This window comes from Zootoca vivipara, chromosome 9, assembly GCF_965207765.1.
Source record: "Zootoca vivipara chromosome 9, rZooViv2.hap1.1, whole genome shotgun sequence".
NCBI classification, from domain to species: Eukaryota; Metazoa; Chordata; class Lepidosauria; order Squamata; family Lacertidae; genus Zootoca; species Zootoca vivipara.
The window spans coordinates 64,746,863-64,891,041 of record NC_142592.1 but is presented as its reverse complement, the minus strand read 5'-3'; the positions used below and the strand labels follow the sequence as shown (position 1 = coordinate 64,891,041).

The window sequence follows — 144,179 nt, the reverse complement described above, 5'->3', positions numbered from 1 at the left end:
GGAAGCTGTCTGCGGACAAACGCCAGCTCCCTCGGCCTATAGAGCGAGATGAGCGCCGCAACCCCAGAGTCGGACACGACTGGACCTGATGGTCGGGGCCCTTTAAGCCTACTGGGCACTGCATTAAGTGGCATGTATATAACATTTGCATATACTTTCAGATTCAGAAGCATTTGTGTACATGACATACATCTCTTGCCCAATTTTCTTGCTTTAAACCATAACCCCCTTGATCAACTTTGTCTGGTGACCTGCTTTGCCCTGGTTACAGCACAATCCACTCAGAAGAAAGTCTTACAGAGCTCAATTCTTCTTACTCCAAGATAAATACATTTAGGATTGCAGTCTCAGTACCTTTCATTTTCCAGGCCCGGCGAGACCTGAGCGGTCCTTGTAGGCCAATATACCATTTATTTATTTGCAGCCAGGGGTGTTGTAGTCTAAGAACTTACAGGTACGGGGCAATGCTGCCCCCTAGAGCCTAAACCAGCCATGGGCACCCCACCTGGAAACGATGCTTAAGAAGGATGGCCAAAGCGGTCAGAAATTCCATCTGCCTTTGCCTTCTCCTTCTTAGCATGCGAGTACAGGGCTACAGCCGCACAGCCAGGGTGGCGTGGGCGAACGGCAGCGACATCACGAAGCCCCTCGGGGCCACGCCGCCTGAGCTGTTCAAGGGAATGGCAGCAATTCTTCCCAAAAGCCTTGGAGGGAGCAGGGCCGCTTTGCTGCCTGGCTTCCAGTGCATCACTGCCATCTTGAGGTCAGCAGGAGAAAGCAGGGGGGGGAGAAAGAAAGAAAGAAAGAAAGAAAGAAAGAAAGAAAGAAAGAAAGAAAGAAAGAAAGAAAGAAAGAAAGAAAGAAAGAAAGAAAGAAAGAAAGAAAGAAAGAAAGAAAGAAAGAAAGAAAGAAAGAAAGCCTGTGGGAGGCCCAGCTTCACCTGGATTAATGCCATCCCCCTTGCCCAGTGTGGTTCTGTGAGAGGGGCTTAAGAATGATAGAATCATAGAATTGTACAGTGGGAAGGGGCCGCAAGGGTCATCTAGTCCAACCCCCTGCAAGGCAGGAATGTTTTTCCCAACGTGGGATTCGAACCCACAACCCTGAGATTAAGAGTCGGCGTTCTCTGAGGGAAACGCTCAGCGCTCTCAGTTACAAAAGGTGGGAGTCTGTGAGGCATGTGGCAGGTCAGTAGGCAAGGTGCGGATGGGGGAAAGGCAACGAATAGGAATCACTGGGACGTGCTATAATTGATCTATTTATTTATTTATAATTGATCTATTTATTTATAGGGGTGTATGGGTTGTTAAGGGAGGGTAGTACCTCTGGTGGGGGACACGTCGTGCTCCTTCTGGGGTCGTTTGTCCACCTTTGGTCCCCACCCTGCACTCAGCTCTCACCTGTGGCTCCTAGAAGCTGTCAGGAGGCGACTGCAGCCACACCCCGGGAACGGCTTTGACAGGCCAGCTAAACCAGGTGAGGGGAGCCGATGGGTCTCAAACCATCAGTGAGTTAGGAACTTCGGCTGCAGGCTCTGGGAGATTGAGCAAATTAGCCAGCCTTCACCGATCAGGTACATTCGAGGTGTTAGGGAACCCCAACTCCCATCAACCCCAGCCAATCTGGGAGCTGTAGTCCCAACCTCTGGAGGGCGCCAGGTTGATGAAGGCTGTTCTTAGCCGTCACTGTTAAGGCAGAGACTTAGCTGCATATTTTTAAAAGACTTCCTGAAGCTCCGGTGTTCCTGGAAGCAAAGAGTCACACTCCCTTTAGCAGCCGCCGAAGTGAAAGCTATCATGTTTAGATCTGTCAAATCAAATCGAAATCAAATCAAGCGCGTCAAATAGGAAAAGTTATTCCTTTGGACATTAGATCGTAACAAAGGGGAAATATGTGATTTGGTGTACAGGATGCAGAAGGGGGCAGATTCTGATCAGTACCATTTGATAGCTGCTGTTTTCAAGATTCCCTCATTCCTATCATAGTTGGGTTTTTTTCGTGATAAATCTAGAACGTTGATGATTCTGGGGCTGGAAACTTTATGCCCTCAAGTCCCTTTAGGTTACGACTTTAAAAAGCCCCTTCTCCTCCCACTATCAGCAATCAGACCTCTAACGACATTTGTATTTCAGTCCACATTGCTGGCAAGGGATGTACCAGACTCCCACCCGTGAAAGCAATACAGGCGATGGCTGATGCAGTGAGGCCCCCAGCACATAGGAAAAGCAGATTCTATCACAGAAGCTAAGCATAGCCCTCTTGGATCAGGCCAATGGCCTATCTAGCCTAGCATCTGGTTCCTGCACCAAGCAGGATCTGTGCACAAGAGCCATCTCCCCTCTTGTGGCTTCCAGCAACTGGTCTTCAGTTCTTGTTGTTCTTGTTGTTGTTTAGTCGTTTAGTCGTGTCTGACTCTTCGTGACCCCATGGACCAGAGCACGCCAGGCACTCCTGTCTTTCACTGCCTCCCGCAGTTTGGTCAAATTCATGTTAGTAGCTTCGAGAACACTGTCCAGCCATCTTGTCCTCTGTCGTCCCCTTCTCCTAGTGCCCTCCATCTTTTCCAACATCAGGGTATTTTCCAGGGAGTCTTCTCTTCTCATGAGGTGGCCAAAGTATTGGAGCCTCAGCTTCAGGATCTGTCCTTCCAGTGAGCACGCAGGGCTGATTTCCTTCAGAATGGATAGGTTTGATCTTCTTGCAGTCCATGGGACTCTCAAGAGTCTCCTCCAGCACCATAATTCAAAAGCATCAATTCTTCGGCGATCAGCTTTCTTTATGGTCCAGCTCTCACTTCCATACATAACTACTGGGAAAACCATAGCTATATGGACCTTTGTCGGCAAGAGTTCAAGGGCCAATGGCAGCAGTGGCGGAGGAAGGGGGTGCGGGGGTGCGGTCCGCCCCGGGTGTCATCACTGGGGGGGAGGGTGACAAAATGACCAAAATATGAGTTCATGAAATGGGTTCATGAAACTTTTTAGTTCAGTCAACAAACGTAAAGAAACGCGGCTGGCACTGGGCGCCACACTGTGGGGGCCGGCACTTACCACGGGGTCTGCAGCGTGCCCGAGCCACGCATCCCTCCTGGGAGTGACGTGGTGGCTTGGGAGCATGCAGTCTGCCCACTGCCTCTCCCTCAGCCACCCTACAGCTGGGGGGGGGACGGTGGAGAGGCTCCATGCAGCGCACCCTGCCCCAGCTGTAGGACGCTTGCGCCGCACCGGGCGCCTGAGCGGCTAGCCACACCACTGAATGTCAGAGGCCCAAATCCTGAAATGTTCTGTGATTGGACATCATTTATCGAATCAGAACACAGGAGTTCAGAATCCTTAGTCCAGACTCAAGCTCAGGCAAACACAGACCACTGAATACATAACACTTTGCACTTCCCCATTGCTGTTGTTGTTTAGTCGTTTAGTCGTGTCCGACTCTTCGTGACCCCATGGACCATAGCACGCCAGGCACTCCTGTCTTCCACTGCCTCCCGCAGTTTGGTCAAACTAATGTTCGTAGCTTCGAGAACACTGTTCAACCATCTCGTCCTCTGTCGTCCCCTTCTCCTAGTGCCCTCCATCTTTCCCAACATCAAGGTCTTTTCCAAGGATTCTTCTCTTCTCATGAGGTGGCCAAAGTATTGGAGCCTCAGCTTCACGATCTGTCCTTCCAGGGAGCACTCAGGGCTGATTTCCTTCAGAATGGATAGGTTTGATCTTCTAGCAATCCATGGGACTCTCAAGAGTCTCCTCCAGCACCATAATTCAAAAGCATCAATTCTTCGGCGATCAGCTTTCTTTATGGTCCAGCTCTCACTTCCATACATAACTACTGGGGAAACCATAGCTTTACGGACCTTTGTCGGCAAGGTGATGTCTCTGCTTTTTAAGATGCTGTCTTCTATTTACCTGGAGGTGATGGGACCAGTGGCCATGATCTTGGTTTTTTTGATGTTGAGCTTCAGACCATATTTTGCGCTCTCCTCTTTCACCCTCATTAAAAGGTTCTTTAATTCCTCCTCACTTTCTGCCATCAAGCCTGTGTCATCTGCATATCTGAGGTTGTTGATATTTCTTCCGGCAATCTTAATTCCGGCTTGGGATTCATCTAGTCCAGCCTTTCGCATGATGAATTCTGCATATAAGTTAAATAAGCAGGGAGACATTATACAACCTTGTTGTACTCCTTTCCCAATTTTTAACCCATCAAAATTCAGTAGAGTTGCCATATTTCAAAAAGTGAAAATCCAGACAGAAAAGTTGTTGAGCTCTTTTGGCAAAATCACACACAAAAAATGAGATTTTAGAGCTACCCCCCCCCCCCCCAGAAATCGCCGAGATCTCCACTTCTGATATGGGTTGCTATACATCCAGATTTTCCCGGACATTTCAGGGATTTTTGCTCGGATGAAGTTCCCAACGGCCAAATCCCAGGTGTATCCATATGGCAACCTCTTCAGAAGCATCTCTGCCTCCCCACTGCAAGCAGGCGAAAACATTAGCAGGGTTTTAATCTCACTTGTATTGTAGCAAATACTATGGAAAATGTGGAGTGATATAAAATATAGACTAAGAAATAATATGCAGTTGTAAATGTTGACAATGGGACCCATGGAGGGGGGGGGGGCGAGTCTCGAGATTCAGAGTAATCTCTGTATATGGATATGTATTGGGATTGTTATAATTTTATATTTGTAAAATCAAATACAAATGATTTCTACAAATAAAAAGAAAAGAAGACGCATAGAGGCAGAGCACAACCACCCTGGATTGGAGCCATCAATAGTCCTATCCTCTGTGGATTGATCTGGTTGTTGTTTAGTCCCTTAGTCGTTTCCGACTCTTCGTGACCCCATGGACCATAGCACGCCAGGCACTCCTGTCTTGCACTGCCTCCCGCAGTTTGGTCAAACTCATGTTCGTAGCTTCGAGAACACTGTCCAACCATCTCGTCCTCTGTCGTCCCCTTCTCCTAGTGCCCTCCATCTTTCCCAACATCAGGGTCTTTTCCAAGGATTCTTCTCTTCTCATGAGGTGGCCAAAGTATTGGAGCCTCAGCTTCAGGATCTGTCCTTCCAGGGAGCACTCAGGGCTGATTTCCTTCAGAATGGATAGGTTTGATCTTCTTGCAGTCCATGGGACTCTCAAGAGTCTCCTCCAGCACCATAATTCAAAAGCATCAATTCTTTGGCGGTCATAAAGACCATAAAGAGGGCTAATCCACATGCAGCTTCTAGGTGACCTTGGGCTAGTCACATTTCTCTGAAGTCTGTCAGCCTCACTCACCTCAGTGTTTGTTGTGGACAAGGAATGGAAAGGAGATTGTTAGCCGCTTTGAGACTCCTTAAAGGTAAAGGTAAAGGGACCCCTGACCATTAAGTCCAGTCGTGAGTTGTGGAAGACTCTGGGGTTACGGCACTCATCTCACTTTATTGGCCAAGGGAGCCAGTGTACAGCTTCCGGGTCATGTGGCCAGCATGACTAAGCCGCTTCTGGCGAACCAGAGCAGCGAACGGAAACGCCATTTACCTTCCCACCGGAGCAGTACCTATTAATCTACTTGCACTTTGACGTGCTTTCAAACTGCTAGGTTGGCAGGAGCAGAGACCGAGCTCACCCTGTCACGGGGATTCGAACCGCCAACCTTCTGATCGGTAAGCCCTAGGCTCTTTGGTTTAACCCACAGCGCCACCCGCGTCCCTCTTGAGACTCCTTTGGGTAGTGATAAAGCGGGATATCAAATCCAAACTCCTCTTCTTCTTCTTCTGAGTTCATCTCACATAGAGATTGAGTTCATGTACTGTTGGCTGAGAGCCAGCAGACAGCAGAATTACATTAAGAGAACAAAATGGCTGCAGGAGAGCAGCATGGTAGCAAGGGAGCAGATTCAAGAGTGAGAAAATGGCTGTGTGACTCGGCTCTTTTATGGAGTCAGCCAGGGCCATGCCCATCTCCCAGGTCACATGCAGGGGGAGGATGCTCCAGACCAGTGGAACAGGAAGTTACACTGACTAGAGTAGCATCCCCCTGTCTGTGTCCACTCTAGGGAAACAAGGAATGTTGCATTTGACTGTACCAATGGATTACTTCCCACAGAGGGGGCTTAGACAGCTGTGGGGAGGCAGGGACCTTCAGTCTCAGCAACTGCTTCATGGGGCCAAAACATGCCAGAGATGTGTTGCTGTGCTCATTAGGCCTGACACCCCCGTGCAGATCCGGTTTTTGCTAATAAAGAGTTAACTCCAACTTGCTCAGTGTGATTTATTGCTGGCTCACTCTCACTTCCCTCTCTCAATTGCCAGTCAGCACTCCACACCCACCAAACCTGCTCATTTTACTCATTAAGCTATATTGAGGAGCTCATGGAACCCTATCACTCAGGATATTTAAAGCAAACATGGATTCTGAATAGTTCCGCAGCAATCTCTGCAAACAGAGTGAATGGGCAGTAATTTGGCAAGTTCTATGTACAGTAAATGGGTCTTTGGCCTAATGCTGCAGGGCTGTTTTTATGTTTGTATGGAAGTGAGGGATGAAATGTGCTGTTCTGAGCTACTGCCACAAGAGGGCGAGCTCATCCCTTCTTTTTGCAACATTAAAGGTTGAAAGCATAGCCACCTAATACAGTGGTACCTCTACTTACGAATTTAATGCGTTCCGAACACACATTTGTAAGTCGAAAAAAATTGTAAGTTGAATCCCATAGGAATGCATTGGGAGAAAAAATTCATAAGTTGAAGCAACCCTATCTAAAAATTCGTAAGTAGAAAAAATCCTATCTAAACCGCATCCAAGATGGCAGACGGAGCTCCATTTGTAAGTAGAAAAATTCATAAGTAGAGTTATTTGTAAGTAGAGGTACCACTGTATATTCTGCTTCATTTTCTTTGGCTGGCTGGCTGGTTTTCCTTTTGCACAGATTATTTGATTTCTCCAACTGGGTGCTGTTAAAGGTTTTAACATTTCCGTCTGATTTGCTTCCAGCTGTAAAGTTCACCGGGGTGTTAAGAAAGTTGTTGAAATTTTGCCTCTGGTGGCCAAGACAACTTTAAACTGCAAGCATCAGTCCTCAAAAATCATGTCTTTACTTGGAGCTAATGATCCTACAGGATCTGAAATAATCGCAACACTCACAAATCCATAAGCATCAAATATGAATGCTTCAGAAATCCCTTCTGAATTTGCCCCATTAAATTCTGAATGCCGCCATTTATTTTTGTACCCAAACTCATATTTCCGTAGCAATATATTGAGTTTAGTCATTTCAGCTTGAAGTTGACCATTAGTGAAATCTAGGGCCGGCCCTATCATTGGGCAAAGTGAGGCAGCTGCTTCGTGGAGGTATCAATGATTCCAAACCAGGGTGGCTATGAAACACCTCCACTGTCAGAATCAACCCATGCTGAGGGTTCAAACGGAGGCCCTTCTGCATCCTGGAGAGCAGCTGCCTGCTAAGCTGAATGGACCGCTAGTCTGACTCAGTATGAGTCAGCATCCTATGTTACCATGGTAATAGATGACTCATTCTTCCAACTTGTCTCTGTTCCTGGCCACCACAAGCCAATTTAAAGGATACTGTCAGCTTGCTTTATGGAAGAGTGGCTAGTTCTGTGGGGTGGGGACATTAAGCTGGGGTGGGGCGGGGCATTGGGAAGGTTGTGGGGTGTGGGGTTACACTGGCAGCAGCAGTGCCCACAGAACCCCATCGTCGCTGCTGCCCTGCCCTGCCCCATAACGGCGTGTAGAATTTATCACCTTTCAGATTCCCAAACTGAGGGGTGCTAAAAGTTGCAACAGGGCTTGCGAGTTCAGAAGGGAGGACAGAGCCCTGGACTGACTCCAGCTGCAAAAGCTGCTGAACACACTCTTGGGCTACTATTGTTTGGGGTGTTTCATTTGGGTTTGGTGTTGATGGTAATGATATTCAGTTGTGCGTCTTCATTGTGATGTACTGTATGCTGAAATCGTTTCAATTTGGTTGTGTGCTTTTGGATGTTTGCGATTTTTGTTGCATTTGTAATGATGTAAGCCTTGCCGTGTTATAAGTCGCATTGAGCCTGGTTTTAACTGCAGAAAGATGGCGTACAAATAAGAAGATATACCCAGCCCTCCCAGGAAATCTTTTTATTGATTCTCACCAGTTTTACAAATTTACTTATACTTCAGTATATGGAATTTTTCATAAAATTTTGACTTCTACCCTAACTTCCATGATGTTTTTATTCCCACCTTACACCTACTGCTTTATATGATGAACTTTAATATTTCACTTATCATTGTTTCACTATTTCACTTATCATTACTTCCTTACCTCTCTCGCCACTGTGATCCACGCAACGGTCACCTCCAGACTTGATTATTGTAACTCGCTCTATGCAGGGCTGCCCTTGAAGCTGACCCAGAAACTCCAGCGGGTGCAGAATGCCGCAGCGAGGCTCCTTACGGGGTCCTTGTCGGGGGATCACATTCATCCAGTGCTTTACCAGCTGCACTGGCTCCCGGTGGAGTACAGGATCAGGTATAAGATGCTGGTTTTAACCTTTAAAGTCCTATAAGGTCTAGGACCCTTGTACCTACGGGACTGCCTCTCCTGGTATGTCCCACGGAGGACCTTATGGTCTTCAAATAAAAACATCTTGGAGATCCCGGGCCACAGGGAGGTTAGGCTGGCCTCGACCAGAGCCAGGGCTTTTTCAGCTATGGCCCCAATCTGGTGGAGCGCTCTGTCACAAGAGACTAGGGCCCTGCGGGACGACATCTTTCCGCAGGGCCTGCAAGCTGGAGCTGTTCCGCCAGGCCTTTGGCCAAAGCACAGTCTGAACCTCCTCTCTCCTTCTGTAAACGTCATAGAACTCTAACCCAATGGTTGTCATTAATTTGATTCTGAATTGATTTTAGAATGAATTTTCATTAATTGACTGTGTGATTATATGTACACTGTGCTATTTTTACTTGTTGTTAGCCGCTCTGAGCCCGGCTTTGGCCGGGGAGGGCAGAATACAAATAGAAAGTTGTTGTTTGTTGTTGTTGTTGTTGTTGTTGTTTTCATTCCGCTGCTCATAATTCAAACCCTGCCCATGTTTTCATTTGACTGCAACAGTTCTTCAAATAGTCCAGAAAGGGTCTCCGCTCTTCTGTAATAAGTCCATCTGTTTCCTCTCTTATTTTTGCTGCCAATAATCCATTAACTTTTGAAGCCGTTCCTCTTTAGTGAGTATTCGTCCTTCTTTCCATTTCTGCATGCGTACAGCTGCCATTGTTGCATACATAAATAGTTTAGCCATCTTTTCGGTGAACCTCCATTGTTATTACCCCTAGAAGAAAAGTTTCAGCTTCATCTTATGCAGAGAGATGATTTGAGAGAAGCGGGTAGAGCACGAAAAGAATGATGGGCTGGTCTTTTACAGATTCCCACCTGTGTTGTGCTGCGAATCCCTATCAGTAAAAGATGAAGGAGGCACTTCTATGGATCAAGGGGGACTTGGTCTAAATGGAACAGCCCCAGGCATCTGTCTGTCTTCTCCTGCCTGACTCCTTTCTCCTTTTTCCCTGAAGCTTGGGACCAGACATCACAGCAACACCACCGTCCTCCTCCCCCTCCTCCCTCTGCTGCCCCCCTGCAAGGAGCAGAGCCTCTGTGGGCTCATTAATCAGAGCCACTCACAAGCCCAAATGGCTTTTTGGTTTTCCAGATAAGCACCGGCTTTGGCAGGAAAGAGATTAGAGTTTTCCAGTCCACCTCCTGACTGATAATCCCTGCAATAACAGGTCACTTAGTTATAAACAGTGGCGATGCATTCCGTTCTCACAGAAATCGAAAGACAAACAATACGATTTGGGATATATTTATTTTTTTCCAGGTCTGCGCTGTTTCTGGTTTCTCGTTGATAGCTGGTCTCGGCTTAAAGCACTGTTTTTCTCTCCCACGGAAAGAGGTCCCAGGAGACTTGCGCTCAGAGGTTTAGGACCAGAGTTTTCCTTCTCCCAGATGGGTTCCCTTCCCAGGTTGACAAGCCCCACCTGCCCCCCCACTTCCCTCTATGGCACATGCAGATGTGCCCAGGACCTGCTTGTGGGGTTCCCCATGGGGGGGCATCTGATCGGCTGCTGTGAGAACAGGATGCCATACTGGACGGGCCATTATCCTGACCCAAACAGCTCTCACCTGTGGCTCCTAGAAGCTCTCGGCATGCGATGGTGGCCACACCCAGGGAAATGGCTTTGGGCCGGCTGACTAATCGAGGTGAGGATAGCCGATGGGTCTTACAACTTCAGTGACTTAGGGACTTACTCTGCACGCAAATATTGAGTGGGTGAGACCAATAATGGCTCCAGCAGTCAAGGAGGTGGTTTCTGCATGTGCCATAGAGGGAAGGGGGGGGGGCAGGTGGGGCTTGTCAACCTGGGAAGGGAACCCATCTAGGAGAAGGAAAACTCTGGTCCTCAACCTCTGCTGCCTTGTGGGGTATCTCCAGGAGAAGAAAAGGTTATGGTGTAAATTCTAGACAAATCCAAAGTGGAGTCCCTAAGGTGGTTGGGTGGTTCCAGGTGTGCCTCCTTCCGGCAACTCCCGCAGCCAAGCTGGGGAAAAACATCTCGCTCATCAGCGAGGTCTCGTTGTCTGGGAAGCCCAGGACCTCCATACACACTGCCCCTATAATAATAATAATTTATTATTTATACCCCGCCCATCTGGCTGGGTTTCCACAGCCACTCTGAGCGGCTTCCAACCGAATATTAAAAACAGTACAGCATCAAACATTAAAAACTTCCCTATACATTTGTCTTCTAAAAGTAAAATAGTTGCTTATTGCCTTGACATCTGCTGGGAGGGCGTTCCACAGGGCGGGTGCCACTACCGAGAAGGCCCTCTGCCTGGTTCCCTGTAACCTCACTTCTCGTAATGAGGGAACCGCCAGAAGGCCCTTGGCACTGGACCTCAGTGTCCGGGCTAAACGATGGGGGTGGAGACACTCTTTCAGGTATACAGGACCGAGGCCGTTTAGGGCTTTAAAGGTCAGTACCAACACTTTGAATTGTGCTTGGAAACGTACTGGGAGGCAGCGTAGATCTTTCAAGACCGGTGTTATGTGGTCCCGGCGGCCACTCCCAGTCACCAGCCTGGCTGCCGCATTCTGGATTAATTGCAGTTTCCGGGTCACCTTCAAAGATTCTCTCCAAATGCATGTGTTTGAAAGGGTGTGTGAAAGGTCATGTATTAAAGCTCTGGGTAGACAAGCACAGACCAATTTCCAAATTCAAGTATCCCTGTGTGAGACAAAATCCAGAGGGGCCATCCTGTTGGGCTACAATAGATTGTAATGGATTGCTTTGAAATCACTTCAGCACCAAGTGAAAAATAAAATAAAATTGTCCCCCAACCATACCACACCACCCAGAAAAACAGTGGCAACTCTTGCCACCAGTGCCATGTGGCCCCCAGAATACGGTCCAGAAAGGAATGCGGCCCTAAACAAAGTTTCTGCACCCTGCTGCAAGGTGGGGGAGGCTCAAACGGCCTTTGAGAGACATTCTCCAGCTCTCCAGCGCTAAGAAGGGGCAGCGTTTCATTCCCACACCCCGCCCGAGCGAGATTGCATTGTTGAGAATTCCCATAAGCCCAAAGTCTCTTTGGGAAGCGTTTCCTCCCGGAGGCAAGAGCAAAATCTCCAGTCTCCCACACCGCTAGCCTGTTTATCTGCAGCTGATTAGATTTCCTTCCCGAGGAATCTCTTTTGGGGGGGGAGAGAGAACAAGCAAGTGCACCCCCAAATGAGACCTGATAGGAGAAGGCCCCACCACGACAGCTCAAGAGGGTGACCCTAAGCCAAGGCCACATTGGGTCTTTTCAGCCAGTGTTAGCTCAGATCAGATTAGTTGCAATCGTCTGGGTGGCAGGAAGAAGGGGCTCCTGTTCCTCTTTCATTCCCTCCCTTTCCCCACACTCAAATATTTTCCTGAGATGAAAATCCACCTGCAGCCTTGGCCTTTTTCCTTGTAAGGGAGTGCTGTTATTCATAGGGTCTATCATCTTGTTTCGTACTCTCCAATTCACCAAGTGATGGTGAGACATTCCTGGGGCAAGATGACCCAGCGTTGGTTTTTTTTGGAGGAGTCAGCACTGGAGAAATAATGGGTTTGTTGTTTGTTTGATTGATTGATTGTTTGACAATAGCTCCCAGTACATTCTCGAGCACAATTCAAAGTGTTGGTGCTGACCTCTAAAGCCCTAAATGGCCTTGGTCCAGTATACCTGAAGGAGCGTCTCCACCCCCATCATCTGCCCGGACACTGAGGTCCAGCACCGAGGGCCTTCTGGCGGTTCCCTCGTTGTGAGAAGCCAAGTTGCAGGGAACTAGGCAGAGGGCCTTCTCGGTAGTGGCACCCGCCCTGCGGAACGCCATCCCACCAGATGTCAAGGAGAAAAACAACCACCAGACTTTTAGGAGTCTTCTGAAGGCAGCCCTGTTTAGGGAAACTTTTAATGTTTAATAGATTATTGTATTTTAATGTTCTGTTGGAGGCCGCCCAGAGTGGCTGGGGAAACCCAGCCAGATGGGCGGGGTATAAATGATAAATTATTATTATTATTATTATTATTATTATTATTATAGCTGCAACATTTATAAAACATCCGAAGAGCCCCGTTGGATCAGACGAAAGATTCTTCTGCCCTAACTTCCTGCTCTCCACACAAACTGGGCAACCAGATACCTCTGGGAAGCCCACGCGAAGGATCTTTCTTATTATTATTTTATATTATTTACTGAAAATAAATTACAAGTGCACAGAGTAAGGTAAGACACAAAGAAGAAGAAACAAGAAATAGTACCCGTTTGGAAAACAAAACAGAGAAAAAGAGATGGTGTACATGACCAAAAAAAAAAAAGGGACGCCGGTAGCGCTGTGGGTTAAACCACAGAGCCTAGAGCTCCCATTGCTCCGGCCCTGCTCCTGCCAACCTAGCAGTTCGAAAGCACGTCAAAGTGCAAGTAGATAGGTATCGCTCCAAGCGGGAAGGTAAACGGCGTTTCCGTGCGCTGCTCTGGTTCGCCAGAAGCGGCTTTGTCATGCTGGCCACATGACTTGGAAGCTATACGCCGGCTCCCTCGGCCAATAATGCGAGATGAACGCTGCAACCCCAGAGTCGGTCATGACTGGACCTAATGGTCAGGGGTCCCTTTACCTTTTACATGACAAAAGGGGGGATTGTTATTCTAGTTAACCAGACCTTAATCAACTATGGTATTTATAAAAATGAATTCAAAATATCATTAAATTTGGCCGTGGCAAATCGATGTTTCTACGCGACTTGTTCATGTGTAGCGAGTTTGTACATATCTTCAATCCAATCATTAAAGGGGAAAATATACTTATCAGTTCGTCAGTACCAGTCTTTTGGCCATAGTAAGGGCCAAATTCGAAAGATTGAGGGCACTAGGAGAAGGGGACGACAGAGGACAAGATGGTTGGACAGTGTTCTCGAAGCTACGAACATGAGTTTGACCAAACTGCGGGAGGCAGTGCAAGACAGGAGTGCCTGGCGTGCTATGGTCCATGGGGTCACGAAGAGTCGGACACGACTAAACGACTAAACAACAACAACAACAAAGGGCCAAATTCATCTTGTCCCTTTGTTAGATTCCATGTGTTGGGTATATAATTCAAAAGGATATTTTCCTCTGCAAGGAGACTCTCAGAGACCGTGCCTACATTGTCCATATAAACAGTCTGAAACCTCTTTCAGAGTTATACTAATGGAAACTATAGCGCTATAGTTCAATAAAGCAGGAGTGGGGGGGGAACCTTTGTCTCTCCAGAAGTTGCTGAACTATAACTCCCGCTGCTGCCCCTGGTCATTGCTAGGTATGATGGGAATTGTATTTCAGAAACATCTGGAGGGCCAGCACACCTGCTATAAAGGGATTCTCTCGAAGCACAATTTCTGAGCGCTCTCCCTTGCAAGCTTCATTTCCCATGATCCTTTGCAGGAAGCCATGATGAACAAGGGAACAGGATTGGGCAACAGAAGAACTTAAAGGTTGTAATGGTGTTGTTAAGATATCGGAGATAGAAGTCAGGCTGCAACAGAGGGAAGGGAAATAAAAACACCATGGAACAACAAAGAAAAAAAGTTTTGCTATGTATTGAAAAGTATGTGTTAAATTTTTGGAAAACTTAATAAAAGAAATACGATTTTAAGAAAGATAATGTAAGTGTGCCCTGACGCCTCAGGAGGCGATGTATTTACAGGAATGTCGGCATCAGGAACTATGTGGCGTGAGCTTAACTAAGACAAAGTTAGAACTAAAATTAACAGGGATGCCAAAAGCATATCCTTACATAAAGGTAAAGGGACCCCTGACCATTAGGTCCAGTCGTGACCGACTCTGGGGTTGCACGCTCATCTCGCATTATTGGCCGAGGGAGCCGGCGTATAGCTTCCAGGTCATGTGGCCAGCATGACAAAGCCGCTTCTGGCAAACCAGAGCAGCACATGGAAACGCCGTTTACCTTCCCGCTGTAGCGGTTCCTATTTATCTACTTGCATTTTGATGTGCTTTCGAACTGCTAGGTTGGCAGGAGCTGGGACCAAGCAACGGGAGCTCACCCCGTCACAGGGATTGGAACCGCCGACCTTCTGATCAGCAAGCCCTAGGCTCAGTGGTTTAACCACAGCGCCACCTGGGTCCCCATATCCTTACATATGGAATGCTTAAAAAGCGCATAGCCGGGACATCTGTTGGAAGAAATATTTATACTAAACAATTGGTGTTAAGAAGCAAATGAGAAACAATGTTTTCGTTTAGCAGAACTCTTACATGAGTCTCATTCAAACACTGGTCAGCTTCGGCCTGAAACATGGAGATAGGGAGTTTTGTGGGGTCACCTGAGGGCATCTCATACAACTTTGCTGAAAGCCGGGCAGGTCTGAGTCAGCTCAGTGTGAATGGATGGGAATCTGCTCAGGAAACCTGGGCAGGGTCTCTTGAGTGTTCCGGGGGAAATAAATCAGGGACAGAAAACAACATGGGAACAGGATATCTCGGGGACTACCCAATCCCTTATATCCCAACCCAGTTACTGAGAAACGGGTTACTGAATATTGCTTTATTTGCTACAAGTTGTTTATTTTAAAGATATTATGACTTTTCTGTGTTGGATCAGATTTTCATTACGTGCGTGATCTTTGCTGTCAATCTTCAGCTTGTAAAATGCCTCTTGTATGTAGAAAGACAGTATACAAATTAAAAGTGAAGTGAAACAAAATGAAAACTCTAGGGGAGTCCTTCCGGTAAAAAGGTAAAGGGACCCCTGACCGTTAAGTCCAGTCGCGGACGACTCTGGGGTTGCGGCGCTCATCTTGCTTTACTGGCCGAGGGAGCCGGCATACAGCTTCCAGGTCATGTGGCCAGCATGACTAAGCCACTTCTGGCGAACCAGAGCAGCGCATGGAAACGCTGTTTACCTTCCCGCCAGAGCGGTACCTACAGTATTTATCTACTTGCACTTTTTGGCATGCTTTCGAACCCCTAGGTTGGCAGGAGCAAGGACCGAGCAACGGGAGCTCACCCCGCTGCAGGGATTCAAACCGCCGACCTTCCGATCGGCAAGCCCAAGAGGCTCAGTGGTTTAGACCACAGAGCCACCCGCATCCCATAAACTCAGATGCACAGTTTGTAACTTCCAGAAGCCTACATTCAGCACAGTGGGCCCTATCCTGTGGAACTCCCTCCAAACTGAGATGCGACAGACCCCCTCATTGTTCAACTTCAGGTGCACAACTAGAACTTCCTCGCTCCAGAAGCCATTTTAAGGCAGTGTTCAGTTTCATGATGGGTTTTGATTGCTTGTTTGCCCCACTTTCTGTGTGTTGTTTCTTTATTCTGAAGATGAATGTTGGAGAATTCAGGACAGTGCTTCTCCACGCAGCACATCGTTAAACTATGGAACTCCCTCCCACAGGAGATGATGATGGTGCCAATTCAGACAGCTTTAAAAGAGGATTGGAAAAATTCATGGAGGGTAAGGTGAACAGCCATGATGGTTATGCCTTAATTCCACAGCTGCTGGCAGTGATGCTTCTGCACGCCAGTTCCTGGGGACTGCAGGAGAAAAAGTGTTCTTGTGTTCTGGTCCCAGTACGTTTCCGAGCACAATTCAAAGTGTTGGTGCTGATCTTTAAAGCCCTAAACGGCCTCAGCCCTGTAGACCTGAAGGAGCATCTCCACCCCCATCATTCTGCCCAGACACTGAGGTCCAGCTTTCAGGACTTCCGGGCGGTTCCCTCACTGCGAGAAGTGAGGTTACAGGGAACCAGGCAGAGGGCCTTCTCCGTAGTGGCGCCCGCCTTGTGGAATGCCCTCCCATCAGACGTCAAGGAAATAAACAACTATCTGACTTTTAGAAGACATCTGAAGGCAGCCCTGTTTAGGGAAGCTTTTAATGTTTGATGTTTTATTCTGTTTTTAATCTGTTGGGAGCCACCCAGAGTGGCTGGGGAAACCCAGCAGGATGGGTGGGTTATAAATAATAAGTTGTTGTTGTTGTTGTTGTTGTTGTTGTTGTTACAGGTGAAACTCGGAAAATTAGAATATCGTTGAAAAGTGCATTTATTTCAGTAATGCAACTTATTATTTTTTTATTATTATTTTAATTTTTACAAATGCTTTCTTTTGGAAATTCCACAGTAATAAAACAAATAGTTACAGTAATACAAAAAAAAACACCATTGCTATTACATTTCATTAATTACATTCCATTTATAACTGACCCGCCTAACGACAAATAATTTACAATTACAACAAATAAAGGCTTGGCATATCTTGCTTTGCATGTCATGCATCTATCTCATATATTGGTTTCACCTTTTAAGTTGCGTTACTGAAATAAATGCACTTTTCGAGGATATTCTAATTTTCCGAGTTTCACCTGTATTATAATTATTATCAGTTTCCCACAGACATCTGGTTGGCCACTGTGAGAACAGGATGCTGGCCAAGATGGGACATTGGCCTGATCCAGCAGGCACTTCTTATGTTCTTATATTATGTTACTTTGTGCACATTGCTTACAAATGCAAATAATTAAGCAGTGTATAAATGTCCTTAATAAACAAAAAGTTTAAAACGGCAGGTGAAAATCCTACTAAAGGAAGAAAGAAAACAAATTACTTTTGCATGTCTGCTCTATCATACAGACAATTCTTTGGCTCTATAGGTGGCCATCTGTCAGGGATGCTTTAGCCGAGATTCCTGCATTTCAGGGGGCTGGATGAGATAACCCTTGGGGGCTCTTACAGCTCTACGAAATGTGAAAGACCGCAAGCTGAAGGCTTGATGTAAAATATTCCCGATCAAAGCTCACGAGCTCTCAAATGCAGATGACAAATTAAGCGAATCTTCAGCAAAGGCTGGAAAAGTGAGCAGCACCCGCCTGGTAAATGTACGACATGAGAATCCCACAGAGGGAAATTTGGGGAGCAATTCTCGTTTTCGACTCCGCAGAGTGTTCATGCCTTGACAGCCTGCTTCCATCTCTCTGGCACAGAATGTTCTCTTCCTCCCACTTAGGAAGGGGGGGAGCATGACGCAGCCTGACTGCACCTCGGAGAATGTGGTAGACACACAATGTTCCTCCTGTGAAGTCAGGGCTCACCGTGAAAGGCTGCACCAAGCGTCAGCGTAAAGGGTGTCAAGGGGACGGTCACAACAATGGCCTGAGATGCAGTGGGACAACCTGCAGAAGTTGTGGACTCCATCTCCCATCGTGCCCGATGATTGGCCATGCTGACGGGGGCTGATGGGAGAGGGAGTCCAGCAACCTCTACAGAGCCTCAGGTACCTCACACCTGGGCAAAGCAGGTTCTCCCATAAAGGAGAGCATGGGTTGCGGAAGGGTTAACAAGACATCCCCAGGGTGGGAGAGGCGGGTCAGTTTGGATGGCCACAGGTGTGATTGGTGGGTGTGCTGTTGCTGGGGTAATTTGCTTGTAGCAAGTGATTGATTGACAGCCTTACCCTATATATGCTTAGAGAGCAGCTTTCAGTTCCACTTTTGCTGCTCGCAACGAATCTCCTGCCCGGCCCTCCTCTAAGTTTAGGTGTTTTTGCATTGACCTTGATGCGCCTCTCATGGGGTCGCCTGTTTTGGATCAGGGGCCTGGTAGGAATTTTGCCACTTGGCTGCTTGGCTGGTGCCAGGTGGTTTTTGCCTACTACGCTGCAATAAGTCACAACTTGTAAGGTTGGCGGTTAGGCATTGCTTCAAATTGGATGGTGGAGGGGTACGGATTTTGGTTGGGCCTGCCCCTCATGGTTGCTGCTGCCTTTAGGGGTATTCCTCTAAAGGAATCCTGGGGCTCTACATGTTTTCCCGTTTATCCCCGTTAGGGGCCAGGGCCACGCATGAGCCTCGGGGAGCATCTGAGGGATGAGGTCAAGGGTGTGGGCCCCTGCCCCGATCTCTCCCAGAGGGTGCTTACCTACTGGCTCCCCTACTAGGCTAGTGGGAGTCAGATCTGTCCCAGGCGGGGGACAGATGGCAAGAACCAATGCCTAAGCAACCGCTCACATTCAGTTGTATTTGAATAAAGTTGTGGCCAAAATTAATGCCAAAAACCTTAAACTTAAAATATTGTGTGAGGTGTGAGTTATTGGGGGGATGTCTTGGTACCTCGGCACGCAAAGAGGAAGCAAAAAGGCAAGGGGTGGTGTTCAATTTAGTTTTACTCAGAGGGGGCCCCATACCCTCCAACATTTCTCCAAGGAAAATAGGGACATCCTATTCAACAACAACAACAACAATTTTATTATTTATACCCTGCCCATCTGACTGGTTTGCCCCAGCCACTCCAGGCACCTTCCAACATATATAAAAACACAATAGAACATTAAACTTTAAGAAAGAAAGAAAAGCCTTCCCTATCCAGGGCTGCCTTCATATGTCTTCTAAAGGTTTCATAGTTACTTATCTCCTTGGCTTGGGGGTTGCATAATTACATACCCTCCAACATTTCTCCGGTGAAAATAGGGACGTCCTGAGGAAAAATGGGACATTCCGGGATCAAATCAGAAATCCGGGACTGTCCCAGGAAAATATGGACACTTGGAGGGTGTGGAACCCATTGAAATCACTGAGCCGAACTTATTCATATTCATATCCACTTTCCATTACTTTCAATGGGAAAGTTCGCTTCAGGTTAAGTACGCTTCAGGTTAAGTACTCCACGGACCGTCTGGAATGGATTAATCCACTTTCCATTATTTTCAATGGGAAAGTTCGCTTTAGGTTAAGTTCACTTCAGGTTAAGTACAGACTTCCGGAACCGATTGTGTACTTAAACCGAGGTACCACTGTACAATAAAGAAGGCTGATTGCTGAAGAATTGATGCTTTTGAATTATGGTGCTGGAGGAGACTCTTGAGAGTGCCATGGACTGCAAGAAGATCAAACCTATCCATTCTGAAGGAAATCAGTCCCGAGTGCTCACTGGAAGGACAGATCCTGAAGCTGAGGCTCCAATACTTTGGCCACCTCATGAGAAGAGAAGACTCCCTGGAAAAGACCCTGATGTTGGGAAAGATGGAGGGCACAAGGAGAAGGGGACGACAGAGGACGAGATGGATGGACAGTGTTCTCCAAGCCACCAACATGAGTCTGACCAAACTGCAGGAGGCAGTGGAAGACAAGAGTGCCTGGCGTGCTCTGGTCCATGGGGTCACGAAGTGTTGGACACGACTAAACAACAACAACCACTGTACTGCATTCGATGGGGTTTTGGCCTGACCCAGGAAGTCTGTTCTTGTCTCCAACAGTTGCATCGTGAAATAATTCCCTTCCCTTAAAATTCCCCCTCTCCCTTCCGAGAACAGGCAAGCCAGCTCACAGGGCATCCCAAAGCAGTACTTCACAGGGTACCGCGATATCCCAGCAATGCGAGGAATTTCACCTTCAGATTTCGTTCCTGGTACCTGCTCTGCACTGGCTCTCCAGGCCTGCTCTGCCTCCCCCAGCTGAGAAGAGCACTTCAGAGCCGGCCCTCCCAAGTCGGCAAAGCTCTTCTGACACTCCTGTCTGCAAAGTTACGCTGAGCAGGCCCACCAGAAAAATCAAAGCGGTTACGCATCTCTTGCAGAGAGGATGCTCCCATCTGAGATGACTGCTTTCATCAAACCCTTGATCCCTAACAGTAGATTTATAGCCACAAAGATACAAGGTTTGCCTGGTGCTAATCCACATTCTCTGGTTTTTGTGTGGCATGTTCTCTCGCTTCGCTCAGATCAAACTCAGCTCCCCTTGTACTTTGAAGTACAACGGCTTCTTGTGCTGAAATGATTTTTTTTTTTTAGCGGGGAGGGTCAGATCCAGTTGTCTCAGTTGTGCGTGCAAAAGATAATAATGCTTAGATGCCAACAACAATGACAAAAATTAAATTGCATTTATTCGCTTAGGACATTAAAAAAGCACCCCTTTAGGTTGCGTGGCAGCTTACAATTTGCAAAGAAAGGTTTCCTCCTCCCGTGATCGCCTCGAGCCACAAATCTTAATGAATGTCAATTGAACATTCAGAATTCTCTGTCTGCAATATTCTCAATAGCTTTTTATTTTTTGGCATGTTTTAATTTTTTTAATAGCTTAATTGTGATTCTGGCAGCTGGGTGCGTTTGCAAGAGTGTGAGGAAACTGCTGAGGGTGATCTGCAAAGGGAGGGGATTTTTATTTTAAAAATGGGTTTCTGTTGCCACTTTATTTTCAATGTGATGTAATGAAGCTAATGCCTGCAGCATAATTAAACATTTTTAATTCCCCTGGATTCCAGGAAAGACTTCAGCACAACCTCAACTCTCCTATCTTAGTGCTCAGCTATGTCTGGATCATGTCCTTAGTATCTGACATCTTCCCCCGCCCCATATGTGCTTACAAATACTTTCCACAACTTATCTCAGTAATCTCTACAACAGCCCTGCAAAGTAGGGTCACTGACGTGCCAGAATTCCACTGGCCCAGTCACAGTTTCTTCCGAGGTATGTAGGAAGCTCAGCTCACTGGTGCATCTAGCTAATAGTGTCTACACTGGCTGGCAGTGGCTCTCCAGGGTTTCAGTGTCTCTCCCAGCCCCACCCGCAGAAGCTGGAGACTGAACCTGGGATTTCTCCATGGAAAACATCTTCTCTAGTACTGAATTATGGTCTCATCTTTCCAGAAGATAAATATGTGAAGCTGCTCTTTGAATGGTTATTCTATAAACCTTCTGCTCCATTAATTTGCCGAATGCTCTTTTAAAGCCAACCTTAACTGGCAGCCATCACTGCCTCCTGAAGGAGGGAGTTTTGCCATTGAACTCTGTTTTGTGTGAAGAATCATAGAATCGTAGAGTTGGAAGAGACTGTTGAATGATTGTGTAAAAGTGTCATTATTGTTTCACTGTACCTTTAAGAGTCAGGAAAGATTTAATGACTGGGGCTCTGCAGCTGTGGAGCAGCTCTACAGGTGTTGCTGTGAAGCTGATGATGCAGGGTATATCAGGGGTGTTGTGTGTTGCCTCTGTGCTGGGCGTTTTCCCAGTGTGCTCTTGGTGGGTGGTTTGGTTGTGTGGGTATTTTGTGTAAGCCTAATTTAATTTTTGTAATTTTTCCTTTCTCCATTAAACCAAGCATTTGTTTAAGTCTTGGTCTCTATGTGTAAGTTTCTCAACCAGTTTCTGCTGATTTTGCTTTTAACCCCAACATCTTGGTTATGGGCCCAGTGGTTGAGCGTGGAACTGCACATGTTAGTTTTTGGAGAAAGGTTTAGAAAGGTTTTTTCCTTCTTTTTGCTGCAACGGTTTTGTGGGCTGGTGGTTGAAAAGTTCCAGCATGGCAGACCGTGTTGCTGAGGCTGAGAAGGCTTTAACATTCCCGCAATTAACGGCCGAGAACTACAGTCTATGGTCCTTTCGCATGGAAGCACTTCTGACTTCCCGTGATGTGTGGAAGTACGTGGCCGAGGACCCTCCTGCTGCTCCTGTGACCGATGCCTGGTCGAAAGGTGATGCTAAAGCAAGGGCATTAATTAACTTGTCTGTTAGTGATCAGCAAGTTGTGTATATAAGAAATAAGAAGACTGCCAAAGAAATGTGGGACAGTCTTGCGGCAGTGCACGTTAGAAAGGAGTCAGCGTCTGCCATAGCTAGCCAGATATCTGCTGTACCTCCAGCACAATTAACTGTGGAAGGGGTAACAGCAAGATTGATGGGTGAGCTGGACAGAAGGGAGGCTTGTGGGATTAGCACTCCTATTTCTAAAAATAATGAGGAACGCCGTATGCAAGTCTGTGGTGATTCATCTGCTTTCAAAACTTCCAAGCATTGCTGGTTTTGTAAAAAGCAGGGGCACCTTGCGAGGGACTGCAAATTTAAAAAGCAAAATGCTTCAGAGTCCGTTCCAGTTCGTAAATCACAGACAGCAACCCAGCAGTCGGCAGCACATCGTAAAGATGGACGTGAGCCGCGAGCGTTCCATGCTCGTGAATTAGGTCATAAAGTAATTAAAGATGACACGTGGAAATCGTTTGTAGTAGATTCCGGGGCGTCAATTCATCTTTGTAACGACCGAAGTCTGTTTGTTTCTTTCGAAGAGGAAATTGGCACCATTCATCTGGCCAACTCCGACGTTCTACAGTCGCTTGGCAGAGGTACTGTGAAACTTGACTCCTTGAACATCACAATAGCAAATTGCACTTACTGCCCATCAGTGGACAATTTATTATCAGTAAGTTCCTTTGCACGCCAAGGAGTAACTGTGTGCTTCACAAAATCACTATGTGAGTTCTACAAAGGGGGAAAGCGTGTATTGTATGCCAGAGAGTCTGAAGGTTTATATAGACTATATTTTAAAAAGCATTCACAGGCACCTGTGAACTGTAGAGTAACCCAGCCAAGTCAGGGGCTGAGAAATGTAAAGCCTCACTCCGGATGTATTCATGAGGCACATAGACTTTTGGGACATTTAAATTTCACAGATGTGATAAAGACAGAGAAGATTGTTGATGGACTAAACTTAAAGCGATGTAAATACTATATGCAATGTGTATCTTGTTGCAAGAATAAGATAAAAGTTGCAAGAAAGGGTAAATGCTCAGGCAGGAAAGTAACAGAGCCATTTGAACGTGTGCATTGTGATTTAGTAGGGCCACTCCCTCCTTCTTTAGGAAATTCAAAATATTGGCTTACTCTTATTGATCAGTACAGCAGATATTGTTTTGTTTACACCATTGCTGAAAAGTCACAAGCACTTGAGAAGTACAAGATTTTTTGCAACTGGGTAAAAACCCACTTTAACAAACCTATAAAGCATTTGTTTTCTGACAGGGGGGGAGAGTTTGTTTCTGAGGAATTTTCACATTTCCTGGAAGCGCAGGGGACTGTTCACGAGTTGTCCTGCCCTAGAAGTCCTTGGCAGAATGGGATTGTAGAAGTAGTGCAACGTGATTTGCAGGCAGGTGTTAAAACTTACTTGCATGATGCTAATTTGGGGAAAGAATATTGGGCGGAATCTCTTCATGCCTATCTTTTTGTTAAAAACAGATCCTATCATTCTAGTTTAAATGTTACACCCTATGAAATGTTGTTTAAAAAACGCCCTAATTTAAAATACCTGCGAATTTGGGGTTCAGACGTTATTATTCACTACCCTGCTAGACACAAGTTGGATGAGCGTAGTGTTCAAGGAAAGTTTATGGGCTACCAGCAGGGGGCGTACAGAGTTTATGTACCAGCAACTGGCAAATTTCATATTACCAGAAGCATGATTGAAACTGTAAATTGGAATAGAGTTGCTATTTTTCAAGATAGTGATGGTTTAGATAATGCTGATGAGGAGGAAGTAGAAGAGGGAGAAGCTGGAGCAGGGGATACTAGTGAATCTGAAGACGAAAAGCCTGTTGTGTCTGGTGATTTGTTTGAAAATTTAAAGACACAGACACCTAAAGAAAGGTTAAGTTCTTCTGAGTTTTCTGAAAGTAAGAAAAGCCCACAAGAGTCTCATCAGTCTGATGATAGCAATTTACAGTCTGAAGCTAGAAGTCCAAATAGTTCTACTGATTCTGAAGGGCCTAGCTCTTCAGGACTAAGACGTTCAGACAGAAAGAGACAGGAACCAAGACGGTTTTCAAAAGAGCAGTTATACACTGTGTATGCCAATAAAGTAGTTTTTGAGCCAAAATGCTACAACGATGTTCAAAAATTACCTTTGCATGAAGCTGCAAATTGGTACAAAGCTATGGATGCTGAAATAGCTTCTTTAAAAGAGCATAACACTTGGTCTCTTGTACCACAAACCCCAGACATGAGAGTTATTGATTCAAAATGGGTTTATAAAGTGAAAATGAATGATAAAAACGAAGTTGTAAGGTACAAGGCTAGGTTAGTAGCCAGAGGTTTCCAGCAAATCCCAGGTGAAGACTATGATTTGTGTTACTCACCGAGCGTAAAATATGAATCTGTTAAGCTTTTGTTAAAAGATGCATCCCAGCGTGGACATTCTGTCTATCATGTAGATATAAAAACTGCCTATTTGTTTGCAGATTTAGAAGAACAAATTTTTATGCGTGTCCCTGATGGCGTAATTGCCACTAAAGGAGTAGTGTGCAAACTAAATAAATCTCTTTATGGTTTGCATCAGAGTGGTAAAAACTGGCATCAGACTTTAGTGAAGGAATTGCTGAATTTTGGTTTTACACAAGGCAAGGCAGATAACTGTGTATTTACAAAAGAAAATGGAAATTCTGTGACCAAATTATGTGTGTTTGTAGATGATTTACTAATTTCTACAAGAACTAAACATGAATATACACAGATAGTGTCACTGTTACAAGAAAAATTTGATGTGGTAGAATTAGGCAAAGCTAAAAACTATATATCCATGCAAATTGAAGAAGGCAAAAATGGTTCTTATCTGATTCATCAAAATGCAAAAATAGATGATCTTGTTGAAATGTTATGTTTAAAGAATGCAAATGGGAAAGAAACGCCTATGGTATGTGGTTTCACTTTTACAGATGGCAATAACACGTTCTCTGACAAAACTTTGTATCGCTCTGCCATAGGCAAGCTCAATTTTATTCAAAGAGTTTCAAGGCCAGATGTGACTTATGCTTTTCATTTTCTGGCAAAATTTGTAGAAAAACCCACTACCCAATGCTTCAAAGCTCTTAAGAGAGTGGTGATGTACCTCAAACACACAAAACATTATAGGTTGGAATTTACACCATCTATTGACAAAGGTTTTGAAATATATTGTGATGCATCTCATGCTGTAGAGCAAAATAATTACAAAGGTACATCTGGTATGGTTTATTTTTATAATGGGTGTCCTTTTGAATGGAAAGCACAGAATCAAAGGATTAATTGTCTTTCTTCAACTGAAAGTGAGTTATATGCCTGTACTCAGGCCATCCGTGATATAGAGTGGTATTTACAAATATTTGAAGACTTAAAGATGCCAGTATCACTCCCAGTAAAAGTTTATCTCGATTCCCAGAGTGGACTTGCTATCCTGTGCTCAGAAACCAACACACAGCGCACTAGAGTGTTGAGATTACGTTTACAATTTATAAAGAATTTGATTGCTGACAAAACAATTGTTTTTGAATATGTTCCAGGTGACAAACAAGTTGCAGACATCTTTACTAAAGCACTTCCAAAAGTTGCGCATGGAAGACATGTACAAAGTTTGTCTCTGTTTCACAATAATGAACTGCAGGGGATATGTTGAATGATTGTGTAAAAGTGTCATTATTGTTTCACTGTACCTTTAAGAGTCAGGAAAGATTTAATGACTGGGGCTCTGCAGCTGTGGAGCAGCTCTACAGGTGTTGCTGTGAAGCTGATGATGCAGGGTATATCAGGGGTGTTGTGTGTTGCCTCTGTGCTGGGCGTTTTCCCAGTGTGCTCTTGGTGGGTGGTTTGGTTGTGTGGGTATTTTGTGTAAGCCTAATTTAATTTTTGTAATTTTTCCTTTCTCCATTAAACCAAGCATTTGTTTAAGTCTTGGTCTCTATGTGTAAGTTTCTCAACCAGTTTCTGCTGATTTTGCTTTTAACCCCAACAGAGACCACAAGGGCCATCCAGTCCAACCCCCTGCCGAGCAGGAAACACCAGCAAAGCATTCTTGACATATGGCTGTCAAGCCTCTGCTTAAAGACCTCCAAAGAAGGAGACTCCACCACACTTCTTGGCAGCAAATTCCACTGCCGAACAGCTCTTACTGTCAGGAAGTTCTTCGTAATGTTTAGGTGGAATCTTCTTTCTTGTAGTTTGAATCCATTGCTCCGTGTCCGCTTCTCTGGAGCAGCAGAAAACAACCTTTCACCCTCCTCTATATGACATCCTTTCTTTTAGAAGAAGTCCTTTCTTTTACCTGTCCTGAATCTTCCAACATTCAGCTTTGTCAGATGGTCACGAGTTCCAGCATTAGCGGTACGAGAGAGGGAGGAAGACTTTTCTCTATACACTATAATGCATAATGCATAATCTTATGAACTTCAATCACATCACCTCACCTGTTACTTGCCTTTCCTCTAAGCTAGGTAAAGTTAAGGTAAAGGGACCCCTGACAGTTAAGTCCAGTCACGAACGACTCTGGAGTTGCGGCGCTCATCTCGCTTTACAGGCCGAGGGAGCCAGCGTTTGTCCGCAGATAGTTTTTTCTGGGTCATGTGGCCAGCATGACTTAGCCGCTTCTGGTGCAATGGAACCCCGAAACCAGAACAGCGCATCACCTTCCCGCCAGAGCAGTACCTATTAATCTATTTGCACTTTTTGGTGTGCTTTCAAACTGATAGGTTGGCAGGAGCTGGGACCGAGCAATGGGAGCTCACCCCATTGTGGGGATTCGAACCGCCGATCTTTTGATCGGCAAGCCCAAGAGGCTCAGTAGTTTAGACCACAGCGCCACCTGCGTCCCTTTTTTCCTCTAAGCTAAAAAGTCCCAAATACTGCAAGCTTTCTTTGTAGTGGCATTGCTCCATCCCCTTGATAATTTTGGTGGCCCTTTTTGGGTGTGTGTGTTTTTTTTAATATAATTTTTATTAAATTTTCTGCTTTACAGTTTAAAATATTCATTTATACAACCTTAAAATATCAATGACTTCCCTCCTTCTCTTTCCATGGTTCATTTTACATCGCATAAAGCCCTGAATATTTTATATAAACTAAACCATTCCGTATTCCGTTATTAGTTCCATCAAAACTTATTTACACTGTTGAATTTATCTAAACGCTGCCAACATTTTCAAGTGTATACTTGGTGGCCCCTTCTGGAAACTTTTCCAACTCTACAATATCCTTTTTTCAGGTGAGATGGCCAGAACCGTACTCCAAATACAATCACACCTGAGGTTTGTAAAACAGCATTATGATATTGGCAGCTTTAGCCTGGATAGCTCAGTTGGATAACTCAGTTGGAGTTGATAGAGCCAAGCTTGCAGGTTCAATCCCCATATGGATGTGGTTTTTCAAGGCACCCCTGGGGTTGAATGAGGTCTTTGCGAGTTTGCTTTCCTGGGCTGTATTCCTGCATTACCCAACAAGCCAGCCAGAGAAGAGGAACAGTGATCTGCTCTGGAACAGAAAATACTCTGCGGAGCTCTACATGGTAAAACAGAAGATGGAAACAGATGAAGTTACAAAGGCAAACCTCAAAACTGTTTTGGTCACATCAAGTCAAATAACTTTAAAATTGCATAAAATGGTATCAGGACACCAAGTGAGACAAAAATGAGGAGACACAGAGTCAGCTGCCCTTATTGTATTAGAACTTCATCAATGCCCCTTTGATTTTCTGTGCTTTGACTTTCACTGCCTCCATATGAAAGGTCCTACTCTCCAGAGCTTGCTTCATCCTCCATGTGGCAACCCTTTAGAACAGTGGTTTTCAACCAGTGTGCCGTGGCACCCTGAGGTGCCTTGAATGAAGGTCAGGGGTGCCTCTGTCCCTCTTTCCTTCCCTCCCTCCTCTGATGCCCTCTTGCGTCTCTGCCTCTCAAAGGCTTGTGTTCCTGTTTGTTGCAGCAGCCCTGGCTACAAGCTCCGCAGGCGAATGGTGCCTCTGGGGGCTGGCCAGGGGGTGCTGGTTGGCAGGAGCTGAGGTGGCCTCGGAGTAAGCAAGTAAGCGGGTGAGGGAGCCCAGCCTGCCAGTCCACCAGCCCTTGCTGTTGGGAACGGACAGACTAGTGGGAAGCCGGGTAGGCAGGAATTGCGCTGGCGTTTCTTGTGCTTGCCGTGTGCAATGCCTGCCTGGGAGCTGAGTGCCTGCTGCTGCCACGGCTGCCTCACCTTGGTCCAGTCTCTGTCAGGTTGCTAAGGCTGGGGGCATCGTCTTCCCAGGTTCTTGGGGGGCGGTGTGAGGAGGTACCTCTCTTTGAGGCAGGGGGGGCAGCTCAGAGACCAGGGGTGCTGCCCAGAGGACTCCCAAGGGGAGGGGAAGGGAGGCTGAGGGAACACTCCACAAGGAACAGGATTTGAAAAGGGGCAAGGGGCTGCCGGCTCTGCAGGCGAAGGGTGACCTAACAGGGCTCCTGAGCCCCACAGGGGTGCCGTAGAAAGAATGTAGCTGGTCAAGGGAGCCATGGATTCAAAAAGGTTGAAAACGTCAGCCATATGGGACAGCTGCATATTCCCGCATTCACAGAATTCTAGAATCATAGAATCGTAGAGTTGGAAGAGACCACAAGGGCCATCCAGTCCAACCTCCTGCCTAGCAGGAAACACCATCAAAGCATTCTTGACATATGCCTGTCAAGCCTCTGCTTAAAGACATCCAAAGAAGGAGACTCCACCACACTCCTTGGCAGCAAATTCCACTGCCGAACAGCTCTTACTGTCAGGAAGTTCTTCCGAATGTTTAGGTGGAATCTTCTTTCTTGAAGTTTGAATCCATTGCTCCGTGTCCGCTTCCCTGGAGCAGCAGAAAACAACCTTTCTCCCTCCTCTATATGACATCCTTTTATATATTTGAACATGGCTATCGTATCACCCCTTAACCTTCTCTTCTCCAGGCTAAACATACCCAGCTCCCTAAGCCGTTCCTCATAAGGCATCGTTTCCAGGCCTTTGACCATTTTGGTTGCCCTCCTCTGGACACGTTCCAGCTTGTCAGTATCCTTCTTGAACTGTGGTGCCCAGAACTGGACACAGTACTCCAGGTGAGGTCTGACCAGAGCAGAATACAGTGGTACTATTACTTCCCTTGATCTAGATGCTATACTCCTATTGATGCAGCCCAGAATTGCATTGACTTCTAATTCAGAATTAATACAACAGGCAGCATATAACAAAACAAAACACAAAAACCATATTAATAAAGCAGAAATATTATTGTTGTTGTTTCTAATAATAATAATAATAATTGCACGTATGTACCGCCGCCCTTCATCCGTAGGTCTCAGAGAAGTTCACAACGTAAAAATACAATATAGAAATAGAACAGTATGAATAGAACAGCAGACAGAAATGCCAAGAACTGATATGAACAGTTAGAAAAAGCTCAGGTAATAATGTAAGTTATTAACTGTTGGCAGAAGCACCTAATGGAGCCCATTCAGCTTCTATCAGGTATCCATGTGCCACAATGTCTTTGATTTAATTTTTCGTTTTATTTGATTTTAGGCCATTTATATACATAGAGAAATCTATATGTGGGACAAGAAGCTACAGTTAGAACTGGATATGGAATAACTGATTGGTTCAAAATTGGGATCGGCCTTCTTTATGGTCCAGCGCTCACTTCCATACATCACTACTGGGAAAACCATAGCTTTAACTACACAGACCTTTGTCGGCAAGGGGATGTCTCTGCTTTTTAAGATGCTGTCTAGGTTTGTCATTGCTTTTCTCCCAAGAAGCAGGCGTCTTTTAATTTCGTGACTGCTGTCACCATCTGCAGTGATCAAGGAGCCCAAGAAAGTAAAATCTCTCACTGCCTCCATTTCTTCCCCTTCTATTTGCCAGGAGGTGATGGGACCAGTGGCCATGATCTTGGTTTTTTTTTTTTATGTTGAGCTTCAGACCATATTTTGCGCTTTCCTCTTCTTTCACCCTCATTAAAAGGTTCTTTAATTCCACCTCACTTTCTGTCATCAAGGTTGTGTCATCTGCATATCTGAGGTTGTTGATATTTCTTCCGGCAATCTTAATTCCAGCTTGGGATTCATCTAGTCCAGCCTTTCGCATGATGAATTCTGCATATGTTAAATAAGCAGGGAGACAATATACAGCCTTGTCGCATTTGACACCTTTGTAGCTGCATCACACTATTGGCTTGAGTTTTTAATAAAATAATAATAATAATAATAATAATAATAATAATAATAATAATAATAATACAAACAAACAAACTAGTGGCTTGGGTTCCATGATCACTGCAGATGGTGACAGCATTCACGAAATTAAAAGACGCCTGCTTCTTGGGAGGAAAGCAATGACAAACCTAGACAGCATCTTAAAAAGCACAGACATCACCTTGCCGACAAAGGTCCGTATAGTTAAAGCTATGGTTTTCCCAGTAGTGATGTATGGAAGTGAGAGCTGGACCATAAAGAAGGCTGATCGTCAAAGAATTGATGCTTTTGAATTATGGTGCTGGAGGAGACTCTTGAGAGTCCCATGGACTGCAAGAAGATCAAACCTATCCATTCTGAAGGAAATCAGCCCTGAGTGCTCACTGGAAGGACAAATCCTGAAGCTGAGGCTCCAATACTTTGGCCACCTCATGAGAAGAGAAGACTCCCTGGAAAAGACCCTGATGTTGGGAAAGATGGAGGGCACAAGGAGAAGGGAACGACAGAGGATGAGATGGTTGGACAGTGTTCTCAAAGCTACCAACATGAGTATGACCAAACTGCGGGAGGCAGTGGAAGACAGGAATGCCTAGCGTGCTATGGTCCATGGGGTCACGAAGAGTCTGTCATGACTAAATGACGAAACAACAACATACTTATAGCACTTGACATATAAAATAGATCTAAGTTGTACTAGATGATCTTCAGGGTTCCTTCCATGTATGATTTCTATGATTTTCAGTTCCTTTCCTAATGATCCCTAGCATGGAATTTAACATTTTCATTCTGGGTCAACAACTTCATTGAGCTAATATACTTGGACCCCAATGTCTGCCACTTCTGGTCTGCCCCCTCCAGTTCAAATCCTGTGAGGATGTGTGGGAAATGAAGATTTTTGGCTCCACAATGCATCTTTACAATTGTCAGATCAGAGCTTTCCAAACTGTGTGTCAGGACAAGTTAGTAGTGTGTCGGCTGCAGTGTGTTAGGTGTGTTGCACGAACACTCCCTGCTCTCCTCCCAAGGCTGCAAAGGGGTCAGTTTAATCTCCGGCTTGCTAGTAAAACTGAATTCCTGCCTCACGAAATGATGCATGTCTAAAAAGTGTGCCGCCAACATCTGTTCAGATGGAATTGCATTTGCCATTTTACTTCCCATTCACTCTCTTAGGGCACTTTATTGTAGAAGTTTCTTCCTGTCAGAAAGGAAAATTACTTTAAACATGCTCAAGTGCATTCTGGGTGCTTCATTAACAACAACAACAACAACAACAACAACAACAACAACAACAACATCTCCCCTTCTGAACTGAAGCTGCTTCTCTCATTCTTTTGCCTTAAGTCTTTTTGTGAAAAAACAGAATGCCTTGTCCGCTTTGAGTCTGACACTGCAGGGTTTTCAGATGCAAAACCGGACAGCCCTCCCAGAAATGTAGGCCTGTTTTATTATCCTCCTGAAACAAACTTCCGTGGCTCAGAACTGGGGCTAACTCAGCAACAATTGCATTGTTATTTTCACCTTAAGCCTAGAGGAGACACAGCCCTGGAAAGAGTTGGGGGGGGGGATCCCCATCTTGGCACAGGCTTGTGGCAGCAATTTCTCCGCTTCCAGTAAACCAGGAATAAATTACAGGGCAAAACGTCTTCTCAGTACAGCACCTGCCCAAGAGCAGGGGACCCAGCAGGGGACTTTATTGCCAGCTTTTTGGGAGGGGCAAGTATCTCCTTTCCCCCCACCACCACCACCTCCTCCATCATTTCCTCTTCCGTCTCTTCAGCCTGAAGGAGTTAAAAGCCTTCCTCTGACAACGAGAGCGAGGAATGTTCTAACTGGGTTGATTTATAAAAGGCGTTCGAGTGGGAGCCAGCTGCAGAAAATGAAAAAATCGCTCCCCTCTGCCCTTTTCACATATCCTCCCGAGCCAGAAGGAATTGGCAAGCGCCCTAACTGCCCTCTTCTCTTCATGCATATGGTGGCCAAACAGCGTTGTGCCATCTAACAAGTCTCTTCCTTACCTCCTCTCATCCGACGGCTACTTCAGCAACAACATCATCCAAATTTTGCCCCAGTTACATGCCCCGTGGTGGCTGCTGGGTTAGACCGCTGCAATGTGCTCTGCCCGGGGCATCCCTTGACGTCTGTCTGGAAATTGCGTTTGGAAAAAAAACATGGCTGCAGGCAAGGCTGCCGCCGGGAGCCCGATCCTGTGACCCCGTTGCATCAGTGCTTTTTCGATAAAACACAGGAGAATTGAAAACGGCGCCATGTCCCAACAGTGACTCATTATCCGTTCGTTAAGCTTGAGATGTGCAGTTAACGCAGTTACTGTAATCTGCATGTCCTCTGCCCGTCCGTGATGGCTGGCAAGTCATGCCTGGCAGAAGTGATAGTCTCAGGGGCCTGTGTTGACTCATCCTTTTGTCATACCTACCAAGTTCCTGTGGGAGAAATAAGGGACCGGACCGGAAGTAGCAGACCAGAAGTAGCGCTGCCGCCATATTGGAACTGGGCGGAGCATGCTCAGAAGTGACTTTTGATGCTGCTTTGCCCAGTTCCAAAATGGCCGCCACGCCAGAAGTCGCACTGCAGCCATTTTGGAACTGGGCAGAGCTGCATCAAAAGTCGCTTCTGAGCATGCTCCACCCAGTTCCAAAATGGCCACCGCGCCAGAATAAACCGTGGGGAAACAAAAAAAAATCCGTATTTTCAGCTGAGAACAGCTAGAAAAACGGGGGTTTCCCGGGGAATACGGGGGACTTGGCAACTATGCCTTTTGTTACCTGGACAGGTAAGATCACGCCCACCTCTAGTCACATGCAAGGGAAGGGTGCTCCAGCCCAGGACCAAACATCCCCTTGCATGTCCACTCTAGGAAAACAAAGAATGTTGTATTTGACTGCTCCCAGTGGATTACATCCCACAAGCTCACCTGTGTGGAACAAACTGCGCCAGCTACCTGTTTAACTACCAAGTCATGTTCAAGAATGTACGAAGAGCCCAGCCAACTGGACCAGGCCAGAGACTCATCTAATCTGACATCCTGTTGTTCCAGTGGCACCAGGTACCCAAGGAAAGGCCACAAAGAGGACATGAGAGCAAATGTGACTCTCCCCACTTGTGATTCTCAGCAGAGTGAATACAGACCCAGCTCTGTCTGAAGATGCTGGGGATTGAACCAGGGACCTTCTCCTTCTAAGACAGATGTTCTCCCACTGAGCTAAAGCTCTTCCCTTTTCTCACCTGTCCACTGCTGGGAGCTGACCTATGGCTTGTTAGAGATTGGTAAATATACTGCAGTGGTGCCAAAAGAAATGGTCTGGTAATACTGCTGCTTAAAAGAATAAGCAAACTTTAAATGTCATGGCAAACAAAGGTACAGTCGCACCTTGGTTTTCGAACAGCTTAGTTCCCGAACAAATGGGCTCCCGAACGCCACAAACCCAGAAGTGGCTGTTCCAGTTTGCAAACTATTTTTGGAAGGGATCCTTCTTCTGATCCACCAGGTCTCTCGTTATGTTCATTTCATTGCTATTACCTTGGGACTGAGGTAGGCACCTCATAGATCTGTGCATCGCCCAACAGGGCTTCCACGGCTTCCGACTGGCTGCAGGAGCTTCCTGCAGTCAATCAGAAGCCGCGCTTTGGTTTCTGAACATTTTGGAAGTCTAACGGACTTCCGGAACGAGTTCCATTCGACTTCCAAGATACGACTTTATTCAGGCTACAGGCATTACTTGTATCCAAGACAGAAGCAAGAAGTTAACACTAGCACATGCTGACTCACACTGCTGCTAACTTGAGCTAACTTGATGTCACGGAGCGGAGCATGCTGACCAGTAAATCCCACAGTTCAATGCTGAAGTTAACTCTTTATTAGCTGTTGGCTGAATGTCAGGTCTATTGAGCACAGCCGGTCATTTCCAGGAAATCAGTTGCTGAGACTAAAGGTCCCCCGCCTCCCCACAGCTGTCTATATCTCCTCCTCTCCAAGGCTTTTTCCAAGCAATCAGAGATTGTGTCTGCAAGCAGCCAGTCTCTTCTCCTCCCTCTTCATGCCTCTCCTGGTTCTGGGACACAGGGGGAGCTTGTCACAGCAGGAGAGAGAGACACACGTGACTCTTCACCAGCCTGACTCATCTCTGCCTCTTGGCCTCCTTCCTCTCCTGCTTCAGCTTCTGGCTCTAAGTCTGAACTTCTCTCTGTCACAGACTCTCCCTGCTCACTAAGCCCTGTTACATCTTCTGCTTCTGATACCTCCTCTTCTCAGCCTTCCCCGTCCGACTTCTCAGTGTTGTTCCACCACTATTCCCTGGGCTCTGAGGCTTCTTTCCTTGGGGGTTCCCCACCTGGTTCCTCCCAACCAGTGCATGATACTTGGAGTATAAGCAGGAAGAAAGTAAAGCCTTAAAAGAAATGATTTACTGTACCAACAAGTAGTTACTAAAAGAGAGAAAAATATGTTGCCTGTCTGTCTGTCTTTCTCACACAGAGAGAGAGTTCAGGTAGCTTATTGCAAGCTCCATTGCTTGACTCCCAACAAGCTTACATCTCCAACCAATTATTTTTGCCTCGTCCTACAGTTAGATTCCCTGACCTGGCCCTTCCAGGAGGATACAGGACCCCCCCCCTTGTGCATCGCAAGCATCTAAATTTGCTGACAGCACCGGTCTCAGATCCTCAAGATGCTGGAGCTGCTGAAGCAGGCATAAATGTTATCTTCTCCGATGGAGACGGACAAAATCTCAAAACTCCGGCGTTACTCCTGATGTGTTGGAGGACTAATTAAATGAACAAATGAGATGAAACAGCTGGCCTCCGATGAGAATGCTAATGAGCCTAACATTTAGAAGAGGTGAGCAAAGGCCCAACGACAGCTGTGTGGTCTTCTTCATAATTAAAAGAAAATATCTCGGTTTCCGAGCAGAGTGTTTTAGTCATCCTGAAGCTGCAAAGGGGTCATTCCTAAGCTCCCAGCCACTCCTGTGAGAGCAAAGGTTAAAGATGGTAATGCAAGGCAGGCATAGCTTGGGTGTTGATGGGGGATAGTTTTGCTTGCCTTTTTTGCAACTTAGAAGGTTAAAGAAGCAATAGCTTTTTAGAAACTGGCTTATGCCCAATAAGCACTTTTTTCTGCTGCAGGGTAATGCATCAATTTAAGAACAAATAAACCCATTTTGTGGTTCAATTCACTGCGAGGCAATGACACAAACAGTTTTTTGCTTCTTCCCCCAATTTATTTACATACACAGAATCATGGTCGTAAGGTTGGAAGGGACCCTGTGGTTTATCTGTAAATCATACATGACAGGTGGTCATCCAATCTCTGCTTAAAAATCTCCAAGGAAGGACTGTTCACCACCACCCCATGGGAGTCTATTTCAAAGTCAAACAGAGTAAGTCAGAAAGTTGTCCTGAAGTTCAGTCGGAATCTCCTTTCTTGTAAGTTGAAGCCATTAGTTCAGGTCCTACATTCTGCAGCAGGAGGAAACAGGCTTGCTCCCATCTTTCATGTGACACTCAATCAGATAATTGACGATGGCTATCCTATCTCCTCTCAGTCTCTTCTTTTCCGGGCTAAACATACCCAGCTCCCTCAACTGTTCCTCATAAGGCTTGGTCTCCAGACCCTTGATCATCTTGGTTGGTCAAGGGTCTCTTCTGCACACATTCCAGCTTGTCAATATCCGTCTTAAATTGTGACACCCAGAAGTGGACACTGTATTCCAAATGTGGTCTGACTAAGGCAGACTAAAGTGGTAATATTACTTCCCTTGACCTGGATGCTATACTTCTGTTGATGCAGCCTAGGAGAGCGTTAGCTTTTTTTGCTGCTGCATCACACTGTTGACTCATGTTCAGCTTGCGGTCCACCAAGACGCCTAGAACCTTTTCACATGTACTGCTAAAAAGCCAGGAGTCCCCCATCTTATATTTGTGAAGCTGGCTCTCCTGGTCTAAGTGAAGAACCTTACATTTATACTTAAAGGTAAAGGTAAAGGTACCCCTGACCGTTAGTTCCAGTCACGGACAATCCAGGGTTGCACACTCATCTCGCTCTATAGGCCGAGGGAGCCAGCGTTTGTCCGCAGACAGCTTCCAGGTCATGTGGCCAGCATGATTAAGCCGCTTCTGGTGAAACCAGAGCAGCACATGGAAATGCCATTTACCTTCCCGCCAGAGCGGTACCTATTTATCTACTTGCACTTTGAGGTGCTTTCGAACTGCTAGGTTGGCAGGAGCAGGGACCGAGCAACGGGAGCTCACCCCGTCATGGGGATTTGAACCACCGACCTTCTGATCGGCAAGCCCTAGGCTCAGTGGTTTAGACCACAGCGCCACCCACGTCCCCCTACATTTTTCCTTACTGGAATTCATTTTGTTACTTTGTGCCCAGTTCTCCAATCTCTCTAATCTCTGTGACACTGGCTACTCTTCCCAGTTCAGCAAATTTGATAAGCAATCCTTCGATATCTTCATCCAAGTCATTTATAAAGATGTTGATCAAACACAAGCCCAGGACACCCCACTTGTCACTGTTTTCCAGGATGATGAGGAACCAACTCCCATCATGCCTGGTTGACATAGCCAGTGGTTAGGGATTATCCGAGTTGCAGTACAAGAACATCTGGGGACCCAAGGTAGAGAAAGATTGCTCGGATCGTAGGACAGGCCCCTGCATTCCCCAAGAGAAAATTCCCCCAGGGACTCTCACGCCCACCAGCCTCTGAGCAGTTTCTTAATAATGTTCTTTGTCTTGCTTATTATTCGTCGCGGTTGTTCAGAACACTTTGCATTCTCCCGGGGAAACTGCTACCAGCTTCAAAAGAGAGGGGCAGAAAGCTCTTATCAAACAACTTCAACATAGCAGAGGAAAAGGCGGCGGCGGCAGGACATCAGCCAACTAGAGCTGTTTCTAAGAAACTTTCCTACCAAGGCAGTAAAAAGGCTCTTGAAAAACAATCACGCTGGATATTTAAAAACTCTTGTTTCATAGGCAATCCTAGACTTTGTCGTTGTTGTTGTTGTTGTTGTTTTCCTCCCGGTTGGTTGTGAAGGCCACATGAGTGCTTTCTCAAAATGGATCAGATTATTTATTGATCTTGAGCCTAATCTGCGCCTGCAGTTACTCGACATCTACAGGTCCTTTTGTTTCGGCTTAAAATGGCACTGCCAACACACACAGAGGTCACAACCACACCATAGATTTCAAGCACGCTGACCACGTTAACAGCCGTGGCTGCCTGCAAAGGATCCTGGGAGCTGCTGTTAGGACCAAAGGAAACTGTCATAGAAGCCGACTCCAGGGGGCCATGGGTGCTTGGGCACCCACAATAATATAATGGGGGAGGCTGGGCACCCACAAAGTCAATGAGAAAAGGTGCCAGGCGGTAGCGATAGTGAAAGCAGTTCAGCTCCACCCTCCGCAGGCAGCGAGGGAGGCACCCTTTCCCAGCGGGGTGGGGCTCGGATGCGGAGGCAGAGGTGGAATCTAGACACCCATAAAAACCGCTTTGAAAATGCTTCTTTCAAGCATTTTTTTTAAAAAAAAAACATTGAATTTTCCATCAGGCTCACCATCGCCATCTAGTGTCCTGTTGTATATTGCACTTAAAACACACTTGAAACGTTTTATTTATCAGTTGTATAGCTGAGACCAAAGTACCTGTGCCTCTGAGTCTGAGCCCCTCCCCACGGAAAAGGGTGCCTCGCTGGCTGCAGAGGAGGAGGAAGCCACTGCAGCCACAACATGGATGTGCGACATCACACTCACACCCCTGCATGTCATGTGTGTGATGTCACACGTCACACATCTGCATTGCAGCGGCGGGCACCCACAACCCTGAGGGTGAGTTGGCACCCCTGGAGACTGCTGTATATCCTGGGTCAGACTATTGCTCCATCTAGCTCCATACTGTCTACACTGACTGGCAGCTCTGCGGCGGCATGGAGATGCCACTGGTACAGTATTATTATTATTATTATTATTATTATTATCATCATCATCATCATTATTTGTATAGCACCCCATCTCAGGGTGGTTCACAACATAAACCATTGCGGTTTTTAATCTGCTCACATTATTTATTTGTTTGAGTTTGCTTTTAACTTTCACATTTTAAGGGATCATACCATATATTTTATTTATTCATTTTAATGTTATTTAGTGTGCTATGCTATCATCACATATCCTTGGTGAGCCCAAGCTCCATTTGCTCCTAGGGCACTTGCTACACACATCAGAACGAAAAGGCCTCCCTTGACTTTCCGGGGAGGAGATGTTTTACAAAGCTAATAACTGCGGGGAATAATCAGTAAGGGGTTTGGTTGGGGGTGGGGGGGAATGCATAGCAAAGATCTGGAAGGAAAATATTCCAAATATGCTAGGGAGTGAATGGAGGCTTAGTCAGCAGCAGGTAATTCAAGACCATTTGTCTCCATCCCAAAGCTCAGGTGTCCTTATTAGATGAACAGTCATCAGCCGAGGAGAGTCCCCGGAGCTAGGATGTTGTTCTTCCCAGAAGTGGGATGCAGGATTTCCCAGCAGAACCTTGGCAGAAGAGGCTGTAAAAACAAAAAGAACAAGTCCAGTTGTGGTACAGTAGGACGAACTGCCCCAGGGGCACATGATGCAACAAACTTGCTAAACCTAAAGCTCATACCAATAATAATAATAATAATAATAATAATAATAATAATAATAATAATAATAATAATAATAATTTATTATTTATACCCCACCCATCTGGCTGGGTTTCCCCAGCCACTCTGGGCGGCTTACAACAGAAAAATGAAATAAAATAATTAAACATTAAAAGCCTCCCTAAACAGGGCTGCCTTCAGATGTCTTCTAAAAATCTGGTGGCTGTTTTTCGCTTTGACATCTGATGGGAGGGCGTTCCACAGGGCAGGCGCTACCACCGAGTAGGCCCTCTGCCTGGTTCCCTGCAACTTGGCTTCTCACAACGAGGGAACCGTCAGAAGGCCCTCGGTACTGGACCTCAGTGTCCGGGCAGAACAATGGGGGTGGAGACGCTCCTTCAGGTGACAAACTTAGTTGGTCTCTAAGGTGCTACTGGAAGGAATTTTTTTTATTTCGTTTTGACTGTGGCAGACCAACACGGCTACCTACCTGTAACTCAATAAGGGGTCAGTGAGAACCTTTTCTTTGGGAATCATAGAATTGTACGGTTGGAAGGGACCCCAGAGGTCATCTACTCCAACCCCCTGCCATTCAGGAGTGCAGGGAAATGGTGGGATATGAGATTACTTGTTTTGTGAAAACTGATAGTTGTAATGGTGGTTTGTTTTGAGGACTGGATTTTGTATGCAAGCTTTTAGGGATAATATCAGGAATGTTGGAAGCTGCCTTATACCGAGTCAAACCATTGGTCTGGGGACCTGGGTAATGGATCTTTTTAAAAAATGTAAAAGGTAAAGGGTCCCTGATAGTTAAGTCCAGTCGCAGACGACTCTGGGGTTGCGGCACTCATCTCACTTTATTTGCCGAGGGAGCTGGCGTTTGTCCGCAGACAGTTTTTCCGGGTCATGTGGCCAGCATGACTAAGCCGCTTCTGGCGCAACGGAACACTGAAACCAGAGCAGTGCACGGAAACGCCGTTTACCTTCCAGCCAGAGCGGTTCCTATTTATCTACTTGCACTTTGATGTGCTTTCGAACTGCTAGGTTGGCAGGAGCAGGGACGGAGCAATGGGAGCTCTAGGCTCTGGTTTAACCCACAGCGCTACCTGCGTCCCTTTTTTTGTCATGTACAGTACACCATATCTTTTTCTCTGTTTTGTTTTCCAAACGTGGACTATTTCTTGTTTCTTCTTCTTTGTGTCTTACCTTACTCTGTGCACTTGTAATTTATTTTCAGTAAATAATATAAAATAATAAGAAGAAAGATCCTTCGCGTGGGCTTCCCAGAGGTATCTGGTTGGCCAGTTTGTGTGGAGAGCAGGAAGTTAGGGCAGAAGAATCTTTCGTCTGATCCAACGGGGCTCTTCGAGCAACGGGAACTCACCCCGTCGCAGGGATTCAAAACGCTGACCTTCTGATCGGCAAGCCCAGGAGTATCAGTGGTTTAGACCACAGCACCACCCGCATCCTTAGTGGATCTTAAGCCCTACATAAAGATGCCAGCGATTGGGCCTGGAACCTTCTGCATGCAATGCAGATGTACTCCTAGATTATTCTTAGGAAACTGCCTTATTCCAAGTCATGCTACTGTCCTGTATAGCTCAGTACAGTCTACCTTACTCTCCACGATTTCAGGTGGGTTTCCTCCAGCTAGGGGTAATGCAAAGAGGCATCCATTTCCACCCCCTTCTCCCTTGTTTCTGTTTCACTACAGCTCAGCTTCTGCTAAAAGCTTTGTTATTTGTCTTGTTAGCCACCACGGCCCAAAGGTAATTTTGCAATTAACTTCAAAGCATTTTAATGGAAGGGAAATTTCCGTCAATGCAGAAAATAATGCAAATATTTATGTAACGTTTTCAGATTTTAAAAAAATAGTGAATGCCCACATAGGATCTTCTTGCAGTCCATGCATGGGACTCTCAAGAGTCTCCTCCAACACCATAATTCAAAAGCATCAATTCTTCAGCGACCAGCCTTCTTTATGGTTCAGCTCTCACTTCCATATATCACTACTGGGAAAACCATAGCTTTAACTATACAGACCTTTGTCGGCAAGGTGATGGGTAGATGAGTCTAAAAATCCTGGAACAGTTGTGCATTAGATGTTGACCCACCATGGGGGCTGGAGCCCATTGGAACCAGTAGGGTGGAAGACAGAGAAACCAACATTAAGGGACTGGGAGCTAGTGACAGGTACAGCCACCACCTGTTTGGTGGCAAGTCAGAAGGCGGGCAGGGGGGTCTGGCTGAGGCAGCCTGAGGTTGGTGGGGCAATGCCCCATTCACGCTAATAGAGCTCCTTCTCCTGTTGGTCCACCATCTATCACAGTGTTTCGCAAACTTGGGTCTCCAGCTGTTTTTGGACTACAACTCCCATCATCCCTCACTAGCGGGACCAGTGGTCAGGGATGATGAGAATTGTAGTCCCAAAACAGCAGGAGACCCAAGTTTGGCCAACAATGATCTATCACATCCTTCCTGCTTTGTGCTGAATTAATGGCTGACTTGCTGAATATGCTAGTTAGAGGCTGAGGATATTTCACCGGAGTGGGAGAAAGCCACCGAGTTGCAGGATGAGGCTATAAATCTGGCTTATTGGCTAACGAAGCTTTCATGCTGCCTTGGCACCAATGGCCCAACCCTGAGCCAAGGCTTGCAGGCAACTAATTAAATTCAATGGCTGTGATACAAGGAGGGGATTCTTGGAGGAGGAGAGAGAAAGCAGCGAAGTTTCTGCTTGGTGAAAACTAGACTTGTGGGTCAAAACAGGAAATCAAGGACATTCACAAGCAAATGCGGCCCTCTGTGCCTCTGAATCTGGACCCCGGGACTCTTCTGCAAGGTACACAACCTCACCAGACCACCCTTTTCCCTTCAGATCCTCCCCGAGTCAATAAGTTCTTCTATCACAAAGACAAATGGCTTGCATGAAATAAGACACTAGGCTAACTAATACAGGTGAGAGGGCCCATCTGGTCCTCCAGGTGTTGCTGGACTACAACTCCCATCACCCATCACCCCTGACCATTGGCCATGCTTGCTGGGGCTGATGGGAGTTGTAGTTCAGCAACACCTGGCAGGCCAAATGGGCCCTCTCACCTGTATTCATTAGTCCCGTGTCTTCTTTCACACCAACCATTTGTCTTTGTGGTAGAAGAAGCGGTTGACTTTGGCTATTAAGGAAAACATAACATAAACTATGTATCTCCAGAGGATACCAATCATTTCTGATAACTATTTTGGGTGGGGAGTTATTGATATTTTGGGTGGGGAGTTATTGATACAATGTTTGATGGTTGGCATGCATTTTTATCTAGGTATTTTTCACACTATCTTTCAGGTCAAAATGCTCACTCAAGGTGGTTTGCAAATAAAACCTTATAACCACCACCACCCCTTTTATGATTGTACCTCAGTTTGGAGACTTTTAGTCAAAAATCCAAGGAAGGAAGGAAGGAAGGAAGGAAGGAAGGAAGGAAGGAAGGAAGGAAGGAAGGAAGGAAGGAAGGAAGGAAGGAAGGAAGGAAGGAAGGAAGGAAGGAAGGAAGGAAGGAAGGGGAATAGGAAAGAAGGAAGGTATACAGAGAACAGGAGAGAGGGAGGGAAAGAGATTTCAGGAAGAAAATTGTGAAATAGCTTTCATAACCCCGGTCACATTTAATCATGCAATGCCGAGAGACTTTATGAACATCTAAACATTTGTCTTTGAGATTACATGTGCTTGGTACAGGAAGATGGACTGGGGCAGTGCGTTTCTTGAGACTGTGATTTTAAATTTTATTTTTACAAGTTGAAGCACTTGGAAAGAATGTGGACAGGACGCAGGAGATACCTGCCTGCCAGCGAGAAGAGGCAAACTCTGGTTGAACCTGCCTTTTATCACAGGGGGAAGTGGTACAAGGCGGAACACTGTTTAGACACAAAATCCAACCTGCGCCTGTGAAAAGGGCGAGCATAAATTATAGTGATTGGAGAGATGGCGCACTGCAGAGCGAGGAATAAAAAATTAACTATGCCTTTTCTCTTTCAACTCTCTTACTGACTTTGGAGAAATGTTGGAGGGTATAGAATAGGGTGTCCCTATTTATATCGGTATGGAATTATGCGGCACCCCTCCCCCCCCCCCGAGCCAAATAAATAAGTAACTATACAACCTTTAGAAGACTTCTGATGGCAGTAAATGATAAAATTATAATTATAATGGAATAGGGCATCCCTATTTTCATTGGAGAATTGTTGGAGGGTATGGTCCCAACTCTCAGCGCTCTTAACGAACTTCAGCTCACAGAATTCTTGGGGGAAGCTATAACTGTTTAGAGTGGTGTTTTGTAGTAAGGTTAAAGCTCACTGGGAAATGATATATAATGAATCGAAAAGGATGTTTAAAATAACATTTGTGGAAAAACAACAACCCAGAAGCTTTTCTTTTGGGAATTATAGGGATAGAACTACCTAAACTGTATAGAAATTTATTTGTGTATGCTTCTACAGCAGCAAGAATGTTACTCGCCCCAAAAGTGGAAAGAAGCAGAAGTCCCAGCAAAGGAAGAATGGATACAACAACTCATGGAATACGCAGAAACAGCAAAGCTTCCTGGATGAATAAGAAATCAAGATAACAAACTTTTTATAAAAGAGTGGAAATGGTTTATTGAATATTTACAGATAAATTGTAAATAGATAATGACATTGACAGGATTATTGTAATAACCTGCAGTTTCATAAGAGTTTATATTTAAAGTAGATAATTTAATGAGCAAATTAAATGAATTTGGATATGCAGAAGATATTAAAAAATAAATTTAAGGAACTGAGGAAAGGGGGGGAGTCAAGTTTTGAAATGTTAAGATGAATGTAAAATTGGGGAAATGTACAAATCTGAAAAGTATATATAAAATTTAAAATAAAAAAATAAAGTCATGTCATAGCGCTTTAAATGTATGGCCAAACTTGTGGGCCCTCCTGGACAGAGAAAACCCTCATACCTCAATGGCCTGCTGTGTCTACAATTCAGAATGTTGGGTGGGACTGGGAAATGGGGGAATTTGAAGAGCACACTTCTGAATTCTTGCGAGTTATCTCCAAGTGGTGCTTCTTGGCTCTTCGCCCGATGACCCCATACCTCTGTTATTTGAAAACGTTCCTCTTGCCCGGACTTCGGATGAGGTTGACCTTAAAGGGTAAGGCACCTGCCCTGCCTGTAATCCTGTAACAGGCACTCCCAGCCTCTGAACCAGAAGATGTATGTGTTTGTTTCGGAACATTTCAAGAGCAAGACGTGGAGGAGTTTGAAGGATTTCTTTGGAGGGATTCTTGCCTTGGGAGGAGCAAGATTCTGGCAGAAGACACACATTGCCAGGCTCTGGGTTAGCAGAGAACACAATTCCCACATCTCATTTCGAGCATTCTCTGAAGTCAAACACCAGAGCATCATAAAGGTTGAAGGTAAAGGTTCCCCTGACTGTTAGGTCCAGTCGCGGATGACTCTGAGGTTGCGTCCTCATCTTGCTCTATAGGCCGAGGGAGCCAGCGTTTGTCCGCAGACAGCTTCCGGGTCATATGGCCAGGATGACTAAGCCGCTTCTGGTGAACCAGAGCAGCGCACGGAAACACCGTTTACCTTCCTGTCGGAGTGGTACCTATTTATCTACTTGCATTTGCACTTTGACATGCTTTCGAACTGCTAGGTCTCTGGACCAAACAACGGGAGATCACCCCGTCGTGGGGATTCGAACACCGACCTTCTGATCGGCAAGCCCTAGGCTCTGTGGTTTAGACCACAGCACCAACTACGTTCCCTCAGAGCATCCTAGACAATGACATGCGTATCTTCCCAACATCTCACCAATGAGATTCGAGATATGACTCTACCTAGAGATGAATGAATCGGTCTATTTGCGGCCCGGATCACTCTGTGTTCGTCCATGAATTTGTCCTGCGCCATTTCCTCATTAATCTGTGGTTTAATTTAATTAAGCTTCCTTAATCTTGGTTTGTTGCAAGCCCTGACCTGGACTGTTCAGAGCTGAGCTATAGCCCACCCTGATGCTATCAAGCAGAAATGGGCTTGATTCACACACAGTGCCAAATTTTAATTATGTTGTAATTGTAAAATTCCATATTATATTTTGTGTTGGGGTTTCAGGCTGCCTGGAGATGCTTCCATGGCAGGGGGTATGTATGTACCGTATTTTAAATTAAAAGAATGAATGATAAAGAAATAAAATTCACCCAGTGAGCAAAATTAGATGGCTATCTGATATCTGGCCTCTCCATGGCTTAGTGATTACTCATATTTCCCACTGTACTAGAATCATAGAATTGTAGAGTTGGAAAGGACCTCAAGGGTCATGTAGTCCAACCCCTGCAATGCAGGAATTTCAACATGTGGTCCCCCATCCAATTTGAAACCAAACCAGACTTTGCTGTGCAAATGTGCTAACAGTTTTATCGCTGCACTGAGGTCATACCTGGTGCACCCAAGAATTGCATTTGACACCTTTGTCGCTGCACCACACTATTGGTTTGAGTTTTAATAATAATAACAAACAAACAAACAAACTAGTGGCTTAGGTTCCATGTCACTGCAGATGGTGACAGCAGTCACGAAATTAAAAGGCGCCTGCTTCTTGGGAGAAAAGCATTGACAAACCTAGACAGCATCTTAAAAAGCAGAGACATCACCTTGCCGACAAAGGTCCGTATAGTTAAAGCTATGGTTTTCCCAGTAGTGATGTATGGAAGTGAGAGCTGGACCTTAAAGAAGGCTGATCGCCGAAGAATTTATGCTTTTGAATTATGCTCTGGTCCACGGGGCACGAAGAGTCGGACACAACTAAATGACTAAACAACAACAACACATGTACTATCTGAAACCCAAGGTTGCCAAATGTGAGTCCCGTTCCCCCTTCCACTCTCCTACCCCACTAGTAAGGATATGATTGCTTTTAAAAACAAAACAGAGGGGTCCAGTCGAGCCTAATTCAATCACCTCCCCATTCTGCAAGATATTTAACGTTTCTAAGGAAGACAAAGGTAATAGTTTCCCAGGATGAAGACAGAGATTAAAAAGTGTGGCTCTGATGCAAGTTTTGCTGCATTTGTTTTCAGGGGAATGGGCATCCGTTCAAAATTCAAGTCACGTCCATTGCTATTCAAATGCATCCTGGTCTTCAACCTTTGCTGCTCTCAGTTATCCAGATGACCCCTCCACACACCCAACGATACGTCTGTCTTCACCCCGAGATGACTGTAAACATGTTTAGTTGTGATTCAGATCAAGCTTTTACCCCCCCCCCCCAGCACTGCGTCAGGCTGAGCCAACAAACATGGGTCCTAAAATAGCATTCAGTTTCATTATCATCCGCAGGAGAGGAAACACCTTGTGGGAGCATCAGGGAAGGGGGTGATGCGCACTGAGCTCTAAGGTGGGGTGGAGGGGAATGGCTGTGGTTTCACAGCAGAACAGAGCAGAGAAAGAAGTTGTTTTCCATGAGACAGGGAGAGAGATCATCCCATCATCCAGCTTTCTACAGCACTGGGTTAAAATCTGGTGGGCGGCTGTAGTATAGAGAGCTGGCCAGAGGAAGGGAGGTAGCAGGAAGAGTCTATCTCCCTCCTATCCTTCCTACTTCGGGAAATAGATTAGCAAGATGCCATGCTAGGTCCCCCCCCCCCTCAGCACTGGATTAGTAGTCGTAGTAGTAGTTCTAGTGGTTGTTGTTGTTGTTACAGGTAGCCATGTTGGTCTGCCATAAAGGTAAAGGTAAAGGGACCCGTGACCATTAAGTCCAGTCGTGACTGACTCTGGGGCTGCGCGCTCATCTCACGTTATTGGCCGAGGGAGCCAGCGTACAGCTTCCAGGTCATGTGGCCAGCATGACAAAGCCGCTTCTAGCGAACCAGAGCAGCGCATGGAAACACCGTTCACCTTCCCGCTACTTGCACTTTGATGTGCTTTCGAACTGCTAGGTAGGCATGAGCTGGGACCGAGCAACGGGAGCTCACCCCGTCACGGGGATTCGAACCGCCGACCTTCTGATCGGCAAGCCCTAGGCTCAGTGGTTTAACCCACAGCGCCACCCGCGTCCCATACGTTGGTCTGCCATAGTCAAAACAAAATTTAAAAAATCCTTCCAGTAGCCAATAACAAACTTAGTTGGTCTCTAAGGTGGTACTGGAATGAATTATTATTATTATTATTATTATTATTATTATTATTATTATTATCATTATTATCTGTGCCCTTTTTTGCACTGAGCTCCATCAAAGATAAACCTCTAAGCAGTCAAGTCAGCCTCTTAGCTCCAATCCTGAGACAAAAGGAACAATGGACAAATGTGTCTGTTTAGATTTGCCTTAATTTCTCATTTTTTCCAACCTTAGGTTTGGTTCTCGGCATTAATATTTTTTAAAGGAGTAACAGGGTAACAAGTAAAAGGATGAGGCCACTGGTCTGGTTCAGCTAGCTTATTATTATTATTATTATTATTATTATTATTATTATTATTATCCTGCCCACCTGATTGGGTTGCCCAATCAACTCTGGGCGGCTTCCAACAAATATAAAAGCATAATAAAACACCCAGCATTAAAAACTTCCCTATATTGCAGCCTGGATAGCTCAGTTGGTTGGAGTGTGGTGCTGATAACACCAAGCTTGCAGGTTTGATCCCCATAAGGGGCAGCTGCCTATTCCTGCATTGCAGGGGGTTGGACTAGATGATCCTCAGGGTTCCTTCCAACTCTATGATTCTATGATTCAAATCAGGTAAAGGGGAGTGAGTTATTAGACGAAGAATACTGGGGCACAGGGCTGCCTTCAGGTGTCTTCTTACGTTCTGTGTATGTTCTGCAGCTGCTAGCCATTGAACGTGGGGTCTCCTACATGGCAGGCAGATGCTCTGGCTTCCCTATGACATGGCCAGCCCTTGACTGCATTTCTCCCTCGCAAGGGATGCACTGGTGCTTTCCCAAATCAAAGGGCAAAGTTTAGAAAGACACTGTCCAGATGCTGGAAATGTAAGGGAAAAGAAGGCACCTTTCATCATATGTGGTGGAATTGTAAGGTAGTAAAAGGATTTTGGGAAATGATATATAATGAGTTGGGGGAGAAATGTTTAAAATAGCCTCTCTTTTTTGTTTTAAAAAGCCTGAAGCCTTCCTTTTAGGAATTCTAGGTGCTGGAATCCCAGAGGAGCAGAAAAGACTATTTATGTATGTGACCACGGCTGCACGGATGTTACTGGCCCAGAGAAGGAAAGAGAATCAAGTTCCTACCAGAGAAGATTGGCAGATGAAGTTAATGGACTATCCTGAAATGGCTAAAATGACCGGAAGAGTCAGGAGGACCAAAATTTTAATAAGTGAGTGTTATGGGGAAGTTGTGTGTGTGTGCGTGTGTGTGTGTGTGTGCGTGTGTGTGTTTGTGCGTGTGTGCGTGTGCACATGCACATCAAGGAAGGACCGTGGCTCAGTGCTAGAGCATCTCTTTTGTCTGCAGAAGGTCCCTGGTTCAACCCCCTGGCATCTCCAACTAGGACTGGGAGAGAGCCCTGTCTGAAGTCTTTGAGAGCGGCTGCCAGTCAGTGTAGGCAATACTGAACTAAATAGATTCAGTATAGGACAACTTTGCACATTCCCTAATGAATTGCAAGTCTTCTGTATGAATTCTATTCATGTGCTAATATATTTCTGCTTATGTTTTTAAATGCATTGCAAATCGCTAGGAGATCTTTGGGTACCAAACAGCTAATAAGTCTGAGTAATAATAATAATAATAACAACAACAACAACAACAACAACTCGCTGCCCTCACAGAATCATAGGGTTGCATCCAATGCTTGTCCTACTCAGAAGAGAGTCACTGGACCTCAATCCGCCATTCCCATTCATTTCAATGGGTTTACTCTGAGTAGGACTAACATTGGTTACAACCCACAGAGTTGGGCAGCAGATCCTTGGAGGCCCTCTAGACTAGATCTGAAATGTGAGATGGAGAAGGAGCATCCTTGAATAGTGCCTGTTGAGTCTCCACTTGATGGCATCCAGAGAAGGAGATCCCACCACCTCCCACGACAGTTTGTTCCGGGATCAAACAGCTCTGGCCATTAGGAAATTCCTCCTGGAATCCTCTTCCCCGCAAATTCCATTCATTGGCTCTAATCCTGCCCTCTGGAGAAACAGGAGGCAGGTCTGCTTCATCTTCTGCATGACAGGCTTTCAGATATTTGAAGGCTGCTATCACATCTCCTTTTCAATCGTCTGTTCCCCAGGCTAAGCATACCTCGCTGATGAAACCCAAACATCACCTGCAGAGATGAGACCTAAGAAGGTGTGAGAAGGGCAGTTTCTGTTAAATTTTCAGGCACCTTTTAAAGGGCGGAAAGCTCCCTGGAACTGAAATCCGGTTCACACACCCAAAGCATATTTTCCTAAGAATGTAAGAGAAGTCTTGCACGGATCAGACTAATAACCCATCTTCCCCAGCCTCCTGGTCCCCATAAGGACCATCCAACTGTCTCTAGGAAGCCCATAATCAGGGCATGGGAGCAATAATTCTCACCCACTGTTGCTTATCAGCACTGGTCATTCTGATTTGTATTGAAGAGAGAGGTTTGGGAAATAGATTCTTACTCTCTCATTGCAGAGAGTTAAGTAAAATGATGACTGCTCCAAGCGCATTAAAACTCATTTAGTTTTACATATGCCCTCATCCACCTTTAAACAATGTTCCCCATGACAATGCTTAGGCTAGAATAAATCACTTAACTGGGTACAACCCTGTACCTCTACTGCACATTTTGCAAAAAAAAAATCCCCCAAGTGATTAAGCAATCAAAACATATTAACATAAAATTAGACATTCAATAACACCATCAGCAATAAAATAGCAGGTGAAACTTGCATGTCTGTGTTTATTTTACTTAAAAGATTGACAAACCACCTACTCATAAAAATTCCATAGTGGTTTACAAATTAAAACAACATCCAATAAATCAAACCAAGAAGACAGCCGCAAAATCGATACAGCAAAGTGGAATAGGAGCAAAGCAGCATTAAAAAGCTTGGCAAGTTGGAAAAAAGACAGACACTAGCAGCAAAAAGCCCTTGGAGCAGATGTGGAGAATATTTTCCCAGGTTAGGGGCCGCATTCTTTTATAGACAATCTCCTGAGGGCCACATTCCAACGGCGGGCTGGAGGAAGGAAAGTGGATGTGAGCAGGGTCGGTGAGGGGAGTGGCCTGAGAAGAGGAGGCGTGGCCTAGGCAGATTTGGACAGAGAGGCCTGGCGGTCTGCATTCAACTCCCACCCGTGCCTTGGCATGTGACCACTTTTGCTGCCTGGACTCTAAAACAAGCACCATCACCAGGCACTCTCACTTTTCAGTGGAGAAAATTCCCCCAAGAACACCAGGCTTGACTGCACCTGTATTCTTTCACACAGCAGCCCATAGTTAAACTACGGAATTTACTCCCTCAAGAGGTAATGAGGGCCTTGGATGGCTTTAAAAGAAACAAAACGGGATTTGGCAAATTCATGGCTCCTTGCCATGATGTGAGAACAGCGTGCTGGACTCGGTGGTCTGTTGGTGTGATCCAGAAGGGCTCTTCCGAATGTTGGGTGTTGGTAGGCTCAGGACAGACAAAATCAAGTGTTTCTCCTCACAGTGCAGAGTTAAACCCTGTGGGAACTCAATCCCACAGGGGGTAGCAATGGTCACCCACTTGGATGGCTTAGAAAAAGGGGATTCGGGAGTTTGAGGGTGGGTAATACTACCAATGGGCAGGCATAGGCAACCTTGGCTCTCCAGAGGTTTTGGAACTACAACTCCCATGATCCCTAGCTAACAGGGGCAGTGGTCAGGGATCATGGGAGTTGTAGTTCCAAAACATCTGGAGAGCCAAGATTGCCTATGTCTGGGCTAGGAGCAACCCAGTCAGAAGGGCAGGGTGGGGAGTGGGTGGGTGGGGGGTATCTCCATGATGGCTATGTTATGTTCTACCTCCACTGTTGAAAGCGGCCTCTGAATACCACAGATTCTCCTATTTTCCAGAGACAGTTCCGGATTTACAGAAGCAGTCTCGGTTTCTGATTTGATCCCGGGATGTCCCGCTTTTCCTTAGGACGTCCCTGTTTTCATCGGAGAAATGTTGGAGGCTATGGAGTTATGCGAGCCAAGGAGATAAGTAACTGTACAACCTTTAGAAGACATCTGAAGGCAGCCCTGTAGAGGGAAGTTTTAAATTGTTGAATGTTTTATTATGTTTTTATATATGAGAGAGGCTGGGGCAACCCAGTCAGATGAGCAGGGTATAAATATTATTATTATTATTATTATTATTATGCAATATGCTGTCCCTATTTTCGTCAGAGAAATGTTGGAGGGTATGACACCGGTTAGTGGGAATCACACATAGGAAGAGGGGCTGTTGTGCTCAGGTCCTACTTGTGTGCTCAGGTCATGGGTGTCTGTTGGTCACTGTGAGAACTGAATGGACCTTTGACATGATCCAGCAGTCAGGCTTTCCTTATGTTCTCCTGACACTATCTTGGTGATCTTGACAGCGAAAATGCAACCCTCCAAAAGGCAAACCCACCCACCCACAGCAGCCCGCTGTCATGTATTCCTTTTCTTCCTCAGCAATTCTTTTGTCAACTGGCAGCCACTGTGGGCTTAGAGACAGGAGCGGATGAAGGGACTCTCAGGGCGGGAGGTGGATGAGAGGCAGAGCTGGCTCGGAGCAGACTCTTGGGAATTCTTGGGATTCTTCTGTCTTTTTCTCTGTCCGGGTCAATGCGCAGAAACAAAGAGAGACAACCGCTGCCGAAATTTCACATTGCAAAAAGTCCCCACCTCTCCCTCTTTCGCTTTCGCCACCAGTCCGACCCACCCCAAGGGCTTTCAATTAAGCTTCTGCCTTTTTCGGGTCTATGCTGGATCCAAAGCTGTGACTAATGGAGAAGCAAGATCTGTTGAGGTGTTAATGCTGTGAGATCTCCTATATTATGCCTATGTAATATGGGCATAATATGGGGTGCGGGTGGCACTGTAGTCTAAACCAGTGGTCCTCAACCTTGGGCCTCCAGATTTTTTGAGACTACAATTCCCATCATCCCTGACCACTGGTCCTGCTAGCTAGGGATCATGGGAGTTGTAGGCCAAAAACATCTGGAGGCCCAAGGTTGAGGACCACTGGTCTAAACCACTGAGACTCTTGGGCTTGCCGATCAGAAGGTTGGCAGTTTGAATCCGCACAACAGGGTGAGCTCCCACTGCTCTATCCCAGCTCCTGCCTACCTAGCAGTTCAAAAGCACACCAGTGCAAGTAGATAAATGTGGCGGGAGGGTAAATGGCGTTTCAGTGCACTTTGGTTTCCATCACGGTGTTCCATTGCACCAGAAGCGGTTTAGTCCTGGTGGCCACATGACCCGGAAAGCTGTCTGTGGACAAACACCGGCTCCCTCGGCCTGAAAGCGAGATGAGCGCCGCAACCCCATAGTCGCCTTTGACTGGACTTAAGCATCCAGGGGTCCTTTACCTTTACCTATATATATGTAAATAAAAAAACCACATATCCTAAAGGCATCACAGTCTCTGTTGACCTTTCTTCCAAGGTAACAGAAGCCTGAGTAAGAGCTGGAACTCTTGGCAGCTCTCACCGCTTGGCGATTGGGGTGGTGTGTAACAGCTACCAATGGCGAGTAACCTCAACGGCTATGTTCTCCCTCCACGGTCAGAGGCAGTACGCCTCTTGAGATTGCTTGCTCAGAGTCACATGTAGGGACAGCGCTGTTGCACTCGGGTCCTGCTTGCGAGCTGCTCATGTGGTTGGCCGTTGGGAGCTCAGGAAGCTGGGCTAGGATGGTGGCTCCTTGCTGGGTCTAGTAGGGTTCTTCTGAAGTTCTCACCGATGGCCGCTGTGCACTCCTGAGATGCACAGATGGGAGCCCCTGTGATGGCCTGGGATTCGGACTCAGATGCTGAACCTGAGGTATCTCAGCCTGCACAGGGTTCCCCGCCTCCAGAACCAGCTGAGCTGGGTCTTAGGTCATGAGCTTGAAGGGTCCTCACCTGCGCAGTATCCTCAGGTGCAGTCATCTGCTAAGTCTGCTCTGGGCCCCGATGTGATGGAGGACCCATTGCCTGCAGCTGTTCCTCTCCCAGCCCCATCAGGGGAAGCCGAGGCTGCCCCTGGGTCCGCTAAACCACCAGCCTCTCCCGAGCTGCGTAGGGCACTCCAGGAGGAGTGCTTGCCTCCAGGCCAAAAGGAGAGGCGAGTCACCAGAGGATCGGGGCTGCCCCATGCCTCGAGGCAGATAAAAGCCGGCCAGACCCAGTCCCAAGTTGCATGAGCAACATGGGTTGCTACCATGAACCCGCCTGTGACCTCATGTCTGTTCCTGACCTGCACCTTGCCCTGCTTCCTGCTGGGCTGACCCCTTGCTGGACTCCTGGACCTAGGACCAGACTTTGACCCTGCTTTACGGACAAACCCTTGGCGTGTTCCTGACTTCTGGCTACCTGGCTAGACCCACGGACTGTTTCCTGACTCTGCTTTTGCCCAGCCCCTGGACTTGGCTGCCTCGCTTGGACCTACCGCTGTTGACCCGGACTGTTAACCATGCCTCTGCTCGACCCCGGGTGAGTTTCTGGTCATCCTACCTGGTGTCCACTGGGCTGGGCACCCCGGAGGCCAGCACAGCCCCTAAGAGTAGGAATTGCCCAGGAGGCTCAAGAAGTTGCCGCCATTATTCTGCCGAGAGTCAGGTTCGAAGTGGGATTCATGCAGAGATACAGAACTATTTCTGCTGATGCTGCAATAATCAGAGCATCTGGGATCTGCCTAGATGTGAATCAATGTCTCTTGGGTCAGGGAGCAGGAACAGAAATGGATTTGGCAGAGAAAATATCTGGGGAAAGGCAGGCTGAGCATGCTCTGTTGGGTGTGGGGTGCATTCTCTCCATGCTACTTTTCAAAGGTAACAATCAAGGGAAACTGCAGGAAATCAGGGATGACATTGGAACCGTTCCAGCATTTGTCTACTGGTCACAGAGGTGGGGAAAGCACCTCCTTACAATACACTGTGCTCAAGCCCCTGTTGCAGCGAGGAAATTCGTATTATGTTCCTGCATCCTGTGCATCAGCAACTGAAGGGCTGCTTCAAATAGGCAGCTGGAAAAGGACCCTGCAAACATACCTTTGGCACAGTCCCTTCATCTCCATCCACTAAAGCTAGTCTGATTTCCAGGAACAGCCCTCTGTTTGAAGGACTCCTCCGTTAGAAAGGGTGCCCCAATCCACGTCTGGTTCAAGGATAAGACAGCAAAGTAGGAGGGGACTTGAAGTTGCCCAGCAGATGCAGCAGGCACACAGGCTCACCTGCTCACAGTCTACCCCACTACCTGAGATGTATGGCAGGTAGTGTTGGGAATAACTTATGGTTGTTTAGTCGTGTCTGACTCTTTGTGACCCCATGGACCAGAGCACGCCAGGCACTCCTGTCTTGCACTGCCTCCCGCAGTTTGGTCAAACTCATGTTTGTAGCTTCGAGAACACTGGCCCACCATCTCGTCCTCTGTCGTCCCCTTCTCCTTGGGCCCTCAATCTTTCCCAACATCAGGGTCTTTTCCAGGGAGCCTTCTCTTTTCATGAGGTGGCCAAAGTGTATTGGAGCCTCAGCTTCAAGATATGTCCTTCCAGAGAGCACTCGGGGCTGATTTCCTTCAGAATGGATAGGTTTGATCTTCTTGCAGTCCATGGGACTCTCAAGAGTCTCCTCCAGCACCATAATAACTGGGGACTGCCAATTATTCCTGAAGTCCCAACCTGTGTGGGAAGCTGCAAAAGAAAAAAAAATGGCTGACTGCCTAAATCCAAAAAAGTACGGGGATTGACTCACTTTCTAGACAAAAGAGCCCCCAGCAGAGTTGAAAACAGAAATATATGCATAGGAAATATGTCTTGATAGACCTTTAAATCCCCTGGTATTAAGTGCTTGCAAATTGTGTTCACCCCCACCCTTTACCCCTCTAGCTGTGAATGGACCACAACCTTAAGTAAGTTTAAATGTTTTACTTACAGTAATCAGAGGTCGCACCCATGCATCATTCAATATTACAGCAGAAACAACACAGGTAAGGTATTCTTGGTTACAAAATACATAAAGTATCTTCCAACATGGAGGCTGCACTTCAGAGTGCCAGCCTCGTGCACCTGGTCAGAGGGGAGAGAAAGAGAAAGGAACAGGAAACAAACCTTACTTACTTCCCTCCTCAAAGGTGAGGGGGCAGGACCTAGCCGAGTCCTCTAGAAATCTGCAGCTCTGTGGTCCTTGACCCCTTCATTTACTAACTAGCAAAGATATGCAAGTTTTATGCAAATTTTCATACTCTTTTTTTGGTGATGTACTTTCTTGACAATACACATGAAAGACCCCTGCCCATTTAACCTTTGGTCCTCCAGACTCCCATTCCCATCAGGTTCAGCCAGTAATCAGGGATGATGGGAGTTGTAGTCCAACCAATGTCTGGAGCAGGCATCCCCAAACTGCGGCCCTCCAGATGTTTTGGCCTACAACTCCCATGATCCCTAGCTAACAGGACTAGTGGTCGGGGAAGATGGGAATTGTAATCCAAAACATCTGGAGGGCCGAAGTTTGGGGGTGCCTGGTCTGGAGGCCACAATGTTGCTTACCCATGCTCACTGGGGTACAGCTTGTCTTTTGAGTCTCTCATCTCTCGGTCTAGATACCGGTACTCCAAAAAGAAGAGGGTATGAGAAAATCCAGGTTGAAGTGGGGGGGGGGTGGAGTGTGCAACAGCAGTGATTTGGAGGAGAACGTCATATGGGCAACAGAGAATCAATGGAGATACTGGAAGCTTACTATTGATGGTAAATGGCAGCATCCCCAGAGTTTGATTTAGCATCTGGACTTAAAGGGATCAGCTATCGTGGGCGATCTACTCAACTATCCCCATAGTAGTTGAAACAAATAGTAGTATCATCATCATCATCATGGTTTTATTATTTATACTGCACCCATCTGGCTGGGTACTGCATTTCATTAATAAAGACAGAGTTTCAGGATGGAACAGAAATATTTTAAACATACAGTGGTGCCTCGCTTAACGAATGCCCTGCTTAACAAAATTTCCGCTTAACGAAAGGATTTTTTCGAGCGGAGGTTGCCTCGCTAGACGAATTCGTTTTGCGAAAAATTCGTCTAGCGAATCGCGGTTTCCCATAGGAATGCATTGAAATTCAATTAATGGACTTCCGGAATGGCGCTCTAGAGATCGGGCTGGAATCTGTGCTCCTGCAACCGGAGGGACAGATTAAACGCTGGCAAAGAGAACGGGGGACGAGGCGTAAGTCACCCGACCTTAGGGGGGAATCCTAAGGGCACTAGCCTAAGGCAGCGCCATAAAGGGGGACCCTGGGAACACCCCGAACTGAAGCCCGAAAGGCTGAAAGCGGAGGGGGAGCGGGGAACTCCGGCGCTAAAAGGCAACAACCTTTACCAGCGGGAAACGCCCCAGAAGCCCGACGAAAGAGCGTTGAACTCTCCTGAGCTATAATTACAACAAATAATATAACAAAAAGCTCCCCCCCCCCCGGCAAAACGAAGAATAAAGTAGAACGTCTAACCGCGGGAGAAATCCGCGGGACGTGAAGGGGGGAAGGAGAGAAGCCAAATTGTTTTTAAAACGCTAAAAGATACTGGAGACGCGCAAAGGGGGTCGTAGCTAAACACAGCGTTTGAGTGTCCGAAAACCCTGTATAGACGCTCTTTTTTACTAAATAAATCGGGAAAGTCTGGAAAGGTGAAAGGATAAAGCTAAGACAAAGAGGATAAAGAAATTTAAAAGAACAAATGAGAGACTAAGTGAGAGTGGAGGACGGAACGGAGGGAGAAACGACACCAACTGAGAGGTCGTAACAACTTTCACTGAGCTTCAAACGTTAATACTGCACCACCATTGAAATAAAATCAAACTAAGAGGCCGGAATTGAGCTAAATCGCACAGTGGGGGGAGAGAAAAAAAAAGGAAGAAAAAGGGAAAATACCTTTAAGAACTGCTAGCGTCCCTGGCAATTACGATAGAGAGGCGAGGAGTAGAGGAGAAAGGCAGTGAAGAGGGGAGCACACAAAGAGATTAAAGAGGACCTCCCGCCACAGCGACATCAGTGGTGAACTGAGGAAAAACACCCCAAACCAGGAACTTAAAACTAAATAAAAACTGTAGCCCTAAAAATGGTTGGTTAACAACTGACATAAAGGGAATTCCCAAATTGGAGAACTGCCTAACTAAACCCCCTGAAACAACCCCCACCCCCGAGCCAAAAAAAAAAGAGAAGAAGAAAAAGAGGGAAAACTAAAGAAAGATAAATAGAGACAAATTAAAAAAAGACTAAAAATTAAAACAAATTAAAGAAAGATAAACAGACATAAAGAAGTTAAAGACCAGATGGGCTCAAAGAAGCATCAAGCAACAGGTGGATTCGGCTCAGTACAAAATCAACAACGTAGATATTCGATTGCAGAAGGAGAAACTAACTCAGAAATGAAAGAACTAATTGCATTGATGGAAAGAATGGAAAAAAACTTGAGCGACAAGATAACAAGCCTAGATGGGAACATAAAAAGCATGGATGGGAAAATGGAAAGTATGGGGTCCAAAATTGAAAAAAATTCAAACTTAATTCTGGAACTTACAGAACAAGTAAATCAACAAACAAAAAAATACAAAGAGTTAGAAACATCAATTCAAGAAATACAGACGAAAACACAGAAACAAGAAGACTCAATGAAAAAAGTCCAACAGGAATATAAAGAAATGAAAATACACCAGGACAAAAACAAAGAAAGAATAGATGAATTAAAGAGAGTTCAAGAAGAAATATATGACTCCTTGGCGATGCTAGAAATGAAACAGAAGGAGATGACTCTCCGTGTAAGAGGTGTGAAAGAATCACAAGGAGAAGAAATAGCTATAAAATTGACTAAAGAAATTGCAACTTGGCTGGGAGTCGAAGAGGACGAATTGACTTTGGACATTGACAATATTTACAGGACAAGACCAAACCAAAACAAACCCAGGAAGGGCCCGGGAGATTGCTTGTTATTTTTAAATTCAAGACTACTGAGAGACAAACTCCTACAGAAAAGCAGGACTGATCCACTAATTATAGAAGGAAAGGGGGTGGAGATAATGAAAGAAATCCCACCACGCATATTGAAGAAAAGGGACAAATATAAATTTATGACAACGGCATTGAGGAACAAGAAGATATTGTTTAAATGGGAATTCCCGGAAGGACTATCGTTCATTTATAAAGAAAGGAGGCGCTATTTTAAATCAGTGGAAGATACGAAGAGCTTTTGGAGAAAATACTGGGAAGAGCTTGGTGGAGAAAAGCAACCAGAATAAGAAAGACAATCGATCTCTGCAAATAGCAGACGAATAAAACTGAAAACCTGACCTCAGGAGGTGTTGGGTTACCTCTCCGTCTTCAGACACCTGCACCACATCTAACCTTTTTGGTGTTTTTGTTCTGTCTTTGTCTTGTTTTGTATGGTTTGGCTTGTTTTGTCCTGCTCGTCTTGTTTTGCTTTTTCCCTTCTCCCTTTTTGTTTGTTTGTTTTTTGTTTTTTGTTTTGTTTTTTGTTTTGTTTTTTGTTTTTGTTTGCTTTTTCTACCTAGATATTTTATTTTGTCTTATTTCTTTCTTTAGTTCAACTTGTTTTGACTGACTTTTATTCTTTCTTGGCCTTCTACCTTCGTTTTTTGTTTATTTGTTTGTTTGTTTGTCTGTTTGTGGCTTTCTGATCTGCCCTTTGAAATTTGCAGGGGATACTTGAAGTCGAAAAGCACTACGCAAGAATCAGATTTTATTAATATAATAAAGGTACTGTATAAAGATGAAGTGTATATCGTGGAATGTGAACGGGATGAATGGGAAATTTAAAAGAAACAAAATAGAACATCTGCTGAAGAAGAAAAAATGGGACATAGCGTGTTTGCAAGAAACGCATATATGTAAAAACCATGTAAGAGTATTACAGAATAACAGATTGGGAATAGAATTCGTGGCAGCGGGTAGGGAAAAAAAGAGAGGGGTAGTATTATATATCAACCCAACCCTAAGACCGCGGATGCTATTCAATGATGAAGAAGGTAGAATAATAGGAGTAGAAATTTGTACAAAGATGGGAAAGGTGGTGGTAATAGGGATCTATGCTCCAAATAATAGAAAAGATGAATTCTACAAAAACCTTGAAGAAACGATGTGGGACTACATGGGGGAGAATATTATATTGATGGGAGACATGAACGGGGTAACCTCCACGGATTTAGACAAAACGACAAAAGATAGAAGCAATAACTCGGGGAGGCTGCCTCTTTCCTTTTTTCAACTAGTCGAAAATTTTGAACTATACGACACCTGGAGAACCAAAAACCCTACGGCAATAGATATTACACACTACTCTGATGCAAAGAAATCTGGGGGAAGAATAGATTCAATATGGATGACAAAAAAATTAATGTTAAATCTAGAAAAGGCAGAGATACAAAACAGATCTATTTCAGACCACAATCCGGTATCAATTCAACTGAACTTTGGGCGAAAAACAAGAGGAAGGTGGAGACTAAATGATGAGATTTGGAGGGATGAGCAGAGGGTAACGAAAGCAAAAGAAGTATTAAAAGAATATTTTGAAATAAACGAAAAACAGGATACAGACAGGAAGATAGTCTGGGAGGCTAGTAAAGCCTATATGAGGGGTTTTAGTATTCAACAAATGAAAAGGGTAAGAAAAGAGAAAGAGAAAAATATAATGGAAATGAACAAACAAATAAGAGAGAAAGAAAAAGACTTAATAAAAGACCCTGGGAACGATGAATTAAGACAACATATCAAGAGACTGCAAAACCACCTCACAGAAATAATAAGTAAAGAAGTTCAAAATAAAATATTGTGGACAAAACAAAGGTATTTCGAACAGGCCAATAGGCCTGGGAGAATGCTTGCGTGGTTAATTAAAGAAAAAGAAAAGGATAGGATAATTAACAAAATAGAGGTTGAAGATAAAGAAATAACGGATTCACAACAAATTAAGGAAAGTTTTATAAATTACTATAAGAGGCTTTATAAAGAGGAAAGGAAAGACGAGAAAGAAATCCAGAACTATCTGACTCAAAATAAATTACCAGAAATAAATGCAGTAGAATATCAATATTTAAATGCAAAAATCCAAGAGGAGGAAATTAAACAAATTATAAAGAAAATGGCTGAAGGAAAGTCGCCGGGACCCGATGGGATCTCGGTAAAATACTACAAGGTACTAGAAGATCTGGTAATTCCGAGATTAAAAGAATTAATGAACGAAATTTTAGAAAAAGGCACAATACCGAGGTCCTGGCAGGAGGCCCTGATAACATTGATACCTAAAGGAGATTCGAATTTGAAATTAATTAAGAACTACAGACCGATATCCTTACTTAACACAGATTATAAAATATTTACAGGGATATTGGCAAACCGATTAAAAAATGTATTAAATAGAATAATTGAAAAGGACCAAGCGGGTTTCCTCCCCGGGAGACAGATAAAAGATAACACCAGGGTCATCATAGACCTGATAGAATACTTGGATTTAAACCCCAGCCTAGAAACAGCAATGTTACTAGTAGACGCCGAAAAGGCTTTTGATTGTGTATCATGGGATTTCATGATAAGAACCTGTGAAAAGCTAGAACTGGGTCCCAAATTTCTAAATGGAATTAAAGCAATCTACAGAGACCAGAGGGCAAAACTGATTATAAACAACGAAATCACGGAAGAATTTAGTATAGAGAGAGGCACAAGACAGGGTTGCCCCCTGTCTCCCTTATTGTTTATTGCAGTTTTGGAGACCCTCCTGGTGGCAATTAGGAAGAACAGAACAATAAAAGGAATAAAGTTGGGAGCTTATTGTTTTAAAGCCAAAGCCTTTGCCGACGATTTAATTATAATGACTGAGAATCCGGAGGAAGGAATCGTGGAAGGGCTAAAGGAGATGGGGAGATTTGGTGAGGTGTCGGGCTTTAGACTAAATAAAGATAAATCGAAAATGTTAACAAAAAATATGAGAAAAAAAGATATAGAGAAATTGGAAAAGATAACAGAAATAAAAATAGAAAATAAAGTTAAATATTTAGGTATTCAAATAACAAACAAAAACACAAATTTATTAAAAGATAATTATATGGAGACATGGAAAGAGGTGAGGAAAAAAATGACAAAATGGAAACATCTGAATCTATCTATTTGGGGCAGAGTATCCATGATCAAGATGGTAATTCTACCGAAGGTTTTGTTTTTATTCCAAAGCATCCCGATTATAATTGGGAATAAATATTTAAAAGAATGGCAAAAAGACCTGACGAATTTCATCTGGCAGGGGAGAAAGGCGAGGATGAAATCGGAGATATTAACAAACCCAAGAGAAATTGGAGGATTCGCACTACCGGACTTGACAAAATATTACGAGGCAGCGTGCTGGTCCTGGATAAAAGATTGGTTGTTGTTAGAAAAATCTGATATTTTGGAGCTAGAGGGCATAAACAAAATCTTTGGGTGGCATGGGTATTTGTTATATGATAAAGGAAAGAAAAACAAAGAATTTCAAAATCACATTATAAGAAGGGTCCTGTGGGAGGTGTGGAATAGAACAAGAGAAAAAATTATAGACAGAACCCCCTGGTGGGCCTCACCAGTGGAAGCCAATGCCACACTAAGATGTTATAAGAGAGAGGTCTGGCCCACTTATAGAGAGATCACTGAGAAAGTAAATGGAGAAATTAAGCTCAAAGGATACGAAGAGCTTAAGGCAAAAGGAATATCATGGCTCGAATACTTCCAGTTGAAAGCAACGTTTGATAAAGATATTAGAACCAGGGGATTCGGAGAAACAAAGACGAGATTTGAGAAAGAAATCCTTAAGAGCAGAGAAAAAACCCTCTCGAAAATGTATAGACTGTTAAACGAACAGGAAGGGGAGCAGGGAGTAAAAAACAAATATATTGTAAAATGGGAACAAGACCTAGGATACCCTATAGAATATGAAAGGTGGAAAGAATTTTGGGAAAAGCAAATTAACTTCACAGCTTGTTATACATTGAAAGAGAATTTTATGAAAATACACTATAGGTGGTACATGACCCCTGCAAAAATAGGAAAAATAAATAAAAACAACAACAACAAATGTTGGAAATGCCAGCAGGCCATTGGAACGATGTTCCACATGTGGTGGTCATGCCCAAAAATTAAATCATTTTGGGAGATGATTCACCGGGAAACCCAAAAATTAATTAAAATCGCATATGGGAAAAAAGCGGAAGCATATCTATTAGGTATCCTAAATAGTGATATACCCCGAGATAAGGTAGACATATATCTTTATGCAACAACAGCGGCAAGGACGCTTATTGCAAAAACCTGGAAGGAACCAAGAACACCAACAAGAAGTGAATGGGTCGACAAACTCTGCGAATATCTAGAACTAGCAAAGCTAACAGATTTGATACGTAATAAATCTAGAGACAAGATCAGAAAACAGTGGGAGTGCCTCAATGATTATCTAAGGAATATGGGAGTGGGGAATGGGACATGGTTGTGCTTAGAATAACTATACAGGATTGCTCAAAAGAATTGTAGAATGTTCACTTTCTTTTATTCTTTACAGTACTTGTGATAAGACGATAATGATCTTGGTTATGGGATCGGGATCAAGTATGAAGGTTAATGAGACTAGGAGTGGTAAATAGAGGACTGGATAAGAAATATTGAAGGGTAAACTCCTGTGTATAGCGCGGTGGAAGTGTTAGAGGATGAAATGTATTCAGTTGAGAGATGACTGTTGAATCAGTCTGAATCGTCTTTCTTTCTTTCTTTTTTTGTACTCCTTGTTCTTTTTTTTCTTTCTCTCTCTCTCTCTCTCTTACGACTTTAGATTTTTTTCCTTTTTTCCTCCCTTCGTCTCTTTTCTTTTCTTAAATTCTTTCCCCTTTCTTTTTTTCTCTTTTTCTTTTTTTTCTTTCTCTCTCTTTTTGTCTTTTTGCTTTTTCTCGTATTCTCCCTTCCTGAGATATTTCTTTAAATTTCCTTTTTTTAAACCAAAAAATATTTCAGGTTAGGTCTTTGGTGCTGTCTAGCTTGCCCATTATTCTTTTTCTCTTCCTATCGAGCTTTTCTCATAATTGTCCTATCGGACTTTTAAACTTTGACAAGAAATTTGAATATAATATTAGCAATATAGCTCTATAGGTAGGAATGTAATGTGTGTAGGTATGGTATGTTAGTGTAAGTAATTGATTTTTCATTTTTGTCTTGTATGATGAATGGTATGAATGTATGTGTATGTATTATTTTTTGCTTTATTCATATGCAATAAAAAATTATTTAAAAAAAAATGAAATTCAATTAATGTGTTCCTATGGGCAAAAAAATTCCAAAAAAATCAATGCATTCCTATGGGATTCGCTAGACGAATTTTTCATTATAAGAAAAGACCCGTGGAACGAATTAAATTCGTCTAGCGAGGCACCGAGCAGCTAGCTACGTCACTAATTAGAGCTGAGAACATAATTGGTAGCTCAAAGGATAAACAGTAAATTATCCTTTGGGAAAGCCAATATGGCGCCGTCTGGATTTTGTTGAACTACATCTCCCATCATCCTTGAGATTTGGGTGATGGGATCTGGAGTCCAGAAGCATCTACAGAACGTTGCATTGGCCTACCCCTCCTCAAAACATTTTCTGGCTTAAATAACCCCACCCTCCCCACTTCAATGGCTGCCCATTCAGAGCCCGGCTCCCAGCTTAACATTCTTCCCTCCTGCTCCCTCTCACAGCCCTCACATGCTTTTGTTATGACAGAAGGACGCAGCTAATGGGGGGCGAAATTGGGGAAGAATGTTGGGGAGCTTGCGGGCTTTTATCCTTAAAACAAATAGCCAAATTCCTCTGGCTGGCTGTCAGGATTAAAGAGTGATCTAACCAGGCCAGGGTTTGAGGTGTCGCCCTGGCAACCCCCTGGCATTTTGCAGCTAAACTGCAGGAAATGAGGAAAACCATTGAATGAATTGTGCTGAGGAGGTGGGGGGGGCTTTTTTCAGTTGGGTGGGTAGCTTTGGGAGATGCCCATTGGCTCGGAGGGGGGGGGACACTTACTGTTCGATGGCCAGATCAATTTTTCTTCCCCCCATTCGCACCATAAGAGTCGTCATTCACTGTGGCAGGTCTGCTGGATCCTTCTGTGCTCAAAAGATGAAATTAAAACAAAAACACACTTTTGCTTGGGTTTTCCCAAACGTCCTTGGCAGCTTTTCAATCTCTGAAACACTCGGTTGTTGAAACGGGCCCTTTGTGACGGGGAATAATGCCATTTTTTCAGCGTGGCGAGGAAATTTTCCATTGGGACTGACCTTGAACGAGACGTGAAAAAGAAACTGTGCATACAATGATACAGCTCTTCAAAGATGGATTATTCTAGAACAGTGGCAAGTCATGCCCGTCTCTCTACCTGCATTTTGAAACCAGGGTCTGTTTTTTTAGCTTGCTGTTGTTATTATCAGAAAACCTCCATGCTGAAGACGGCACTGGAAATATTTTAGAAAATTTTAACTGGGTTTCGTTTTCTTTCTTCATCGTTTTGTTGTTGTGTTTAATTCTTTTCTCAGTCTTCATTTCACGTTAGTTTTCAATTTATAAGCCACCTTCCTGCATTCCTGTACACAAGGTGATTTGTAGATCATGGAAAAGACAAAAAAAAAAAACATGCACCCCTTTGGCAATTCAGAATATAACAAAAAGCAAACCAAATTCATAAGAGCACAAGAATACTTGGATTAGACCCAAGGTAAGGTTACCAGACCCTGGGACCCAGGTGGCGCTGTGGTTAAACCACTGAGCCTAGGGCTTGCTGATCAGAAGGTCGGCGGTTCGAATCCCTGTGACGGGGTGAGCTCCCGTTGCTTGGTCCCAGCTCCTGCCAACCTAGCAGTTCGAAAGCACGTCAAAATGCAAGTAGATAAATAGGAACCGCTACAGCGGGAAGGTAAACGGCGTTTCCATGTGCTGCTCTGGTTTGCCAGAAGCGGCTTTGTCATGCTGGCCACATGACCTGGAAGCTATACGCCGGCTCCCTCGGCCAATAATGCGAGATGAGCGCGCAACCCCAGAATCGGTCACGACTGGACCTAATGGTCAGGGGTCCCTTTACCTTTACCTTTAAGGTTACCAGAAGTCCCCGTTTCCCGGGGGACAGTCCCCGGATTTACAGATCAGTCCCCATACAAAATCCATTGAAGTTGAAAAGTGTCCCCAGATTCATTGAAAAAATCTGATAACCTTAACTGAAGGCCCATCTGGTCTTGCATCCTGTTCTCACAGTGGCCAGCCAGATGCTTGCAGGAAACCTGGAAACAGGACCTGAGTGCGAAAGCACTCTCCCCTCCTGTGGTTTTCAGCAACCGGCATTCAGAAGCACGCTAAGAATTCAGCAGCCGAAGGCCCAGGAGACTAGGTGCATTCTTCAATGAAGCTGCAAAGAACTGGTGTGTGTACAGTGCCTTCAGAGGAAAGCCAAGAAGTACCGTAACTGGGGCAAATAGTTTGCAAAATGTAAAGTTAGCCTAGCCACATTTGCACCTATAAGAAAGATGCCTTCTGGCAATGCCTGTATACGGCCAACCAAAATATCTCAAAATAGCATGGGCAAGTCTTGGGGGATTCTTCCATCGAGCTAAATAGTAAAGTGAGCAATTGCAGAAGGAGGGGAAACGTTAGCCGATGTTAAACATTCACCCCATACATTGAAAGCACAATGATGCCACTTTAAATAGTCATGGCTTCCCCCTTAGAATTCTGGGAGTGCTGAGAGTTTGCTAAGGGTGCTAGGAGTAATTAGGAGACGAATGAGCTTTTCCTTGGTTTGAACCTTTTTCATTGCATCGGATGAATTATACAAAGGGTTTGGGAATCTACCCAGGGTGCTCTGAGGGGCGTTTTCACACACACACACACACACACACACACACACACACACGTCGATTCCCCGCACTGTTGTTAGCAATGAGGTTCTGTTTGTTTACACTGCAGATCACACACAAATACTATATGCTCACTAGGCATGAAACAGAAAGTCTCAGGCACACAGCAGAAATCCCAGCTTCCTGGAATGTGTTAGCAATAACCCCCCTCTAGATTGCCACTTGCTCAAGCAGATTGGATTAGTTCAATAAGAGAGGTCAGGTGTACATCTTAAACACAGCTGTATTGTTGCTCCTTGTCGGGTGTGCTCAGTTTACCACCTGGTTTCAGCCATCAACACCTAGCTGGGGGGGGGGGGAAAGATGTCTGGGCTTGTGCCCCAGGTATGGATAGGACAGAAAATAGATTTCAGTTCACGTTTAAAGATGAATCTACCACATTCTCACTTTCCAAAGCAATACACGAACCACAGCAAAGCCATCTTTTGAAACTAGCACTTCTCTGAATTTTACAGTGAAGTTCCACAGCAAAGCAATGCATACAAAATTGCATATGCCAGGCATCCCCAAACTGCGGCCCTCCAGATGTTTTGGCCTACAACTCCCATGATCCCTAGCTAACAGGACCAGTGGTTGGGGAAGATGGGAATTGTAGTCCAAAACATCTGGAGGGCCTGAAGTTTGGGGATGCCTGGCATATACTGTACTAAGATACCAAACCCATCACAACAGGGAAAATATACTTGGCAAATATGAGGCAAACTTGCATACAAAAACGAAGGTAATAAAAGAACACTTCCTGAACCAAACCTTTACCATTGATCTTGCCTGCAGAGAGCTTGCTTTCCACTTCAGTATTCAGATTCAGTTGTTCATTTCCAGGGTCGTCTTAAGCATATCCGGCGCTGTGGTGCAAAGCTCCCTCTGGGGCGCCCCCCCCATTTCCCATAGTTTTTTAGGGAGGACGGTGCTGACAGCGGGGCTGGAGGAGGCGGGCAGTGGCTGGAGGGCGGTTCCTCTGGCAAGGAAGAGGCGGAGGCTGGATGCGGCACCTCCCAGCTCAGCTGACCGCTTCGTGCTGCAGTGGTCATGGCAGGCGGAGGCTCCGGGCGCGGCGCTGCTTTGGCGCGGCATGGCGGAGGCGGGCAAAGGCGGCGAGCTGATGCCGGGAGGTGCCACGTCCAGCCTCCGCCTCTTCCCTGGCACCCTCCAGAACTTGGCGCCCCGGCGCCTCACGCCACTAGCCTCTATGGGTAAGAAGCCCCTGTTTGTTTCTACTTTCTCGTTCTACACAATTCCATTTCTGAAGGTATAGAAACAAAAATAAATCAAGTCAAGCACAGGGAAGGGTGAATTCATTTGTTTCACTTTCTCATTTTCCTGATCTTAAGTTCAGTTCGCCACATTTTTGCACCACTTTGTGATTTTCTTTAAGCCACCACAAAAAAATATATGCCAGCACTAAAGAATGCACATTCTCATAACATTTTGCATTTTATCCTAGACCGAGGTAAAGTTTGCAAATCGGGACACTACTTCCGATTTTGCGGAGTTCATAAACCGAATCGTTTGTAAACAGCACTGTTCTTAAACCGAGGTAGCGCTATATTGGATGTCCACGAGTTTTAGTATGGTCTTTCTCCTCTTTCCCCACCCCCAACTCTGTTTTTAAAAACTTTTTTCCAGATCTGGCCTCCTCCTTCACCTTTCAAAGATGGAGGAATCTGCCAGGTAGACGTCAACCTGAAAGTATTTTTTTCTTCTTCTTCCTTCTTCTTCCACCCATCTCTCCTTCCCATATATTTTGACCCTGGAGGCAGCCATATCCATCCCCCTGTTTGTTTTGCTGCATAGGTAAGTAGCTGATGCCCTTGTGATCATCTTCCTGCCTTAATCCCACGTTTGAATTCCAAACATTATTACTTTGGGACCCGTTGCTCTAACTGCGGAGGTGATGACATTCAATAACATAGGATTACTGGGGAACTCAGACAGGCGGTTAAGTGAGCCATGCCTGGATTGCAGCCCAACCTCAAGTCCCAGGAGTTGCAGAACGTACAGGGTTTGTTTGTTATTTTCTCTTGATGGCTCCGACGATCGTTCTGGGCAAGTATTCAGAGCAGCAAATGCTACCACCAGCAGAAAATAAAAGGTAAAATGTATGTGATGTGACTCATGTATGTATCTTCCAGCACCTCCTAACCTGGACAGAGATTTCTATCAGTGCAATCCTATGTATTTTAACCTATTGTGTCCAATGGAGCTTCCTGGCTAATAGGGATGAAGGAGAATGTTGATACACATTTAAAGGTCAACCCACCCCAAAATTGAAGGAGTGTCTCCACCCCCATCGTTCAGCCCAGACACTGAGGTCCAGCTCTGAGGGTCTTCTGGCAGTCCCCTCACCGTGAGAAGTGAAGTTACAGGGAACCAGGCAGAGGGCCTTCTTGGTAGTGGTGCCCACCCTGTGGAATGCTCTCCCGTCAGATGTCAAGGAAATAATGAACTACACAACTTTTAGAAGACATCTGAAGGCAGCCCTCTACTGGGAAGTTGTTTAGGTTTGCTGTTTTATTGTGTTTTTATATTTTGCTGGAAGCAGCCCTGGGTGGCTGGGGCAACCGAGTCAGATGGGCAGCATATAAATAATAAAACTATAAATTTAGACTTTCTGAAAAAGCATGTGAACCAAAACAAACCCGTTCTTCAAGGGGGGGGGGAATCACAAATCTCTGAATTTTGCAATGCAGTTCTCCAGCCAAGTAATCATAAAATCAAAGAGTTGGAAGGGACCCCGAGGGTCATCTAGTCCAACCACCTACAATGCAGGAATCTTTTGCCCAACATAGGGCTCAAACCCATGACCCTGAGAGTAAGAGTCCTATGCTCTACCAACTGAGCTATCCCTGAGTTCTAAAGTTATGAGAGAGGGAGAAATACTATTCTCTATCCCCTTTCTCCATGCACTGCATAAATTTAAAAACTTCCTTGCCATTTCTCTAAACTGGGGGAAGCCAATTAGAACTTTGAAACTGCCCATTTTACCTGGGCCTAACATTTTGATCCATGCATTATGATCTGCATTCATTTCATGAAGCAGCTTGGGGGGGGGGCGGGTTAGACATGATAAAATGCTCCGTGGGAAAATACAGCAGCAGAACATTTTTCGCTCCTCACGTGTTTGTATGTAACATGTAGTTTGGTTGCTACTCAATATTCGGTGTGTCAGAGGAAGCCGCCAGGAGCCTTCCAGCTTCGTAACACCAAGCGCCTTGATACTGAGTGGTACCACTGGCAAAGCTTAAAGCAGAAGCTGATCGACATCTGGCCTAAATGCCCCATCACAATATGGCACAGCTAGGAAGACAATGGGACCAATTCACAGCCACGGGTCTGCATTGCTTCTGTCTGTACATTTCATCTGAGCTATGCAACATTGGCCAGACAGCTGGTCATCCAGGAAGGTCTGGGCAAAGGTCTGGATTCTTATTGCGTTGAATCCACAGCTAAGGGAGGTGGGATAGTCATGTGAACATGGAAAGGTGCCTTGTACCAAGACAGATCATTGATCCATTGCAGCTCAGTATTGCCTACACCTGGGGTAGGCAATAGGAAGCCTTCCAGAGGATGTTGGACTCCAACTCCCATCATTCCTGTTCATCAGCTGTGTTGGCTGGGGTTGACAGAAGCTGGTGCATAGCTGCCAAGTTATCCCTTTTTTAAAGGGATTTTCCCTTATGCTGAATAGGCTTCCTCGCGAGAAAAGGGAAAACTTGGCAGCTATGAGCTGGTGGTCAACATCTGGAGAGCACAATGTTACCTACCCCATGATCTACACCAGGGTTTCCCAAACTTGGGCATCCAGCTGTTTTGGGGCTACAATTCCCACCATCCCTGACCCACTGGTCCTGCTAGCTAGGGATGATGGGAGTTGTAGTCCAAAAACAGCCGGAGACCCAAGTTTGGGAAACTCTGATCTACACTGACTGGCAATGGTTTCAGACAAGGGTCTCTCCCAACGCTGCTTACAGATGCCAGGGACTGAACATGTACTTTTGGCATGTCCAGGATGTGCTCTACCACGGAGTAATGGGCCATCTCTTGGCCTCAGTCGTCCTACCTGTGAAATGGGAACAGCAGTGAACATAAGTAGCCACAGGTGGCTGACCAGGCCACATGTTAGCAGCTGGAGAAGCTGGTTACTGGTATTGAGGACTAGTTCCTTTGCTTCCCTGGGTTTCTATTCAGATAAAGGGATAAGGTAAAATTATCACCATATGGAGCAGGCTTCCTCAACCTCGGCCCTCCAGATGTTTTGAGACTACAATTCCCATCATCCCTGACCACTGGTCCTGCTAGCTAGGGATCATGGAGTTGTAGGGCCGAGTTTGAGGGAAACTGATCTAGAGAGTGCTGATGTTGAACAGATTTCTACATGGTGGTCTGTGTTCGCAGTGGGATTGCTAAAGAGCCATGTGGGGACTGAGCGTGGTCAGGAGCCAAATAATAATAACAATAATAATAATAATAATAATTTATTATTTGTACCCCGCCCATCCGGCTGGGTCTCCCTAGCCACTCTGGGCTGCTTCCAGCAAAGATTAAAATACCATAAAATGTCACAGATTAAAAACTTCCCTAAGCAAGGCTGCCTTCAGATGTTTTCTAAATGTCAGGTAGTTTTTTATCTCTTTGACCTCTGATGGGAGGGCATTACACAGGGCGGGCGCCACTACCGAGAAGGCCCTCTGCCTGGTTCCCTGTAGCCCTGTAGCCCCATATCTGTTGGAGGACGAAAAGCAAAAGAGAGGGGAGTGGAATGGAATGGAGTGTCCTGGAACAGGGCATGGCTCGTTGGCTGGCACCCTGAACAGGAGTACTCCACTCTGAAGGATTCTGCCACAGTGCATCCCATTTTTGCAATGACTTGTATCCTGTTGGGAGATGGAAAGAAAAGTGGGGGGGGGGGTTGACGGAATGCAATATCCTCAGAAAGGGCTTAGATGAATGGATGGGATCCGAAATAGAAGTGCTTCACTCGGCAACCTTTTGCTCCAGCAGGTCCACTTGCTGCAATCACTTCTAGCCTTTCCTCATGAGGACCAGCAACCATTAGCAAACCATTAATTTGTCTAACCCTCCCTTTAAACCTAGCTAAGCAAATGGCCATTAATCAATACATCTTGTGGCAGCAAATGCCACAAATCAATTAGGCACAGTGTGAAGAAATCCTTTCCTCAGGGAACTTGAAAAGTGTCCAGGTTACTGGAGATCTCTCAGGCTGATCTCTGCATTTCCCACAGCTTCAGTTATTCATGTCCAGTTGTTCTCACTGTCCTCTTCGGCCAAGCTACGCACAGCTCAAGGACATTGCTAGCAGCCGGTGGTTGCACATGTGATATTGGACGGTGTAATTAAACTGTAAGACAGGCATAGGCAACCTCAGCCCTCCAGATGTTTTGAGGACTACAACTCCCATGATCCCTAGCTAACAGGACCAGTGGTCAGGGATGATGGGAATTGTAGTCCCAAAACAACTGGAGGGCCGAAGTTGCCTATGCCTGCTGTAAGGCTTGACTTGACTGCATTTGAGAAACATGTTTTGATTGTGGCATAAAGCTAAAACTATATCACCTTCCTAGGAGTTGTAGCGGCAACAGAGCCTGGAAAGGGTCGGGTTCGAGTTCAGCATGTCCAAAAGGGAACTGATTCCAGTTGATGTCCGTCCCTTTACAAGACAAACTGCTTTGGTTCGCATTCAACCGACAGCGCAATCCAACTCCATCCAAATGATCTCCGGCGGCAATTTCTTCCCAGCGTTCAGGATGTTGCAAGCGTAAGAAGAATAGGTAAAGGTAAAGGGACCCCTGACCATTAGATCCAGTCGTGACCGACTCTGGGGTTGCGCGCTCATCTCGCATTATTGGCCGAGGGAGCCGGCGTATAGCTTCCAGGTCATGTGGCCAGCATGACAAAGCCGCTTCTGGCAAACCAGAGCAGCACACGGAAACGCCGTTTACCTTCCCGCTGTAGCGGTTCCTATTTATCTACTTGCATTTTGACGTGCTTTCGAACTGCTAGGTTGGCAGGAGCTGGGACCGAGCAACGGGAGCTCACCCCGTCACAGGGATTTGAACCGCCGACCTTCTGATCGGCAAGCCCTAGGCTCAGTGGTTTAACCACAGGAAATGTCAAAACGCACACACGGTGGAATTGTTTGATGTGTTTTCCCCAGCAATGGTGATCCTCAAGCTTAACAGTTCAAAGATTAGTCTAGGGTAGTATTTGATTGTTATGTTCCTGCGTTGAGAACCAGGAGAGATGGGAGGGTGTTAAGTGCTTAAACCAGCCTCTTGGTGTGAGACGGACCCTCCAAATGTCCCTATTTTCCAGGGACAGTCCCAGATTTACAGATGCCATCCTGGTTTCTGATTTGATCCCAGAATGTCCTGCTTTTCCTTAGGACGTCCCTATTCTCATCAGAGAAATGTTGGAGGGTATGGAGTTATGCAAGCCCTGAGCCAAGGAGATAAGTAACTATACAGCCTTTAGAAGACATCTGAAGGCAGCCATGAATATGGAAGTTTTTTAATGTCTAATGTCTGATTCTATTTTTTATATATGTTGTAAGCTGCCCAGAGTAACTGGGGCAACCCAATCAGAGGGGCAGGATAGAATAATAATAATAATAATAATAATAATAATAATAATAATAATAATAGTAACGTCCTATTATTATTATTATTATTATTATTTTAATTGGAGAAATGTTGGAGGGCATGCGATTCTATGATTCAGCTCACCGACATAATACAGTAATTGAAAAGGGGTGGGGAATCCGCCGCTTGACCCTCAAGCTTGGGCAAGAGAAACCCACTCCCTCGCAGAGAAAAAAAGAGAGTGGGAGGGATCCAACAGACAGACAGACGTTCTGGCCAATCGCCGCTCGGGAAAACCTTCAGCCATTCAGGGAGCCCGCTTGGAGAGCTACGGACCAATCAGAGCGCCGCCTCCTTTCTCGGCGTTCGATCGTAGTAGCCGGGTCCCAGTTTGCGGGATCGCAGTCCGGGCAGCAGTAGCAGCACAGCAGCCAAGGTGTCTGTTGCGTCCGCGCGAACAAAGGCAGCTGTGCGCAATCGGGACTAGCGGCGTGCGCAGGCAGCTAAAGGCGGACGAGGAGGAAAGGATGCAGGGCGCTCTGCAGTAATTGGTGGTGCAACGCCGGGCTCGCTCTGCTGCTGGAAGCGCAGAATCTGCTGGCTTGGGGGTCTCGGATCTTGCCCCCCCCCACCGCCAAGCACCATAAGCCAGATCTCCACGGAAAGAGGCGAGGGGGGTCCCGAGCAAACGGCCCCGAGGGAACAACAAAGGAGGGAAAGGAGGAGGCAACGTGGGCTTGGCGTCGCCCCACCAGCTCGCCTCTTTCTGCTTGCCTCCACCGCCCCCAGGAAAAGGCTGATCATCCTACCGGGGGTCGGATCTCCGGCAAAGTTCGCCTGACGAGGCATCCCGGCCAGCGGGTCCGCGCTCTTCCCATGCGCAGAGGGGAACCCGGAGCAGCGCTCGCCATGCGCTCGGCGCTGCTGCTGCTGCTGTTGCTCGGCGTAATCTCCTCCTGCAGGGGTAAGGAAGGGCACATTGCCAGCTGGGATCCAAGGGGGAGCGGGGCAGCGGGGCAGGGGATCTCGAGGCTCCTGGCCGGCGAGCATGCGGGGCTGTTGTTTTCCAGGGAGGGGGGAGCACGTTGGCATCGCATCGCCTCCAAATGGGTGCAGTTCTGGAAGAGGAGAGGATGGGGCGTGGAACACTTGCTTGGCGTGCAGAAGGTCCCAGGTACAGTTCCCGGCGTCCCCCAGTAAGGCTGGGAGAGATTTCTGCCTGAAACCCTGGAGAGCTGCTGCCAGTCAGTGAAGGCAGCACTGAGGTCGATCCTGTGTAAACACCCACCCACCCAGGCTGTGATTGTAGCATAGGAAGCTGTTTTCTCATCAGTCAGAGAGTTGGTCCCTTTAGCTCAGTATTGTCTACACTGACTGGCAGCTGCTCTCCAGGATTTTGCCCACCCCAACTTGGAGACGCCAGGATTGAAACTTGGGACCTTTTTCACACCAAGTGTGAGCTCCACCGCTGAGTCGCAGCCTTTTTCCCAGTGACTTGACTGGCAGGTGTCAAAGGGCTGGGAAGGCAAGGATGGGGTAATCTGTCCTTAGAGCTGTATTTGTGAGGAACTCCCCCCCCCCCCCCAATACACAGAGATAGATAAATCTGGAAACACTTGTGGACCTGGTGTACTCTATGCATTCAAACCAGTTCTGGAACCCACAGCAACACTCTTACCCACCCAGCACAAAATTCTGGTGGTTGAAGTCAATGGGCCTCGTAGGAGCTAGCTGCTGCCACTGTTCAGCTTTAGAATATCAAAAGTGTTTCTTGAGAAGGGTGTTTCTGAGCACGTGCAGTGAGTTTCCTCCTTGAGTAACCACAGCTGACGCCGAGGAGTTAGAGACCGGGATTCCAAGTTGGAGGAAAGGGTCATGTTTGTTTTGCTTTAAAGGCATATCAATAATATTCGCTTTACAATTCCTCAGCCGGGTTTTTAGACAATTATGTTTTGGAGAATTAATTTTATAGAGAGATATTTTGCCAAATCCATGTGCGAGATTGCATCCTGCCTCTGGCTGGCCTCCTGCTTTGCAGCAGCCTCCCTTGGCGTTACAGCGCAGCATCCTCTGGCTAAGGAACTGGTCTGAGCTATGTGGATACGGGTACCACAGCTATATGCTCTCGCCGTCTGTTGTTATTGCTTTGCAGGCACATGGTGCTGGTGCTGCTGTCTTGCATTTGGCACTCTGCAGCAGCGATATCGCTTTGGCTGGTAGATGCCTCCAGATTCTTTCACCCCCCTCCTTTTTCACAACGTGCATATAACTTGGTTAACTGTGTCTTTCCAAATAGGGATGTGATTGTGTTCACCTGGACAGGTGCGGCAGGTGTTGCTGCAGCTCCCATCAGCCCCAGCCAGCATGTCCAATGGTCAGGGATGCTGCGAGTTGTAGCCCACCAACATCCGAAGGCCAAAAAAATCCCCAGCCCTGCCCTAAAGTCTTCAGGCTTTGTGCATTGGAAACGTGGTAGAAATCAGTAAATAATAATAGGTATCTGGGATAAAGAGGGCCCCAGTGTTGCTGGGCCAAACACCTGCTAGTTACGTTGGACAAAATTATATCTGCTTGGGTTTATTGATATGTCAGTTTGTCTGCCCCCCACATGCACAGGTTTTGTGGCTTATAGAGCTCTATTGCTCTCTCTAGAACCTGTCTTTTGTGATGAAGCTTGACCATCTTGCTGCTACACACGACTCTTCATCTATCTCTAGTTTTAAAAGCCGCTTTCCAACATGCAGAGGCTAGCGTGCTCATCCTGGGGCAACGCACTCGCTGGCTAGACTGCAAAGCGTGCTGTGATTTGGGACAGCCTGCAAGCTCAGAGCAGGAATCAGGGACATCTGGTTCCCCCACGGTCCCTGACTGTTGGCCACGCTGACTAGGGTTGAGGGACATTGGAGACAAACAGCAATCTTTAGTGCCACAGGTTCCCCAGGCCTGGTGCAGAGTCCACCCCAGACATTGTGGTCACTAGCTACACTCTCACTTCAGTAGTGGCCAAAACAGCCTCTTTATTCACACCAAACCACACTCCCGGCTATGTTTGTTCAGCTTTTGAAAACCTTGTTTTCTTTTGCTTCCACCCGTAGCCCATTTTCTTGACGCACCGTTTTGCACGCGTGATTTATCCCTGTCGTATAAGATGAGGTGTTTGTACGGCTGGCTCTGGTCACCGTTGCTCACAATTTGCTGGCCTGAATGCCCATTGCTATTGTAAATCTCCTGGTGATTTTTATTTTCATTTTCCATTTTTGTAAGAAGTTAATGCAACCCTGACTACCCAGGAGCATGTTAACAGCTCCTCAACCCAAGACAAATAGTTTATACTGGGGAAGAAGGGACATAGCTCAGTGGCAGAGCATCTGTTTTGCATGCCGAAGGTCCCTGGGTCAAATCCTGGCACCTCCCGAAACCCTGGAGAGCCCTTGTCTTTCGGTGTGGACAATAGTAGGTGGACCCAGTGGTCTGATTCTGCAACTTTGTATGCACTGTTGATTTCAGCTCTTGGGTTGGGTAGTAGTTGAGTAGCTGGGTCACCTGCCTTCAAATTCATTTCTGTATGGGGTTGCCCCCTGCCTTCCACAAACAGGAATACCGTGGGATAAGGAACCCAGCGGATCTCTGTCCGCAAAGAGCCCGTTGCATCCCCGGGGTCCCTCCCTGAAGTGTATGACCCTAAGTTACGTCCCATATAAGGGGGAAATTGCTGTTCACCCCTATGGAGGAGAACATAGAAGCACCGGGGGGGGGTCAAAGTTTACCCACCAGCAGCCATCATTCTTGCTCGGGATTCTGTAGGGAAGTCCTCTGCACCAAAAACCCACAGAAATATGGTTCGCCCTCCCACCACCCCATACACCCCAGATCTGTTGAATTACACAAACCCCAGTTCATTTGCACGCACAAACACAGCACCCAATATAACAAAGGGCATTTTGCTGATAACGAATAATAGGGTGCGGGTGGAGGGTGTGCAGAGTGGCCCTTTCTCCCCTCCTCTCACATCTACAATAATAATAATAAGATGAACAGATACAATAGATGGCAGGATGCTAATGTTGCATAGATGAAATTCTGGCTGGTGCAGCTATTCTCAGCTTTGCAGTGTTGAGACTTTGCTTGTCTGTTCAGTTCATATCTTGCCGAAGGAGCCCAGGGCAACGTGGTCATCTGCTCCTGCTGAAATCCCCCCTCCCCTTCTCCAGAGCTGTTGGTGGCGCAGGTGACTGATTCCCCTTTTGCACCTGTGCACCCCCCTGAATTAGGAGCCGGCTTGAGCCCTTGTTGTTTTTAGAGGGAATCCTGTTGCTGAGCACGGTGTGAAGGAGAGGCTGCTTCATTGCTAGTTCCATTGTTATTGATTGGAGGGTGATGAGGTGGTGCTTTTGGTTGGAAATTCTTTGCCCAGGACAGCAAACTAGACTCCCATTTCCACCCGACCTCCCTGCCTAGGAGGAACTCCTGTCATTCTTCTGGCATATTTACCTCTTCCAGATGTTGGTGCTAGAAAAGTGTCCTTCCTCAATTTGGTGCCCCCAGCCAGACACTGCAGGACTCCAGGTCCCATTTGTTGTTGTTTAGTCTTTTAGTCGTGTCCAACTCTTTGTGACCCCATGGATCAGAGCACGCCAGACACTCCTGTCTTCCACTGCCTCCCGCAGTTTGTTCAAACTCATGTTGGTAGCTTCGAGAACACTGTCCAACCATCTCGTCCTCTGCCGTCCCCTTCTCCTTGTGCCCCCAATCTTTCCCAACATCAGGGCCTTTTCCAGGGAGTCTTCTCTTCGCATGAGGGGCCAAAGTATTGGAGCCTCAGCTTCAGGATCTGTCCTTCCAGTGAGCACTCAGGGCTGATTTCCTTCAGAATGGATAGATTTGATCTTCTTGCAGTCCATGGGACTCTCAGGAGTCACCTCCAGCACCATAATTCAAAAGCATCAATTCTTTGGCGATCAGCCTTCTTTATGGTCCAGCTCTTGATGGTCCAGGTCCCATTAGTGCCAGTTAAACTTGGTCAAGGGTTGAAGATCATGGGAATTGTAGTCTAGCACCATCTGGAGGGTCAAAGGTGTACTTCCTCTCCTTTCAGGGCCGGCCACAGCATTCAGCACCGAGAAGTACCGTAGATGCTTCAGGTGGCAGGTGGGGTGTGTACTACACAACATGACCGGTGCCCCCTAAGCTAGCGTGGCATGGTAGCACATCCTGTCCTGCCACTAGCACTGAAATAAAACTCTGCTTCTGGTTGGGTTTTGAAAATGCCCTTTGGTGGAGGCGCCACCTTGTTCACGGCAGCGAAATAATTCGGGCCAACCTTACCTTGTTGTTGTTGTTTTTTACATAAGCTCTTTAAAACCCAGGTGTGATCAAAGCAATGTCAGAGCAAGAATCCTACAGCTGCAGAGACCATCCAAAGGCCCTGGGTGGGGAGCCTGTGGCTTCCAGATGTTGTTAGGACTCCATAATCAGCCCCAATCAATGGGCTGGGATGACGGGAGCTGCAGTTTAACCACGCCTGGAGGGCTACAGATGAACTGCACCAGTGCTAAGGCAGATGTGCCAGTTTCCTGCCCCATCTCTCTGCCTAGGTTAGGCAAAGTGGTGCCCTCCAGAACTTAGGGGTTGCCACTCCCATCATCCCTGATTGTTGCCCATGCTGGCTGATGCTGAGAGGAGTTGGAGAATAGAATAGAATCGATAGAAGAATCATAGAATCATAGAGTTGGAAGAGACCACAAGGGCCATCCAGTCCAACCCCCTGCCAAGCAGGAAACACCGTCAAAGTATTCTTGACATATGCCTGTCAAGCCTCTGCTTAAAGACCCCCAAAGAAGGAGACTCCACCACACTCCTTGGTAGCAAATTCCACTGCCAAACAGCTCTTACTGTCAGGAAGTTCTTCCTAATGTTTAGGTGGAATCTTCTTTCTTGAAGTTTGAATCCATTGCTCCGTGTCCGCTTCTCTGGAGCAGGAGAAAACAATCTTTCTCCCTCCTCTATATGACTTCATTTTATATATTTGAACATGGCTATCATATCACCCCTTAACCTTCTCTTCTCCAGGCTAAACATGCCCAGCTCCCTAAGCCGTTCCTCATAAGACATCGTTTCCAGACCTTTGACCATTTTCGTTGCCCTCTTCTGGACACGTTCCAGCTTGTCAGTATCCTTCTTGAACTGTGGTGCCCAGAACCAGAGCAGAATACAGTGGTAAGAATAGAATAGAATAGAATAGAATAGAATAGAATAGAATAATTTATTGGCCAAGTATCAACCATACTTGGAATTTTGCTTCAACTACATTGCAATGTAAAGAAAAAACATACCTCATACAAACACTATTCCCCTCACAATACAACAACACAGCGGAAAAAACCCATACCAGGCACCCCCAAACTTTGGCCCTCCAGATGTTTTGGACTACAATTCACATCTTCCCTGATCATTGGTCCTGTTAGCTAAGGATCATGGGAGTTGTAGGCCAAAACAGCTGGAGGGCTGCAGTTTGGGGATGCCTGCCCCATACCACCAACTGGCCTCCCTTCCACCCACAGCTACAGATTCAACAATTTGATGGCACAAGGAAAAAAGCTACTCCTGGGCTTAGACGTTTTTGTATATAGAGTCCTGTACCGACGTCCGGATGGGAGTAAATCAAACAGGTAATGACCAGGATGCAAAGGGTCTACATCAATTCTCTCTGCTTTCTTCCTGACTCGAGCAGCAAAAAGTGTCTCTATAACATCCTGATTATATTTTTGCTTGTGTCTCTCAATTCCCTACTTTCTGGTGTCCAATGCTCTCGTGCCCACTTGAACAACTCTGCTTCCCCCCACAATGCCTGCAACATTGCGCCAGATCTTCACCCTCTCTGGCAGAGAAGCCCTCCTCAGCCCTTCCATCTAAGATTCCTCAACCTGGAGATGCCAGGGTTTGAACCCTGGATTGTTTGCCTGCCAGGCATTTGCTGTTTCCAGTTAGGACAATCCTTGTTCCATGTTCCGGGTCTTCCTAACCATCTATCAAAACAGGTGGTGGTATTTTTAGGCGCAACTGTTCCATGTACTTTTACTACAACAATATTCATGTTAGCATGTCAAATTGGAAGCTTTTGAAATCGCTACCTCTATCGTAACACTGAGACCACCTCAGGAAAGGAGACTCCATATTCTAGAATTATTTCCATCATAGAATCATAGAGTTGGAAGAGACCACAAGGGCCATCCAGTCCAACCCCCTGCCGAGCAGGAAACACCATCAAAGCATTCCTGACAGATGGCTGTCAAGCCTCTGCTTAAAGACCTCCAAAGAAGGAGACTCCACCACACTCCTTGGTAGCAAATTCCACTGCCGAACAGCTCTTACTGTCAGGAAGTTCTTCCTAATGTTGAGGTGGAATCTTCTTTCTTGTAGTTTGAATCCATTGCTCCGTGTCCGCTTCTCTGGAGCAGCAGAAAACAACCTTTCTCCCTCCTCTATATGACATCCTTTCATATATTTGAACATGGCTATCATATCAAATATATTAGAAACATGATTTCTAATATGTACCTAACCAAACATAATACAACTTTCCCACAATTTGAATTCTTCCCACTGCCCAAATGCTATTGAACTGCCCGTTTTGAATCTGGCTCACCGTTTGTTTGTTTAAAAAAATCAACCTGCAGGCGTGTTTAAAAAAAACCTTCTATAGGAATGGTTACAGGTAGGTAGCCGTGTTGGTCTGGATCGAAGTAAAATAAAAAAATTCCTTCAGTAGCACCTTAAAGACCAACTAAGTTTTTATTTTGGTATGAGCTTTCGTGTGCATGCACACTTCTTCAGATACACTGTATCTGAAGAAGTGTGCATGCACACGAAAGCTCATACCAAAATAAAAACTTAGTTGGTCTTTAAGGTGCTACTGAAGGAATTTTTTTATTTTACTTCTATAGGAATATTAGGGTCTGCTGCCCTTGCTGCTCCACTCACCTACCCCCGTTCCCCCACACCTGGCCAACCCCTCCTCCCTTTGCGCTTCACCCACCCCTTCCTCCCAGCTTGCCCCCTTTAAAGGAGCATCTGCCCCCCTCTATTAAATAGCTCTCCTGGGACATCTGCCCCTCACACTACTTGCTTGCTCGTCTGCCTACCATTTTGTCATCACACTGGAGTTTGTGCAGCCAGTGAACTACAACGTAACGACAGCTTTACATTTTTATGTATATAGGAAGATAGGGACTTTATACCAAGCCAGACAAATGGTCCATCGGGCTCAGTATTATTATTGCTCAATGGGAGTGGCTGCCTGGGATTTCACGTGGGGCATCTTTCCCAGCCTACCTGGAGATGCCGAGGATTGAACCTGGGAGCTCGTGCATGCCAAGCAGATGCTCTACCGCTGAGCTACGGCCCTTATTGTACATCATGAATGTACAATGTTGTACAGTCACTCCTGAATACCTGAAGGCAATGCCTGGGAACTGAACCACAACAAAGGGCCTTTTCATCCCTTTTTAACAAGCTTGGCTCCCGCCCCCTATGAAAATGTGAGGAAGGATCGCCTAGTGGCCTGCGGCAGGCAGGAGTTTTTGGTTGTTTTCCCTCCTCGAACCTTTGTGACCTTGGAGGAGTCGTTTTGATTCTGCTACAACTTCTCATTTCCCCCAGCCTTTGCCTGGAACCTGTCCTGCAGACTAATTTTAAAGGCAGAACAATTTCACACGGTCCAATTGTGGACTTGCATAGATAAGGTGTTGCTTTGTGACTGCTGTTCCCAGTGCCTGCATGCATTTGGCAAAACTACTTCTTTATGCAGTGCATGGCTGAACTGTGGAACTCGCTCCCGCGGGAGGCAGTGATGACCACCAACTTAAAGGTAAAAGGTAAAGGGCCCCCTGACCATCAGGTCCAGGTCCAATCGTGTCCGACTCTGGGGTTGCGGCGCTCATCTCGCTCTATAGGCCGAGGGAGCTGGCGTTTGTCCACAGACAGCTTCCGGGTCATGTGGCCAGCATGACAAAGCTGCTTCTGGCAAACCAGAGCAGCACACGGAAACGCCGTTTACCTTCCCGCCGGAGCGGTCCCTATTTATCTACTTGCACTTTGATGTGCTTTCGAACTTCTAGGTGGGCAGGAGCTGGGACCGAGCAACGGGAGCTCACCCCATTGCAGGGATTCGAACCGCCGACCTTCTGATCAGCAAGCCTTAGACTCTGTGGTTTAACCCACAGCGCCACCTGGGTTTCCCCTAATGTAATGCTTTTTCGTATGTTATCTTTCACAAATTGTTGTTGTTTAAACAAATTTATTTTTTTATTATTTTTCCGCTGGAGGGGCAGCGCAAAAGGAAATCTCCACCCTTTCTCCTTCTCTGTCGCTTGCTTGTTTTCACAAAGCTTGGGCCATCTGTTGACGCATGCTGAATGCTGTCTGTCGTGGAAGTGATCCCGCCAGACAGCAAGATTAATCCAGATTGCTTTGTGTGTAGTAATGACTGGAGCTATCTTCAGCCTCAAAGGAGCCCACAGCCCTTTTGCCCTAGAGAAAGTGAGGCTTGCACCTCCCAGCATCTTTCCCTAGCCTCCAAATCACCAGTGGGTTTCCTTTCTTCTGCCCCTGATCACGGGCAAATCTCCCTTCAGCCCCCCCAGATTCAGCATGCAAAGATTAAAAGTATTTCTGTGCCACTTTTCATTCAAGTGAATCTCAATGCGGCTTGCAAGCAATACAGAACCATAGGACGTAATAGAACATCGCATAGATACAGCGCAAATCATATAAAATAATTAACAAATTATCAATGAAGCTATTGCAAATCGTCAATTTAAAAAAATTGTGATCTATAAAACAGTATTGACAAAGCAGGAAGTAAATAATAAGCTAAATCTCCAGCCAAAGTCATATTGTATCATTATCAAATCAATATGGCATTGGTAATCTATAAAACAACATTAACAGAATAGCAACTGGGGGGGGGGGGAAGCTAAGCATTAAGTTTATGGGGGCAACCTGGGAGTCCACCTAGGAAAGGGAAAACTGATCCTAAACCAGGCATCCCCAAACTGCGGCCCTCCAGATGATTTGGCCTACAACTCCCATGATCCCTAGCTAACAGGACCAGTGGTTGGGGAAGATGGGAATTGTAGTCCAAAACATCTGGAGGGCCGAAGTCTGGGGATGCCTGTCCTAAGCCAAAACTGCCTTGTTGGATATCTTCTGAAGAAGAAAAGGCTCAGGAGTAAGCCCCTACAAAAATCCACAGTGGAGGCCCTAAGATGTTTGGATGGTGCCTCCTTCCAGCAAGTCTTACGGCCAAGCCACTGCCAACCATCTGGTTCTGCTTTCCTTTGGACCACACCAGTGAGGCTGAGATTAGGACCTGTCGTTTGGGCAGCCCAGGACCTCCAGACACACTGCCCAGGCTTTTGCCCCAGGGAGGTCACTTCAGTGCCGCTAACACAGCAGTTTGACTTCACCCCCAGAGACACACTCCATGGTCTCTTGAGACAGACGGGTGCCAACAAGTTTAAGTTCTTACACACACTCTCCATTCCCCCATGGCTCATAATCTTTCGCTCAATTCAGTTCATTAAAATACACACAATGCACATCGTTAAGCAGGCTCAGCCAGGTGCTGTGTTCGATGGGGTCCTAGGGTTGTGGGCCTGGTGGAGACAGTGGGGCTCTTGATGAGGAGGAACCAGCCCATGTCACTCTAGATCAGGCACGTCCAACAGGTAGATCGTGATCTACCGGTAGATCACTGGACGTCTGTGGTAGATCACTGGCTCCCCCCAAAGCAGCTCAACAACCTTAGCGCCCCTAAAAAAAGCTCAACATTTTTGCCCTGCACCCCCCAAAAATGTGGCTTTCCTTCTCCCTAACACCCCCCCAAAAAACACCAGGGCTTTCCTCCTCTCTAAAAAGCTCAACAACTTCGACCTGAACCCCCCCAAAACAGGGCTTTCCTTCATAGAAAGAGTTCAACAACCTTGACCTGAACCCCCCAAAAGGGGGTAGATCACTGCCAGTTTTTAACTCTGTGAGTAGATCGCAGTCTTGGGAGTTGGCCACCCCTGCTCTAGATAATCAGGAGGAAGTCCAAGACGAGCCTCGTGCATCATTTTGAGCCACACAGATGCTCACTCAAAGACATTAATAGCCTTTTTTTTTAATTTGAAAGGATGTCTGAATTGACAAACCATGGTGTAAGGGTGTTGCTGCAGCTACTCTCGAGTAAGGACGCCTGCTCCGTACTTGTCTTTAAAGGTTTTATTGTGCATAGTATTTACAGTGTAGAGGTAGCAGAAAACATGACCTCCTGGTCACTCGCAGAATCCAGGAGTGGACGTTTCCTGTTGAGTGACCAGCATAAGAGTTTGGGCACCCCGAAACGCCTCCTCCCGACTTTACATTTGGTGGTGCGCCTTAATTCGGGCGCCGGAAGGGGCTGCCTGTTCCCCTCTACCTGCTGGTCAAGGGCTCTTCCACATCGCCGAGCCTTGCCACCTCCATCCCGCTCACTTCCTCATTCCCCCCCCACCTGACCCACTGCTGCTGCTCTCACTGGGCGAAATGCTGGTCAGCAGGATGGGGGGGGGAGCCTCCCTGTAGGAAGGTCCCCTGACACATGGTTTGCAGTTGATTGTTAACTTGGAAACCTGGGCTTGAGGTGGGTTTGCAGACACTTCCTTGTGCGATGTCATGGAGAAGTCTTAAGTCAGGGGGCTACTGCTTGGTGGAAGGAGAGTGAAGCAGAGTAATGAGTGTTTAGAAAGATGAGGGCTGAGATAAATTAAAAGGAAAGCAGCCAGGTCAGTTGTTCTCAGCCATAGTGTGCCTATTGTACATTTGGAAACGCATACCGTAATGTGGGTTCTAAAGTATGGTCATTGCAAAGCTGCACCTCCATGGTTTGGTATGGTGCCTGAACTGAACAGGAAAGATGGTTTGCCAAACCATGGCTTGTCCAGATATCTGAACTGATAGCATCTGTGTTTGGCAGGAAGTCTTTTCTAAGCCCTGCTGCATGGGATCCCTTTCAGCTGGGGAAATGAGTGACAGAGGGCCAAAGTACAGGTGAAGTTAAATGCCTCTTTGCACTTAACGTAGAAGTGTTTCATTGCAAAATACAAATTACATCAGCTCTGGTGAGGCTGATGATTAACCGTATCAGAACCGGCGCAGAGCAGAAATGTAACACGTTCCTGCAGAACAACCCCTTTCTCAAGCTGGCGTGTTTGGTATGGTATCTGAATTAAGCATGAACATGGTTCAAATGTAGCACCAAACCATGGTTTGCCATGATATCCGAGCTGACAGCATCGGATAAACTTGGGTTTGCAAGTAGCCACCGACCCAGGCTGATTTGCAGATCACGGTTTGGCAAATGAGAGCTAAATTGCAGGTTAAATGCCTCCTTGCATATGTGATTTCCTATTCTCCCTTTAACTTTCCATAGCATTCAGCTCTTCCTGCCCCTAAGCTTCCCATGAGGTGTTCTACCCCACTGAACCGACCTTTTATCATGTTGATATGATTTTATTTATAGTCAAGGACCAGCTCTTAAAAATAACATATAAAAATAAAATAAAATAAAATGAATCCCTTTGAAAGAACAATTTCAGGGAACGTAATGTATATATGATGCCTTGAACAACATTTAAAATAAATTGCTAATTATATATACAATGCTAAAAAATTTAACCCTTAAAATAGAAGCTGCAGAAAACTGAGCCTAGCTCGCTCGGGGTACCAAATTTTGGGAAATTCAGACGGACTCGGGAGAAAGTCTGTGTCTGCATATTTGGGCACAGAATTTGGCGACTGCCCTGGTTATCTTCTGGTCTTTGCCTTGCAGGAGCAAGTTGTATGATTGCTTTTCCGGGAGGCTTACTAACCTCACCAGTATGGGATCCAGGAGCTCCCTTCGAGCTTCTTCATAGAGGGGACATCTGAAGAAAAAGTGTTCTGGGCTTCCTATTTCCCCTAATGGGCTTACGCAGAGTCTTTGGGCGTATGGGATTTTTTTGTAAAGTCCCTCCAGCACAGGCGTGGGCAATGCCGCACTTCTGGCAAGTGAGAAGGCCCTTCTTGCGTTTTTTGACAGGAGAAAGGAGAGGTAGGGTGCCGGGGCGGCTATGTATCTCTCAATTTCTCCAGTTCTATATTCAGGGCATCTTGAGCCTTTTATCATTCCTGAAAGAGCTACACCCTACGTTGGCTATGCGTAGCTTGCTGTTTCTCAGCCTCAACAATTGGGATGTTTGTGAACGTTCTTCTGCATCGCAGTAGCACAACCCCCAGCTAGCGAGACCTTGCACGCCAGTCTTTTCCTGCAAATTCGACAATCGTAGGGAAGATGAGAGCAAACCTCCTGTTTCCTTTGGAAAGGGCTTAACATCACTTCCCTTCCTTCTCCTCACTGTTGGCTTCGGCATCTCGCTCAAGTTTGCGAGCCGTATCACATTTATGCCTACAAGATGACATTTAGCTGGGCCATTGTAAGGCTTAATTTATGAACTGTTCTTAATGGCCACTTCTAATGCAGAACAATCATGTGGTCCCTCGAAAACCTTAGTGATAATTTTGCAGTTAGGGCTGTAGGAAGACGCTTGAGCCACAGACCCCTGGTCCATTGAGTTCACTGTTGTCTACACTGACTGGCAGCAGCTGACCTCAATCAGGATTTCAGACTGCATTCTCTCCCAACCCTGCTTGGAGATGCTGGGGACTGAATCTGGGACCTACCACTTCCCATAGGAGCAGTGTTTGAAATTAGCCAGGAGCATTTTATACCTGAATATTGGCCTCTTGTGACCAAATAATAATAATATATTTATACCCCGCCCATCTGGCTGGGTTTCCCCAGCCACTCCGAGCGGCTTACAGCACATATACAAAATAGGATAACCTGACGTTTCCACCATTTGGGGATCCCTTGGATCTCAACTGCTTTCACACGCTATTACCCCATCCTGGAGAATTCTATCCGTTATATATTATCTGCACAATCAGAATGAATTTCAGGAACCAAAACGCTTTTCCTGTATGGCCTGAGCAGGAGCATTGAACAACATTATAGCTAACTGTTGTCGCTTGCCTTCACTTACCCCGTCCCACTGTTCTGCTAACAGTTGTTGAGAATATTCCTACATTATGAGTGGTCTGTGTCGCCATTGAGGAAAAAGTGGTCGGAATAGGCCTATATGTGTGTGGGTGTGGGTGTGTGTGGACCATTCCTGGATCAAGTGACTTTTCTCTAAGTTCTCAAAAGTTCTTCACCTGGCTCAAAGTTGCCATCTGAACTACCTAGCCAGATGCCACAGCCATTCCATCATTTGAGAAATGATACTTGCCTCAAAATGGCATCTAGGCATTCCATTTTGGCGACTGGAACCTTGGTTTAAGGAGCCATTCGGCGCCTAGGAGCGTCTCCACCCCCATCGTTTAAGGAGCATCTCCACCCCCATCGTTCTGCCCGGACACTGAGGTCCAGCGCCGAGGGCCTTCTGGCGGTTCCCTCATTGCGAGAAGCCAAGTTGCAGGGAACCAGGCAAAGGGCCTTCTCGGTAGTGGCGCCCGCCCTGTGGAACGCCCTCCCACCAGATGTCAAAGAGAAAAACAACTACCAGATTTTTAGAAGACATCTGAAGGCAGCCCTGTTTAGGGAGGCTTTTAATGTTTAATAGATTGTATTTTATTTTTCTATTGGAAGCCGCCCAGAGTGGCTGGGGGAACCCAGCCAGATGGGCGGGGTATCAATAATAAATTATTATTATTATTACTATTATTATTATTATTAGCTGAGCTTCTACCACTTATAAAAGGATGTCATATAGAGGAGGGTGAAACGTTGTTTTCTGCTGCTCCAGAGAAGCGGACACGGAGCAATGGATTCAAACTTCAAGAAAGAAGATTCCACCTAAACATTAGGAAGAACTTCCTGACAGTAAGAGCTGTTTGGCAGTGGAATTTGCTGCCAAGGAGTGTGGTGGAGTCTCCTTCTTTGGAGGTCTTTAAGCAGAGGCTTGACAGGCATATGTCAAGAATGCTTTGATGGTGTTTCCTGCTTGGCAGGGGGTTGGACTGGATGGCCCTTGTGGTCTCTTCCAACTCTATGATTCTATGATTCACTTCCCATAGGAAATAGTTCAAATAGTTGCTACCATTTTATTGCTACTTGGTCTCCTACAGCTTTGTCTTTTCCTTCTTCAGATCCTGCAGAACTTTTCTGGAGTTCACCCCCCCCTTTTGTTTGGAGCAACTGTGTCACCCAGGCTAGACTTTGGGGGGGGGCTCAGCCCCACCCTCGACTCTGCTGGTGCTGGGCTCCAACGGGCTAATTGCGCAAGGATGCTGGAGTCTCTCTGGGTGTCTACTGACACACAGGCCTGGCGGCTGCCCTTTTTACACTCCCAACATCTGCAGCCGTCTGTTTATTCTGTCGCCGGGCAGACAGAACTGCCAGCTCGGTTCTGTGCCAGCCAGCGAGGGGAAGCCACAGCTGTGCGGGATGCATGTTGATGTCCTTTTGCAGAGTGTGTCTGGGAGGGAGATACAGGGATATGGAGGAATATCTCAGATATTGCTGCATGGGGAGGGGGGGAGTGTCACTGCCCTGCTTCCTGATGCTGCAAAGGCGATGCTTTCATTCCTACCCACAATGCAGTGCTGCAGGGATAGGTCTGTAATGATCCAGAGGTTTGCAGTTAGTGAAACATTTTTTTGCGGAGGGGAGGTCATACATGTTTCCCCAACAGCTGCAGAGAGTTATTGTGGCACCTTACAGACTTGCGTTAGCCTGGAGGGGGTTGGAGGATTGAGGTTGAATCCCGACAAGACAGAAGTACTGTTCGTGGGGGACAGGGGGTGGGCTGGTGTGGAGGACTCCCTGGTCCTGAATGGGGTAACTATGCCCTTGAAGGACCAGGTGTGCAGCCTGGGAGTCAGTCTGGACTCACAGCTGTCCATGGAGGCGCGGGTTAATTCTGTGTCCAGGGCGGGTGTCTATCAGCTCCATCTGGTATGCAGGTTGAGACCCTACATGCCCGCAGACTGTCTCGCCAGAGTGGTGCATGCTCTAGTTATCTCCCGCTTGGACTACTGCAATGCGCTCTACGTGGGGCTGCCTTTGAAGGTGACTCAGAAACTGCAATTAATCCAGAATGCGGAAGCTAGACTGGTGACTGGGAGTGGCCGCTGAAACCCTATAACACTGGTCCTGAAAGACCTACATTGGCTCCCAGTGCGTTTTCAAGCACAATTCAAAGTGTTGGTGTTGTCCTTTAAAGCCCTAAACATCCTCGGCTCAGTATAACCGAAGGAGTGTCTCCACTCCCATTGTTCAGCCCGGACACTGAGGTCCAGCATTGAGGTCCTTCTGGCAGTTCCCTCACTGCGAGAAGCAAAGCTTCAGGGAACCAGGCAGAGGGCCTTCTCGGTAGTGGCACCCACATTGTGGAACGCCCTCCCACCAGATGTCAAAGAGATAAATAACTACCTGACATTTAGAAGACATCTGAAAGAAGCCCTGTTCAGGGAAGTTTTTAATGTGTGACATGTTAATGTATTTTAAATCTTTGTTGGAAGCCGCCCAGAGTGGCTGGGGAAACCCAGCCAGATGGGCGGGGTATAAATAATAAATTATTGTTATTGTTATTTTGCAAAGTGGGTGCCTGCCCAGGGGTTTTGGACTAGAGCACCCATTGGGGCCAGCCAGCGTGGCTTAGAATCCTAGACTTGGAAAGGGCCCCGAGGGTCATCCAGCCCAGCCCCCTGCAATGGAGTGTGTGTGCGCAGTGTGGGACTCGAACCCACGACCCTGAGATTAAGAGTCTCAGAATAAGCTACAAGAATATGTGGAAATGGCGCAATTGGCCAAGAGTTTAAGGGGTAATTCAAGACAAGAATTTGAAAAAGAATATGGGACAAATATAAGAGATATGTGCAAAAATATGCCAGTGGTTTATTGTCTATGGCAGCACTTGATTGACCTTGGATAAAGAAACATATGAGAAATAAGATCAACGGTACAAATTGTTGTAAGAATGTATTAGAGAATATATAAAGAATAGAGTAATAATGGTAGGTACATTCACTATCAAAATAAAATTATGCAACGGGAATTGACAGGAAGTCCAAAGTCCTTAGGATATTTTTTGTTAATAATGTTTGATAAGAATTTTTGTTAATAATCGCATAAAAGGAAACTTAAATACAGCAGAAGTTCAAGGTTTATATATAGGTAAGAAAAGATAAAGTATATGTTTTTCTTTTCTTTTTTGTGCATATGATTGAAACTTCAATTTACTTTATGAGATGTATCGTATATATATTTAATGTACAGTATTGTAAGACTATTAATAAAGGAGAGGGAGAGAGATTAAGAGTCTCATGCTCTACCAACTGAGCTTTGCCAGCTAGTTCCCAGCTGTGATGGAGTTGTAGTTCAAATCTTCTGAAGGGCACTGGCTGTAGGAAACCCACAAGCCAGACCTGAGCACAAGAGCAGCGTTCTCCTCCTGCGTTTTCCAGAAACTGGTATTCAGGAGCACTGCCATTGTGGCTAGTAGCCTTCAATAGCCCTCTGCTCCATGACTTTGTCTAATCCTCTCTTAAAACCATCTAACACAAAAACAGGGCCTTTTCGGTGGTGACTCCCCAATTGTGGAATGCTCTCCCTTGGAGCCATCGTTACATGTCTTTAGGCGCCAGGCAAAAACCTTCCTCTTTACCTAGGCCTTTGGCCATTAAATAATCAATGGCCTGTTAAAGTTAGGGGTTGGGGGGGCGGGCTGCTTTTATGATTATTTTATTATTATGCTATTGTTATGCTTTGCAATATGTTTTTATCATTATGCTCCGTAAAATGTGTTCTTAATGTTGTACATCGCCCTGGGACCTTTTGATAAAGTAGGGTTGCCATATTTCAAACAGTGAAACTTTTCCAGACAGGAAAGTTGTTGAGCTTTTTTTTGGCATAATAATAATAATAATAATAATAATAATAATAATAATAATAATAATAATAATAATAATAAATACCAAGGCAGAACATTGGTTTATCCAGGATTATCAGACTGGATTCACCCCCAGCCTTCATTGGACATTGAACTTGTCGTCTTCTGCATGCCAAACAGATGTTCTGGCGCTGAGCTACAGCCTCTCTAGACCTCCATCTGTGGAAGATGTTTCACCTGCTTAGTTTCCATGTGTTAAACTGCTGGGATTGACAAAGCAGAAGGGCGAGTCAAAAAAGCAGGAAACTCATGCCTGGGTAGTCCTGTTGTAACAACTCCGCTTGCCCCTCAGGAGTGATGGGCTGTGACAGGCTCTCCTGTAACCTGCTGGGTGACACATTCAGCTTTTCCCTCCCGACGTCTCAGGATGTGGCTGCCCAGGGATTGACAAGAACAGTCTTCTTTCTGGGCCACGTCTGTGGTCTGTGCGTTCCATTCTGCCCCATTTTCTGCAAAAGATGTGAAATAAACAAACTGCACAGGAATCATTTCCCACAGGGAGGTGGTGATGGCCACAAACCTAGAATCATATAATTGTAGAGTTGGAAAGGGACCCCAGGGGTCATCTAGTCCAACCCCCTGCGATGCAGGAATCTTGGATTAAACCTCCCTGGCAGATGGCCGTCCAACCTCTGCTTAAAAAACTCCAAGGATGGAGAGTCCACCTCTCGAGGGAGTCTGTTCCACTGTCAAACAGCTCTTACTGTCATGAAGTTCTTCCTGATGTTGAGTCAGAATCTCCTTCCTTGCAACTTGAAGCCATTGGTTCGAATCCTACCCTCTGGAGCAGGAGAAAACAAGCTTGCTCCATCTTCCATTGGGCAGCCCTTGAGATAATTGAAGATGACTCTCTTATCTCTTCTCTTCTTCTGAGCCACTGTGGTGTAGTGGTTAAGAGCAGTAGTCTCCTAATCTGGGGAACCGGGTTCGCGTCTCCACTCCTCCGCATGCAGCTGCTGGGTGACCTTGGGCTAGTCACACTTCTTTGAAGTCTCTCAGCCTCACTCATCTCACAGAGTGTTTGTTGTGGGGGAGGAAGGAAAAGGAGAATGTTAGCCACTTTGAGACTCCTTCAGGTAGTGATAAAGCGGGATATCAAATCCAAACTCCTCCTCCTCCTCCTCCTCCTCTTTTCCAGGCTAAACATACTCAGCTCCTTCAACCGTTCCTCATAAGGGTTTTTTTAAGGATCAGATTAATGCATGGAGGAGATTGATAGCTGTCAGCCGGGAGGCAGCGATGCTTCTGAATGCCAGCATGTGCTCAGATCCTCCTTATGAGTTTCCCATGGGCATCTGGTCTGCCACTGTGAGAACAAGATGGTGGACTAAAAGTCTAAGAGCAAGTGTTTGAATCTCACTGTACCAAATTCTACTCCAGGCAGACCTATTGGCTGCATACATACATGACTGACTTGGGTCTATTAATCTCTGGGGTTTGGCTCCGAGTGTGGTGCTGTGGGTTAAACCACAGTCTAGGGCTTGCCGATCAGAAGGTCGGCAGTTCGAATCCCCGTGACGCGGTGAGCTCCCGTTGCTCAGTCCCAGCTCCTGCCAACCTAGCAGTTCGAAAGCACGTCAAAGTGCAAGTAGATAAATAGGTACCGCTCCGGCGGGAAGGTAAACAGTGTTTCCGTGCGCTGTTCTGGTTTGCTGAAAGCGGCTTTGTCATGCTGGCCACATGACCTGGAAGCTGTATGCCAGCTCCCTCGGCCAATAGAGCAAGATGAGCACCGCAACCCCTGAGTCGGTCACGACTGGACCTAACGGTCAGGGGTCCCTTTACCTTTATCTTTTATGAATAACGTTGTGCTGCACCCAATTAAGTTCTACTCAGAAAAGCTCCACTGAAGTGAATGAACCCAAGTTAGTCACGGTCATTCAGTTCAGTAGGTCTACTTTGAGCAGAAGTGGCATTGGATATAGTCCACGCCTTTCAGGATTGTTTCCAGAATCGAGAGCATATATCTCTAACCTTTTTGCACGTATACTTTTGGATACTTCAAAGTGTTATTTTTATCAGCCTTTTTCAGGAAAGGCTTGGTCAGCCCTGATTCATAAGTGCTTATTCCATTTCCTTTCCTTCCGTAATGAGCCATTTTCTTCGGGGAGGGAGAGGGCCTGGATCTCCCATGCTGCCTGCTATTTCTCTACTATATATTGCAGAATGTGGGCTTGTTGTTTTTAATGGTTTCTCTCGCAAATTGTTCATCTCCAGTGAATTCTGTGACCTCTCTGAGGCTGCCTCTTAATCTTCTCCTTTTCTCTCAGAGGAGTGACCTAGTTTCTTGAGCCTTATTGAGTTGCTGAGATCCTGCAATATCCATGTCAATTGGGTTTTCTTCCTTGCTGCTGTCTCTCTCCCCATGCACACACGCACCCAGGCAAATGTCTTGAGCACTATTATATAATAAGCAAGGCAGGTCTTCAGGCAGTGAGCTCTGTGATGCAAGGATTTGGCCGAGCCCAGGGTAGCTTGCTTTAGAATTGGAGAGCTGGTCCCCACAAGGTCCTTTCCTCGCTTCAAGAGCAGAACAATGGGAAAGTGGCAAGATTGAATCCTGACAAGACAGAAGAAGTACTCTTTTTGGGAGACGGAGGTTGGGCGGGTGTGGGGGACTCCCTGGTCCTGAAATGAGTAACTGTTCCCCTGAAGGACCAGGTGCGCAGCCTGGGAGTCATTTTGGACTCACAGCTCTCCATGGAGGCGCAGGTCAATTCTGTGTCCAGGGCGGCTGTCTACCAGCTCCATCTGGTATGCAGGCTGAGACCCTACCTGCCCGCAGACTGTCTCGCCAGAGTGGTGCATGCTCTGGTTATCTCCCGCTTGGACTACTGCAATGTGCTCTACGTGGGGCTACCTTTGAAGATGACTCGGAAACTGCAATTAACCAGAATGCAGCAGCTAGACTGGGAATGGCTGCCAAGACTACATAACACTGGTCCTGAAAGACTTATATTGGCTCCCAGTACGTTTCCAAGCACAATTCAAAGTGTTGACCTTTAAAGCCCTAAACGGCCTCGGCCCAGTATACCTAAAGGAGCGTCTCCACCCCCACCGTTGAGCCCAGACCCTGAGGTCCAGCTCCGAGGGCCTTCTGGCGGTTCCTTCCCTGTGAGAAGCGAGGTCACAGGGAACCCGGCAGAGGGCCTTCTCGGTGGTGGCGCCCGCCCTGGGGAACGCCCTCCCATCAGGTGTCAAGGAAATAAAGAACTACCTGACTTTTAGAAGACATCTGAAGGCAGCCCTGTTTAGGGAAGTTTTTAGTGTTTGATGTTCTTTTATGTTTTAGATGTGCTGCAAGCCACCCGGAGTGGCTGGGGAAACCCAGCCAGATGGACGGGGTATAAATAATAAAATTATTTTTATTAGGTGGTTGACTCAACATCTCTCTCCCACCTTCTCCAGGATGTGGCCCTTGCTTGTCATTGGCTCTGAGGAGAGAAGACTGTCCCACAGCTCCCTAGAAGGGTGTGGCCTTCCCATGCTCAACATGGGAAAGGTTGTCATGACATTTTATTCCTAATCTAGGAAGCTGCTTTTACACCGAGTCACACCCATTGCTCCATCTACCTCAATGTTGTCTACCCTGACTGGCAGCAGCTCTCCAGGTTTCCGGCAGGGGACATTCCCAGCCTATCTGGAGATCCCAGTGGCTGCTCTACAGCTCACCCAAAATAATCTCTATTTGCATTGAGTTTCCAGATTAATTTTGAGCAGACTTGAACCCATGTCAGCCTTCACCTGGCCGGGTTTAGTTTTTAGCTGTTTGTCTCATGAAGTTCTGTTTTGCTATTTGGGTTACATAGTTCCTCACACCAGAGTGAGTGCCTGCAGCATAATAAGACCAGCTCTAATGCCAGAGTTCTTCTGGCTTCTGCAAGAGTACAAGATGAGTTCTAAAAGTCGTAGAATCATAGAATCATAGAGTTGGAAGAGACCACAAGGGCCATCCAGTCCAACCCCTTGCTGAGCAGGAAACACCATCAAAGCGTTCTTGACATATGCCTGTCAAGCCTCTGCTTAAAGACCTCCAAAGAAGGAGACTCCACCACACTCCTTGGCAGCAAATTCCACTGTCGAACAGCTCTTACTGTCAGGAAGTTCTTTCTAATGTTTAGGTGGAATCTTCTTTCTTGTAGTTTGAATCCATTGCTCCGTGTCCGCTTCTCTGGAGCATCAGAAAACAATCTTTCTCCCTCCTCTATATGACATCCTTTTATATATTTGAATATGGCTATCATATCACCCCTTAACCTTCTCTTCTCCAGGCTAAACATACCCAGCTCCCTAAGCCGTTCCTCATAAGGCATCTTTTCCAGGCCTTTGACCATTTTGGTTGCCCTCTTCTGGACACGTTCCAGCTTGTCAGTATCCTTCTTGAACTGTGGTGCCCAGAACTGGACACAGTATACTCCAGGTGAGGTCTGACCAGAGCAGAATACAGTGGTACTATTACTTCCCTTGATCTAGACGCTATACTCCTATTGATGCAGCCCAGAATTGCATTGGCTTTTTTAGCTGCTGCATCACACTGTTGACTCATGTGAACTTTGTGGTCTACCAAGACTCCTAGATCCTTTTCACATGTACTGCTCTCAAGCCAGGTGTCTCCCATCCTGTATTTGTGCCTTTCAATTTTTTTTTTTTTTTGCCCAAGTGTAGTACTTTACATTTCTCCTTGTTAAAATTCATCTTGTTTGCTTTGGCCCAGTTGTCTAATCTGTTAAGGTCATTTTGAAGTGTGATCCTGTCCTCAAAGTCATTTTGGTGCCCGCACTGCAAGCGGGAGAAAAGGTCACATAATACCTGGGCGGACATCTCTGCTCTCCAAAGCCCACCTCCAAGATACGGAGCTAGAACATTCGTGACTTGCAAAATGAAGCATCTGCTGCAATGAAACCAGGGACAATGAGACCCCAACCTGTCTCCATTCCCCCTAGGTTGCAGTTTTTGCCCTCAGTTGCCTCTCAAGTTGCCTGTAACTAATCTCCCAGAGGAATCAGCCTTTCGAGGAGAAACTCACCCTTCTGCAGTTTCCAATAAACGCTGCAGGCTTGCAGAACAGTATATATTCCCCGCGACTTCACTGGAATTGCAGCTTGTGGCTGGAGGCAGCCTTTGCATAAGAGAGACTGGTGTGCTGTTGGATAGTGTTAGAATCATAGACCTGCAGAGTTGGAAGGGACCCCAAGGGTCCTCTAGTCCAGCCCCCTGTAATGCAGGAATCTCAATTCGGGCATCCATGACAGATGGCCACCCAACCTCTTTTTAAAACCTCCAAGGAAGGAGAGTCCACAACCCCCCAAAGGAGACCATTCCACTGTCGAACAGATCTTACTGTCAGAAGGTTCTTCCTGACGTTTAGTCAGAATCTCCTTTCTTGTAACTTGAAGCCATTGGTTCGAGTCCTACCCTCAAGAGCAGGAGAAAACAAGCTTGTTTCCATGTGACATCCCTTCAGATATTTGAAGATGGCTATCCTGTCTCCTCTCAATCTCCTCTTTTCCTGGCTAAACCTACTCCGCTCCTTCAACCGTTCCTCATAAGGCTTGGTTTCTAGACCCTTGATCATCTTAGTTGCCTTCCTCTGCACATGTTCCAAATTCCTGAATGGTTCAGCCTTTCCACATGCGAGTATCACTCCATCCCATTGGTTGGAGGTGATGTTAGGTTGGTGTTAGTGGGGGAGAAATCTGTCCAATTCAATTTTTAACGTGAGCCTAACAAATTCACACTTTGTGGGCCAAATTTGCCATTTGAACTTGGGAACCTGAAGAGGGCCTGCTGGATCCGGCCAACAGCCCATCTAGTCAGCATCCTGTTCTCACAGTGGCCAAAATCCTCCACATTTTGTGATGTGACCTAAGCATGCGTGCGCAACTGTGCCTGTCAGTGAAAAGCACGCACAGCAAGTGTGCACAATTTAGTGGGAATTAACATGCAAAAAAACCACCCAGTTTTTGAGTTTTCGTGGTGGCTTGTTAAATGAAAGAATTTGCCAACGTACGTGGCAATGAGGTGAGCTGAACTTAAGCCTTGCAAAACAAGATGTGGGGATGAGCCAAAATGGACACATTCGCTCATCCTCTCGTCGGTATGTCATGACGTTGGGCCTAAACTTTGTACACCCCAAGAAGCAAATAACATGCAGTGAGAAACTGCGTTGTGTCATGATCAAACCCAGCCCGGTGGGAAGGATGTGCAACCCTGCCAAGTCTGACAGATACAAGGCTCTTCTCAGCTGGAACGTACTTTGAACGTAGGGGAAATAACTCTTCCCATGGCTGATTTCAAAGGATGTGAATTTCTGGGAGTAGGGGGTCGGAGGTAGGGTTGGTCTTTTGGTTGAGATTAAGGAGGATTTCGGCCTCCTTTGTTTAGAGGGATATTGACTCAATGCCGCGGGTTGTTCTCCCAATTAGCTAAGCAAGGCGATCTCAGGCAGGATTGAACTGTGGAAGTCTGCTGCATCGGGGTCAAAACTACGCCTAGATCAAAGGACGCCTCTGTGCCGTCAAACAGCCCTTATCGGGGAGAACACTCTTAAGAGGGCTCAGCTGTTATTCATTCTTTTTTTGAAAACCCAGATGAGTTTCTTTCTGAAGTTGAGTCGGAAGGGAGTTTCCCTTCCAGGCTAAAAAGCAGGAAAGTGAGGAAAAGGCCTCTCCCACTTGGAGACCCAAATAAGCGGAAGTTGAGAATTTTAAATAAAACGACCGTAGGACCTTACAGTTTATTGTATTTAGGATGTGTGTGGTTTTTCTTTTTTCTAAAAGAACTTTGGCTGCTCCTTGAAGGCACAAAATCCTTCAAAACTGGAGCATAAAATGAATTATTAGTGTTAATAATATATATATATATATATATATATATATATATATATATATATATATATACACACACACACACACACACACACACACACACACACACACACCACCCATCTGGCTGGGTTTCCCACTCCCAACACAATTTTAAAACACAACAAAACATCAAACATCAAAAACTTCCCTAAACAGGGCTGCCTTCAGATGTCTTCTAAAAGTCAGGTAGTTGTTTATTTCCTTGTCATCTGATGGGAAGGCGTTCCACAGGGTGGACGCCACCACCAAGAAGGCCCTTTGCCTGGTTCCTTGTAACCTCACTTCTCGCAGGGAGGGAACCGCCAGAAGGCCCTCAGAGCTGGACCTCAGTGCCCGGGCTGCACGGTGGGGGGGGTAGACGCTCCTTCAGGTAAACTGGACCGAGGCCATTTAGGGCTTTAAAGGTCAGCACCAACCCTTTGAATTGTGCTCGGAAACATCCTGGGAGCCAATGTAGGTCTTTTAGGACCAGTGCTGTATGGTCTCAGTGGCCACTCCCAGTCACCAGTCTGGCTGCCGCATTCTGGATTACCTGTAGTTTCCGCGACACCTTCAAAGGTAGCCCCATATAGTCTGAATGTTGCTGAACATTTGCATAGAGCAGCCTTTAGGTCTCCAGGTGTTGTTGGACTACAACTCCCATCATCCTTGACCAGTGGTTCTGTTAGCTGGGGATGATGGGAATTGTAGTCCAACAACGTCTGGGGACTCAAGCTTGAAAGAGGTTGGTGTAGTGGGATAAGTGCAATATTTGCTGTTTGTGAGCATTATGAAGGAGTGCTGTAGGAAGCTGAAGCATGGACAAGAGTTTACCTGAAACTGGCTGAATTCGCACATCATGCTTTAAGTGACACATGAACCAGTAGGAACAAACTATGGGCTCTCACACTCTTTCTCCCCCCCCCCCCAAAAAAAAATGCTGCACGACCCAGTGGAGGAATATGGAAGGTTTTCCTTTTAGTTTCCCTTAAATGTGGTTTGGTGTGTTGCCTGGGGTGACAGCCTTAAGCCAATGTCAAACCATGGTTCCTTCGGTTGGCTTGTTTAAACTAACCATAGTTGATGTTACCACGGTTCCCAGTTCTGATGACGGCAGACGCTTCTCAGCTCTTCATGGCTACTCCGAAGGAGGAGTCCTTTCTCACCATTTTCATGGATGAGCAGAAGCATGCAGGTGTTGGAAGGATGGAGGAGATGGATGTTGTCCAATGACGTTCCTTGTTGTGCCACGGTACGCCCACTGGCGTGATTGAAAGGTAGCACAGCATGCTGGGAGATCAGTCCAAAAGCCTCAGTTTCATCGCACAGTGGGTAGCACAGTGGGAAAGGAATGTTGGAAACTATAACAGGACCGCTAGCATTGTGGCCAGGAAAGCTAAATAATCCCCATTTCCAAATGCACCCTTTACATTCAAATGCCATCTTCAACACATTTCGAACCGTTGTCTGCCTCCAGCCACCTATCCCGCACAATCAGTGTGTTTTCAATTGACTTCAGAGTGAATCATTTCTGGTTACCCATTTCCCAATGGAATGACTCAGTTGCGTGAGTTTGCTAGCAGGAATGGACCACAAAGCCAAGGCAGGGCTGATGCTCGGCTTCTCTCATGTTTGCCCTGCAACGAAGGAGTCCGCCGTGTTCACTGATCTGGGAAATTGGTCTACTCACCAAGGAGCCTTTCCAAGACTTACTTTCACTTCTCCTGCGCCCCCTCTGACCAGCCTCTCCCGGCAACTCCCAGGAGTCAGTCTGCACCAGGACCTGGGCCATTTGTTCTGGGGATCTGTTTTCCGCAGAGGCCCCAGAAGATTTCTCTTTGATTTGACCTATTTATTGAAGCAAATAGCCTGCCACATGGCTCCGCAGAATGCTAACCTGGGCCTGCTTGAAGCTTCCAAACAGTGCCAATTAAAACACACCCGGCGGTAAATTGGGAGTACAATGTAAAGAGTGGTTTTAAAGATCAAATACAAAAGCTGAGAACGTGCAGCCAGTCCCCTTTCCCTCAAAAAAAACAAAAAACCCAATTTCTCAGATGATGATGATTTAATTAAATGCTTCTTTTAAGTCAGGAGTGGGGAACCTGTGTCCCTCCAGATATTACTGTACTCCAGTTAATCTGGCCAATTGTCAGGAATAATGGGATCCTCAGTTGAACAACTGTCAGATTCCCCTCTCCCTGATAGGGTTGCCAGACTCAATAGAGGACAGGACTTCTGTGCCTTTAATTGCCCTGCTCTCTTTTGAGTCTGGAAACCTTAAAGAGAAACCAGCAGACCCTTTGTTGAATTTCCAAGCAAAGGGTCTGCTGGTTTCTCTTTAAGGTTTCCAGACTCAAAAGAGAGCAGGGCGATTCAAGGCACAGAAGTCCTGTCCTCTATTGAGTCTGGCAACCCTACTCCCTGGTCTAGACTTCCCAACACTGAGTAGCCTTCTAAGGTCTTCGACTGGCTTATCCAAGAGTCAGATTTCCCCCAGACACGGTTCTTCTAGCACAGGGTTCTTCAAACGTGGGTCCCCAGATACTGTTGGGAAAATACAGCTCACATAATCGCCACCCAGCGAAAGCAGTGCTCAAATATGATAGAATACCTGCGGAGCCAAAGTTGAAAAATACTGCAGAGTCCTTTTCCACCTCTGCTGCTACAGAAACCCCTGTGATTGCTAATGACCTCGCAGAAGGCAGGCGATTGCTTACTGCGCCATGTGGATATTTTAACATCTCCTTGCAGAATTTTCCAGAGGGCCATTATCTCAGTAGCAGAGCACATGCATTGCATGTAGAAGATCTGTGATCTACGGTCTGTCCCATCTCAGGTTGAAAAGGTAAAATGACAGGGGATGGGAAAGGCTCTTCTCTACCTGAGGCCCCAGGTAGCTGTTGCCAGTCAGAGTTGGCAGTAGAGGGCCAGGTAGACAAATAGTCTGACTCCAGTGTTTAAGCAGTTTCCCAGCTCGGTATCTTGACCACCTGTTTTATTTATTTTTTACAAAAAGATTTCTCGCTAGATATTTTATTGACAACACCTGTGAAATCTGAGACGTCTAAAGCAGGCACCCCCAAACTGCGGCCCTCCAGATGTTTTGGACTACAATTCCCATCATCCCTGACCACTGGTCCTGTTAGCTAGGGATCATGGGAGTTCTAGGCCAAAACATCTGGAGGGCCGCAGTTTGGGGATGCCTGGTCTAAAGGAAACAAAGTAGAGCTTCCAGTCCTCAAGATTAAGAGACAATGTACAATACTGTACAGTTTGCCTCATCAACTGCTGGGAGCTGAGGCTAGCCTGCATGCCCACCAGCTGAGAGAGATTTGCAAAATCCTCTGCTGGTTTGGGGATCCTTGCATATGTCCAACCTTGCTGCTCTCTGGAGCCAGTCCTAAAAGGGGAGAGCCATGAACAGATTGAGGATTGGAGGAAGAATATAGAGCAGGGGGGGGAATCAAGGAGGAATGGAAAACTTTGACATGGAGGACTCAGTCGGACTACTCTTTCCCCCCATGTACAGTAGGCCCGGGGGAAGAAATTTGATTTAGTTTGAAGGGTAAAGGGACCCCTGACTGTTAGGTCCATTCACGAATGACTCTGGGGTTACGGCGCTCATCTCACTTTACTGGCCGAGGGAGCTGGCGTACAGCTTCCGGGTCATGTGGCCAGCATGACTAAGCTGCTTCTGGCAAACCAGAGCAGCTCACAGAAACTCCATCTACCATTTACCTATTTATCTACTTGCATTTTGACGTGCTTTCGAACTGCTAGGTTGGCAGGAGCTGGGACCGAGCAACGGGAGCTCACCCCGTCGCGGGGATTCGAACCGCCGCATGAGTGCTATTTTTCTAGAGAAAGAGGTGCCGGCATTCACCATGAAGGCCTCCCTTGTTCTCTTTTAATGGCAATTAAACCCACCTGAGAGGTGCAGGAACTGAGTTGTGGTATGTACTGGCTGGGGTGGGGAGCCCCGGTTTGCATTTACAGTGGCACCTCGGTTTAAGTACACAATTGGTTCCGGAAGACTGTACTTAACCTGAAGCGAACTTTCCCATTGAAAGTAATGGAAAGTGGATTAATCTGTTCCAGACGGGTCCGCGGAGTACTTAAACTGAAAGTACTCAAACCGAAGCGTACTTAAACCGAGGTGTGACTGTAAAAGCAAATGTACCTAATTTGCACTTTTGCAAACAGTATGTGAACAGAAACATGGCCCTGGTTCAAAATTCGCTCCTCTCCAAATTTTGCAGTGCAGTTCGCCAGCCAGGCTATGTGCACAAAAATGCATATTTTAGGGGAAAATGTGCCTATAATTGCAGGGATTAATGTAAAATAGCATATAAACATGCACTATGTTCAGGAAAACTGCTTTGCAAACGTGTTTGGTGAGGTTTGCAGTCAAAAGCTGGTGAATTTTCACGGGGACCTTTTTTTAGGGGGTGAAGAATTCTCAAGCTGATGTGGATGTAGAACTTGGACATAAGACTGGGGAGAAAGAACCCCCAAACTGACAGTTCTGCCCCTCCATACTCCCCAGTCAGCTGATCCCCGAGGAGTAGGGAGGGAGTCACCCTTGCTGCAGTGGCCTGAAATGAGCCCTTGGGCCCAAGCAAGGTCTCCTTGTGAGTAACAGGCTGCCGGTAAGTAAGGGCCTACGATTGAATGAGGGCAGGGAGCCAGGAAATGGGCCGACTTGGAGCGTCCAGTATTAATAGCCAGCAAAAGGCGGAGGCCCAGGAGGAAAGCGCTGCCTCTACTCCCCAAGGTCAGAGAGGGAGCCAGGAGTCTCGGCGGAGAAGGAACACAGAGACAATAAGGCCCTTCCCTCCGGCAGAGGCCAAAGGGGCTTGAGGCTGGGCCCCACCCTTCCTTGCACCTGAATACAATGAAAGCAATGCTTTTCTTTTTTAAAAACCCTTCAAAACACTAACTTTAGAAGAGAAACAAAATGGTCGATCAAGGCCAAATAACTAGCACAATGTTGTTTAGTTGTTTAGACATGTCTGACTCTTCATGACCCCATGGACCAGAGCACGCCAGGCACTCCTATCTTCCACTGCCTCCCGCAGTTTGGTCAGACTCATGTTGGTAGCTTCGAGAACACTGTCCATCCATCTCGTCCTCTGTCGTCCCCTTCTCCTTGCGCCCTCCATCTTTCCCAACATCAGGGTCTTTTCCAGGGAGTCTTCTCTTCTCATGAGGTGGCCAAAGTCTTGGAGCCTCAGCTTCAGGATCTGTCCTTCCAGTGAGCACTCGGGGCCGATTTCCTTCAGAATTGATAAGTTTGATCCTTTTGCAGTCCATGGGACTCTCAAGAGTCTCCTCCAGCACCAGAATTCAAAAGCATCAGTTCTTTGGCGATCATCCTTCCTTAATGTTCTAGGGACCCAAAGTGAGGGTTTTTCGTTGGCTGTTTAGTAATGTTGTAGCGCACACTGGGAATTCAGGGTGAAGGGGCAGGTAAGTTGTTGTTAGTTGGCAACATTGTCTCTCGGGAGACGATGGAGGAGAGCACCTTTGGGGCTGAAGTCAAACTGCTGGAATGTTGCAGTGCCTGCTGTGGCCGTAGAGAGCGATGCAGGAGGGACATGTTTTGTTGCAGCTGGGGCGGAGGAAGACATCTGGTTGTGCTGTTGCAGGTGCACCAGGGCATTTCTTCTCTCTGCGCTCCTCCCAGCGGTCGTTCCTCCTCTGATCACTGCTGTAGATACATGACCTGACTGTTTGACTCCAGGCACTGCGGTCGTCTGCAAAGGATTCCCCCATGGCGGGGTCGATGTTGCCATCTCCAGCCTTTCTCAACCTTGGGTCCCCAGATTTTTTTGGCCTACAACTCCCATCATCCCTGACCCAGTTGACCACTGGTCCTGTGAGCTAGGGATCATGGGAGTTGTAGGCCAAAAACATCTGCAGGCCCAAGGTTGAGAAACACTGCTTTATGACATCTTTGTAGTACTGTACAGTGTTATTACAGTGGTACCTCTGGTTAAGAACTTAATTCGTTCTGGAGGTTCGTTCTTAACCTGAAACCGTTCTTAACCTGAGGTACCACTTTAGCTAATGGGGCCTCCTGCTGCCACCGTGCCACCACCGCACAATTTCTGTTCCCATCCTGAAGCAAAGTTCTTAACCTGAGGTACTATTTCTGGGTTAGCAGAGTAACCTGAAGCATTTGTAACCCGAAGCGTTTGTAACCCAAGGTACCACTATATTGCTATAGTGATGGGCTGGACCACCTATTCATTTTCCATGCCATTTCTGCATGTGCTCAGCCATAAGTCTGTTCTGCCCCCCCCCTCTTTTTTTTGGCCTTTTCCATTGTTTTAAACCAGGCACCCCCAAACTGCGGCCCTCCAGATGTTTTGGCCTACAACTCCCATGATCCCTAGCTAACAGGACAAGTGGTCGGGGAAGATGGGAATTGCAGTCCAAAACATTTGGAGGGCCGAAGTTTGGGGATGCCTGTTTTAAACAATAGTGACTTGCAGTTGCCTTGTTGTAATGCCCACCAACAGGGAAGCCAGTGTGGTGCCTTCCAGTGGTTTTGGACTACAACTCCCATCATCCCTGATAATTGGCAATGCTTGTTTGGGCTGATGGGAGTTGCGGTCCATAATGCCTTGATCTAGACCAGGTTTCCCCCAATCTTGGGTCTCTAGCTGGTTTTGGACTACAATTCCCATCATCCCTGACCACTGGTTCTTCTAGCCTAGGAATCGTAAGCCAAGAACTGGAGACCCAAGTTTGGAAAACCCTGATCTACAGCCTTGTAGCCATAGTGCCAACTAAGACAAGCACACCATTCAGCCTCTGTACCATCCTAATGGGTGGAGGAAGGCCTAAGCCCGTGAAATAAAATTGCTGAGAGACCGGGCTGTCTTGAGGCCAAGGGGGCTGAGCGAGACTCTTGGCTAGCCATTACTAGATATTGATGACACATTAGCGAATATTCCCGGGTCAAGGGGAAGTTTTGTGCCGTCTTGGATTCTTTGCTTAGCTGGTCATTCTGGCGCTTTCCTCTGAATTATTCAGCGCGCTCCTTTCTCCCCTCTTTGCGGCTTAAGTGCACACATGATGAGCTCCAGCTTTAATATGTCTTGTTTCTGCAAACCCAGCAAAGTACATACAAGTAAGTCAACAGAAAAGGGAAGATCGATTCTCACCTAGACGGGCTTCATGCGAGGGGATGGGAGGGTGGCATTGATCAAGCGAGTTACCTTGCATTAACTTACGTCTTGCAAAGCTTCCCATTCCCCTCATTTTGCTCTCCATACAGTGGTACTTGGGTTGCGGACACGATTCGTTCTGGGGTACCGTTTGCACCCCAAAAAGTCCACAACCCGAGCGGCACTTTCCCGCATGTGCAAAAGCGCGATAGAGCGCTTCTGCGCATGCGCGAAGCGTGCAGAACGCTTATGCGCGTGCGGCGGAACCTGGAAGTAAACACTTCTGGGTCCGCCGCGTCCGTATCCTGAAAGAATGCAACCCGCAGCGGATGCAACCTGAGGTATGACTACTTCTTTTTTAAAAAAAACCTCTTTGTATTCATTTTTGCCTTTAACAAATATCATCACAAATAAATCATAATCATATACACATAGGATTCTCTGAATCCCCAGACTCCCCTCCACCCTTCCAAGTTTTCCCGTGTTACTCTTTTCCAACTTCATCGTATAATGTTGTCCATATTTTCTTAATACTTAATTCTCACCATAGTTCTAGCAACCTTGCAAGTGTTGTTTTAGAATCCTGCCAGTGTTTTTAACTGTTTACAGCAGGCACCCCCAACCTGCGGCCCTCCAGATGTTTTTGGCCTACAACTCCCATGATCCCTAGCTAACAGGACCAGTGGTCAGGGATGATGGGAATTGTAGTCCAAAACATCTGGACGGCCGAAGGTTGGGGATGCCTGGTTTACAGTGTTCTTTTAAGTAACTTATAAGCTTTCCCCATTCTTTGTTTAAAAAAATTATCTTTTTGGTCATTTTCGCCATTTCGGCGTAGTCCATCTTTTCTTGTAGATACTTTATCTTCCTTCCATCTTTGGGCAAGTAGCATTCGTGCAGCTGTTATAGTGTACATAAACAGTCTCTTCTGCTCCTTAGGTATTTCTACACCTAGAATTCCTATGAAGAAAGCTTCTGGTTTTTTGTCAAAAGTAATTTTTTAAAAAGATCCTACTCATTATAAATCATTTCCCAGTACTGTATGCTTTTGTCATCTTACACGTCCACCACGTGTGATAGAATGTGCCCTCTTTTCTCTTTACACTTCCAAAATATGTTTGAAGCGGTTCTATACATTTTTGCTAATTTTAGTACGAGTTAGGTACCAGCGACACATCATTTTCATATAATTTCCCCTCCATAACTCTTCCCAATGGTATATTGCAGGCACCCCCAAACTTCGGCCCTCCAGATGTTTTGGGCTACAATTCCCATCTTCCCCGGCCACTGGCCCTGTTAGCTAGGGATCATGGGAGTTGTAGGCCAAAACATCTGGAGGGCCGCAGTTTGGGGATGCCTGGTATATTGTGTCCCATATCCTTTGCTCTTTGCTCTCCATACATCAATCCTGAGAAAGCTGTGCATGGATCGCAGCACAGCACAGAAGTCCTTGGATTTATTCTCCTCCGTAAAAGTCTGGCAGAGTCTCACAAGGGCTTCTGCTGGTTAACAAAAACATAAGAGCCTGCTGGATCAGGCCAGCAGCCCATCGAGACCAGCATCCTGTTCTCACAGAGACCAAGCAGGTGCCTCTGGGAAGCCCATACGCAGGGGCTTCTGCCCGAGGTGGAACAGGGCTGTCATGCCTAGTAGCAGTTGACCACCTTCTCCTCCAAGCCTCCTCTGACTAGGATCTCCCTAGTCTTGGAGGCCTGTCCTCCTTTGCACCTGATCACCCTGGGTTAAAAAGTAGCAAGTGCTGGAAGACAAGAAATTTTAAAAAGAATGGGAAATGTTTATCACGTATGTACAAAATCATTGTAAACAGGTCAAAACATTAGCAGGATTTTAAATACACTTGTATGTAAAGTAACAGAACGAATAGATAACTTAGGAAGATGAAAAATTGGTATGCAGTTGAAAATAGAATTAAAAGGAGCCATGGAAGGGAAGAGGGGAGGTCAAGAAATTCAGAGTAATCTCGATACAGTATTTGGATTTTGTACTGTTTTATGTTTATATTTCTGAGAATTAATAAAGTTGGAGGTGCTGGAGAGGACCTCTGCCTGAGACACTGGTGAGAGCTGCTGCCAGTCAGAGTAGACAGTATTGGGCTAGGTAGACCAATGGTCTGACTTGCCGCATTTGTCCTCCATGCACACATCGTCAAGGCCCTGGAAGGACCGCAGCTCATGGGCAAAGCATTTGCTTCTCATGTGGAAGGTGCCAGGCTGAGTCTTGGCTTCTCCATGTACAGGGCTAGGAGGGACTCCCTGCCTGAAACTCCTAGAGCTCTGCTGCCAGTCAGTGCAGGCAGCACTGGCCGCCACCCAGAGCTGCTTAGCTTCCGCAGGGAGCTGTGTGACACATCCTTGGACTCTTCCAGGGACTTGGGAAAGCCGGCAAGCTCTTGCACAACTCTGGCGTCGGGCGCTTCCTTTGCAAATGGCCTCCTACCTTAGCGATGGCTCCAGGATATCCGGGCCAAATGATCGCAATAATAGGAAAGGAGAGGACAGCCATATTGCTCTCTGTGTGTGTTGAAGCAAGGCAGAAAAAATTGGATTTTCTCTTTGTTTTCCTGGGGTTACTTCTCCTGCTCCATTTCCCTCCTCATCTGTATACATGTGAAATGGAAGAAGCCCTCTGGCCTTATTGGGAAGAAGACTCATTAGCCTCAGGCGCTAAGCCGATTTCGTCTTCAGCCTCTTGGCGTCTAGGATGTAGTAGGAAGGCTATGAGGCCGGTGGCCAGCTGGCTCCCCCCCTCCTTTTAATTATTATTATTTTTTAAGGGGCGGGCGTCCTTCTGATCCAGCTCAGCCACAGCCTTTGAAGGGCTTATCTTGCTGTCGGCACAGAAAATCAGCAAGCCCAAATTAACAAGCCTCTCCAGGGGCACAACTGTGTTTGTTTCCTCTTATCAGCTCCTGTACAATGCAGAGGGGCTGGTGGAGCCTTTGTGAGATTGTTAGCGCTCGGGAGCTTGGATGAGTGTCTGTCTGGCTTGTTGTGTGTATTGCAAGAGTCAACCATTGTGAGCACGCTGATTTAAAGCATCTGTGTGGACTGTAAGGACAGGCATGCTCTCAAATCGTAGAATCCTAGGGTTGGAAGGGACCCCAGAAGCCATCTACTCCAACCCCCTCCAATGCAGGTTGGGGTGTGTGTTTGTGTGTGTGTGTTAAGTTATTACTTTATTTTCATTTATGAATGACTTCCCACGAGTAGGGCTGGTCGATACCTGGTTTTCAACATTGTGGTATATCACCAGCCTAAACAATGTGATGCGGAACGCGGGTGGCGCTGTGGTCTAAACAACCACAGAGCCTAGGGCTTGCCGACCAGAAAGAAGGTCAGCGGTTCGAATCCCCGTGACAGGGTGAGCTCCCGTTGTTCGGTCCCAGCTCCTGCCCACCTAGCAGTTTGAAAGCACACCAAAAAGTGCAAGTAGATAAATAGGTAGCACTCCGGCGGGAAGGTAAATGGCGTTTCCATGCACTGCTCTGGTTCGCCAGAAGTGGCGTAGTCATGCTGGCCACATGACCCGGAAGCTGTCTGCGGACAAACGCCAGCTTCCTCGGCCTACAGAGCGAGATGAGCGTCGCAACCCCAGAGTCGTCCGCGACTGGACCTAACAGTCAGGGCTACCTTTACCTTTACCTTTAAACATTGTGATGTACTGATATATCACAATGTCTGAAATAAGGACGGTGCTATGTAGAGGCAATGGGTGGCTTCGCAGTTTTCCCCCCACATTGTGGTTTTTGCAGAGCACACAAACACACACCATGATTCGTGATATATTGCCAGGTAAAAAATTATGAAACCAATATCACAATAGGGATTTCAAACTGGCTTTGGACGATATATTGTTATATCGCCCAGCCCTACCCGTGAGGCAATTGAAAGCAATTTAAAATTTAACAACATTAAATCATTTAAACAAAAAAATATTTTATATATAAAAAAATTAAATCATAAATGCAGAAATGTTAAAAATGATATTAGTATATTTATTTATATCCCGCCTTTTCTCCAGACTGGGACTCAAGGCAACTTACTCATCTTAAAACAACAGAGATAAAATGCAGGAGGCTGAAGGCATATTTTTAAAAAATTGCTTTAACGTATTTAAAATTAGAACAAAATGAAACAGAGCTGTTAAAATACAGAGAGTAAAAATAGCGCAGAACTATTTAAAAGTCCTTTCCTTAAAATACAGGCAGTCCCCAAATGCCTGCTGGAATAAAACAGTCTTTACCTGACGACAGAAGGCACAGCAAAGGGAGGAGTCAGTCTATGATAGGATGTACATGAAATCAATTTGAATCCAACACCAACAAGGTACCAACAGAGAAATATTTCAGAAGGCTTCCACAGGAGGCAGTGATAGGCACAAGGGTCATCTAGTCCAACCCCCTGCAATGCAGGAATCTTTTGCCCAATATGGGACTCGAACCCATTTCCCTGAGATTGAGAATCCCATGCTCTAGCCCTCTGTGATCTTCAGATGAAGGGCGGTATACAAATTTAATAAACCATACTATAATAGGTTGCAGGGCAATGAACCATGATTTACTAGACTGAAACTTATGTTTGAACCAGACCTCTGAACAAGCCAGGCTGATATTTGTCCGAACCTGTTTTTTATATAAACCGGTTTGTAAAATATTCCCTCTTATTAATGAGGCACATTTTCCGTGCTGCTATAAAGAGCATCTCTTGCAGGTTTTCCAACCTGTTTTAGCTGAAGGTGCTCAGAATTGTTTATACCAGGCATCCCCAAACTGCGGCCCTCCAGATGTTTTGGCTTACAACGCCCATGATCCCTAGCTAACAGGACCAGTGGTCAGGGATGATGGGAATTGTAGTCCAAAACATCTGGAGGGCCAAAGTTTGGGGGTGCCTGGTTTATACCTTTCACCCAGGGGAAGAGAGGCTCTCTGAAGGCCATCCAGTAATTTTGCCCTACCTGGATGATGCAGTCCCCAGATTATGTGTCCTAAGGGTGCGCAGTCCGCATCAGACTTTGCCACCTTCTGCAAACTCCACCACGGGTGCCTTTTTCCAGGACCACCTTGGCCTGGGCTGACATCCTGCCACGGCAACACTTCTGCTGCCTCCCTCCCCGCCTCCCTCCCTTAGCTCACTGCCAAAGTCACAGGCTACAGCCTTGCCCCCTACATTCCTTCCAGCTTCAGACGGGAAATGCCCAAACACAGACTGTGTCAACATCCCACATTGCTCGGATGCTTTCTTGAAGCTGGTCCCACCAGTCGCCCCCAACCTTGAGCCATGAGTCAACAACGAGGGCCAGATGGGAGCCTTTGTGTAGAGCTGGAAAAATGAAAAGAGGGGGACACTGATGTTCCTTCCCCCCCCCCCAAAATGTGGTGGTCTTCAACCCCTCTGGCAAACTCCAGCTTGAAGGGAGCAGAGATAGAATGCAGCTGGTTGGCCTTCTAATTCGTCCTTATGTTGATATCACGATTATTCCCTATGTACGCCCTATTGTGGTCAGTGGGACGTACTCTGAGGTCATTGACCATGAGATTGCAAGATTCTGCGTGTGCTTCAGCATGCCTTTGCAGAGGATTGGGGTTGTTAGGAAGCCAGTCCCATTAAATAAAGAAGCATTGGATTTGGGCTGCACAATGACTTTTGGGGAAAACGTTTCCGAGCACAATTCAAAGTGTTGGTGCTGACCTTTAAAGCCCTAAATGGCCTCGGTCCAGTATACCTGAAGGAGCATCTTCACCCCCATCGTTCTGCCCGGACACTGAAGTCCAGCACCGAGGGCCTTCTGGCGGTTCCCTCGCTACGAGAAGCCAAGTTACAGGGAACCAGGCAGAGGGCCTTCTCGGTAGTGGCACCCACCCTGTGGAACACCCTCCCACCAGATGTCAAAGAGAACAACAATTACCAGACCTTTAGAAGGCATCTCAAGGCAGCCCTGTTTAGGGAAGCTTTAAATTTTGATGGATTTCTGTAATATTTTTTTGGAAGCCGCCCAGAGAGGCTGGGGGAACCCGGCCAGATGGGCGGGGTATAAATAATAAATTATTATATTAGTAGTATTATTATAAACTACTGAGCGTCTTGGCCTTGCCATCAGAAGGTCAGCGGTTCAAATCCCTGCAATGGGGTGAGCTCCCACTGCTCTGTCCTAGCTCCTGCCAGCCTAGCAGTTTGAAAGCACACCGGTGCAAGTAGATAAATAGGTACCGCTGTGGCAGGAAGATAAACAGCGTTTCCGTGTGCTCTAGCTTCCATCACAGTGTCCCATTGGGCCAGAAGCAGTTTAGTCCTGCTGGCCACATGGCCTGGAAAGCTGTCTGTGGACAAACACTGGTTCCCTCGGGCTGAAAGCGAGATGAGCGCCACAACCCCATAGTCGCCTTTGACTGGACGTTACCGTCCAGGGGTCCTTTACCTTTACCTTTTACACAAGAAAGGGACTTGTGAGAAGTAACAGAGCTTGAATCTTGCCTGATACCCATGCCCTTCTCGATCTTCAAATATCCAGAGGTGAAACAAGTGTGTCTTCTACTGCTTGAGTAGAACCCCAACCAATGGATTTAAATGACAAGCAACGAGATTTCGACTGAACACCAGGAAGAACTTTCTGATAGTTTGAAGAGCTGTTGGACAGTGGAAGGTGGTGGATTCTCCTTCCTTGGAGGTTTTTAAGCAGAAGTTGCATTTTCTAGTCAGGGATGCTCTAAGTGAGATTCCTGCATTGCAGGGGGTTGGACTAGATGACCCTCAGAGCCCCTTCCAAATGTGCAATTCTGTGATTCCTCATCCCAGTATTGCACCTATCTTCCCTGTCCCATTGCCCAATGGGAAGGGGATTTAAATTGTTGGGGGCACTATGAGGAAGAGAATTATTCCCGTCCCCCAGCCCCATGCCTCTGTCCCCCAAGACTGCCTTTAAGTTGGGAGACAGAGGTCGTATCAGCCCCTGTGGGTCTCCACCTTGCCCTTTGACAATCGGGTCTATTTTTCACTTGTCCAAGAATTGCATTGATTTAAACAAAGGGTATTCACGGTGGAGCTTCCCAGCATCTACGAACGAGAAGGGAGGTTTGGCAGGCAGGGGAGAGTCTCCCATTCTTTTAAGGGTGGAGAATGCCAGCACTCCCCCCTTTCTCCCATTCAAAGCTATTTAAAGACCACCTCGCACAAAAAGCCTTTGAGCCAGTGGCAGCGATATGATTGCATAACTAGCCGACGTTGTATTGTTCCCTTTGCATTGTATTGCAACAGGACTCTGCTTTTCAGAACACAAAAATAAGTTGCACTGTTTTGCAAAGGGTTGGTGATCAAGTTAGCTTCACAGGGGATTAGAAAACTTTGTTAGCGCACGCCAGTGTTTGAAACTAAGATATATATATATATAAACTAATTGCCAATGGCACCTTTAACCTAGGTTGCGGTGGCCACAGCAGAATGTCTAGGCACCGTATTTTTCCTCAGTGAAATTTCTTCTTCTTCGTTTCATTTATATACCGCTTTATATTTTAAAGAAAGAAATCTCAAAGCAGTTTACAACACATTAAATGATCAACATGAACAATCCGGAATAAAACAAATTCAGGCTTCGAGGAAAATATTCCACATCCTTCTCTAAGTGACACTTTGCTTTTCCCAAGTTTATTTACCTACTTAATTTATAGAGCTGCCCCATAGCAGAAGGACTCTAGGAAGCCAGGGTGGTGTCGGGCTAGGACCGGGGAGATCTGGGTTTGAATCCCCACTCAGTCATGAAGCTTACTGGGTGAGCTTGGAGTCAGACCCATTCTCTTAGCCTACCTCACAGGGTTGCTGTAGGGATTAACTGAGCCGGGGGGGGGGGGGCGAACCATGCACTCCTTGGAGAAAAGGTGGGATACAGAAGGAGTAAATAAGCCCTTCTGCTTACCTGGTTAAGAAATCTGGAGATGTCAGTCGCTAACCTGGCATCCAGAGATCTCCATGTGGTCGCAATTGGACCCGTACCAGTCACAAAACACAGCTGGCACCTGGGGAATTCCTAACCCTCAAGGACCCACTTTGCATACAGGAGGTCCCAAGTTGGGGTGCCCCTTGAAGCTGCGTCCTTCCAGATAATGTTGGGGAACAGCTACCGTCATCCCTGACCATTGGTCGTGTTGAATGGGGCTGTTGGTGTCCTGACAACATCTAGGAGGTTCTCCATCCTGGCTTGAAGGACCATCGGCTTGCAGGGCTTGGGGAGGTCTTTGCTTTGAGAATTGGAAGAGTCGTGGTGTGTCAGAAGAGGCAATACTGATGGTCTGACAAGAGAGGCTCCCTTATCATGAGCATAGCTGCCAAGTCTCCCGTTTTCCCTGGGAAATCCCAGTTTTTCCAGCTGTTCCTAGCTGAAAAAACGGATTTTTTTATTTTTCCCCGGTTTATTCTGGCACGGCGGCCATTTTGGAACTGGGCGGAGCATGCTCAGAAGCGACTTTTGATGCTGCTTTGCCCAGTTCCAAAATGGCTGCAGTGCGACTTCTGGCGTGGTGGCCATTTTGGAACTGTGCAAAGCAGCATCAAAATGGCGGCAGCGCTACTTCCGGTCCGCTATTTCCGCCCGGTCCCTTATTTCTCTGACAGCAACTTGGCAGGTATGATCATGAGTCAGAGCATGGATCCAGCTAGTTCAGTATCTCCTACACCTACTGGCAGGGGCTGTCCGGGATTTCAGGTAGGGGAGCCTCTCGCAACCCAACCTGGAGGTGCCTGGGATTGAACTGGGATCTCCTTGTACATGTCAAAGCAGATGCTCTAACACTGAACTGCGAACCACCAGCAGAATTTCAATGTGGCCTCTTCCTTTAATGGCAATGCAGGCCCTACTGATTTTTGGTTCCAACAAAGCTGGAGGATGTTCCTATAAATTACCACTGGGCAGGGCTGATGCCCGAGGCTGAACAAAGAGACCTCTCTTTTTTGCTAAGTTCTCCCAAGCTGCCAGAAACAGATTTGCAAAGGTTGAGGACACCGTTTAATTCGAGGGATTTGAACCACAAAAGATTCCCTTCTAGTGCTGGGTTAGCTTCTCGCTCTGTATACCTTTTGCTTCAAACCTGAAAGCCGGGGGGGGGGAGGAGAGATTACTGTTTTTAAAATGAAGCTAACTATTGACTTGCTAGTGAGCTGTGCCTGTAATATCAGCCCTAATATTAACCTCATATATTAGAGTCGCAAGAAAAAGCCCTTGTCTTATGAGACAATTGAAAATATACCGTAGTAAAGACCAGGTGTTTTGGCTGGTAAATTCATAGTCGCGTAGGAAATTTGCCCCTTTCTCATGAAGGGTGCTTCCTGACTGGAGTTCATTGTTGAATCTGTACCTATTTATTTTATTTTATTAATTTGTATACGGTTGTACCCTGGATCTCAAACGCCTTGTCTCCCGAACAAATGGGCTCCCAAACGATCGAAATCTGGAAGTGACTGTTCCAGTTTGCGAACTATTTTTGGAAGCCGAATGTCCGATGGGGCTTCCATGGCTTCCAATTGGCTGCAGGAGCTTCCTGCAGCCAATCGGAAGCCACACTTTGGTTTTCGAACATTTTGGAAATCGAACGGACTTCCGGAACGGATTCCATTCAACTTCCAAGGTACAACTCACAGATCTCAGGGCATATTCGCAACATAAAATCACAATATAAAAACCACAAAATACGTAATAAAAATAAGAACTACAGGCGCAAACCAATTACCCACCCCCCTCGCACAAAACATTTTAAAGGGCATAATTTTCAAAATGCTATTGCATACTTATTTCCCATTTCAACTGGATTTCCCCTCGCCACGCAAAATCCAATTAAGTCAGAATAACCCGCTATGCACCTGCAAGTTTGCTAGTGAGCTTGGATTTTATTTCTTTGGTGGGGGTTGATGTTTCGTTGAGGGTTCTCTGGGAAGGGACAGCTAAGTCAAGCTGCAACATCTGTTTTGGACCGGCCATCCCTTCTCTTCCTGCCCGGCAGCTCCTCTCTCATTTCCTGAGCTCTGTGAATTGGTTTTTTCCATCTCTCTCACAGCAGACAATTTTCCAGGTTTTTCCGGAAATTTGTTCATGGAGAAGAGCTTGCGGGTGGGGGGCAATAGGTGTATTTATTCAGCGTGCTCCTTTTGCACAGATGTGCGAGGAGCTTTTCTTCTTCTGTGTGTGCTGGACAAGCTTTTGGGTCGCCCCCCGCGAACTGCTCCTTTGGGTGGATTTCAGACGCTGCCTTTCCCTGCTGGAAAAAATTATTTGCTCTGTCAACTTGCCGAACTTTAGCTTCCCCTGACTTGCTATCTCACGGAGCAAAATGCGGCAAAAATAATAATAATTTATCGCGAGGAAAGAAAGCGGCTTGATGGAGATAGGCTGCAGCCTTGGGGGCTTTTTAGTTCAGAGAAGTTCATAAGATTATGCCTGGCCTGCAGAAAGCAGACAAGGAAGGTTTTTCTCCCTCTCTCCTAACACTAGAAATTGTGGATTTCTCATGATGCTGAACGTCGGAAAGATCCAGGACAGTTAAAAGAAAACCCTCCTTCATGCAGTGTGGGAATGTTCAGGGTGGCAAGAGCAGATATGTTGTTTATTAATATCCTTCCAAACTTGCGCTAGCAAGTTCCTTTATGTAGCAGAGTTACATTCCCCCTTTCATGCACAGCAGATGGCTGGTTGCAGGCTCGTGTGAGCCTCTGACTATTACACAATTCAGTCTGTCTCAGATTGAATTGTACGTTCCTGGTAAGTTCCCTTGAATCCCTCTTAAGAAGAACAAAGACGCCACAATCTTATTCAAAGTCAATAAAAGAAGTTTACTTACATCAGTTCACAGTTGGATCCCTGAAGGCAGGCTTAGTTACAAATATGTATATGTGGATCTACCCCATATGGGGGAATAATCCCAGTGACTGCAAACTAGTAGTCACTGCACTTCACATGACGAAGGGAAGATGGAAGAGAGGAAAGAGAGAGAGGTGTGCTGCATGACTTGTCCTTTTGTTACCTGGACAGGTTAGGACACACCCACCTTCTAGTCACATGCAAGAGGAAGGATGCTTCAACCAGAAGGAACAGGAACAGGAAGTTTTGACTGGCTGGACCAAACATTCCCTCGCATGTCTTCTCTAGCATTACAAGGAATGTTGTACTTCACTGCTCCCAGTGGGTTATAACCCACATGCAGCGCATAGGAACTTGCTCCCACAGGAGACAAAGATGGGCACCTATTTAGATGGCCTTGAAAGAGGATTAGACAAATTCATGGAGGAGGGGGCTACAAGAGATGGCTGGGGAGACCCGGCTGGATGGGCGGGGTATAAATAATAAAATTATTATTATTATTATTATTATTATTATTATTATTATTATTATTATCACTACTACTACGCTCTGCTTTTACGTGAGCTTCATGACTGACTGACTGGAGATTCGAACCCTGATCTCCCAGGTCCTAGTCTGACATTCTATCAATGACACCACTCTGGCTTCCTATAGTCCTTCTGCTAGGGGGCAGCTCCATAAATTGGGCAGGTGAATAAACACGGGGAAAGCAAAATGAGAAGGATGCGAAATATTTACCTGATGTTTGCGTTTCTGGATTGTTTCATTAGTAATTATAATGTGTTGTAAACTGCTTTGAGATTTTTCCCTTTAAAATATGGTATAGAAATGAAAGGAGGAATGATGATGATGATGATGATGATTTAAATCACAAAAAATGGTGCCCAGACATTTTGTTGTGGGGGCTGCAACCTCAGGTAAAGTGCCCTTTGGAGATTAGCTAATACATCTGATTTTCTAACACGGTTATAACACTGCCAAACTCAACTTCTTATATGTGGATACACTTTGACCCAATGTTTTTAATAGGCAAGTTGTTTGTTTTTTCCTGCTAGCAAAAGGCACACAAACTAAAGTCATAACTGTAGGACCCTGTATAAAAGTGCTCAACTCAGACCACTGGCCCATCTATTTTTATTTTTAATAATATTTTTATTGGTTTTACAGAATTTTATACATTTTAACTTTAACTGTTTCAAACATTAAAATAAAAGGTTCTTTTGTTGTTGTTTTCATGCTTTTTTCTTAGTTTTCTTACTTGATAAACAAACACATACAATAAAGTAACCAAAATAATAAAATGACAACAAACAAACAAGCAAACAAACAAACAAAAAACCTACACACAAGCTTAAATCCATAAGTTCTTACACACAGACTTCTGTCACCATATTCTTTATTTCCAATTCCTTTTCTTCTCTGACAGAATTCCGTCTTCCTCAACGCAGGTCTGTTATGTCTAGTTGTTAAACTGCTTCTTTTATCATTTAATCATTTCTTCTGTTTTCCACATACTATACTTAAAATCCATATTACAGTTTGCGAAAATTAATCAAAGCAAATCCAGGTTTTGACTTGGGGGGGGGGCACTGTAGCTTTTTGAAAGTACAGTAATCTCTATAAATTTCCCATTTCTTTCGGAACTTTTGGTTAGGCTGCCTCCTAATTTTTCTCTGTCATTTTTGCCAATTCGAGATATTCAAATAATTTATCCTGCCATTCCCTTTTTGTTCTTTTGAACCTTCGGACCTTCTTCCCTCCCTCCATGAGTTCCATATTTATAATTAAATTTTCTGTGTCTTTTCCCATTATCCATCTGTTGTATACCCATAATTTACCATCGTTGTTTCACATTACCAAGTGTCATTACGTGACTGCTGGCCCACCTAGCTTGGTATTGTCTCCACTGACTGGCAGCAGCTCCCCAGGGTTTCAGGACAGGGAATGGTCCCCAGCTCTAATTGGAGATGCTGAGGGATGCTTGACCAATAAGGCCCTTCCTCGAGACATTTTCAACTGGGAATGAGAGCTCTGTGCCTGGCGAATGGGCCCTAGGTTTCCAAGGCTACCATATGTTGCTTTTTGTGGACGTTTATTTCCCTGCCAGCCATCATAGAATCATAGAGTTGGAAGAGACCACAAGGGCCATCCAGTCCAACCCCCTGCCGAGCAGGAAACACCATCAAAGCATTCCTGACAGATGGCTGTCAAGCCTCTGCTTAAAGACCTCCAAAGAAGGAGACTCCACCACGCTTCTTGGCAGCAAATTCCACTGCCGAACAGCTCTTACTGTCAGGAAGTTCTTCCTAATGTTTAGGTGGAATCTTCTTTCTTGTAGTTTGAATCCATTGCTCTGTGTCCGCTTCTTTGGAGCAGCAGAAGACGACCTTTCACCCTCCTCTATATGGCATCCTTTGATATATTTGAACATGGCTATCATATCACCCCTTAACCTTCTCTTCTCCAGGCTAAACATACCCAGTTCCCTAAGCCGTTCCTCATAAGGCATTGTTTCCAGGCCTTTGACCATTTTGGTTGCCCTCCTCTGGATCAATTCCGTGCCAGACAGCATCTCAGGCTAGAAGCCTCCGCCCGAGCCACCCCTTGCCCCAGGTATCTCATAGAGCAAGGCCCATCACGAACCTGTTACCCTTCTTGGCCTCGTCTGGGCCGGGTTGATAAGAGCAGGAGGCAGAGTTCCTCCATCCGCTTGGCCCAAGCCAGAAAATAATGTTTATCTAGCCAGCGCCTTGGGAGCAGAGCAAGGAACATATCCTCAAAACAGCTTGTCCCTTGGAGGCCTGTGTGCGATAGGGAGCGAGAGCTGCGTGTGGGTTTTGAGAATGGTTTTAACCTCTCCCTGGCTACAAAGACAAGTGTTTATTATCTTCAGCTCAAAGGCCAACGCACCGTCAGTTAACCCTGCCCCGGTGACCTGGCAAGGAAGGAATGAAACTAGGACCTAGGGATGCACAAATATCTCAATTTCGGATTCTCGTTTTTCCCACCTTAGATCCAGTCCTTTAACGTTTCCATGTCAGTTTGTGCTTTATTTGCCTTTTCAAAGTCCTCCTGAAAAGTCATCACTGTTTTAGTGCAAAATTCTCCTAAGACGCCCATTTCTGCCTGCAATTTTCGCTAGCATACACATTTCTGCAGCGCAATACCCCCTCGGACGATGCATTTTTAAATGTGCATTTTGGGCTGAGCAAACTAGGCGCCTTCAGACAATTTGGAGGTTTGTTTGCAACAGCAGGGAAGTTCTGCTCCTGGGCTGTCGCAGTTTTGACCGCATTTTGATTTCAGTGAGATTCTTTGCTTCCCTTGCTTATGGCGAGCAATTTTTTTTTAAATCCAGGGAGTGGAGTAATACAACTCTGGGACCTTCTCTTCTTCCGTCTCCCTCATACCTCAGCTGCCCTTGAGAGAGTCCATGGAGAAGCCTTTGATTCCTTTGTCCCCTTGCTCCCGCTTAATCGGAACAGGCCGCAGAAGGGAAGCAGAAATTTCCCAAAGCCTGGCTTGCAGTGCCCACACTCAGGACTGGTGCCTTTGACAGCTCTGCCTCGCATCCCACCACCTCTATGACTCCATGCCACTGACGTTGGCGCAAGCGGGCTCAGGACTGGCTGGGCAGGGTGTGTCTCCCTCCTGCTCCTTCCGAAGTTATTCTTTTGCATTTCCCTTTCCTGCTATTAATAGACTCTGAGCCAGCCTTAAGCACCGTGTCACCAAAGGTGGCTGGACGGAGAAGGAAGTTGCCCAGATAGGAAATGGCCCCGGGACAAGAATTGGGAACGCGATGCAAGAGGACCCCTAAATGGCTCAGATGAAGGTGGAGGAGGGACGGAAGGAATGAGACGAATCTTTTTTTTCCTTTCTTGCTTTTGTTTTGTTTTGTTTTTATGCCTTTGGTGTTCTGCTCCAATATGGCCTTACCTTAAATAGAAATATTTATAATACAGATATTTGGAATGAGTTTATACAGAATGTAATACGTTATGAATAACCAGAGTTGTATCAGGAGTGTAACATTATTTTTCTTTATAGGACAGTGTGCGACAATTTATAAATTTTGCCTACTGTATCATTTTTGCCCCTTCTTCATAATTTGTTTTTTCTTTATCACTTATTTCTTTATGAATGAAATTGTTCCGATAAAATATCGAAAGAAAGAAAGAAAGAAAGAGTGAAAGCTTGCCTCTAGGTATAACTGCCATATCCTTACTCGCAGCCAACAGTTCAGGTTCTCAATCTGACTCTTAACTAGAGGAAATCTGTGTCTCTCATAGGCCTGGATCAATTCAAAGTACAAGCACAAAGCTTGGGAGACTGAAGGCCAGGGGCCAAATTTGGACCTCCCAGTCCATCTAACTGGCCCCCCACTAACCCTCCCTTGCACCCCAAATGTTTTTTGCCTGACTGGAATGTGCCCTTGGACTCTGTTCATGCTCCTTGCTTGGCTGGATGGAGAATAAAGAATGCCCATGCATATGCAGAAGCTAGCCTATTGTACAAATACAACCTTTGCATCCATTGCTCCGTCCACTTCCCCCCTCTGGCCCTGCCCGCCCCTGGCATGTGTGGCCCTTGGGTGCTTGTCCATGTGGCCCTCAGACAGAAAAAAGGTTCCCACTGCTAAGATTCCTGCATTGCAGGGGGTTGGACCAGTTGACCCTCGGAGCGCCATTCCAATTCTACAATTCTACGATCCTCCTTGCACTGAGCGTGCATTGGCTCATAGCTTGTTGTTTCAACTTCTGGCTCACATGTTGAATAGATGAACCAATCAGAGCTTGGGAGCAACGGTTATCCCAGGATAGCTGGCAGCATGTAGGCCAATTGTTTATACCAGTTTCTGGGAATCGCACACCGGGAGAGGTCTGTTGTGCTCAGGTCCTGGTTGGCCATTGTGAAACCAGGCTCTAGATGGCCATTGGCCTGATCCTGCAAGGATCTTGTGCAGGAATCTCGAATGAAGCATCCATGGAAGAGGTCCACCCAGCCTCAGCTTAATAAAGGAGGTTAGCGATGATGATGGGGATTGGGGGGCGAGAGCAAGTTAACTATTCCAAAGCATGCCTAACTCTCTGGGTCTTTTTAGGAACTACCGTAGCTGGAACCACGATTGGCACGTCGGTGAGGTCCACTGCTAAGCCCACCACATTAACCCCCGGAATTACTGCTTCTCCACTGGCGATCGTGACGACCCTGAAGACCACCGCCTCTACTACTACAGCCAAAAGCAGTGTCTCGACAACTGCACCCCAAACAGGAAGGCCCCCACCAACTACGTCCACGGGGACCACTAATAAACCAGCAGGCACAACAAGTGGAGTCAAGGGGTCTCTTGCCACCACAGCTACATCAGTGGCTGCAACCACCCCACAACCGCCCTCTGCGACCGTAGTGGCATCGACCAAAGCTACGTCTGTGAGGCCCCAAGAGACGACGTTGTCCTTGACAGGCGTTGCGTCAAAAGCGACGGCCTCGACGCCACACGCTGGAGTTGTGGCGACAAGTGCCCGGACTCAGAAGCCAGGCAGTTCAGCTGCTACCACTCCAGGTACCGTACTCAGATCCCACCTAGTCTAGTGCTGTCCACACTGGCTGGCAGCAGTGGTTGTGATTGTTGTTATCATTTATTAGTTAAATTTATATACCACCCTTCGTCAAAAGAGGGCCTTCTCGGTAGTGGCGCCCGTCCTGTGGAAAGCCCTCCCATCAGGCTGAGAGTTCAACAGGTGCAGCGGAAGAGACCCAGTGGGAAAGGTGGCCTCATGTGAGCCCAGACTGCAAGATGCTTTATTCAGAAAAATCCCTGCCTCATTCTCGGGTGAAAAAGAAAACTGACCGTGGAGGTCGTGGTTTTGCATATATTAGGAGAGGGTGCTGATTTTCCTCACCCCAGCTTTTTTTTTTAATAAAAAAATAATTTTTATTTTATAAGAACAAACAAAAAAACCCAAAGAAAACAACAAACAACGCACAATAATTCTTACTATTTTCTACTTTTTCTTAACTTTGTTAGGTGACTTCCCCAAGTCCCCCCATCTGAATTCCACTCCTAATCATCTTTAGCAGTTTCTAAAATTCAAAACATATCTATATCAAAATCTTAACTATATTGAAAACTTACTCATCATAAATCTTAGACTTAAATTAAAATACAGCATATAACACCTATTTCTACTCCGATAGCCTATTCCTTAAGAATTTCAAACTTTTTAAGAATTTCAATTTTTAAGAATTTCAAACTTTTTAAAAGAATTTCAATACTTTTTTTCTTTTTAAACAGGGAAGAGCCCGGGCACTACCAGCACAACGCCAGGTTCAAGAGCAGTCACCACTGTTGCTTCTACAGCAGAGAAATCTACAAGCAAGACCATTGTCCCTGCTACAGTGCCCACAGAGAAGCCAAAGAAAGCCGAGTCAACGACGAGAATGGCGACAACGAAAGGACTTGGGGGGACGGCGGGCAGCACAGCCATGCATACGGCGGGAGCGGTTACATCACCCCCCGGCTCAAGCTCTGGGACTTCAGTCCCAAGGAAGACCCCCTCAGCCTCTCCGCAGCCACCCGTCGCATCTCCTGATACTTCTTTCATAGCCCAGGCCAAGGTACCCAGGGCTCAGCCCAAAGCAATATATCCTCTAACTTTCTGCTTGCTTCTGAGGGAGTTTTTCCTCTGTGTGCTTTGGTTGAAGGTCTCCCTGCTATGTACAAGGCCGGAAGTAAGACAGGTGAAACCTTTCCGTTCCATTCCCCCTTCAAATTATACACCATTTTTGTTCAGCTTGCTCAGTAAAGTGCTGTTTTCTCTCTGGGCTCCAGCTGTGTTAGTTCCCTGCAGAGCCAAACAAGGGTGAGGCCAAAAGTTTGCATTTGTGGGAAAGCCTTTGTTTTCGTTAGAGATGCTGTTTTTTCCATTCCATGGGAATTTGTTCACCGTTTTTGTTTTCTGTTTTTTCTAGATTGTTTGTGAAAAAGCGGTGCCACCCGAAGACCAGGCAATCATTTTGACCTTGAACCAATCCACGCCATGTGTAAGTATGGTACCTCCCAAGGAGTGTCTCTTATTGGTGGTTTCATATGATTAGAATTTCATGGCACGCCTCTCCTTTTGGGGGGGGGGCGGATAAACAGTGCTTTCCCTTTTGGATCCATCATTTTCTGCAGAACCTCAAGTTTAAACAACGCTCAGTGTCCCTTTTCTTGAAATTGTAAGGCTGTGATAGCTCCCTAGTTGGCCTCGTGCTTTACTCACTGCTGCCGCCACCTGGCCACACAATTCCCTTCTTTGCCATCTTCACCACCCTGGAAAAAGCAACTTTTTGTTTTTGGATACAATTTATTAATTTTATGATAACAAAAAAACAACAATAAAAACACCCAAAGAACACCACAATCAAAACCATACATTTTAATTGACTTCCCTCCAACTCCTCCTCCTCCTGGGTCCATTTTTTTTTACTTATTTATACACGTCCACAGAATCTTATACTCTTAACTATCCAGTTTTAAAACCTTGTGCATATTATTACAAGTGACCGTTAAAAGTTCAACTAATGTGGAAATCAATACACAAAGCTTACTGATTATGCCTGAACATTTCTCCCTTTTTAAAAAGAAAAAGAAAAGGGGGGTGGGGAGGAAATTGTCTCGTGTGTCTGGCATAGTTCATTAGTTTGTTTTGCCAATCTCCTTCATCTCTTTTGGCGGTGGCGTCTTCCTTCGGTAGGGATGGGCTGGTCTTAGCCTGGCGTCCGTTCTCAGATGCAGGAGCCAAGTCTTTTGCATGGTAAATCCATTAAGACCTGTACCTTCCAGAATCATAGCTTCAATTTTTTCCGGCACAAGTCATTTTCAACGTTTTCTTCAAATCTTTATGTATCACTTCCCAGGCTTTTCTTAATAGTTTTACATTGCCACCGCATGGGGTAGCCTCTCGTACCCTTTACCAGACCCCCCCCCTGCTTCGTTTCCATCACCATCAAAGCTTCCCAAATCAATTCACGCAGGGCATCATTTTTATATTGGGCCAAGTCAAAGGCTTCGTCATAGGTAAAGGTAAAGGGCCCCCTGACCATCAGGTCCAGTCGTGTCCGACTCTGGGGTTGTGGCGCTCTTCTCGCTCTATAGACCGAGGGAGCCGGCATACAGCTTCCAGTTCATGTGGCCAGCATGACTAAGCTGCTTCTGGCAAACCAGAGCAGCACACGGAAACGCCATTTACCTTCCCGCCGGAGCGGTCCCTATTTATCTACTTGCACTTTTTGGCGTGCTTTCAAACTGCTAGGTTGGCAGGAGCTGGGACCGAGCAACGGGAGCTCACCCCGTTGCAGGGATTTGAACCGCCGACCTTTTGATCAGCAAGCCCTAGACTCTGTGGTTTAACCCACAGCGCCACCTGGGTCTCTAGGCTTCGTCATAGCAGGGTATAAATAATATATTGTTGTTGTTGTTGTTATTGTTATTGTTATTATTATTATTATTTCCACAAACTCACCCCCAGTGCCCCTTACCTTACCCCATAAAAAACATTATTCACAATACCGGCTTGTTCGATCTACCACGGAAGATAGTAACACAATGGAATTCGAAACTGTAGCAATTACAGGTGAGCTCGGAAAATTAGAATATCATCGAAAAGTGCGATTATTTCAGTAATGCAACTTATTATTTTTTCTTTTTCTTTTAATTTTTACAAATGCTTTCTTTTGGAAATTCCACAGTAATAAAACAAATAGTTACAATAATACAAAAATAAACATTGCTATTACATTTCATTAATTACATTCCATTTATAATTGACCCACCTAACGACAAATAATTAACAATGGCAACAAATAAAGGCTTGACATATCTTGCTTTGCATGTCATGCATCTATCTCATATATTGGTTTCCCCTTTTAAGTTGCGTTACTGAAATAAATGCACTTTTCGACGATATTCTAATTTTTCGAGTTTCACCTGTAATTGCACGTGTATCCAAAATCTAAGTAGAACTATTAGGTTTATTTAATTCCCCAAAATTGATGAATGTGATCCAGTGATAACCAGATTTCCAGTATCATTTGCATCGCCAGTGACTCCATCCTTCCTGGCTTCCCAGAGGCATTGGGTGAGGAAGAAGATGCTTGGCTAGATGGTCCTTTGGCCCAACCCTGCAGGTCTTTCCTTATGTTCACCCATGCAATATGCAATTGAGGATGCCAGTGGCGCAAGTTCTGCAAGAATATATGCATGTTAAGCTGTTGCCTAAATGAGTGTAGTGAGGGAGAGCAGCCAGTCTTGCCCTGGGAGGGAGTTCTGGGAAACAGGGTGCTACCACCAAAAAGGCTCTGCTCTCCATAGTTGCCCTCTGCACCATACAGGCGCGGGGGGGGGGACCTCCAGCAAACCCTCCCGAGTAGATTGTGACACCCAGGCTAGTTGGTCCCAAGCTGTTCACGCTAGTACCAGCACCTTGAATTAGCGAGATCCCACCTCCTCACTGCTCTAGATAGCAAACGGCTCGCGGCCTTCTGCAGATTCCAGACACTCTTCAAGGATTTCCCCGCATGCCACACAATTGCAGCAATCCAACTGGGAGCTTGCTGCAATTGTGTGGGATGCGGGGAAATCCTTGAAGAGTTGTGGGACGCGGGTGGTGCTGTGGGTTAAACCACAGAGCCTAGGGCTTGCCGATCAGAAGGTTGGTGGTTTGAATCCCGTTGCTCGCTCCCTGCTTCTGCCAACCTAGCAGTTAGAAAGCACGAAGTGCAAGTAGATAAATAGGTACCGCTCTGGCGGGAAGGTAAGCGGCGTTTTCGTGCGCTGCTCTGGTTCGCCAGAAGCGGCTTAGTCATGCTGGCCACATGACCCGGAAGCTGTATGCTGGCTCCCTTGGCCAGTAAAGTGAGATGAGCGCGCAACCCCAGAATCGTCCGCAACTGGACCTAATGGTCAAGGGTCCCTTTACCTTTAACTGGGAGCTTGTCGGGGTGTGGACTACAGTGGCCAGGTGTGTTTGCAAATGGGAATGGATTCACATTTGAACTCGAAACAGGCGGCTTGAAAGCCACCAGAACAAGCTCCGAATTGCCGACATCCACTAAAAACAAAACAGCATCCAGCTGGGATTTTTAAGACTTAATGTTTGCAGGGCGTTAATCATCTCTCTGCAAAGTGCTTGATGCAACGCCCAGCAGGTTAGTCCTACAATTCAGCTAAAAATAGACAGCGGGTTAAAGGACCTGGCCAGAGGTATAGTCATTTTGGGGGGGGAGTTTCCAATACCCTCCCCCCTGCCTCTGTCCCTTGTGAGTTGAGCTGCAAGCGTGTGAATCGAGCCGGCGAGTGTCTTTCAGCTCATTAGGGCAGCTGTGATATCATCTTTTCCGGCAGCCAAGTCAGGAAGTCTGTAGGCCTGATTTTCACAGGGACATAATCGTTGTTGGAAATAATCGGTAACGACAAGCGCCAATTACGTTTTGAAACAGATCCTCTTGAAATCCTCCAGAACTGTCTTACCCCACAGTTATTGGGGTGTTCGCACAGTCACAATAGCAATTTCCTTCCTTCACCTCACTGCCCTGTAGGGCAAGAGTCAGCTGTGAAATAATGGGTGTCTTCCGTCAGGTGTCTTCCTTAGGAGCCGAATCTCCTTCTCAGAAGCAGGAGAAATGAATAGAATAACCCTCCTTGGTCCCAGGTGGTTCTCAACAGATAACAAGACCCTCTGATGCTTGGAGTAGACAAACATGTCAATTTCTCTCAGTTTCTGGGTTTCTTCAGTCTTAATTTTAGTTTTCCACATATAGGTACAGTGGTACCTCTACTTACGAATTTAATGCTTTCCGAACTCACATTCGCAAGTCGAAAAAAATTGTAAGTCGAATCCCATAGGAATGCATTGGGAGAAAAAATTCGTAAGTCGAAGCAACCCTATCTAAAAATTCGTAAGTAGAAAAATCCTATCTAAAAAGCATCCAAGATGGCGGACGGAGCTCCATTCGTAAGTAGAAACATTCGACTTCGAGTCATTCGTAAGTAGAGGTACCACTGTATCAGTTTTGCAATGTTTTTTGTCTTCCATCTTTTAAAAAAAAATGCCTCAGTGTGCATTTCCCCTCACATAAACATTTGTCTGTGCACGTTGGCCTGCAATATGCATTTTTTTGTTACTTTCACCAATCTATGCACACTTCCTCTTGAAATGTGGTTGGACATGTGCATTGCAAAATTCGGTAAAGTCTTCATTTTGAAGGATAGTTGCATTTCAGCCCCTGTGTCGTTTCAGGGAGGGCAAATTGGTTTCACGGCAAAATGCAAACAGAGCCAGTTTCCCCCCCTTCCGCCAAGTCCTACCTGAGGTGTTCCACCCCACATTGAAAGCAGCTGCAAACCAACAATTCCGATGGATGGATCAACGAAGGAAGCCAAACCCAGCTTTGGGTCTTTCCCCACACATTCATCGAGGGCTCAGATGTGACCCACTTGCCTCATTCCAAGTTCCTCTTCATGATGGTCACAAACACATCTTCCATTTGGAGTAGTTTTCAACACTTGGTGCCAATATGTTTGTGTCGTTCCTACTCCTAGTAAATGCATAGGCTTGGGCACAGTTTACTTGGGGAATCACATAATAATAATAATAATAATAATAATAATAATAATAATAATAATTTATTTATTTATATCCCGCCCATCTGGCTGGGTTTTCCCAGCCACTCTGGGTGGCTTCCAACAGAAAAATAAAACACAGTGATCTATTAAAAATTAAAAGCCTCCCTAAACAGGGTTGCCTTCAGATGTCTTCTAAAAGTGTGGTAGTTGTTTTTCTCTTTGACATCTGATGGGAGGGCGTTCCACAGGGTGGGCGCCACTACCGAGAAGGCCCTCTGCCTACTTCCCTGCAACTTGGCTCCTCGCAACGAGGGAACCGCCAGAAGGCCCTCGGTACTGGACCTCAGTTTCCGGGCAAAACTATGGAGGTGGAGACGCTCCTTCAGGTATACTGGACCGAGGCCATTTAGGGCTTTAAAGGTCAGCACCAACACTTTGAATTGTGCTCAGAAATGTACTGGGAGCCAATGTTGCCTTGCCCCATATACAGGTGAAACTCGGAAAATTAGAATATCGTCGAAAAGTGCATTTGTTTCAGTAATGCAACTTATTATTTTTAATTTTTCTTTTAATTTTTACAAATGCTTTCTTTTGGAAATTCCACAGTAATAAAACAAATAGTTACAATAATACAAAAATAAACATCGCAATTACATTTCATTAATTATATTCCATTTATTATTGACCCGCCTAACGACAAATAATTACAATGGCAACAAATAAAGGCTTGACATATCTTGCTTTGCATGTCATGCATCTATCTCATATATTCGTTTCACCTTTTAAGTTGCATTACTGAAATAAATGCACTTTTTGACAATATTCTAATTTTCCGAGTTTCACCTGTATGCCCAACCAACAGCTCCGGTTTGAGGTACTGGCACATAATCCCTGTTCTGCATTTGTAAGGACTCAATCTTTTCGTGGGGAATCACTTAACACTTTGGAACTCCCTGCCTGTTGACATCACTATACTTTTCCCTTCAGGAAATGGCAGAGTTACAATGGTTTCCCTCGTTTGCCTAGTAACGCCCAAAATTGGGTGTGGGGTTGACATTTGCAAGGGAGCCTTTTCTGGAAGTTTTCTTACTCTCCTCCAAACTCTGCTCTGATAGATAAATAAGATATTGTGTTATACAGTGGTGCCTCGCAAGACGAATGTAATTCGTTCCACGAGTCACTTCGTTTTGCGAAATATTCGTCTTGCGAATCGCGGTTTCCCATAGGAATGCTTTGAAATTTCTTTTCTTTTTTGCCCATAGGAACGCATTAATTTAATTCCAATGCATTCCTATGGGAAACTGTGATTCGCAAGACGAATTTTTCGCTAAACGAATTCGTCTTGCGAGTCACCATCAGATCGCATGACACATTCGTCTTGCGAAAAATTCGTCTTGCAGGGCATTCGTCTTGCAAGGTACCACTGTAGGAGAGACTCAGTGGAAGGGTGAGGGTGAAACATCCCTCTTTTGACCAGCTGTTTCTTATCACCAAATGCCCCTTATGCCAATTTGCCATTGTACCTCAAGTGCGTCTTTAGCCAAGCTAAAGGCTGCTTAGTTCCAGCCTTAAACTTGTGGGAAACTCAGATTATAGTGGTACCTCGGGTTACAAACACTTTGGGTTAGACTCCGCTAACCTGGAAGTAGTACCTTGGGTTAAGAACTTTACCTCAGGATGAGAACAGAAATCACACAGAGGGAGGCCCCATTAGCTAAAGTGGTACCTCAGGTTAAGAACGGTTTCAGGTTAAGAACAGACCTCCGGAACGAATTGAGTTCGTAACCAGAGGTACCACTGTATTCTCTCTTTCTTGCTGGGGAAGAGTCAACTCCTGTACCAACCCGGTCCCAAAACCCAGGAACCAAATTCCCACTATAAGTCCAACATGCTCAGGGTTTGACGTCTAACCGTTTGGGGTCAGTGTGGGGTTTTTCTTCCTTCCACCCCACCCCAAGCTTTCTCTCTCTCTCTCTCTCTCTCTGTGTGTGATTCAGCATGTGTTCGGTGCTCATTTTGTTGATTCAAGTGACATTACCTCATTCTGGGGAGGGATGTTAGTTTTAGATTCCTGCTAGTGTGGGAATTCGATTAGCTCAGATTGTCCAGGCCTGTTAAGTCTCGCCAAAGAATGTGCAATGCTTCAAAGGCCATAGAGGGGTGCATAGTGGGTTTGGGGGGGGAGGGTACCCCGTGAGTGAACCGAACTGGCCTCATCCAGTCGGAGCACTCCCAAAGGAAGCTTCAACAGCATTTATGTACTGTATGTGGCTACAGCAGCAAGAATTCTCTTTGCACAGAAATGGAAGGAGGAGAATAAATGGTTGATGAAAATCTCGGAATATGCAGAGATGGCAGAATTTAAAGCACTGATAAAAGAGGCAAATTTAGAATCTTTTAAGGAAGACTGGAAACCCTTTCTAGATATAAAAAGGCTATTTCCCATAGTGTAAGAAAACAGCAGAACATATTAAGCAGGCATCCCCAAACTTCGGCCCTCCAGATGTTTTGGACTACAATTCCCATCTTCCCCGACCATTGGTCCTGTTAGCTAGGGATCATGGGAGTTGTAGGCCAAAACATCTGGAGGGCCGCAGTTTGGAGATGCCTGGTATTAAGCAACATGTTAGAGAGGATGAAATAAGACAAGAAGGAACCTTAAAATGCAATTTGGGTTAGAAACATCAGTGTTGGGTGAGCGGGAAGTTGCTAGTTTTGTTGCATTGGAATACAGTGGTACCTTGGTTTAAGTACACAATTGGTTCCGGAAGTCTGTACTTAACCTGAAGCGTACTTAACCTGAAGTGAACTTTCCCATTGAAAGTAATGGAAAGTGGATTAATCCGTTCCAGGCGGGGCCGCGGAGTACTCAACCTAAAGCCTACATAACCCGAAGTATGAGCGTAATTGGTTCTGGAAGTCCGTACTTAACCTGAAGCGTACTTAACCTGAAGCGAACTTTCCCACTGAAAGTAATGGAAAGTGGATTAATCCGTTTCAGGCGGGTCCGCAGAGTACTTAAACTGAAAGTACTCAAACCGAAGCGAACTTAAACCGAGGTATGACTGTATACCAGGGTCCCCAAACTAAGACCCGGGGGTCGGGTGTGGCCCCAATCGCCTTCTATATCTGGCCCGCGGACGGTCCGGGAATCAGCATGTTTTTACATTAGTAGAATGTGTCCTTTTATTTTAAAATGCATCTCTGGGTTATTTGTAGGGCATAGGAATTCGTTCATACTTTTTTTCCCAAATATAGTCCGGCCCCCCACAAGGTCTGAGGGGACAGTGGACCGGCCCCCTGCTGAAAAAGTTTGCTGACCCCTGCTACCATATTTTTCCATGTATAAGACAATGCTTTTTGCTAAGAAAATGTCTTATACACGGATAATGCGGGGGGGGGGGTGTGATTGATGCCAGCAGCAAGCAGGAGATTAGCAGCAGCGATTGGGCGGGTGATTGGTCGCTGCGGCAAGGCCTGCTGCGATTAGCTGTGGCTGCGGCAAGTGGGCAGATGGGCTCTTGGTGGCGGCGAGTGTGCAGACAATTGGCGGCTGCAGCGAGGTGTGCGATTGGCAGTGGCTGTGGCAAGCGATCGGTCGTGGCGGGCAGATGGGCGAGTGATTGGTGGAAGTGACCTCCCCCACCCCCCAGAAAAGCTAAACAACTTAATTTGGGGTTAAAAAAAATAAATAGGGGTCGTCTTATACATGGGGGCATCTTATACACGGGAAAATACGGTAATTGTCGAGTAACAAGTGTAACTTTCATGTATGGAAAAAAGAATAAAATGTTATTAAATTAAAAAAAGAGCAAAAATGTCCACTGTTCAGGAGAATCCTTTAAATAGTTGGTAGTAGCAACTCTGAGCATGCACAGAGTGCTTTCCCTCATAAATCCCAACATGAACCCCATCCTGGTTTTCCTCAAAAAAAAAAAAACCCTCAATCTCTGCCTGTCCTCTTCCAACCCCTTCTCCTTATCCTCACATTTTGTCCTTGAGCAGCTTTGTTCAAAACCCTAAATTTGCCACAATGAGTCAGTTTTGACTGTGGAAAGGGATATGATCTAGATTATTTTATTTTATTTTTTTGAGTGAGGGGAGGCAATGTTCAGGCGCAGCTCTGTTCTCCAGGAGACCTTGACCCCCTCCCACCCCCTTTAACAATGCATCTTAACAATGCCGTTGCAACGCCTAGGGAACATTCCTTCCTATCTGGCAGGCCGCTGCGTCCTGCCCCCCTCCCTTAGTACCTCCAAGGAGTCTTTCTCCAAATATTTAGACAAAGCAGGGAATGATCCAGGACACAGATTTCCCCCTTCGCCCTTACCCACCCACCCAGGAAGAGAAAGGGACAAAAAGCTTTGCTCTGCTTTCAGCTGCCTCAACTGGGGAAGCCCCGTCTCTCCTGGGGAGGAAGGACAGGGACATTTCGCCCGCAAATGTAACTGCTACCACATAAAGCTCTGCATTTGCAAAGGGGGGGATCAATCTTTCAGTGCGGTCCCACCTACTGTGGGTTAAACCACAGAGCCTAGGGCTTGCTGAGCAGAAGGTCGGCGGTTCGAATCCCCGCAACAGGGTGAGCTCCCGTTGCTCAGTCCCAGCTCCTGCCAACCTAGCAGTTCGAAAGCATGTCAAAGTGCAAGTAGATAAATAGGGACCGCTACAGCGGGAAGGTAAACGGCATTTCCGTGTGCTGCTCTGGCTCGCCAGAAGCGGCTTTGTCATGCTGACCAATAGAGCGAGATGAGCGCCGCAACCCCAGAGTCGGTCACGACTGGACCTAATGGTCAGGGGTCCCTTTACCTTTACCTATCTTTTGGAAGTCCCTGCTTCTTGACATTAGGCAGTTCCCTTGGTTGCTTCGGTCGTCGGTGCCTTCCGAACACTTCTTTGCATATCTACCCAGATAACTTCATGCGTGTATTTATTTTAAAAACTGTTGATTTATCTATTTTTTGAGTATTCTGTCACATCTCCTGTTTCAAATGTCTGTTTGAATCACTAGTTTATACTGTTTTATGCAAACCACGTAAGGGTTTTTTTTTGTTTTTAAAAGCAGTATAAATCATGCTAAATAAAAGAAATTGTGCAAAAGGGGGGGGGGACACTGCGAGAACAGGATGCTGCCGGAACAGATGAGCTGTTATCCTGATCAAGCAGTCTCTTCTCATGTTCTTATTAACTGAAGCTAAGTGATGCTGGTACAACCTTGCGGGTTAAGACTGTGCCGTTTTAATGTGTCTGGGACACGGGTGGCGCTGTGGTCTAAACCCCATAGCCTCTTGGGCTTGCTGATCAGAAGGTTGGTGGTTCAAATCTGCTCAGTGGGGCGAGCTCCTGTGGCTTTGGCCCATGCATTGGAAAGGAGGCTTTCCTGTGGCAGCTATGAGACTGCAGAGCTGCTACAGTCACTCGGAGGCTTCTCATTCCATTGATTCCTCGCCCCGGTTTCTGTGTGAACCCCACACTTTTCTCTCACTTGAAGACCATGAGTGGCACGGCCCCTGTGTTAGGAAACGATTCCCACAAGGGTGGCAGCCGCCAGCAAGCAAAGCCCTAACCGTGGCGAATTTTGTTCTTTCTTTCTACAGAACAGTTTGGAGAAGAGCCCCGCAAAAGAGCTTCTCTTGAATGTCCTCTGCAAAGCGGTGAAGCCCACCTTCAACCAGAGCCGGGATGGGTGTTTGGCGAGGCTGGCCTCCAAAGACGACCCCAAGTACTTGGCTGTCCTCGAGGTCGCTGTGTTGAGTAGGTACCGTGTGCATTGTGGGGAGCCCATAGGGCAGCCTTCGCCAACCTGGCGCCCTCCAGATGTGCTGGCTGGGGCTGATGGGAGCTGTGGTCCAGAACAGTGGTTCCCAACAGGTGGTCCGGGGACCCCCAGGGGTCCGCGAGCTATGCCAGAGGGGTCCGCAAGATGCTAAAAAATATATTAAATATATTTCGTATGATAACAGTTTTTTGTTTTGGCCGCTTCCTGCATGAGCAGAGTCTAGTGCAAAACTAGAATTAGATAGAGGCAGTAGTTCTGATGTATGCCGTTAGGTGGCGCTTTACAAACACTACTGTTCTGCAAAGAGGCAGCGCGCGCACTCTACTAATGCTCACCTCCCCAAGATGCTTTGCGCGCGTCGGCTTCATTTGTGCGCTACTGCGCAGGTACCCTTTCTTCTCCATTCCCCTCCCTCCTCCCTGGCGCGCGCTGCCTCTTTGCAAAACAGTAGTGTTTGTAAACAAAGCGTTGTTTTTCGCGGAAGCTACAGTTCGCGTAGTTAAAAATGGACCGTTGGTTAAAAAGTGGTTCATCTCATTAAGAACTGAAAATTAAAACTAACTGTATACTGATGGAGTACTTTGTTGTAACTGTAAAAAACGTATAAATATAAAATATAAAAAGACTCTTAATTTGGCTCTCACTTTTTAATTTTAGAATTAGGAATTAATGGGGGTCCTTGTCACAATAGCGGCTCGATGAGGGGTCCTCGAGAAAATTTTGTTGGGAACCCCTGGTCCAGAACATCTGGAGGGCAGTGGGATGATAATGATTGCCCAGGAGTAAGAACTAGGAACTTTCATACCTGTTGCCCACCAGTCCAACCCCCTGCAGTGCAGGAAACCTTTTGCCCTACGTTGGACTCGAACCCACGACCCCAAAATGAAGAGTCTCATGTTCTAACGACTGAGCCAAGTGTGTTGCTATTCCACACAGTTTACTGCACCGCCTTAAAAAGGTAAATAAAGAGTTTCTATTCTCCTCACCCTTTGTTTCCTTCCGTTAGCAAACTCTGCGGATAAGGAGCTGTTTGACTCTTTGGCGGCGAAGATGGAAGAGCTGGAAAAGGTAAGGAGGTTGTTCAGGGAAGTCCCATTTCTTCAGTGTGTCACCTCGTCAGTCAGGCATCTTCAGATCTTTTGCTTGAAGTGTTGCTTGGCAACCGGCCGTCACCAACTGGGGTTCAAGAACAGCCCTTCAAGGTGTGTTAGGGTGAAGGATGCTTTGCTGAGTGATTCTCTGAGGGCACAGAAACCCATATCGCTTGCCCCTCACAGTATTAGTTGTGAGGTGGTGCCTTTGTGGGGGGCTTGTCCCCCAGTATCTGGGGGTGTTGAAAGCCTTCTTAAATCAGCAGTGGAGGCCAAGAGAGACAGTGTGGCCTAGTGGTTAGAGTGTCGCACTAGGAAAGTGGTCAATTGAACGCTTTTTTATTTTTATTTTTAAGGAATCCAAAGGTGATTTGGGAAATTGCAGGGCAGTTAGCTTAATGCATGTTCTGGGGAAATGAGTGGAAATCATGATTAAATTAGCAGGAACCGGTCTGGGTGAAGTAGACACGGCGGAGATTTTGCACGGGCAAGTCAGCCGTGCCTCACTCGCCTTTCAGAGTGCAAAGGAAGTAGATTAAAATAGAGGGTGATCTAGTTGATGTTGTGTCCAGTTGACATTGAGGCAGTGTGGTGTAGTGGTTAGACCTGGGAGTGTTAGACCTGGGAGTGTTAGACCTGGGAGACCCGGGTTCAAATCCCCACTCGGCTAGGAAGCTCATTGGGTGACCTTGGGCCGGTCACTGCCTCTCAGCCTAACCTACCTCACAGGGTCGTTGTGAAGATAAAATGGGGAGGGGAGGAGGTCCTTGGAGAAAAAGGTGGGAATGTGCAATAAATAAATAAAGCAAATAACAGTTGAGCCAAGATGTCGGGCATCCCCCAAGGGATAAGGAGGGAGGTTCAGGCCTCTTCGGAAACAGAGAGAAGAGCTAAGAGCATTTTAACTTGGTGCTATATTTTCAGCCTAGCTTATATTTAGAAATTGGGGGAGTTTAGGGAGAAACCCCTCCAAAGATAGGGCACATGAATTTCCCTGAATTTTGAGGGGACTGAATAGCAGAAGGGGTTGGGCGGATGAGTGGTACTCAGCTAAGTTTTACTCAAGAGTAAGCCCCGTGAAATTAATGGACCTAGCTCAGGCATGTTTGTAAATTTCAGTGGACCTACACTTGAGTAAAACTTAGTTGAATAACACCCAATGGTGTTTCTCCTCTCCACACACAATTAAAAATAAAAAAGAGCCTTATTTAATACGTTTGCATCCCAGTCTTCCTCCCAGAAGTGCAAACCCTCAACTAGAACCAGGGCCTTCTCAACACTGGCCCCGACCTGGTGGAATGCTGTCTCCTGGGGCCAGGGCCCTGCGGGACCAGACCTCTTTCCACAGGGCCTGTAAGACAGAGTTGTTCTGCCTGGCATTTGGCCTGCAGCCAACCTGATCCCCTCTCCCATTTTCCCCTTTTCCTTTTCCTTCCATATGAGGCTGCATTTTAATTTTAATGTATTTAATCTTGTTCTTAAGTTGTATTTTAATCAGTTGTTTTATATCTAGTATTAGCTGCCCTGAGCCCAGCCGTGGCTGGGGAGGGCGGGGTATAAATAAATTTATTATTATTATTATTATTATTATTATTATTATTATTATTATTAAAGCGCACCATGCAAGACTCTCCCACTCCAGTCATTTTGTCCTGACAACAACCCTGCGGGGTGGGTCAGGCCAAGAGGCAGTGCCTGGCCCCAGGTCACCAACTGAGCTTCATGGCTGAGTGTCGATTTGAACATGGGTCTCCCCAAGTCCTACCTAGTCCAATGCTCTTCTCTGCTGCAGCCATTGCAACTGCTCATACAGCAACCATAGCAGACTCCCTCCGTCAAGTTTACATTTCCTGGGCTGGGATGCCCTGGGAACAAGGCACATTCTGTCCCTTCCTGCTGGTCCAGGAAATGCAACTGGCAGGGTGGAGAGCCTTGATGGGGTGTCATTGTGTGAGCAACCACAATGGAGCTTTTTTAAAAATAAAATAAAATAAAATGTGCCGAACACAGTAACCTCCCCTCGGTCGTCTCATCTTCTGTGTCAGATGATCATAAATAATAATAAAAAGGTCTTTTAAGGGACAGGCTCCCGCTGTCTCCTGAAACTACAGTAGTAAAATTCCACTCCCTCTTGGGGGGGTAACGCTCCTGAAAATTGTATTTATTCATTGCGTTTATATGCTAACTTTCTCTGCAAGGGGCTCCAGGTGGCTCTCCGCCCTCAATTTAGGGTGGTGGTGACTCCACATAGGGTGCCAATCCAAGGGGGCACAAAATCATCATCATCATCTCTCTGATACTTCAGAAATTAGAGTAAATGAGTTACAATTAAGTAAGAAAAACGGCAGCAACCAAAACAGGACAGGGACAGAGCCAGCAAACGAGGAGAGTCCCACAAAACAAAGATAACTGATGTGCGTTTGCAGCGCTCTTCCAGAGCAGGATGCGGAAGGTGCTAAATATCGGGGATTTCCACAATTTAGGGGTTGCCACAGAGAAAATCCTCTCCCAGGCCATTATCCCCCACGCTTACAAGGGCAGGAACCACACACAGAGCCCCCCTATCCACCTTAGGAAGGTCAGTAGCCATGCAGGTGGCATTTCAGATATTGGGGGCCTAAGTCTTTTAGCGATTGAATCACCTTGAATCGGGCCGTGGTACAAAGTGGCCACCCGCGTAGGTGTTTTGAAGCAGGGCTTTTGCTGTTTCGGAACCCTGGCCAGTAATTTGGCCGCTGCGTTTTGCGCCCATTGACATTTTCGAGTAAGTCTTCAAGGGCAGACCCACGTTGCTTGCATTGCAGTAGCCCAGCCAATGCCCCTCTCCCCGTGGCGCCTCCTCTGCTCCCAGCCATTCACCCCCCCTCTTCCTTTGACAGATTGGAGTGAAGAACATCACCCACGGTGGCAGGAGCAGAGACCCCGACATGGAGGACCGCTTCAGCATGCCCCTGATCATCACCATTGTCTGCATGGCTGCCTCTCTGCTACTTGGCGCCGCCATCTACGGCTGTTGCCACCAACGCCTCTCCCACAAGAAGGACCAGGTAAACAGGCTTTTTTGCGTTTTGCACTATTAAAATGGGCCTTGCAGGAGTTGTAGGGCCAACCTTCACACCCCCAACCCTTGAATTATCTGCTCCCAGCCAGGGTCTCCCATATCCCACTTCATTTGCAGGCATCGGCAAAGCTCACCCTAACCCTCTGCATTGCAAAATGAAAAAAATTCCTTCCAGTAGCACCTTAGAGAGCAACTAAGTTTGTCATTGGTATGAGCTTTCGTGTGCATGCACACTTCTTCAGATACCAATGACAAACTTAGTTGGTCTCTAAGGTGCTACTGGAAGGAATTTTAAAATTTTGTTTCGACTGCGGCAGACCAACACGGCTACCTACCTGTAACGAGAACCTCTGCATTGCAGAGTGCCAGTTTTGGGTGTCGGTAGCCTATCTGCCACAATTCGCAATGCGTCAGTGAAACAAAACAGCCTAGGCCCTGTGAGCACAGCAGCTCTTCCCAGTAGGTGTTGCCCCAATGGACAAGGTCTCTGCCTTTCCAGAGTCATCTCCTCCCCTGGGTCTTTCCCAAGCAATCTAAGACTCGTCGCTTTGTCTCTGCTCTGCCCTCTTGATGCCTCTTCTGGTCCTGGGAGACCAGGGAGGAGGGGAGCTGGTTGTAGCAGGAGGGTAGACCCTCCTGGCATCTTCACCAGCCTGACTCATCTCTGCTTCTTCAGCTTCTAATTCTGATTCTGGACTTCTCTCTGCCACAGACTCTCCCTGCTCACTAAGCCCTGTTGCCTTGCCAGCTTCCGACACCTCCTCCTCCCAGACCTTCTTCCTCTGACCACTCAACGTTCCCACCACCACTCTGAGCCTTCCTCCCTTGGGGGTTCCCCAGTTGCTGCATCCAGCAGGGGTTTGGACTAGGTGACCCCTGCGTCCCTTTCAACTCTATGGTAAACTCTATTGGATGCGGGTGGCACTGTGGTCCAAACCACTGAGCCTCTTGGGCTTGCCGAACAGAAGGTTGGCGATTCAAATCCGCACAATGGGGTGAGCACCTGTTGCTTTGTCCCAGCTCCTGCCAGCCTAGCAGTTCAAAAGCAGACCGGTGCAAGTAGATAAATAGGTACCGCTGTGGCAGGAAGGTTAACAGCATTTCCGTGTGCTCTAGCTTCCATCACAGTGTCCTGTTGTGCCAGAAGCAGTTTAGTCCTGCTGGCCACATGACCTGGAAAGCTGTCTGTGGACAAACACCGGCTCCCTCGACCTGAAAGCGAGATGAGCGCCGCAACCCCATAGTCACCTTTGACTGGACTTAACCATCCAGGGTTCCTTTACCTTTACCTTACCTCAACTCTATGGTTTCAGCTTTTTTTCAGTCCCTGTTCATATGTCTCCTACCCAACCCCAACCCCCGGTCCCCGCCTTATAGCAGCGCCTGACCGAGGAACTTCAGACAATGGAGAACGGTTACCACGACAACCCGACCCTGGAGGTGATGGAGACCTCCTCGGAGATGCAGGAGAAGAAGGTCAACCTGAACGGGGAGCTTGGAGACAGCTGGATTGTCCCTATGGATAGCCTAACGAAAGAGGATCTGGAGGACGAAGAGGACACACATTTATAATTGCTTGGGGCTTTTTTTTGTTTTTTTAAAGGAAAGAGAGAGAGAACTTTGTGCTAAGCAAAAAAAATTCAAAACACGGAAAACTCAAAACTTGCAGCCACAAGTGCCGACATGCAGAAGGAGCCTCGCGGTTATTGGGCGAGAGGATTTGTCGAGGGGCATCTGCCGTGGCCAAATCCTTTGTTTTGTTTGTTTTTGTTTTTTAAAATCCCATTAGCTTTCTAAGCAAATTCTATGTGTTGGTGTGTGTATATGTGTATATATATATATATTTTTAAAGACCGTGCCTCCTATTTAATTGTTGATTAGGGCAGGCAGGAGTGTTTGGAACTAGGGATTTGTCGCTCCCTTTCCCCTCCGGATGCTAAGGGACCATGAGAGCAGGGCTGGATGTACTGCTCATTTTAACAGGAGCCAAGGTTCTAGTCCTCATGGCCGCAGAGAAAAAGGTGGGAGCGCCTGTTCAGAGGACAGAGTTGGAGCTGAACTTCTGCCATTTGCGGGCAGCCTGATAAGGCATCGCTCCCTCACGGTTAACAGCCGCAGGGGGGCGCATTATGCAAAAACTCAACCAGATATGCAAAACCCGGGGTGCATTGGGCTCCAACATACAGGAGACTCTGGATATTGGCAACGGCACAGCGTTAAAAGCATTCTCCCGATCTTCGTAGGTCAGGATCAGGCCATTAACTAGCCCCTTCCAGTACGTAAGCATTTTGCAACAAGACCGCTGGCGCCTGCACTGAATATGTGCCAGGAAGATTCCGTTGTTGTTGTTTTTGCATTCTTCCTGTAGAATGCAAATTTGGGGCTGGGGTTTGTGCAAGAATGAAGCACCGCAAAACCCAAATGAGCTATGACTGGGAGCATTAGCCCAGTGGCACAATTTCAGGAAAGAGATTTGTATGCAGGAACATAGGAGCTGCCTTATACTTGACTAGAAGACACTGAGCTCATCTAGCTCAGTACTGTTCTACACTGGCCGGCAGTGATTCTCCAGGGTTTCAGGCCAGTTTTACCTGGAGATGCTGGGGATCATTGAGCCTGGGACATTCTGCATGCAGAGCAGATGTTCTACCGCTTAAGCTATGGGCCGTCGCCTTGTACGTGGGAGCAAGGCAAGGCCCGCAGCAATGTTGATAGGCCCACTTTGAAAACTATTCCAAGGCTAAATATCAAAAAGAAATAAGAGGGGGGGATATAATATGCATTGAGCTAAAGGGATCCGCATCAATCTGCACCCCACCCCTTTTCCAAGAGCATCTCATGTTTTTCTTCTTAATAGTAGCTATAGCAATATTTAGTCAATGGAGGTTGAAATAGTCACCCATTCCTTTCATTGAAAGACAAGGACGGTGGCGATGGGGTTTGTGCCTTTGACATGCATGGTTTGATCCATAAACTCATTTAATGGTGCAATTTAGGGCGTAAAGCTACTGAGTGATCGAACTTGCATGTGCTGCATAATAGGGGATCTTAGCTGTGGGGTCTGAAACAGTGGAACATTTGCAAAGGGAAGCTTGTTTCTCTGTGGAAAGGGAATTGGACGATGCCCCAAAGCCTCGTTGGGCTCTTTCAGGCTCCCAAATTTGCCCTTTTTTAGAAAATCCCACATTGTTCTTGCCATGCTGCAAGCACGACCTTTTCAAAGCAGCTATTTATTTAATTTAGTTATTGGATTTCACAATTATCGAAAGAGATGCTCTTAAGGGCTTTACACAAATCGCCGTGGGCACAAGGAACCAGTTCTGAACCCATTGCAAATTGCTTCTTCGTCTCCTTGCACATTTGATCCAGGAAAGTTGTCGAGAACATCTCACCATGCTTTTCGAGATAAGTTATAGGAACGGAAGCAGCTAAAAAAAACGAGACCCCTCCTAGTCCTATTCAGTAGACAAAGATTAAGGATGAGATAAAACATGCCTTAAGTCCCATTAATAAAAGACAATGTGATGGCTTTTGATGAATCTGCCCCTTTGTCTTCCCTCAGCTGGGAGACCTCTGAGGAGAGACAATGCAATGATAGGTGGATTCTTCGATATTTCCTTCCTTAAAAGCAGATTTATGACAGCTGTTTGGATTGTATCTTAGGTCAAATATAACTTTGGAACCCGCCGTCAAAAACCGGTAGGTTCCTAATCCATTTGAACAGGAACTTCCAACTCCCAAACATTGGCAAAGCCATTCTCTGGGCAGGAGATGTAAATTTAGAGGCTGTAAATTTAAAGTCTCTTACTGGCCCGGCTTGAGTTCGGTGCAGGAAGAAGGAAGCGTTCAAATGTCAGATTGCTCAGTCCTTGCATCTTCCTGTATCAGCCCAAGGAGATTCCAGCAACTCCTGTTAAATACCTTGCCTTTGCAGAAAAGATCAACCTAACATTTCCCTATCTTCATCAATAAATACTAGAGTGACTGTGTGTGGCTGTGCCACACTGATTTTTTTTATTTTTTTATTAAAAAAGAAACTATTTCTGTCATTCTGCTATAGCCATAAGAAAATTAATGTTGTAGGCTCACACCAAGGTTTCTTCTTAGGAGTTTGGCAACTGGAAGCCTTGAGGGGCCAAATACGGCAAAATATCCCCTGATCCCAAACTGTACCTCCATCACTTGCCCACCCTTCCTGTTCCAAGCGAAGGGCCCCAGAGAGCGTGGCTGCTGTGGATGGAGAGGAATCTGTTCTCTTCTGCCAGGTGTGCCAAGAGGTAGTGACGGCATGGGGGAGATCAGAGAGTATTTGTGCGCAGCTCAGGACTTTCAAGTGTGTACCAGCTCTGGGCTGGGGCAATGACATCAGTAGCCCGCTTACTTCACCCTCCAGTGAAAGCATCGTTTCCTCAACAAAGCAGCCAAAGCTAATGTGGCTCTCCAGGTGTTGCTGGACTACAACTCCCATCATCCCTGACCATTGCCCTTGCAGGCTGGGGTTGATGGAATCTGGAGTCCAGCAGAATTTATCTCCTAGCTGTTGCTGGCACCCGACTGTCTCAAGAGACAATGGAGTGCGCCTCCGGGGGTGAAATCAAACCGCTGTGTTAGAAGCACAAAAATGACCTCTCTGGGATGCATACCTGGGCAGTGTGCATAGAGGTCATGGGCTACACAGCCTCAGCCTAGCTGATGTGGTCCAAAGGTCATAGAAACGTAGAATTGCAGAGGGTTTTGGGGGGGGGCGGAACCAAGGGTCATCTAGTCCACCCCCCTGGGCAATAAAAGGTGCAGCAATAAAACAGCTAGCACATTTGCAAAGCTGAGCAGGATTCGATATAGTTTCACATTGGATGTGTTGAGATTCCTGTATCGCACAGGGTTGCACTCTTTTGATTTTATGAGCCTCCATCCTTGCAGGAGAGCCTCTCTATTGTATTATGTGCCTTGGGAGCAGCTGTGGTGCACACTAAGGGCAAAGGGCTCCACCCAAGGACAAAGGGCACTTTGCTATTGTCACCATGGAAACGGAGGGCGTTAGAGAGTCCTTTGCCTATTTGTCAGATCCTGCAGAGTAAGTCAAGAGATCAGGGGTTGGCTTACAACCCTTCTTTTTAATATAATGTAGAGCAGGCCTATTCAAACAACCAAAAAAAATTGCACCGCTTTCTGATATTGGGTCAGGGGGACAAAAGACGAAAGTCTTGCAAATAGATTTCGCCCCAGTTACTAGTCTGTGGAGATATAAGACAATCTGAAGGGGGCGGGGGGCAGGAGAACAGACTTTCCTGTCACTTCCCCCATTTTTCTTCCTCTACAGCTAGACAATTCAGTCCAAAAAAAAGGTTGATCCGGTTATTTGGTTACGTTAGTCGCTCTGCTCCAGCTATTTTTCAGGTGTGCTGTTACTCGAAAGGGATGGGAGGGTGTTTTAATGTGCTGCAAAGGAGACGAGAGATTGCAAAAATAAGTCACACACCCCAACCCCTTGCCGGTTCATGCAAATGAAAGATGTGAGCTTCTGGTTAAGACAAGGACCCAAAAGCGACCGCAAAGTTTAAATTTTGAGAATCCTAACAGGAAATACTAATTGCCCCCCTTCAACATGGCACTACGAAGGTACTAGCAACTTGGGAACACTGCTAGCTCCTCCAATTGCCCAGTTTGTTTGTTTTTATTGCTGCTACTACAATTTACTATTTTTGGTTAAATCGTACTTTCTCGTGTAGGAGAGGCTCCAGGATTCTTATGTCATTATGATTTAAAACCACATAGTGAAGCAGGTTGAGGGGAGAGAGAAGGCAGAGCCGCCCCCAGTTTTGACACAGAGTCTCCCACATCCAGAGCCAATGTGTTTTCCACTGTACCCTGTGGGTCCTCGATGCGCCTTTCCGTCTGCGAATGGACCGCAATGTGCGCCCAGCCCCTTTCGATTGTGATATGTGTCTGAATGCTACTTTTTATGCACTGTGCAGCTTCCTCAGCGCACACTTAACTGCGCTGAAACAGGAGTCTGATATACACTGGAATTTTAACAGAGGAACTGGATTGTAAAGATTATCGTTGCATTTTCCTACAAAGTATATTTTGAAGACACCACTTATTTCTGTCAATAAAAGTTTCTTTTGTGAAGGGTTGGTGGCCCATCTTTTTTTTTCCATGGTCTCACGAGTTGGCGGTGGTTGGGAAATCTGACTGCTTTCTCATGTTGCAAAATCTCTTTTCCAGTTTCTAAACTTGCCCAATTAAGCCGGTTTATATCTGGATCTCAAAACCGGGAAGTGGAAATGGAAGTCTGGAAATGAAAGATTGCTTTTTATAAGGGGGTGGGGGGACAAGAATGTACATGTGGGCAAGGATGTGTGGTTACAAAAAGGGGCCTAATATGCAAAGATAAAATTTATACCCCATCACTGCACCTACTTTTGCTTCCCTCTCCCCATCACTGGCCAGTGGCCCCTAGCACATGATCTAGAAGTCAATGTGGCCCTCAGCCTGAGAAAGGTTCTCATCCAGTCATTTCAGTGGATCCTTTTAACACTGGACAGCAGTCGCTGCAAGAGGAGAGCCAACTGGAAGGATATGGTTTCTATTTGTTTACATTTACATATGAAATCAAGGTCCATGTTTAAAATCTCGCTAGGTAACTAACCAGCAAAACCAAAATTTCTATCGTAGTGCTGCAAGAAGTGATTCCTGTGACAAGACGGACATTGATTTTGTTGTCGTTTTTATTAAGAAAAAAAATGAACAAAATACATTCTCTCTCCGTATATACATTACATACAGCATAATTCTACATTGGTAAATGCTCTCATATCATTCCAAAGCAATCCTTAATACTTCAACCTGGGGTCACAACCATTTTCCTTATGCCAAGATAGGAGGAGGGAGGACGGGGGGAGAACATGAAGGTGAAATTTATACTGCAGGCTTGAGAAAAGGGGGAGGAAGTACCAGAAAACAGCTAACAGCAGTGAGCACAGTGTGGAAGGATATATGACACAACGGATCTCGCCTCCAAAAATCCCACCCTCCCCTGAAGACGTCACTGTAGAAGGAAGGATTTAACTCTCTGCTCACTCGGCGGA

At 46.2% G+C, this 144,179-nt stretch overlaps 1 protein-coding gene across 2 annotated transcripts; it reads left to right on the top strand.

The window, feature by feature from the left end:
- Positions 1 to 73,050: 73,050 nt before the first annotated feature.
- On the top strand, positions 73,051 to 143,220 carry PODXL (podocalyxin like). Of its 2 annotated transcripts, none has more exons than XM_088652609.1 (8): positions 73,051 to 73,619; positions 120,651 to 121,112; positions 121,845 to 122,167; positions 122,522 to 122,593; positions 132,755 to 132,911; positions 133,943 to 134,004; positions 136,907 to 137,074; positions 138,469 to 143,220. In XM_088652609.1, the coding sequence occupies exons 1-8, from the start codon at positions 73,532 to 73,534 to the stop codon at positions 138,658 to 138,660; spliced, it is 1,524 nt and encodes a 507-aa protein (XP_088508735.1). In that variant the 5' UTR covers positions 73,051 to 73,531; the 3' UTR covers positions 138,661 to 143,220. The 2 variants fall into 2 exon arrangements, with proteins under 2 accessions (XP_088508735.1, XP_034983246.3); XM_035127355.3 differs by having other exon boundaries at positions 138,466 to 143,220.
- The last annotated feature ends 959 nt before the right edge of the window (positions 143,221 to 144,179 follow it).

What these genes read in the sequence shown, in the direction of transcription:
- PODXL (XM_035127355.3), top strand. Translation starts at nt 73,532, where the DNA reads ATGCGCAGAGGGGAACCCGGAGCAGCGCTCGCCATGCGCTCGGCGCTG. An exon ending in TGAACCAATCCACGCCATGT is followed by an intron (nt 122,594 to 132,754) that starts GTAAGTATGGTA and finishes TTCTTTCTACAG; the next exon opens with AACAGTTTGGAGAAGAGCCC. An exon ending in TCTCCCACAAGAAGGACCAG is followed by an intron (nt 137,075 to 138,465) that starts GTAAACAGGCTT and finishes CCCGCCTTATAG; the next exon opens with CAGCGCCTGACCGAGGAACT.